Below are 104965 nucleotides of genomic sequence, written 5' to 3' on the forward strand. Positions count from 1 at the left end.
CACAAATCTTAATTAAAGGTAAACAGTTAAAGGTAAATAGTGGACAGACACAACTCATTTCTATAATTTTACGTTTGAGCCGAGGAACATGGAAATAAATATTTGTTAATGTGTCGTGCCTAGCCTATTTATGAACTAATTTCTCTTATTTGTTTATCTTTCATTTGTGAATTCATTTTTTGGCAGTGTACCAGCTCCTGGCGTCATCAGAATGCCCCGACAACATACCCACACGTCATGCACAGTGAAAAGCCAGCTACACCTGTGTGCCAAGCAGGAGGGTTAGCACTACCACCATTTACCGATGACACAACTCATCTGAAATGTGGAGAAGCCAGGTTTTCCATATCAAACCCTCACATATGGCCTTGGTGAAGCTTGCCAACATCCCAGGGAAGCCCTTTCCCATTAGCTCTCACCTCCTGGTTTAACAGTAGCTTGGAAAAACAAATCTACTCGGAAAACTATTAAAACCATCCTGACTAAATTCCTCAAGCTGGACTCCCAACTTCTGGCCTGAGGTATGGAGAAAATATGACATGTAGGAAAAGCTTGAAATCCTTCCTTATTTATTGGAGTTAAACAGTGAGCATTTAATTAGAAAGTTCCCTCCAGGGTTTACAAGACACTCCTGCTTTTGTCAGCTCATGGAGTACTTCCCTGAACCCCATTACGGCAGCAGCATAATGAAGTTTTATAGGTGTTGCTCTTAAACTCACTGCAGAGTGGGAGTGAACACACACTTACACGGCATCATTAGATTTGGCTTTGGTCGCCATCTTGCCGTAGGCCCGATTACACGATGTGCCAAAGAGTTTGACCCACGCCTCTGCACTGAAACTGTAACATGCCCATATTAGCACATCCTGAACTGCAACCGTCTCTATGATGGGGGAATCATGAAATCAAACAAGAGAATCCCATCAGATACTAAATTCCCATATCATTCATGAATACTGAGAGTAAGCCGGCCGCTGTAAAGAGAGCACTGGCCCCCTCTTGGTTCTGCTCGAGTAAGGCTATTCATCATGCACACCATCCCACAGTTGTCTAATGATAAGATGGATGTGCGATCATTTCCCTGGTGGTCTCAGACACACAAAGTTAGTCGGGGTGAGAGATCCCTTGCCACTCTTAAAACATTTAAACGCGGATGTCTGTGTACCTTAAAAAACAGCATAATGGCTTAATTTGTTGGCTTATTACATCCATGTGTGGTGAGGAGGTTTTATAGTGCGCAGTGAAGGAAACACGCTGTCTGTGTGCGGTCCTGATGTCTCCTGCAGCCTGTGGGACACGTACCCCTCTGACGCCATGCTTTCATTGACTGGGAAAAGCCTCCACCGATAGTGAACTCAAGACAAGTATCCGGATGGGGTCGTCTGACCGGATTGTATCTCTGTGTCACATCGCTGCATTCACGGCCTGTATTTACAACGAGTCACCGTTGACAACATGTGTTTACCAATATGCAAATAAGGGCACGGACTGACTCACGATGCAATACAACCTGTACACGACAAAGGATACAGCTCTCGTGCTGCACGGTGCGCCCCAGTCGTTACGCCTCCGTGACGTCATCGATTGAGAAGCTATATCGCTCAAATTAAACTCACATTCAAACAACACAAAGCAAGTAGCTCAATGCAGCTTTTTTAGAACTCTTAATTTTCAATCATGCCCCAATTGTCCGGCTAATTTTCACAAAATATGAATAACCTCAGTTTAACACAGCCAATCAATATATAAATATATATATATATATATATATATATATATATATATATATATATATATATATATATATATATATATATAGTGTTTCTTAAAATGTGTCGACATTGCAGCCTCTTTTCTATACCTCTTTTGTTGGTTTTCTGTAGCGATGGGCCCGGCTGCAGTAATACAGCTGCAATAATGAGGGTTTCTATCATACGATCTCACCAACAACAAAAAAAAAGACATATTTTAAAGATAACACGGCAGTATCTGTTTTCAGCCTGCATGTACTCCCGAGAAAAGAGGGTGGTGGGTGATCAAAGTAGTAGTACATCTTTGATGCTTCGAGTCGCAGGTGGACTCGTAGTTCACACCTTTGATGAGAGGCCACCCGGATCAGAGGAGACGACCACGAGCAAACAAAAGAGAAGGGGATTACTTCCGACGCAGGATAGGACGTAAACACGGATAGTTTCAGCTTTATGAACTGGAGGTGCAGTAATAATGTTGATGAAAGTACATGATCATGTGTAATCATGAAATATTTCTCTTTTGTTCTAATCAGGAGAGGGCTCCCATAATAAACGGACACACAGATCCTTCCAATAGTGGTGCGTATGTATTTAGTTCAACAGGAAAGTTTCCCCTGCTACAGAACAGGTTGACACCCGCTAAAAGATGAGAAAGAAAGTTCAAAGATCTCCCATTCGATGAAAGCCATAACTGTGAGTCTATAATTCCACCACACCTGGCATTATCATCGCTTAATCTGTAACAGGTATATGATTTAACACCAATCCCATTTCCAGAGTATTACTAATATTTTTTTTTAAAAAGAGGCTTCAGGCAAATTGGCAGCCAGCGTTAAATTAAAAAAAAGCATAATCTCTGTCTCATAAAGCTACAACAATGACATCATTGCAACAGACGGTGGTATCCATCAGGTACAGACAACATTGAACTCTTTCTCAAGTCAATACTCACGAAGCAGTGGATTAAACACCCTTTCATCACATGCCAAGTTATACAAGTTATTCAAATCGCTGTGATCGCTTGAAGTTGCACACACGCACGGAACATCTCTTTTAAAAAAGGCATTTCATTTTTATTTTCTTTTGTCTCTTTTGTTTCTTTTACTCGCTCAAATAACATGTTGTGGCAAGACACTTCAAAGGTAGACAGTAATATTAAAACATCCAGTCAGCGTCTGTCATAAACCTGCCATGTTTATTTGCAATAACCAGAGCAAGTTCATTTGCATCGCAAATCATGTTAATTATTAAATTCCATCAGCAAAATATTTTCTTTCAGAATTGATGTCTAAGCCACAGGGAGAATAATATAACATGAATGCTGTGCACATCTCTTGCAGATTAGAGGGGCTGACATAGATTTACAATATGCCTCATCATTTGGATCTGGATGTGCTTATTATATACGGCGTCTCTGATTTGGGAAATAACTTGATGATGCTCTGGTATCTTGAGTTATGCCTTCATGCCTATGATTCTATGCACTGCTATCCTTTCAGGTGGACCGTGAGTGGATGCTTATGTTCCAAAACTAATAAAAGATTGAATGTGGAAAATATCTCTAAATAGTCTGTGTCACTGATAAAAGATTTTTAAAAACACAGTCGTTCCTGTGTCTATTCATAATGTGTGTAAAGTGTGTTCCCTCCTGGTGTGTTCAGAAGAGATTCTAACATTCCCTGTGAAAATATTTGTCTTGTATATGAGGTTGGAAAAAAGCTCCTTTGGCGTGAAGGACTCGCCTGCATGAAACATGTTCCTTGTTTCACCACGAAACAACAACAATGCCGCTTTGTGCAATGGTGGCGGATGATGGCCCAGTACAAGCTGTTATTCACATGCAAACCACCCACTACGAGCTGGAGTCACATTTGGGTTTCAGTTCATACAGCGATGGTTTATGACATGCTGAGTCTCCCAAAGTGGGAGTTAGCCGGCCAGCTGACCATAACAGCACCTTTTTTTTTTACAAAATGTGCTGATGATTCATTTCAGATTGGATCAAATGAGGTGACAAAGACGAGACAAGGAGGAGGGAGTTATGAAACACCACTGATTTCCATGTGTTCACAGTATAAAAACAAAAAGCATGTGATCTCAATACTTTTTTAGAGGTGGTGTACCCTTTTGCACCACTAGATGGCAATGTGTGCACAGTCAAACTTTAGGTCCAGACACGCGCGTTGGCACCTCTCTCTTTCTCTCTTTTCTCACAACATTTTCCAGGAGATGATCCAGCATTAATACCCGACAATGGGGAATTTATCAGGGGGATTTGGTTCTCGTGTGAGCCAACAATTTTCGGAGATGATGGAAAATAAAACACATTTTCGAAACTCAATGTAATCTCTCTTTCTCTGTATCTGTCACACACACACACACACACACACACACACACACACACACACACACACAAAGGCGGTGGAATAACACATTGAAATGGCTTTACACAGACACAGCTCTTGCATAGTGAAGCGGGATTTATTCATGTATTACATAATGTTGTAAGGAAATGTTAACAGATGATAATGCTCTATTAATCATATTTATTTCACATATCAGATCACGGGGCGCTTGACAATCGCCATATGAATGCCTTGTATCTTGATGTGTGATAACACAGTTGGTTCATCCCTGTGTGTTATACAACCCCCTCATGCTCAGCCACATGTAAATCTGTGTGCGTCTCGTTGTCATCATCACTTATATCTTATATTCCAGAGGGAACAACGATAACCGTGACGACATTGTTCAAATGTCCTGAACCTGGAGGTCAGGAGACTGATGAGAGTGACATGTCACAGTGTCGTTGTAGGTGACTAGCTGAGTGGAGGCCCATTACTCAGCATAATGTTGCTATGACAAAGCAGGAGGGCTGAAATCATTGATCCTTTGCACAGCAGACATGCCCATCCCCCGAGACTCTGAGCTAACAATACAGTGTCATTGAGATCACAGCTCTGGTGAGATTCTCCCAGCTAGAAATCATACAGCAGGAATGTTTTATAACGCCCTCAGCTTGTAAACCAAAAGTTAACCCCACCCTATATGTGTAGCAAAGCTCACCAGCCTGGTTTCTAAAGAGTTATTTTGAGGTCGCCGAACACTTAACTTACAAGAACTTAGAAAAACAAATCAAAGGAACGACATAGTCTGTGATGGCAGGTAAACAAATAGCATAATGATAATTTGTTTTAGGCATGGAAATATGTTCAGTTGACCTTTGACTGCATGGTCGGTTTGAGTTCCTTAGTGTGACACATCACAAAGGTGCAAATGGTTATTATCTTCAGTTCGGATGTATTGCACAGCTCCACCATTGTGCCGTCAAATTCAATCACTAAATTAATACATTGTGATAACCAGAAGGAATATTTCCCATGATACGTAACATCTTAACATTGCAACTCGTACAATGGTCTTCTGTGACCTTTGTGCTATATATAACACACAGTCTCTGGACATGTCCATATTACTTAATGTAAAGGACTAACTACTAAGGATCATTTGCAATGTAGTCTAAAACATAGAGCTGACACAAAAATGGGGTCTTGAGTAAAGGAATAGTTTGACAAAAATACACTTTTTGCTGACAGATGAGAAAAACAGATTGATTATAGACGGTTATCAATCTTCTCATCTAACTCTCGGCAAAGAAGCGAATACGCATATTTTATACTGTGAAGCACTGTGGTCAATGTTCTATAGAAACATTTTTTAACATCTAATTTTAAAAAGAGGAAATAATATTTATTAAACTGCAGAACATGTCGCTTCTGAGAAAATCTAGAGCCTGAGTGGTAATTTAAAAAAAACTGTCACTTAAAAGATTTAAATGTCACTGTAAGAAGAAGAAAAAAAGCATTGTAAAGTCAATGACATCCATTGTGCAAGGGGGGGGGAGGAGGAAAGGGAAGGCGAGTCTGTTAGATGCCCAGGTCACCAACCCTTGACCTTTGTCCTCAACCCCTGAATCTATGACATCTGTCTGCTTTTCCCGCCTTGTCTCCCTCTGCCCCTTTTCTGTGAAAGGAATTTGACCACGGTTGGGAAGTGGCTTCCTAAATTCTCAAGCGCTTGAAAAAAATAATAAAGATCTTGACTCAGTGAACAAGTATGTTTTGCAGCAGCTCGTGTACCGTACAGTTTCATCGGAGCGCCGCTTTGTCAACTGCTCGGCCGACGTCTACGTGTTGCAAAGACAACAAAGCATTTTTTGAAACGAGGAAATACAGATGTCCCTTTTGCTTTCATTCTACGTTGCTTTTTGTCTGGAGAATAGGTCTGTAGGCTATGACATAACAGTGTGCCACAGAAAGCCTCCTGCATCCCACTGTGTGGATGGTTGCAGAGGGGGAGGGGGAGGGAGACAGTGGGGGTGGTGTTGTACAGTGAGAGGGCCTACACAAGGCTCGCTTTTTCTTTCTCATGCCACACGCTCATATGTGCGCACACACACACACACACACACACACACACACACACACACACACACACACACACACAGTGAAGCCTTTTCTTCCAGACTGGCTCTGACAGCCCGGCCCCGATGCTCCTGTTGTCTTTACAGTGTAAATAAAGCAGAAGGGTTTAGGGAACTAAATCCAATATGTCAATGGACACCGGAGCACAATGAGGAATAGATACCTAACTGGATATTCCCCTGCTCCAAACTGAGCTTTCCAAGCGCTTCCGTGGCCCAATAACGGCACAACGAGAGTCGTGTGTCTCGCAGCACCCTTCCCCCACCCGTACATATTACCATTGCTCCTCAGTGCTGTCTAGAAAGGTCATGTGACCCTCATCAGCTTCCCGGGTTGGGGGAGGGGAGGCAGATTGAACCTGTTCTTTGTTAGGAGGTCAGCCCCAGCTCTATGGGCAGGAAGTGCGCCTACCATACAGCGTGTAATAGAGGCGCAGAATGGGAGTATCAGAGATGACTGACGTGAGGTTGTTTTTTTTGGAGCATTCATGCATTAAAGACTCACATAGCTCAGTGCTGAGGCTTGCTGGACAAATGCTGAGGCTTGTTTTCAAATATGGCACAAGGCTGATGTCACTGAAAGAAAAATCTGTGAACAAATTGTAGGCCTGGTCTTTGTTTATATTAATGTCTGCGTACAGTTAATATAAGCATGATATTATTTCTGTTTGTGTGGGGAGAGGTGGTGACATTTCAATTGGATTACAGCTGGGAGAGGGTCAACACATATTCAAGCAGGAATATTTGGTTATTTGAATACATTTAAATATTTATATATATATATATCATTTGCAATATCCCTTGTGGGGAAGGAAACCAGCTACAAAGCTGCTCCGTAAACACTACTCTACTATTTACAGATGATGTTGTCTCTCAGACTGTAACCTCAGGCAGTTTGCAGCAGAGTGTGACGGGGTTGAGATGTGGAGGTCCCAAGGGATGGTAGCATTCTAGAAAGAAAGTGGAGGGCTCCAAGGGGGCGAGGGGGAGCGGCGGTGAGGAATTCAGGCGTCTTATTTATGATGGATGGTAAATTTAGGTAGTGCGATACAGTGCCATGCAGCAAAATACTGTCCGTTTATTAGATTGTGTTTGTAAAGATAAAACAAAGTCTTAATATTCTCAAACTCCATATCATTGAAGGAAACAATGAAAGATCGATAATATTGTACAGCGAAACAAATACCACTTTCAGTTAATGAACAAATGAAAAGAAACGCAATCAGATTAAATTATTATAATATTTGTATTGAAATAGTCAGGGCGTTATTCAGCTCAGTAGTCATTTTGTAAGCTGCAGTTTGTATTGTTAAACAAATTCCATTTAATATATTAGCTACCACTTGTTTGGAGATAGATAATTGACTTGTGTGCATCAGTATCTTGCAGTTCAACCAGTTCCTGCACTGCAGCACAATGGTGACCACGGTCTTAAGGACACTTTGCGGGGCTCTGCAGAATGGAATGATGGCGATGCTTAAAAAGTGTTGTATTCGCCATCTTATGGCAGGTAGTGATTGCTAATTACTACATTTTGGGTTTCGGGTTTGATGGAGATTAAAATCATCATCAAATCCCAAAAGTCTGAGGAAGAACCTCGAAAGTGAGAAACACTCACTTTCAGCATGTCGCAAAATGCACACAATCATATTTGAATAGCGGGCAGGATGTATGAATGGAGAATTTTCTGAAAATGAGATGCCTCACTTCCTCCCTGCGATCTTTCTAACAATTTATTGTGAAGAAAAGGGTCTGAAACTGTTATTTGGCAGGCTGCAGGGCTAAGCTTATATATCCATTGATCTGCTCTCATTAAATATGGATCGCTCTAGAGAACAGTTCTGACAGGCTTCTCTTATTGTCTCTCTATCAGAATAGCTACACATTCCTGAATGTAACCACCTCCTGTGATGGTTATGGCCCAAATAAAAATCAGGACAGAAAAGGCGATAATAAAAATGCCCCGCAATGGGCAAAGCCATGGAATACATTAATATCTGTCAATTTAAACAATGGCTTAACTATTACATGCAGGAAATCCACAGAGTTTGTGATTTTGTCCTGCTAGTAATCCCTGTCAAGCCAACGCCTGATGCTTGGCTCTGTGCCACATACCTGCATTGTTATCCAATAATTAATAAAAATACATCCCTGAGCCACATAGTTGAACAGCACGGTATGTTCCTTCGTTAAGCTGATCATAGACACCGTAGTTCATTTAAGTTGATCCCAAATATGCCATCTTTCTGCCAAATTTACATCACTTTGCAGCTGAAAATGGTCTGCAATAAATACACCAAATACTCCTGTCTGGGAAGTGTTTGCTCAAGGCTGCAGCGCCCAGCTGTTTGAGGGAAATATTAGACTTTTAAAAAAGGGGGCAGGGTAGGCTATTGAGAGACAGACACATACATTGTTGTTGTTGTTGTTGTTGTTTTATGGGATAACAAAAATATGGCTGATGTTCTCTCCATCGAGGTACCTTTTCAGAATCAGAATCACATATTTTGTGGTCGAGCCAGAACGGCCTCAAGCTCAATACAAACTATACAAACAAGATGGTGGTGGACTTCAAAAGACCAAAGAATCGCTCTCCCAAATCAGTTTATATGACGTTTTACTGGATACTGTGTACTCATTAAATAGTTTTCCTCAATAACATGGCTAAAGTAGTTACACTCAATCAAATTATACCACCATCTGTCTCTAGGCAGTAATGCTGCTCCTTGATGTTAAACTAATACAATATACCTGTTGTATGGCTGAAAGATAAGATGCGGAACAATTTGTATGTTAAACTGCAATAATAAACTAAAATCCATAGGAAAAGATGAGTTTATATTTACCCAAAATTGTATATTAACCCCTGGTTTTAAAGTAATTAGCCCACACTGGAAAATGTATAACAAACACCAACAGAAAATCTCTGAAATACATTATTTCCCCAAATTGTTATCAAGTCGGTAACTGTTACATTTTCTATTCATGCTATTTCTCAGCTTGAAGGTCTGAGTACTGCTTCAAAAATATATAGATACTGTATCAATTATTTCTTTGTTTCCATTAGCCTGCAGCCTAAACCAAGTATACATTCTAAATCAAGTCATATACAAATCACATTTAGCCTACACTTCTTAGAATATTAACTCTTTCCTTAGTTGACAACCCCCCCTAAATACCCAGAAAAAAAGCACAGTTGATTTGACCCATACACTGTGTCCTCATTTGTAGCTGCGTCCCTATTTACAATCAAACTGGCAACTGTGCCATCATTGTTCTACTTTTTGATAAATATGTGTTCAAACAACGTTACATGACACACTTGCAGGGTATACAACTGAAAGCACACAGTAAGATCCATTTGCAATCGAAGCTGCAGCAGCTGTGGCTTCAGACTGTAATATGTTAATGCGCACATATTGCCGCGTGTACGGTAACAGAAAGGAATGTGTCACACCAGTGTGGAGCCGTAATGATGTCAACTTGTTATTTACTTTCCAAATCTGAATGACTGAGCAAGGCGAAAGGAGAATTAATCAACCACACTGTGTGACCGGGCAGGCGAAAAATAGTGCAGTGTGGGGGAGGGGACGCGGCTCACAGGGCCGTGGAGGCAACGCACGAGACTGTAGCCGGTGAGACTCACCACTCATCACATATGAAACAAAATATCATATATATATATAAGTGGGAATACACTTCAATGCGGGGGTTTCGGGTGCTCTATACTAAAAGGTATACGTCGGACAACCACGTGTGTATTTATGTTCTGAAAATACATTCAGGTGCACATTTAAGCTACGGCAAGCATACAGTAGCCATGTGGTGACAACACACAGTTGTAGAAAGTCGACAGCACACCTTCAAGCTATATACACACACACACACACACACACAAAGACATTATTGCACGTAATCTAGCCACGCATGGACAGTGGGAGGTAGACGATATCCGCTATTAGTAAATGACTTAACCTATAGGTTTAATAGTGTTTTCAATATTCAGGTTTAAGGTCAGTTGCCTTCACCCTCCTCCACCCGTCTCCACCCGTCTCGCTCTCTCTCTCTCTCTCCCTCCCTCTCCCTCTATTCTCTGTCTACGTCTCTCTCCCGCTGCCGATCAGCGCCTGCTGCTGTCTCTTCGTCCCTGTTCTCAGTGAACGGTGAAACTCCACTGAGTAAACTAGCCCGCAGCCTCAGCCACGCACACACGCACACACGCGCACAGTCCAACTTATCCGGCCAGTCGTGAGCGTGCGTCTGAGCGACTCGTGCTTTGTTAGCGCGCCCAATTAGTCGACAGCGAGTCACACGGCGGCGGTCGGAACTTGAAATATGACGATAAGCAAAATGGGAGGAAAGTCGTTGCTAGCTTGCTGAAGTTGGAGGCTCTCCCTGTGGAAGAGGAAGAGGTGGCGGACACCACGAGTTCACTCTCACAATACAGAGAAAAGGTAAGCCAGTTAAAGTGGCAATGGTTTGTGCTGCAGTGCATTCGGGCTGCTCCATGCGCGCGCGCGTGTGTGTCTGTGTATGGTTTATGCGCGGGGAGGATAATGGCATTCATAAATTGGTGATTATGTCGTAGATTAGGAGGTTGCCGGTACATGGTTTAGTCACCGTTTGACTCCACACGTGTGTGGAAATGCCTGCGTGTGTCTTTTTTAAATGTTTTATTTGTTCTCTCTCGGTTCTACAAACGACCTACTTTTTCTGAGACTGTTTCCCCCCTCTCTCTCTCTCTCTCTCTCACACACTCACAATGAACCTTTGGAAGCTGAGCTGTGGACTACTAAAAACAAAAGATACAATAAGTTTTAGAGGTTGAATTTTGGTGAATGATAAAGACATCTACTTTGCACCTAATATCACAATAGAACACCTCCACATTAAGTTGCACCAGTGGGTCATTTTGTTCAACCTGAAATATGAAATGTGTATATGCAGCAACCACTTTTCAAGGGACAGCTCATCTTACTGTATAACTACAATGTTGAGCTGTCCACTGACTGTATCAGCTGTAGCTGCTTTTAAAGCACAACATGGGTGCCAATTTATCAAAAGAACCCCCCTTTTTTTTAAATGCCCTCAAAGACATGGTGATGTCACATATTCACACTTAATAAAACAGTCTAATGACCTATAAAGTATTATTTTCCAGTTAGTGACCATGGCTGTCCTCTGTAATTATTGAAATAATTGGATACAGCATGTACAGACCCAGTTAAGACGTCTCGTCTAGCCTCAGAGCATCAAAGTGTTTATCTCCATTAAAGCGAGACATGAGAAGGATAGATGAAAATAACTGCTCAAGCACACTGCTGTTTGGATGCTTTTTAAAATCTGATTCTACTTCAATGGCCCAACTAATTAATGTGAAAGTGATGCCCCCCATTTTCTTGTTGACCTAGTGACCGTTGTATGTTCACAACAACAGTCACTGTCGTTTGTCTACTGAAATCAGGAGGAGGCATTTCATCAAAGAAGTTTCACTGAAGATAATTCTTTGATTTGATATTTTGGCTGGCACCTTTTGTTTTATTAATAGTAAGCCAATGGACACAAGCGGGATGGCACCTAATACTCATCACTAATGCCATCACCACTGAGATAACACAGCTGTTGTGTTAATTGGATTTAATATAAAAGAGGATATTGTGGCGTTTATTGGCTGGGCAATGTTTCATGTTGTCTTTTCTCTGTAATGGTATCGTGGCAATATGTTTCTATACTAGGGCTGTCACTTTTTGAAACTATGAAAGTCAAACCATTAATGATCAGCAATGTTGAACTCAACCCACTATACAGGATCCCAAATGTAGTTGTCCAGTTGTTTTGATCCATTGTTGACGTTGTGACCCAACAGAAGACTCCGGTTTTGTCGTCTCGGTAATGTAACCGTAAGGCAGGTGGCAAACAGCCTAACCAGTTCTCCCAATACTTTTACATCTATTAAAGGAAATCCAAATTTATTTCCACTCATTACTTCTCGGACGACTTTGTTTTTATGATTGTTGGTTCAACACACCTCGCTAGTTTACTCCAATTTGCTCTCACAAAGAGAGAGCCTAGTTTACTGAGGCCTCCTGGAGGACAAGGACTCGGCCATTGCCCTTTCACACCGTATTGTTGGCCAAGTATTTTAGCATTAGGGGAACTCTTTTCAAACTGTCGTCAATGGATTGAGTAAAGATTTAACCTGAATTAAGAGTGACCGTCCTGTCATTGAAGCCCAGTTTTATAGTTTTAATGAATTGGTTGATAACTGTAAGCAAGCGCAATTTCTTCTTATTCTTCACCTTTTTTGAAGAGTTTTGTCTGATGCTTTTTTTGCACGTCTATTTCAACCTCAACATTTTCTTGTAAACCTCCTTGATTTCAACCGTATTGCCTTGTACTACCAGTGTCTTTACCAGTTCTGTCACCAGAGTTACGGACTTGCAGTCAGCCCTAATTACAGTGGTTACAAAAGCAGGTTTTGTGCCACCATGAACAATAGGAGTTTTATAATGTCTTAATTGCATATTTCAGACTACTTTAAGCACTACATTTCCATTTATTGATACCAAAATATGTTATTCTCACTGTGCCTATATATTTAAGAGCGAGTAGCCAAACGTTTTCTAAATGCTTTAAATTCCGTGTTTCAGAAGACGGTCCGGTTACCTTTGTACTGAGTCCTGAGAGAGCATGAATTGATAATGTCATGGGCCTACAGGTTATTGTCTGCCTGCCTCTTGTTCAGTGACAGGATTTGAGATGAAACTCATTGCCTTTTTGTTTCGGTGCTGCAGCTGATCTGACCAAAGTGGATGGCAAAGTGGACCTTATGTGAAGCATCATAACTCATTCATCTGACGGCTTGTAGTCAATCCTCATCGAACTCTTTTTGACATGTTATTTAAATGTAATTACTATGGACTCCAGTGAACAGAAGAGACGATGGCAAATCCAACCGGCATTGTCTTAGATTGTTCAAAACAGAAATGTGTCCCCTGCTATTAAAGTAAGGCAAGGAAGTCCCTGAGAAAGCCCATGTCTGCCGTGTGGTGCTGCAAAGCTCTGTATCGGGCTGTCCAAATATTTCTGTAGCCGTATTTATTTATGATAGACCATTGGGGGAGGTGAGCCATTCTTTCCCTCCAAAAAAGAATCGTACAGTGTGCATGGACTACCAGCCAGCTGGCAGACTAGGAGTTTCTCTGAAATGACGGCCTTACTAGTTCAGGCTAGTTCAAAGCTGTAGTTTAATTATTTGGGTTTATTTTGGATTAAGGGTGCCTCTGTCGTCGACGGCTCCTCGTGCGTATTAAAATTGAAACGAGTAAGAGGAAGCACCATGCCTTAAAAGGTGTGTCCTGTTCAACTGTTTGTGTCTAGCAACTAATCGGTTTCTATTTTGTCTGATCCAATCATAGCTCATTACTCAGGCTCCTTCTTTAAAGACTTGATGTGCACACCGCGTCAGGAAGCGGTAATTAAAATACAATTTAATAAATTGTAAAGCTCCACAAACTGGAAAATCATATTTCTTAAAATTTAAGGTAATGTGGAACAATATTAGTTCAATTGTTCTTAACTAGTTTTTCAGGAGGAATGTGTTTTGAAGCACTATTTCTGCTGGTGGATGACTGTTAAAGAAGTTATGCAAGCACACGCACGCCAGAGTGAGACACTTCTTTTACTATTGTTTATTCAACCCCTCCCATTCAGCCATGTTATCTTGTCAGATGTTTTTTGATTGTGTAGCAGTCAAGATACACCTAAAGACAAGTGTGTGTGTGTGTGTATATATATATATATAAATAAATAAACTGTCAGTTGTCTACCATTGTCTATGCAGGAAATTGTTGGGACTTTCCCACATATCACCTCTGTGACAATAGGTCTTTGATTTATTGCCATGGAACTTGAATACTTCTGTCAACATTGCAACATTTATATTGAGACAATGCCATTGTTATGTTAGGGTTAAGCAGACTGTATAATTAGTGACGGCACGCTTTAAAAAGCCAAAACAAGACTGATTGGGTTGCCTTATATGTTGGCCACTAGGAACGCTTCAGTCTGAGGACATTGTTGAGGTTGTGTTGCTCTGCACATATCTTTATAAATCCTGGTCACAACTCTAATAACCACATGTAAAAGTCTGTCTGAGAATGTGTTCCATTTTGCAGTATTCCCATTGTGTGTGTGTGTGTGTGTGTGTGTGTGTGTGTGGGTGTGGGGGTGTGTGTGTGTGGGGGTGTGTGTGGGGTTTCAGGAAAAGTGAATTGCGGCTTCGAGAGCCCACTGCTACGTAAACAAAACGACCACCTGTAGAACGGCAGTGAAAGTTTCATGTTGGCTGCTGCTTGGTTTGTACCTTGTAGTTTGAAACTCAACGTCATGCCACCGTCTGGCCATAGTGATGTGCATGTACGAAAAGCCATGCACAATCTTTATTTCTGGACAAATGCACATGCATCTAATCCAGGTACTCTACTAAAGACGGTTACTCTTACAGTTGTGTGTAATTACACTAATGGTTATCACATTTATTTATAAGCATGGAGTCTTTCTTTACCAGCACACTGAAATTGTGCCTAATGGTTTATGTATTGCCTCCCAGCTAGATTATATTTTTGGCACAGAGCCTTTATGAGATGGCATATATACTTAAATTGAAAAAGAACCTGCCGTTGGTATTTCATAATAACAGAATAGACACTGGAGAAGACTCTCTCACACACACACACACACACTACAAAGGTAAATCTCTGGTGTGTATCAGTGCTGTGTCGCAGTGTAAATGCCAGGTAAAGAAACAGTCAAGAGAAAGCTCACTGAAGATCAGTATTGCAGTTGTCGGCCTAGTCCGCTTGACCCTGATGTCAAATGGAGGGAAAGCTCAAGTGGGGCGGGGGCGGGGTGGGGGAGTATTTAGGGTGGCATGAGCAGCTGTTGACAGAGAAGCAAGATATTCTGGTCACCATAGCAACACTTGTATTGCCCACACTGTCGTGTCTCTGTGTTTACAGCTTATTTGTGCCATCATCTTGCTGAAAAACAAATTGCCTGGCTCAGGCCTCCGTGTTGACTGTTACAATCTCAAGGGCGCTTCTTTCTTATTATTGAATGAATGTCGTTTGTACATCTAGTCTTCCAAACCAAAAAAGATCTATATTACACATTGCTTAGTCACACTGCGCTTATGTAAGCACTTGTTAAGACATACTGTACGTTCCCATAAAGATGTAATGCATGCTCACGCAACATGATGGCGTAAAGCTTGCACCGGCATAGTTTTGAAGCCACATCACTCTACACACATGTCATTGTGTGAGTTGGAGGGCTGACTTTGTTTTGTTGACTCTTCGCAGGATTCAACTGCCAATCTTACAGTCAAATTGTCGCAGTGGCGGAATAATGTGGTTATGAAACAAAGGATCATTCCATTCTGGGTACGTGGGGGTGCTGAATGTCTTATTTTTACATAGACTTGCCGGGTTTTGGAACCATCGAAGCAGCATCTTGGCAATAGCGGGTTGGAGGATAAATATCACCAATATTAGGCTACTATTTCAAAATCAAAGAAAACGCATTTTGATCATAGCGCTCGCATAAGAGTGTTCGATCAGAGCGCTAGATATATTTTGAATTCATGAACATTTCTCTGAAATCAGCCGAGGGAGGCACGTATAAACAGCTGTTTGCAGCTCTTGGCTCTCCTTGACTGTTTTCTTGCTTCCCTGTCGTTTCCCTTCTGTCTGTGGATTGCTACAATGGGGGGGAAATGGAATTGGGGCCAAAGGTTCTACATGCAACCCCAAAATGAAAGCTAAAAAAACATGCATGTCACTCGCACACAATACTGTGGATAAGTAAATGTACATTGTAGCTGCCATTTAGTACTGCAATACTGAAGGGTTATTTATTGTGTAGCTTTATTCTTTTAAAGAGCATCAGGCAAGTTGAAGACTGTATTCGGTATGTGTCCTGCACTGAGCATCAAAGAGCTTTCTGTGTCCCACACTCTCCTCCGCACCACGTTTATTTGCCACCCGCCCCCACACAGCCACATTCATGCCCCACAGCAGTTCCCTGCGAGCCTAAATGCATATATGAAACCACGTTATTTTGAGCAACCCAAAAAATTTGTTTTTTCATGCTTTGCAATAATTAATTTACTTTAAAAGCTGTCTTAGCTGGTCAATAATCAGATGTATTTAAAACATTTTCCTACCCTACTATGCCCTTTTTACAGCCAACGTCATTATTTCGTCAGTGTTAGATGGAGGGAAAACAAAGAACAGACTGGATGCACACGCATAAGTGCTAAAGTTACACACAAGATTAGGGCTAGACGCAAATATTCAACTATTCGGTCCGTTTCCATAACGTAACGTAATGCCTGCTGTGAGGACACGGCGTCACTCTCTGGGGCCTCGTTCTCTGTTGAAATATTATCGTTCAGCTGGTCCTAATGTTATATTTAAAATCTCTTTTTCTTCTTTTTACAATATATATTACAAAAAAATATTCATTGGTACCTCGAGTTCTGTTGCATTGATGTTGTGCTTCTTGTTTTGTGTCAATTCCGAATCTGATTGTTTTAGTAGTGCAGTGCTAAATCTACCTGGTGTTTTGACCAACATATTACTGATTTGAGATTAAAGGCTGTCCAGTAAAACAGGTTTTCACACTATACATTATACGAATAGGGATGCGTTGTTCTTTTTTGTGTCTGATGTATTGTCCACAGTCTCTCCTTTGAACAGTGTTTGACTGCTGATATCCTTTGTTTCTACAGAGAATAATAAATGACACCTATAAGTGGGAGTTGTCATTTTTATTTGATCCTAATGGCTTCAGCATGAGGGTGGATCTTAGGTCCTGATGCTACCGATTAGAAGCCATCACGATGGTTCCTTTCTGTGATCCTCGATGTCTGTCACCATCCCCCACTCATTCCCCAGGGAGAAAATATACTCGATTGTGGCATCTGTGAATGTGCAATTCTCTAGTGATAAAAAAACAAAACACACCTAACGCTCTGCTGTAAATTTATTAAGGTATATATCAAAGACTTTAATTTGCGTCGGGGATTACGGCATTGTGGCGTGTTTACAGTATCAGTGGCTGTAGTAGTGCACTAAATACCCCCAACTAATGCATTACCCTGATGACCTATTTCATTGTTAACTGCTGAAATAACCAGTAGATTAGGCCTAGTGGTGTGTGTGTGTGTGTGTGTGTGTGTGTGTGTGTGCGTGCATGGAGAGCCACCAGACTGCAGGTTTTCGTTCCAACTGCTCCCCTCAGCAGGTAATTTCACAAATGACTTCTTCATTTTGCTTAAAGGAGTGTTGATCAGTGGGCAGAGTCTTTTGGTTTGAATGAAAACCTGCAGACTGTGGTCTCTCATGGCGTGGGAGAAGTGTTTCCCCTGGAAACTGAAGGCTCCCATCCCCCACCGTTTGCCGACCTACATTGGCTGTCGCTAAGTGACTCATTGAGAGAGGCAAAGAATAATGCACAAATGGTTGTTGTGATTACCTGTGTGGAGATCATTATTTATCACCCTGCTCCCATTCCACCATCCCCCCTCTCTGATTCCTCTCCCCCACTCTGTGTCTCTTACCCCCCCCAAGACTGCAGCCCAACCAGAAGCCTCAAAGGCGGGTTTTACTCAGCAGAGCAGTTCAAGAGAAAATGGCTGCTGTTTCCAGGTCTTGTTTGCACATCTGTCAGAAGGGTGACTTTTCATGAGAAAATGGGGTCCCTGGTATGCTGGTTTTCAACATAATTATTTTCAAAACCTGCATGTGTAGGAGATGTCTGGTCGTGTAGTTCTCATCGCACCATAATTTTTTTGTACAGAATGCATTTTTATTTGGTTTCAGCGATGGATGAATGAATTATTTTACATTTACATTTATTTAGAGAGCTGTTCAAGGAATGACGTGCTGTGAAATGTTTTGTTTTAACCAGGGGAGCTGAAATCTAAGAAATACTGTTTTAAATCGGCTCATCGCTCACCAAAATGTTTAGCTGTCGATTCATTTTTCTTTTGTTAATCTTGTATAGAATAACAGTGTTGTGTCTTTGAGGTCTATTGTAAAACAGATCAGGTTACATCTGCAATTGGCTCTTTTATTGTGTGTATATATATATATATATATATATATATATATATATATATATATATATATATATATATATATATATATAAAAATATATAAATGAAAAGGCCTTGTGGTAAAGTGGATCTCCAAGCTGGTTCACAGTGAAGATGATCGTTCTTCTCAGCATTGTCTCCCTTCTCTCTGAAAATCAACATTCATTCTTAGATATGGCCTTTAACAGAATATGAATGTGTCTTGATATTTTACCCTAGACACGACTTCCTTTAGTTTAACTGTCTCGAAGTGCTGTGTGTAATCTTTGGGTAACGGTTTTGATGTGCATGTTCAAATAGTCTTAGTTAGTTGTGTTTCTGTGAAAACACCAAAACAAACAGAACACTGGATTAGCATTGCTCAAATTAATTAGTATTTGGATTATAAAGAACTACTTTAGCCTTCTATCTAACTTTTTGGGTTATCACAAATTCAACAACTGTCTTCTATGACGTCTCTCCTCAGATTAATTCCTGTGAGCAAGTTCTGTCCTTCACCATCCTGTAGACTGTCAAACAAACCTATTAATGTGTTCACATTTAATGGCTATGAATCATTTTTTCTACAATGTTCCTGTATGTGGTAAACCACAGACTCTGGTTGGGGAGATGTGAGTCATTCAATTGGATCCTTTTAAAATGTTCAGATTCACATAAGTTCATGCAAAAAAAAAAATAGCTTAAGATAACACTTTATTAGAGGGATACTTTGTTTTATAATGCTCCACATCATCCGGATAGTCTACCCAAGTTAGAAGGACACCAAGACAACATCAGCCGCTCAGTGAAAGCAGCATGTCTGCAGTCCTGTCAGCTTCAGCCAACGCACTGCTGTGCTCTCAGAAGTGACACTTTGTACAGCCCAATACATAATCTGTGTAGTCACACTAGTGAGTTGGTATGAAATGTGATTTGATCCTAAAAATACACCTTGGATTGCAGTTGTGTGATTTAAAGCGTTAGTTGTTACATTTGTGTTGACGGATTTGACTAAAATCTGAATGTATCCATTTGTCAGGCGTGCTTGTAATGTAAGATGCAGCATGTCCTATATAGACTGAGTGTTACAGTATGAAGGCCTTTTTGTCCACCTTTTCAGGCTGTAATGTAATGTAGGCCGTTATATAAGTATGGATGAAGGCCAGCCAGTGTTGTAGTTTACATTGTCATGTAATTGTTGCCAGATTGCAGTAAACATCCTAAAGTTAACCCAAATGAGCCAGAGGACCACAGCAGGTTTCTCATCATTGACCTAGTCAAGTTTCCATATGTCTATCTTGTGCATTGTCTTTCATTTCTGCAGTCCTCTGTTTCCATTTGGAAATGTTAAATGTTTTCAAACTATTGTTCCTTAAGTGTAGTTTAGTGTTGGAGACCACAAAATGACAATAAGAATTTAAAGCTGCAGGTAACTTAAGTCGGGACTCAAAAGATCTTAATAGAGATGCTCCGATAATAGTTTTTGTACTTTTATATTGACGTCTCTGTTTCTGGGTTCCAGGCATTGGGTCTGCTCAAAAATATTGCTAATTTCCTCATGTTTCCAGTAACGTGTGATCGACACGTCACCGGTCTAATCTACTAGTTGAGGACATGACAATTTATGATTTAGTGCATCTTTCGATATAAAACTTCCGAGGACTAAAATTATGGAAATAATGACCAGTAAAATAGATGTATTGGTAACCAATGCCAATTTCAGCCCTAACTGGGTAGAAAACAAACTGTGCTGGTAAATAAGATGTAATGTAAAGAATGGCTTGGCGGCTCCATTGTTGGAATCCTCAGATGTATCGAGGCCCTGAACACATTCAGCATGAACACACTTTCAATGATGGTTATTTCTCTGTTCACTTTACACTGTGCGTCATGATTCATATTGCTATAGGATTAGCCACATGGAATAGTTGTGAAGCTTGGAGGTCACATGCATATTATTTCCATGTCTTCTTGATTTTCATTTGCATGTCTTTTGAAATGCCCATCTTGACCTCCTGTGAGAAACAGGATTCTAAAGTTTCCTGTACCTTTTTGGCAATATCGCATTATTACTATAACCATAATCAAGGATGTGAGGTTTGAGTGTATATCCCTTACTTCCATGTGGTGGATCTGTGCTTGGTAAAGAGCATCTTTGCACTAGCAACCATATTTATAAGCATATGTTTTTTTTCTTTTGTGATGTCTTTCTTTTTTCAGAGGGATCATATCTTCCGCTTTATTAATTCTGTGCATAAACCTCAGAGCCATTGAAAGAAGTTAGCATTTTGTCTGGTTTCCCGGAGGGCACATTGTTTGGAAAAGGAGTCTTGGATGCCCAGGGAGTTGTTTAATGGCATCACGGGCCAATCTGATAGAGGGATTATTGCTGCTGCTCTGCACGAATGGGACCAGACCCTCCAGACTGCCTGTAGATTACGTTTCCAATTGTTCGCTATGTAGCTGCGGCGGCCTTGCTTTGATGTGGCCGGCCCTCGTCGTAAGATGAATAGAAACACAGTGGCTGTGGTCAAATCGGGACACAGTGGCTAATGTAGAAAAGCTTAGTGTTGTGAGTTCTGCCAGCATACAGCATTGAGTTTTGTTTTGTGGTGTTCATATGAAAATGAGAAGATATGAAACGTTACGATGAAGACAGTATTTGTTTATTTTCAGTAACATTTCTGTGAGGTCACTGTTCTGCTTTTTTTTTTAAGTTGTCGCAGGATTTAACTTAAAGGTTACTGAGGAGTCTTTGACCTCTAGTAGCACTATTGAGCTGTTTATTTATGAGCCCCTTTGGTTTGTGTGTCCACACACAGCCCAGTCAATGTTTTAGCACAAATTCAATGACTTACAAGTGGCTGCAGTGCGCCAACAAAAAGAAAGAAGGAACAAGACTGCTGGCGTGGACATAAACAATAAAGGATTTAAAGTGTAAATTAGTTTAGCAAATGTTTTATGAGGAAAGAAATACATGTTTGTTTGACCTCCCAAGAATGCGCACAATGAGTTTTGCTACATAACGGTGTATGCAACATTTGTTTGTTTACAAGAAAACTCCACAGGGCACCTTTTTTAACAGCACCTCTTTTTGTGTTCCAAAAAATATAAAGACTTATAATTCCAGCCCTTAGCATGTCTGCTGTGGTACAATACAGGCCGACTCCATCTGAAAGAATATACCAAGGTGAACGTGAATAATTCATGTCGAGTAACACGTTTGACCCCTCTGGCTGTATGCCCACTGGTAATTGGGACAACACCATTCTCTGTCTATTTTGCTCGATCTCTCTTGTTGCTATGCTACCAAAGGGGAACTTGAGTGGGCCTGGACAGTGTTTGGAATGAAAGTTGGACAGCCATGCAGTCTTCATACCTGACCCCCATTCCCCCGCCCTCTTTATTTCTCTTCCTATTCTCTGCAACATGTCTGTCCTTTAACTTCCCACCGGGAGAGGAGGAAACAGTTATACAATTACACATGATGGTTATATAATTTGTCATGACTCATTCGCAGCTTACTGTTGGTTTCTTTTGTGATGCATTTGAACCATAACCTGCTCATAGAGCAGTATTTTTATTATTTCATATTGCACATTTGTGTATGTTTACATTGTGTGTGGGCATGTAAACAATGTTGTTCCAGCTCCGTTTACCGTGCCCTCGTAAAGCATATGCGTGAGCCGTTGCGAAATGACTAACTCTACAGTATCAGCCTGAGCAAAAAGAACCACGATAGAATTAAAAATGTAATTGCCTTTCTCTTCCTTTGGCTCCCTTCAGTTTTGAGATGTCCTCAATTGAAATGTTAACATAAGCTCTGTTAAACACCAATATTTGTTGAAAATAACTCAGAAGTGAAGGTCATGCTGGCTGCTATGAATATATTGTCTCTTGCCCTCCTCTGTAATTCACTAGATGGGCAGTAGACCTGCATTTAATATCCTTACTACTTTAACTAGGCTCTTTCCATCTAGATGGTTGGCTGGGTCACTAATGGGAAGCACCATTCAGTTCTCAATGAAAGCCAAATGGATATAGACACTCCCATTAGGCCAGAGAAGAGGGGCTGGGAATATGTGTATTCAGTACTAGACATGGATTTACAGGTTAAGTCTGTGTGTCTCTATTGAAATATCTCGGCTCATGGCTGCGTCACCAAACAAGGGGGAGGACCGATTTGTGTTATTGAGTGTTTATATATAAATATATGCACCTTTTTTTTTTTAGACTGGTTTAAGAATATGTATTCTGCAAGACCACAGACCTTAATTTTCTGATTTTATATTTTCAGGAGTGAGCCCAACCTTCCAGCAGACCTCCTCCCTCTCATTGGGCTAAGATGAGTATTACCAGTGACGAAGTGAACTTCTTGGTGTACAGATACCTCCAGGAATCAGGTTTGTCTCAGTAATATCTGCTAAACACTGACACTGATAGATTTATTGGGCTTGATACATTAATTGCTGGTGTTTATTTTTTAAAAGAAAATGATATTGCTAACTGTGTACATCTTATATGACCATGGTCTAAAATATGCACTCATTATACAATCCATAAAGACAATGTGCATTATAGGCCATTTGTTTGTTATGCATGGTGAAACATGGTCACTTGCTTTTTCCTCAGTGGGTGGAAATAAACAGAGAATGGTCAAACGAACAAGTCTGTTTGCGGTCCTCCTTCAACCAGATGGAAATAAACAAAGCATTCAGCCACTGTAATATGAATACCTTGTGGATGCACAGAATATTGCTTTGCTCCTCAGATGTCAACATGCTTTTCACTTCTTTTGATAGAATTAGGATCAATGATTAAAATCCTAGCTGCTATATTTTATATAGAATACAAGCTACGAGTAGTCCTGAGAGGTCAACACCTTAATATACACTCAAATGTCATACTTGTGATGCCTTTTGTTTTTTTTATATTTGTTCACTGTTAGCTTAATTTGTATCACACAAGACTTTTCTTTGAGTATTTGTGTTTTTGTTTGTGCACATTTTGTGCTTGGCGCGCTCCTTGTTGATGAATGTGGTGTTTTTGTTTTTAGGTTTCTCCCACTCAGCATTCACCTTTGGCATTGAGAGCCACATCAGCCAGTCGAACATAAATGGGACACTAGTGCCCCCTGCAGCCCTCATCTCCATCCTGCAGAAAGGGCTTCAGTATGTGGAGGCAGAGATCAGCATCAATGAGGTGAGAGCACTAACTCTGCAGATGTTTTCTGTTGCTTAAAGAAACTTTCATCTCAATGACAACATAACAGGAAACTACAAATGCTTTTTAATATTTTCTGTAAGAAACACTGAATAATACCCAGTTGGAAACACTTTTCACTTCTATACTTTATTAATAACAGGAAACATAACTAGACAAGTCCCAAATGAGAAACCACAGTGCCTCCATGATATGTTATTACCTGCTGTTGTCCTAACAGGATGGTACGGTCTTCGATGGACGGCCAATCGAGTCGCTGTCACTCATCGATGCAGTGATGCCAGATGTGGTGCAGACGCGACAGCAGGCCTTCCGTGACAAGTTAGCCCAGCAGCAGGTGACCTGCGCCATGACGGCCTCAACCTCTGGGAACCAGTCGATCGCACCAAAGAATGGAGAAGCCCCCGTCAACGGGGAGGAGAATGGCACTCACAACATGAGTACGTTGCATCTTCTAAATAAGAGTACCAATTATCTCACAGTAGCAACTGATGACAAATTATTTTTATCGAATTGTAATTGTGAAGGTTTTAAAACAAAAAGGACAGAGAAAGAAATTTGAGAAGCAAGTTTCTAGACTTGCCGTTTGTGAAGAATCTAAGGAATGTTTTTTTTTTTTTCTTCTATTGAATCTAAAATAATGTAGATAATGTGTATTTATTAGACGTCAACATATAGGTTTTTTACTTTAACTCAAATCATCATGGCTATGGCAGAATTATAATTTAGATTTTTAGTAAAGCTCAGTTTCGACTAGTAATCAATCATGCCCAGTCTACATTATCGTTTAAAAATACTGTATCATCTGCACTATGATATGATTCTGAAATGTGGAACGTTTTCAAAGACACAGCCGGCAGGTTGGCTCCTTCTGTGCTGTGTTTGGGCTCTAAGCTGTCCTAAGGAAGCAGCCTAGTAGTTGCATTATTACACCTACCAAATCAACAGTTTTTCCACTTCAGGTGACATGTCCAAATTATTGCACAGTTTTTATGCGACGATACAAAAACGGCCGCGTGGACTTCACTGAATGTGATCTCATTCGCCGCTGTTGAGCTTCATCTGTGAGCGAACCAGAGAGGTGTAGATCAGGTGGCGCTCTAGACAAGGGGGGGGGAGAGGAGTGGATGTTTGTTTCTGCACATCCCCGAGGAATTTAATTCAGAGGTGTGGATGGTTACGGGAAGAGTCGGGTGTGAGTAAGGTTGCACTACTTTTCTGGCTTTGATCAGAAATGATCTGAAAGCTTTCACATATTGTTATGGTCTGATCCTTTGCTGTGACTTGGTTCTCATTATACTCTAATACTTGTGTGCACTCCGAGTGGGCCAGGGATACATAATGAAACGGCACTGGCACATGCGCTAGTAGAGAAACCGATTTATTGTATCCTTAAATATCTTTCTGTGGTTTTAAAAGTAGCCATTTACACGTGAAACATTTCTTAAATGTGCATTCATCGACATTGTATGTGTAGTTCTCATAGCATGCAGACAAGTGTGGACATATGTGCGTTTGCATGCTTGTGTTGATGAATATATTAATGTGTGTGTGTGTGTGTGCACGCCCTCTCTTCTCAGATAACCACAGTGAGTCCATGGAGATGGATCTAGATGTGGAGATGCCAGCCAGTAAAGCCGCGGTGCTCCGAGGCCACGAATCTGAAGTGTTCATCTGTGCCTGGAACCCTGTCAGCGATCTGCTGGCCTCAGGGTGAGTCCCTGTCTGTGCTGAAACAGATCTTAATGCAGGCTGGATGAGTCATACTATATTGTATGCACGCGTTGGCCCCTTTCTTTTTTTTTTTGTCAGCTCTATATGACCTCATAAGATCCATCGCTGACAGCTTATATTCCAACGATCTTTTAACACCCTCCTGCTACGTTGGTATTCTGTTCAGCTCGGGGGACTCCACCGCCAGGATATGGAACCTGAACGAGAATAACAACTCCAACTCCACCCAGCTGGTGCTGCGCCACTGTATCCGAGAAGGTGGCCAGGATGTCCCCAGCAACAAAGATGTCACCTCACTAGACTGGAATGTAGGTTCCTGATCATCCATCCACATCGGCCCTCTTCTCCCTTTGACCTTGTGGCAAACAGCCCGTGTAGCTGAAGACGGTTGAGTAACAATTCTGATATCTTTCCATCCGACAGAGCGATGGGACTCTGCTGGCAACGGGCTCGTATGATGGATTCGCCAGGATATGGACAAAGGATGGTATGTCCTCCATCATTCCAGCACGGTGTTGTTTCCTCGGTCACTAGGTTTATGACATTGTTATCGTGAATAATGCAACCTCTGTGACAATTTTTTGAAGGATCATTTCTAAAAGAAATGGATATGGCTCTTATCCATTAGGGAATCTGGCAAGCACCTTGGGACAGCACAAAGGGCCCATATTTGCTCTCAAGTGGAACAAGAAGGGAAACTCGATTCTCAGTGCTGGTGTAGATAAGGTATTTCATAATGATCCTCAAGCATTGATTTGTGTCTTTCAATAATAAGATCCCCATGTGTTGTTTTTTTCCTTTCCCAGTCTTAGGGTTTGACATTTTCAACATCAGCCAAAGTGGAAATCTGTAACATTTCAAGAAAGATTCTCGGTATCCATAAACTACAGTGCAAACTGCACTCTTATCAGTAATTATTCTGTACAGTATAAATGATGCAGACAGAAACTCTGCAATTATTTGATATCTTACATGTTATTAAATATGTTGCACATTCCGTTGTAGTGTGTAACAATGAGATATTTGATTAAAAGGTATTTGCATTAATTGCAAATTGTTTGGTGCTACAGTGACATGAACTGTAGATTAACTTATTATATGAATGACTCTTTGAAAATGGAGCTTTATCAACAGGCAGATGAAAGAAATGTATCTTCCAAATTCACACACACCAAAGACGATGAATGTTTCATTTTCTTTACCCTACCTACCCATTTGGTGGGATTTAGATTGGACATTTGAAAGAACCCTTCTTTATTCTTCAAAATGATGCATTCATAAATGTTGCATTCGTCGTTTTAAAATGGTTGATTCTATTTTCTAGACGACAATCATTTGGGATGCGCACACTGGAGAGGCCAAGCAGCAGTTCCCCTTTCACTCAGGTAAAGAGAGTTCACTATTGTTTTAACCATAACAATGAAAGCGTATCATTACAGATAATAAACAGGACGTCAAAGGTTTCCTGCTCAGTTGTGTTATTGGCTCATAAACCTCTGAACCTCTTAATGAATGCGGTGGTCCTGTGCATACAAATATTCCTCAGCCCCAGCACTGGATGTCGACTGGCAGAACAACACCACCTTTGCCTCCTGCAGCACGGACATGTGCATCCACGTGTGTCGCCTTGGCAGCGACCGGCCCCTCAAGACCTTCCAGGGCCACACGGTGAGCAGCTCTGTTGCTTTCCTGACCTCACACCGTGCTCCTCCCTCCCTCCCTCCTTCCCTCGACAGTCCGGTTAACAAGTTTTTGTGTCTTCCAGAATGAAGTTAACGCCATTAAGTGGGATCCATCAGGTATGCTGCTGGCCTCCTGCTCCGATGACATGACCTTAAAGGTAAGGCTAGCCCTCAGGTGTGTTGTCGTCGAGCTCCAAAGACCTAAGTAGTAATTTGTATTCAGTCAAACGTTGCTGTTGCTGCGCCCCTTGAAAACAGATTTGGAGTATGAAGCAGGATTCCTGTGTCCATGACCTCCAGGCTCATAGCAAAGAGATCTACACGATCAAGTGGAGCCCCACAGGCCCCGGCACGAGCAACCCCAACTCCAACATCATGCTCGCCAGGTAGGAACTCTCTCGCACATAGCTCGCATTTAGTACCGTACAGGGCAACCACCCACGTTGCTTAGTTTTTGGAAGGGTGTATATTGTGAGTGTGTGTGTGTGTGTGTGTGTGTGTGTGTGTGTGTGTGTGTGTGTGTGTGTGTGTGTGCGTGTGTGTGTGTGTGTGTGTGTGTGTGTGTGTGAGACACTTGTCATAACCTGGCATTCAGAAGAAATTGAGTTCAAGACTAAATCCTAGTGCTGGTTATTGTCAGTGGCCCAAAGCCCTCCACCCTGACCCAGATGTGCACATGTTCAGATGCCACAGGAATGTAGAGCCCTAACTGACAACCCAGTGTATACCAGCCTGTAATTGACATTAGAAATGAAACCGTCATCATTGCTACGGCTTGGAAGGAACTTCATGATCTTGAGTAAATGCCACCGTTGAACAGTACGTGTGCAATCCATTTTTAATTGATTTTAAATGTTGCTCCCCTGCATAATATCCTTCCAAGTTCACTCTCATTTGTTGCCAAGGGCACCCATAGGAGATTCATCCTGCCTATTTATACCTTGGTGAAGAAGACGTGTTGATTAAAATCAGCCTCCTTTTTTAATCATTTTGTTTTCAACAGCTTCTCAGCTGTGGGGTCACAGAGGGCTCACTCGCTGCTTGTTGAGAAGTTCACTTTTTTTTTGATGCCTTTTTGTCGAGTTTTTCTCGCTTTTAATTTAAAAAAAATAATAATAATTTAAAACAAGCAGTAATTAATGATGTTTCCAAGATGGGCAATTGACATGTTAGTGTTGTGAAATTGTTTATGGCAAGATGACGATCTGTAGCTTATGTGTTATTGTTCCAGGTTTATGAGCTTTTGGGGTTCATCCACTGCATCATACATCAGGAAATAATGAACACTTTGTAAAGACATCTTTGTTCAAAACGGATCCCTTCTAGGAATCATTGGTGCTCTCATATCTGATCTATCCGTCTCCTCCACACCCACAGCGCCTCTTTCGACTCGACGGTTCGACTGTGGGATGTCGAGCGAGGGGTTTGCATTCACACGCTGACTAAGCACCAGGAACCGGTCTACAGTGTGGCCTTCAGCCCCGACGGCATGCACCTGGCTAGCGGCTCCTTTGATAAGTGTGTCCACATCTGGAACACCATGGTAAGTGTCCGATTGGCACCGTTCAGCAGATAAGAGTCATTGTGATTGCGGTCAGAGTTGTTCATTAATTTCTCTGCACTCGTGTCAGACTGGAGCCCTGGTGCACAGCTTCAGGGGCACTGGTGGTATTTTCGAGGTGTGCTGGAACAGCACCGGGGACAAAGTTGGTGCCAGCGCGTCGGACGGCTCGGTAAGCCATGGTCATTTTGATGATGCAGTGATTTACAACAATTTCTTGCTCGGCTTTACCAATTTGGTACTTGGAAATAATATTTGCTGAAAGAACTCATTACTGGTACTTTGAAAAAAACCTATCAGTAATGCTACCTGTTTCTTTACCTTCTAGGTATGTGTTCTTGATCTCCGAAAATAGCCGACTTGAGACTTTGACGATGAGTCCTGGAATGTGCAGCAAATTGCCTTTTTCTGACATCAGCAAAAACACTCTTAATTGCTCAAGGAAAGCCGTAAAGTGGAGCGAAACAAAACACATCACAGGAGTACAACCAGATGACTGCAGCAGCCTCTGAGGACTTCCGTGCACCTTACAGTTTGTTGATGAGTGTTTTACGATACGCCTGTTGGAAACATGATGGAAGCCGGTTAAGAGATCCCCAAGACTGGACCGAATCCAACTCCCTGGGTGCATCCGCGTTTAAAAGTTTCTAATGAGAAAGTGCTGCGATCCCTCCGGGCCCACTGGTCCAGCTGTTATCGGGTTGTAAGGGTGGAAACACAAAGATGAGTTTTATATTAAGAGAAAAGTGTTAATGAGACACGTGTTTGGCTGTACGAGGGAACAAATTATGAAAGAGAGGTTGTGGTTTTAGAATTCCTCCTGAGCAAAATGTTACCTCATGGTCCACATGAACTGACGTGTGATAAAAGTAACATCAATACTGAAGCGCTGGTATTGTATGACGACAGGGTGCTTAACTTCTTCCCAGTGGAGAATAGATTGTTTCAAGAGTCCTTCTTGCTTTGTTTTTTTCCACGGATGGACTTTTGAAAATTGAATGTGCCGCTGTAAGGTAGTTCTAAGCTCACGTTTAACATCAGGTCAACAGAAGGAAAACCTGCCAAGAAACAGTCCGAACCTCCTAACATGACCTGTTCACTTCACCTGAGATTAGAAAATGTCATTTCGTGGACAAGATGTGAAAAGTGTGGTTTACAAAGAGAATTTTCTCCCTTTTTTGGATGTAAATTTCAGAATGTAAAGATATGTAAATTAGATTAATACACAGCCTTATATACTGTGTATATATGTTTATATACAGTACACTTTATCGCCATTCTGTAGGGGCTCATTAATGGCTAGAGCTGTCACATCTTTGCTGATAATACGTGACGAGACCTCTTTTTTTTTTTTTAAATGAAGCGCATGTGTCATCGGCTTCTTTTAACAGTCTGTTTCAACTGGGCCAATGCATCGGATTGTTTTGTTTTTCAACGAGTCACAAATTGCTTTTTGTTAAGCAGCTTTACTTTCCACTATTGATCCCTGACGCCACGGAAGAAACGTGTGCCTCGGCAATCAGGGAATTATCTGGTCAACAGTATGGGAGAGAACAGTCATCGCGGTCTCCTGTGTGGTTCCGGCTGCGTCTTTTCATTTGTACGTGGAACAAGACACCACGGGATCAATGTTGAGAGCAGGAAAACAACTACAGCTTCAAATGGCATTCCCATGGTTTCTCTTTGGCACTGCCCTCTGAACAATCTACAACTCAAAGCACATTTTAACCAGAAGGTGGAGGTCCTGCAAAAGTCCTACTGTTGCGAAACAAAATGCAAAACAAGCTATGATTGGTCTTGTTAATGCTGTTTTAAAATGCATTCATAGCGTCATAGGTGTGCACTAAGTGTGGCTCCATCTGCTTTGTGGAATCTCATGGAAAAGACAGAATCTTCAAATTACCTTGCCACCATTTTTGATTTGCCTTTTTTTGATTTTTTTTTTTGTCATTCAACGTCAATGTGAAGTGCACTTTTTACAATGGTGGGAACAGCAAATGTTAAAATCTTGCTAAAAGTTGAAGGGCCTATGTTTAATTTTTTGTATGTCACAATTGGATGTTATTGGGTGGTTCAATCGTTTTCTGACTTTCATTTGCTGAGAGCCATTATTGTCTGTGTCAGACTGAGAATGGGGCTGTGGGTTGGTGGCCGAGGAGCCCGCTGTGGAACGAGTGCTGTGACGGCTACTATCTCTCTTGCACCTGGTCCAGGGTGCAGCACCCGTTTCCATGACAAAGCGTTGACGTCATTCAGTGTCTCAAATAAATCACTCTATTTTGATATCAGAAACCACGGAGCCGTTGTCTTGAATTCTGTGATTTTTCTTAGCACAGCAATATTTTATTCGTCTGCAACGACTTAAAAACATGAAAGTGTCGCCAACAAAACCGTAACACATACCGTTGAAATGTAATACAGTATCAAATAAGTGTGTGCAAAAATACAAAGTGGACAACTGAAAATACACAGCAACTTTGTTTAAAAAAAAAAAAAAAAAAGATATTAGCTTATTACATTCTGTTGTGCTTTGAAAGCTTAATGATGAGTGCACATCACAAAACCAGCGCACATTTAACTGCCACGATATAATTTCCTTCAAGCGCATAAGGCATTATGAAAGCTCAGGTTAATAATGCAGAGACAGTGAAGTAGTGGTGGGACTGTTGATGGGTCTGTTATGTCACACGACTGCAGACGGATTAAAACAGCTCAAAGGACTAAAAGGCTTCGAAGAAAGAATTAGACTTACTTTGTTGTACCGACTAATGAAATCTCATGACCAGTTAATATCTGGTGTAAATCCCAATGGGAGAATAATGGCATCTTAAAGGACACAATCTAAAACAAAAAATAGATGAACACAAGAAAAATGCCACACAGGAAAGTAGAGGGAGGCGGGTTGTTGATCGCCCCCAGCTAATGCCTTACAGAGTTCTCCAAGGATTCCTCATCAGCGTCTACATCCTCATAGTCTCGTAGATCGCTGGAAATGTGGATTTCAACTGTACTAGACTCTGAACCTAGCAAGACAAAATAGGGGTAGATTACTGGGTGTTACTGCACATGACACCGTCACAGTTTAAACTGCTTTTCTATTGAGATATTCATCTTGCATTTATACACTCCTCCTTCATAAATGTGAACATATGCATTGATTCACAAATGTACTTTGGGAATTATTTGCAAATGCAGTCTTTTAATGTGAATTATTTTTTAAATTTTTTTGTATGTACTGCATTTTAGAATTGTGCCATATGTGATTTGCATATTGTTTTTCGTCTATAATTGCATTTGAAGGTTATATAAATGAATGAAAAAACAAAAATAAATCCTTTTAAAAAACAAATCCACTTTATTTCTAAAGACACTGAATGGTGACAGGACAGTGAATAGCCTCAGTACATGGGGTCCAAATTGTGCACAAACAAAATTTTATAAAATGCTTTACAAATTCATCCCAAAATACATTTAATAGTATCGTAACAGGCTTTTTGTCACAGCAGATATGTTCACATGTCCTAGTAGGAAAAGTGCAGGTGTTACTAATTAATATCTTTAACAATGTCTGTGTTGTAAACTGACAGTGAGCCACTGCCTGCTATTTTAATCCATCTTTATGGACCTCAGCCATCACGAGTTTAACTATTTACACCTCTGTGTTTCCTGCTGTGACGTGTCAAAATGTCCTGTGTGAAAATGATGATGTCATCACTGTGTTACTAGAATGAGTTCATAAATACTGACATTTTTATCCAGAAAATGCACTTTAGTGTTCAATCTGACCTCAGTTGCCCGTTCATTAGATGCACCCAAACCTAAAGCGGTCTAATACAACAGTCCTGCAATAAATACCTCGAGCTTATACCGTTAAGTGTTGGCCATAATTATATCAATGAAGGGAAACTCAATATTCAAAACACCTCTCTCAGTATAATACAAAACACAACCAACTTCAGCTTCCAAAATAACTAAAATGTTCTAATGGTTTCAACAAACACTGAAATCGTTAACTTTCATGAGGATTTATTACATGGCTTCATTAGTTATGCGTCTCCAATACTTGCGGCAACTTATTTATTTTACCTGCTTCATCTAAATGTTCAACAGCTGTGCCACTTGCTCTCTGCATATCATCTGCACAGTAAAAAAAAATCATGCCCTGACGCGGTGGATTAACAACCGTAACAACATTTCTGTTTTCAAAATGCTTAAACGTGCAATTCTTAGTACGCCATAGATCATAACTGACAATATGCCACGGTCTTCATAAGACTGCATGCTTCATTATTGTATCCGGCCGGAATGTCAAATACAAAACTGGTTTAAAAAGTCATTTCATATATTTTATCACCTCAGAGCTTTAACTTGTATATATTGTTCTTTATATTTTTTCTTTTTCATACTTAATATTAATATTTTATGTTTACTTTTTATTGCAACCTTGCTTGCTGCTGCTACAATCAAATTTCCCCCTGGGGATGAATAAAGTATCTATCTAACTTGACCCTGAAAAAAAAGAAAGAAAAATCTTCTTCAGCCGATGATACCATGCTGTAATGATGTCATCCAAAATAAAAATACATCCGACATTGAAAGATAGCATACGGAGACACCGTGCACCATACAGGACGCTAATGCTTTACAGTCACCATCCCTGATATACAGGGGAGTTGCCACTGGCCCAATTACCTTCTGAGAGCACGCTGATGGCGTCGGAGTGGTGCTGTCCGTTGCTCTTTTTGGCCTCCTGGACGTGACTCTGGTAGAGCAGAGTGGTTCCCAGCAAGGGATTATTACCTGCTGCGTTGGGCACTGAAGTAGAAACCGAGTCCCACGCCAGCTCCCTCCTGCGCTGCAGTCGGAAGTCGACATCGAAGCCGGTCCAGCCGTGAAAGGCGAGAGTGTTGAGGAAAGCTTGCATGGGGTTCAGGATTCCCTGAAGGGGTCAAAGTGCAGGATCATTCAAGGTGTTAGACTTTGCTACAACTAGTGTTTCTTAATTCTGTTGTGTTTTCTTTGGACCCACCATGATAAACCATGTGATGAGAGCTGCGTTCCTGATGTTCCTGAAACCGTTATCATTGATGTCGGTCTGCATCTCCAGGTAGAAGAGGAGGCTCTCATTGATGATGTTGGGAACCCAGCTAGAACCGCAACATGCCTCATTAGATTTGAACAAGTCTCTAAATAAGACTTTTTACATTCTGTCTCTATATGTGACCTGTGATAGACTGGCCACCTGTGGCATAATGCGATGGAATGTGCATATTCTGTGGACTGGCACATTTTTATGAATCTGCCTTGTTAGAGCCACACTGCTAAAGTGAGTTTTGGTGGTTCTGGTTTAGATGATCTCGGTATCACTTCATTGTAATATAAGTAATCCTGAAATAATTATAAATAATTAAATAATGAATGCAGGATGCATCGTGGGTTTCTGTTGCTCACCATTAACAAAATAACGTTTATGTGATTAGTTCACACTTTAAAGATCATCAATTAAAGAACGCTAATTCATTAAATAAATAAATTTATATTCAACCAAATAATTAAAAAAATTTAAAAATGACTTTCATTGGAAGAAGTAGTGCGACATTTTGGGAACTATGCTTCTGAACAAATAAAAACAACATGCTGTGGTTGCATAACCAGCGTGAAACAGCAGCACGTTGCTTTTACTGCGAGGTTTTTGTACGGATTAAACAAAACAAGACATGTTCATTGATGATTCCATTAGCTTTGAAGAGAGCCAGGCTTACTGTCACCCTGTTTCCAGTCTATACGCCAAGCTCAGCTAACTGGCCACGGCTGCTGACTGACACCACCCTCATGTCTGTACAGTAAATAAATGTATTATGTTGATGCCTTTGATAAAGAATGGTAACCTACCAAATGCAGAAAACCAGCATTATTTTAAAGAAGCGTATTTTAATCTCATTGGCCAGCCGTCGCTCATTTTCTGTGTAGATTCCTTGTCGTCCTTTGAGCAAAGATGTCACTGGATTGGAAGGACAAGGCGGGTGGATGGTTAGGCCCGTGCGCATGTGTGACAAAGCATTTGCCATCGAGAGATATGAGGGCAAAAAGAACTGACCTGCAGATATGGTCCGATTGAAGAAGACCGGGTTGGCTACCAGGACGAGCAGCATTGGTGCGTAGGTGGTGACATAGTGTGGGATAGCGTGCTGGAGGCCTTGCTCACAGCTGCACCAACAACGGAACAACATATTGAAATCAGCCTCGGGAATCAGAGCAGCTGAACACACTGAGAGTCTCAGGCTCGACGGTGCATCCGAATGAACAACAACTTACTCAGAGATAGATGGGTAGTAGAGCATGGCCACTCCTTCCACACACAGCAGCACGGCCAGACCCCATGTAATCATGTGGTAGAGGATAATGGTGCTGATGGGGAAAGAAAGAGTCATGAGACTGCAGCTCACAACACACGCTGCATGCAGCTCTTTTATCTTGAGGTTTGATTTTCTTCTGTGCAGGAAGCAAAGGTACCGCACGCACTGAGAAGATAATGTTAGACCATTGAAACATAAAACAACGCGTGTAAAAGAAATCGTCCGTGTCCTTCGGCGGCCTCAGTGCACCTGCAGTAAATGCCTTCTCTCCAACAGAATTCAAACCAGTTTCAGGGAGTTTCTCAAATGGAGTCATGTGAGAAGAAGCATTACATCTATTGCACAAAGTGACCATACGTGAGAGGACGAGGTTTTACACATTCTGCCCGTTGTAAATGACACACTCTCAGATCAGACGTTGAGGTGATAATGAATTGTTGATGGAAGGTGAGGCTCAGATCACCTGATTCCTGCAGATGTCTTCACAACCAGGAAGACGTCAACAGCATAGCAAAAGGTCCACCAAAAAGAAGCGCTGAAAAACAACTGGATCCACATCTGTAACACAGAAATGAGACGCAATGCGCTTACTCGACGGCTCATGCGATCGTTCTAATAATAATAAGAACGAGTAATTGTGCCTTGACAGTTTGAAAAGACACAACACTTGTTGAGCACGCGTGGCGCTTTGCAGGCTCATGTATGAACAACAGTGTGGCGTGTTGCACGCTGTATCGTCCCACATGGTGCACCCAGCCGGATTAAAGGCTGAACTGAAGTGTGAAGCTTGGTCCAAGAGCGCCGGACGTACCGCACTGCCAACACAGAAGACCTCGGGCCAGACGTCGGTGCTGTTGGCCACCGAGACGCGGTCAATGACGTTGGGCAGGCCGAGCCACACGGAGGACCTGACGATGATACCTGGAGGAGGAGAAGCACACGTGACCTCTCATCGTCAACGGCAACGCAGACAAGAGGAACACATACAAACTCAAAAGGAGAGCATGCAACGATAAACACAGTCTGGCTTCAATTAACATTTAAGTATCATTTCATTCTATATTATTAAGTGTGTTAATTAATTACAGTCAGTCGTGGGAGTCCTTTTAATAGCCGCTTTATGTCATGGAAATATGAACTACCTCCAGGTGTGTTTTATAAGGGTGTTTCCATTTCCTACACGAGACTCTTCACGGTGGGGTGAGGAAAACGGGAGCGCTCCCAGAAACTTAATGTGATGCAGACTACATGCTGTTGTGTATTTGCATTTGTTTTTAAATTGCGTCAGGGGTGCGCTTTGAGTTGTTAGTCTGCAGCGGAGGATGAATCTCACCAGGCACTAACTACTCAGTGATGCATGACTTCATCTGCCTCCTCTTGCGCCGGGCAAGTGTCACGTTGGTTCTGATGCAACAATCTGAAACTAATGGAAAGCCTTTTGTGTCCTATTAAATGTGTAACTATTGCTTTGCTTTAGGAACAATGGTGCATTCAGATCCAACAGGAGAAGAAGAAAAAAAGGGTTAGCAGTGGTTAGGAGTCATCCATGACTCACATGAGAGGCTCATGATTCACTCTTTTGGTTCTTAATAAGCAGCTTCAGAACTAAACATCTTACATTGTGTTATTATGGTCAAAATTGTTCAGGGTCCTTGCTGATATTTTAATTAACTTTTTTTTTTTATTTACAGTTTATACATTGGGTTTTCCATTTTAAAAAAAGAGAGGGCATTCGAACAACCTAACATGAATCCAACACTTTTCTTTTTTTCTTTCTGTTTTGGCTGACACATTAACTTTTTGATAACTGTACAAAGGTTTTGTTTTATATCTTATCTCTGCTTGATCATAAACCACACCAGACACGCAATAGAGCACCAAAAGGGGTTAAAACCAACACATTTGCGTGCGTAATTAAATCCAGGAAGCAACTCCACGGTTGTGATAACAAAAGTAACGCCGGCCTGTAGCAGCAGCTCGTTCTTTACCTGCGCATCCCAGAATGTCACAGAGGCTGATGATGAACAATATCCGCGAGGAGGACGCGGGCCTCGGCAGCGCGTACTGGCCCAGTCTTCTGTACCCTTTGCGTTTTGGCACAATCTGTAACACGGCGAACAGGAGGCTGAGCGCCGCGCTGCCCAGACCCAGAGCCCCGAACAGCACCGGCTGGAAGGTCACCACGAACTCGGTCGCAGCGTCTCTGTTCGGGCAGCAGAACGTCTCCAGCCGGGGGGAAGCCATGACGCACCGGGGAGAGAAAGCGAGAGAGGCGCGCAGAGGGGAAGTGGACTCCGGCCCGTGTCAGGAGAGAAAGAAGAGAAGGACAAAACAAAAAAGGGAAAGGAAATGGTTGAGTCTACACGAGCCGGCTGAGAACATCACGAGGTGGGAATCATCATGTGCTTCCATTTAATCCGTGCAGTTGTAGCTTAACTGGGCCACAACCCGGAGCCGACAATGGGCTGTTGTGTGATGTAGGTCTCAGGTATGAGTTCAGTCGGCTACTGGACGTTGTGTTGTTATAACTTATTCATGTGCAATATGTTGCTCTTCCTTGGCCTGTTCTGTATCCCAGATGAATATACACTTTACTTTATTTCATATACATTATTCTACCATCAAAAGCGCTGCGGAACATTGTGAATCCATACAACAACAATGTAATAATCATAATATATAATGTGAATAGAGACATTGTATATCATTTTATTAAAGCGACACTCAATCAATAAATCACACACAAAGCACCTACATATACACATCACAAATACAATATAGAGACTAAACATGTTGAAGAATGAGTCAAGTTATCAATAAAAATCATACACTATGTTTTTTAGATTGTGAATGGGTAGCCTATGTGTGGCTAACAGGCCACCCATCCATCCCATTAGCATCACTGTGATGGAATCTGGGACACCATCGTTTTCTGCTATTTGTGGGTCATGTTTTTGTGATGAGAGAAACAGACTTCTGGATAGTTTTTCACAAGCTGCACTGCACATAAGATCCAGTTTTATGAATTAATAAATGTGCACATGCAGATGTAAAAGACTGACTTTGAATTTGTATCCAGAAAGCATGCAAACTATATGTCGTTTCATCAATCTTTTAAACCGACTGATTTGCACATGAACACAACATCAAATTTCAATGACGAAAGATTGCTCATGGCTTTCCAAACCGCAGCATAAACAATGTCCTATTTTCTCTCTGTGGCAATCATGAAAATGACGGAGCAATGAACAACAAAGACTTTAAAGAGAAAAAGCATTGTGCAGAAATTAGTCGCGTCCTCAGATTCATAATGAAAAAGATAACATGTGTTGTGTCTGAGACCCAGATAAAGAACATGAACTTGATATCATTTCCCTATGTGTGCAGCGGACGTCCACCACGCCGAGGCAGAGGTCAGGGCAGAGGTCATGGCAGCGGCTGGAGCCGCTTGCTTGGACAGAGATCTGAGAAAACGGGAGGACATTTGAGGCAGATTTATTTAGGAAACAAAGCATCAAGGGCTTTCATTATTCAGTACTACAGAGAGGGCATTCATGGAGTTTATACAATGACATTCTGATCCATATGCACCTTCTCTGACAAGGCACAAAGTCAATTGCATGGCAAGCCTGCAGCCCGCTGCCAGGGATTAACAACTCCCCGTTGAACACAGTAAAGCATCGACACACGTCTGCACTCTGCTGCCCCCTGCCGGTCAGCGATGGGATTACAGCTCCTAAAGCACAACAGATATTTCTGCAGTACATTTGGGAATTGCTGCGTGTGGAAATATGTAGCTACAGCCATTACACATTGTTGCATTGTATTTATAGAACATGGAGAGCTGCCTCCAGCCTGAATCAATTACCACATGGGGTGTATAGCATACTCACAACACAGCTGTTAGGATTTTGATTTATTTTATTTTAAGAAGTTGCGTGTAGGAACAAAATTTACTCTGTAAGGGAGGTCAGAGGTCAGATTAGCTCACCACCAGACCTAGAGGGAGCCGAGGACAATGAGCAGATTCTTGTTAGTGTGGCAGCTGAACCCGTCCTCTTGAATTTAAGGAAGGTTCTGTCCAATTATCAGGCTTTTCAAGTCTGAAAAATAAGTGGATTTCCTGGTTGTTACAAAACAGGCCACAAGCTTGTCTTGAATCAGTTAACGTTTGACGACATGGAATTAAGAACACGTTTTAAAATGATCATTACAATTAAAACTATATTGACTTTAAATTAAATGAAGAAGGAAACAAAGTAGGGCTACTCATTAAAACATACCTAAACATCCCTTCCAGACATGTTCTAAGACAGATCAAATTACTTTGCTTTGAATAATAATGCGTTGGATATGTTGGATACATACTTGATACAACACTATAAAAGTACTTTCCTGAATACATTTGAAAATCTTTACTTGTTCTCCCGCTTTTAAAATCCAGGAACCTGCTAATATGGAAACATTTTGTGTTTCAAAAGTTGAATTGCTAGGCACGAGCAATGATGCCACAAAATCATCCAAAACAAACTCAGATTTGAAGAAGAGCACAGCTAAAAAAAACTCCCCCTTGAGCAGATGGATGTGGAAATGGCCTTCTGGTGTCAAGCTCTGCACACACAGTCATCATTCTCAGAGAAGATCAAACATCTAAGTTAAGTATCAATAAGTCAAAACACATTTTTGACTGGTCGGGGACTTTAAATGTGTGGAAATAATTTTTAAAAAGTGACATCTGTGCCATGGCAGCTTTACAGCTACGGCAGATACACAAATCTAAAGTAAAGCATATACTTTTTAATTAAAAAAAAGGCCATAAAATTGAATAAAAAAGGTTATATCAGGGAAAAAGTTATTAAATCGGACACAATGGGAGGAAATACAAGCGGATGGCATATCTTTAATGTGGTACCTCATTACAGTTTCATTATTTAACGCAATAACACATAATGCTTTACTGTGGAGCAGACCTACATGCAGATTGATTCATTTCCATTTTACTCATCTTCAACCAACAGGACACCGCTCCTGCTGGAGGGGGGACGGGTGTGTCTGCGCAGTGTCAAATTACACTCAAATTACAGACCTGCTCCACAGGCCCCACTCCCTCTGCACCTTCATTGGTTGAGACTCAACCGCTTCACTCAACCAGCCAGGCAAATACTTTGTCAAAGAGGAAATGACATCACAGCACCCAGACCAGCCACAAAAAAAAAAAAAAAAAAAAAAAAACTGAAAACAGATGAGGACCAAATGTCTTTCAGATGTCTTTTGACTTCGGGTGGCTCAACACAGTTCAGCCTCTGTTGCAAAAACCTGTGAGGCAAAAACCACCCGGCCATAAAACTGCTTTTTTGGACGGCACTGAGAAGAAGTATGTCTGCCGGACACAGAGAGACTCCTCCATGTCAAGGTGGAACTGCAGCTTTTTTCTCAAACCCTTTGATGAGTGGTGAGTAGCTACAGGCAAGCGTGTGCTGACGCTGCAGCGGGGGTGTATTTACTGCCTTCAACATAATGCTTTGCCACGTGATTTCAAGGCATATTCGTGTGTTTTATGTCACGTCTACACTTAGATTTTGAATCAGACTGGTCCCCAATACACGATGCTGCCTTTAACGGACGTGTCCTCACTCTGCAGAGGCTCATTGCTCAGGTAATGTTTGATGACACCTTGTAGTTACATTATACTGCACGAACTATTACAACACGCGATTGATCCATTCAGGTAAACGTTTTGCTGCTTGAAAATAACCATAACGACCATATTGAGAACATGACGTCTTAAGAGAGACTCTCAACTCTGATGTCATTTTCAAACGTGCATCCGCTTCATATGTTTCAGTTTTTCCTACACGTGTTGTGTGTGTGTGTGTGTTGTTCACAGGGCACGTGTGTGAATCTGAACACTCTGGACCAGGTCTCTCCCCTCCATGGAGCGTGTTCACAGGGCCACGTGGCTTGCGCCAAGCTTCTGGTGGAAAGTGGAGCAAATGTCAGTAAGGCATCACTGTCCGGTTATGTTTACAAATGTGGATATTACTGAAGTCAAGGCGAATCCCAAACGAAGACAATATGTTTTGTGTCTTTCTTTGAAAGTAACTCCTACATCCTGCTCTCGTCTAAGAGGAAACCGTATCAATTATTGCTGGGTTTAACTTTGTTTTGGTGCATATCAGTGAGATATTAACCCACAACAGACACGCGAGCATGCATCCACGAGCATGCACAATAACACATTAACGAACACAAATCTGCAGATACAAACTCTGCCGGTGAAACCACCACAGTTTGAGAGCAGATATCATAGATATAACTCGATATCTTTGCTACACTAAAGGTTCAGAACATTTCATGACTGCATCTCATTTAAATCATCATCACTTCACGGACACTTTCTTTGTCTGGATTTGTTTATTATTCTAATTTTGATGGATTTGTGTGGAGAATTTCTGGTGAATTGTCTCAAAAATAATACTTACCCGTGGCAGGTCAACGGTTCAACGGTTGATGGGCAAACTCCCCTGTCAGAGGCGTGTGCCTGCGGTCATGTGACCTGCGTATCGCTGCTCCTTCAACACGGGGCAACCCCCCTGGGGACGAGCCAAACCAGCTCCCCGATCCACAGGGCTGCAGCCAAAGGTTAGAGGTCACATTCTCCTGCACACACATGGATGATCTATGCTGAAGCAGCTCGGTCCGTCACTACCGAACGCACAGAGCGTCAAAACATCAGAACAAGTCTGAGAAATGTATAATGCGTGAAATATATCTTAGTTTTTTGTTTAGCTACAAAGTGAACAGATATTAAAACATATTCTTGGCCGGGAAGCTCGAGCGGATTTGAAAGCATGTCCTTTAGAGAGTACACCGCTTCTCATTGTGGTGATTGTGTTAACCCGCTGAAGGTCATTCGGAGTGCATCCAGCCTCTCGTTCAGCACGGTGCGGATGTCGATCAGTTCATCGCCCAGTCGGGGTTCCCTCTCCACGTCGCCTGCTCACATCAGCATCTGAGTTCTGTGAGGAAACTGCTTCAACTTGGTAAGAATGCCTTAGATTTAACTTTGCACCTCTCATGTTGAAAAGGGGACTATCAGTTGTAATAATATTGGAGTTTTATTATATTTTGCTCTCTCTGGGCCCTGATTGAGCTTAGTAACAGATGTTATTTCCACACCATCAAAGCTCAGTTTGTGACAAAGGGAGTGGGTACCACTTCAATAGATTTCTACACATTCATTTTTAATTGGGTCAGAAACAATGCATGTGCATGTACAAGATAATAATACGATCACGACCCAGATAATAATAATACCACAGAGTAAAATACTCAAGTCACAAGTATAAGTCGTTTCAAAATTGTATTTAAGTAAAAGTGCTTACAGCGCTTGTAAAAAACGACATGCATGCTGTGTTTTACATAACGTAAAAATAAATGTACATTTTGGGGTGGCTTACTGATTTGAATGTGTCTAGAGAGTAAATGAAGCCTGAATGGCCCATAATCTTTAATGTAAACAATAGAGCGGATGAGTGGCGCTCTAGGAGAGGAAACGCTTGAACTGAACCGTCATGTGACGTCATGAGGCCATCGCACCTCATCCGTCTCTGCTCTCCTTTAGGTGCCACAGTGAACAGCAGGGTGTCCGGGGCCTCGCCGCTGCACATCGCTGCCGGCCTGTCGGACCCCGAGATGGTGTCGGTGCTGCTGGACCACGGGGCCGACCGCTGCCTCCGGAACTCAGAGGGCAAGCAGCCGGTGGACGTCGCTCCTCCAAACAGCCTGGCGGAGAGGCTGTTGAGCCAAGCAGGAGGTATTCAATCCAAACTAACCGAGTAAGCCTCCACTGTGGCCTTTACGAGCAGCCCGATGCCTCGAGCAGTAGCTAATAATCCAAACATCTTTCTGTCATGGCTCCTGCTTCTCGACCCGGACGGCTGCCCAGGAGCGTCTCCTCTCATGCAGCTGTGCCGGCTCTACATCAGGAACACTGTGGGCAAGCAGAGACTGGGTGGGATTCACGACCTTCACCTCCCTACACAAGTGAAACAGTATCTTCTCTACCAATCGGACCCAGGGGGAGATCTAGTGCCTTTCAGTGCCAGGTTCTGATCATCTGACTTTAGGCCAGTAGGGGGTGCTGTTGCACAATGTTGCAGTGAGAGGGCCATCAAGGCTCCTGCTCTCTTTGTGACTGTTCTCTACAAACAAAGCGACTCTCAGGATCAATCTGCACTTTTATGTGAAAACTTGGAGCACGTTTTTATGTATTCATAAACCATAACATACATGCGTATTAATAAAGGGAGAATGTGGGCTCAATCCGTCTATTAAATGTTGCGCCGTTAATGTTAAATCAAGTTTAACATACTGAAACAATATTCTCTAGATTACAGAGGCCTCCACATTCAGCTAATATTGTAGTTTTTGTTAGTTTAAACTGAAGATTCCGTTTTTGATGATTTTCTGTTTTCCTTCAGACCCACATGAAATATTGTTCATATCTTGTAGACTTTGTCCCTCTAGACACGTATTTATTGTACTTGCAGTAATCTGCACACACCAATAGTGAGATTAGATGACCATGACATAATATATATGTTTTGTACTGCAATTACCAAGACTAAATAATGAAAATGAGGCAGATATCGTAGTTGCCTTCCTCAGACTGGATGGGAGCAACTTTATTGTGTCATATGTAGCTGGATGGCTGCTAAGTATAATAATTATAATAGTCAGAGAAATTAGTGTAGATGGAAACTTCAGTCAGCATCCAGCGAACACATACCAGAGGATTGAAAACCTCACATTTTTGTTCTCTTTTAGTTTTAATTAAACAGTAAATCACTAATGATACTGATATATTATATATAGAATTGTTATTATCCAGTTGTCTTATGGCTATTTAAAACATGCGCTGTATTATTACAGATTACGTTTAAAGAGTCAAAATATATAAATGTATCTGCATATTGACTGAAGAACATTTTTTCACTCACTGAATAAACAAAGAATCTAATGTTCTCGGGTTTCTTTTGGGATATTATGCAAATTATTATGTGAAATAGCGGTTTCACAAAAATCTAACGAGGCATGCAAACCATAAAGAAAACATGACATGAAAACAACATGCATTCAGAAAGAGACAAAACACATCATAGATCATTTTTAAAAAGTTGTATTGTATGAATTCATATGTTAGTTTATTTTCCCCTAAAGCTCAGTTGACAACAGCTTCATACAGTCCTATATCAACATAATAAATATATGCAAAGCTCCACTTTTCAGACCAGGTATTTATTAGCCAATTTTCTTGTGGTGCCCACCTATTAATCATATTAACCCGAGGAGGAGAAAGGGCCCTGCATGCGACAGACACATCAGTGATCTGTACAACCCGTCAGTCCCAATAATTCAGATGATAGAAAACCAAAAACTACAATGTTGTTTTTAGTGCACTACTTCTTTCCCTTGCCCAATAGTATTGAAGATGTGCCGGGTGACGTCACGGTCTTCATTTGTTTATCTACTGTCTGAAGCAGGAACATGAAATGAAAAGTAGATCCATCTTCACATCTTCATTCTCTCAATAGTTTTGGTCCACAGAATTTGCATAAATGTTGAGTGTGAGCAAGGCATCATTGGTATTGGAGCGTATATCCTTTTTGTGTTGCTACAACACGATGGGAGCCGAGTCAGGTTTACCACCACTGTATGAGCATAAGCATCGATTTTAATGAGTCATTAAGATGAGATGATGAAAAGGCACCACAGTTCACCGAGAACAAGTCAACATGCTCTCCGCGGTGACACAAAACAACAGCAGCTCAGAATGCAGACTTTCCATCGAGGCCTCATGTCCCAATTTGCCAATTGAAGGCGCAAATTGAACTGGGTTTCGATTTAACTGGCGTTTAATGTGAAATCAATACCGCGGAGGAGCTTCGGACTTCTGAAGCTGCCGGGGGAAGTGCACGGTATCCACTGGAAGCAATTATTGACAAATAGGCAATCAGGTGAGACGAGTCCGTCTGGTAATCAGTGTCACATGACCGCTCAAATAATGCTCCCCTTCGGTCATCACTAGCGGTGTTGTGCTTGGCTCTGTTGTGGGCATCTGATCGACTTCCTGAGTTCAGTCAGGTACTGTGTGGCACTCAGGTGCACTTAGAAGCAGCCCACCTGTGTGCGATAGCAAAGCTTTTACTTGTATTCTCTGGAGGCAAACACGCCATTAACCCCGATGCGTCTTTTTCCGGTAGACGCAAATAGCGCAAAATGCATTTCTTAGTGAGAGTTGAAGTGAAACGCAGAACACAAGGTTTAAAACCGAACCCTTCAACAAACCATTATTAACAGAGGTTTTATAAGAAGAACTACATGAAGAGTTGCCAATTATAAATAGAAGGAGTTACAGCGCGAGCGACGCAATCTGCAGGGAATAAACATGTTGCGGTTCCATAACAGCCCCGTGTTTGTAATCAACGTTGGATTAGTTTACCCGTTATTACACGAGCCCCCCTAATCATCCCTCGGATGTGCAGCTGCTTCACCTACTGTGAAGCAGCTGCACATGTTGACGCCAGACAACCCTGACTGCGGTCATGTGAGCCGGCATCCGCGGATACTCGGTCAAGTAAGCCGCCGCTTGAGATGTAATGCAGGGTGTTACGGTACAGAGGCGTGTACCTTCCCAAAAGCACCGAGAGAGACCCTTATTTAAGCAATGTGTTTTCCAATTTGAAATAACAAGTCAAAAACAAAATTATTTTGGACATTATATGAAATAATATTATATTAATACTGTACTGTTTTTAATGGAAAGTCAGCTCAAATTCAATGATTCTATTCTGTTCATTTTTTTGGAGATTTTACTGTACAGTTTTTGTGAAAATTAAAGGCAAAGTTGGCTCAAATGAAAAGATGATATTCTTAATTTCCCAATATTTGAACTTTTATTAAAGCATTTCTTCAAAAGGTTACATTCTATTTCCACTAGTTTGTTGTTTACAAGGACCTCTATGTCCATGGTTATTTCCATGAGATTTTACTGTACAGTTTTTGAGAACGGCAAAGTCAGCTAAAAAGAAAAAAAGAGAAAATGATATTCATGATTTTCTAATATTTGAACTTTATTTAAAGCAGATCCGTAAAAAGTGTATATGAAAAAGACACTGGATTGTCATTCAGGAGGACCTCTGCTATGTCCATGGTTATTTTCATGAGATTTCACTCTACACATTCACAGGAACGACTCGCAGACGTTGGTTTCTTTAGCTTGCCGGTTCATTCACAGGAGCTCACAGTAGTGAAGGTACTTCAAACCTGAACAAACCTGAACATTTCAAGCAACATCCAAACCGTGAGTGCGAATACAGGTCGCCAGGAGTAGTATAAATGTCAGTCAGTGATTACGAACTTTAGGTATTAGAGTAAATTTAACGTGTTCTGTGAAGCATAGAATGTAGTCCGGGCCGGCGATGTCAGAGGGAGGGCCGGTTGGTGACGGAGGTGGACAGGCCCAACCTACGTCGGCCTACCGGTATCCCCGATGGCCAGTCCGCCCCTCGTGTGAACGCAGCATGAAGGAGAGTGAACAGACGGCACTCCGCTGCAGAAAAAATTACCTTCAAAATACAAGCACAGGATTTTTTTCCCTATATTTTATAAAGAAAAGGTGATCATATGTCTTTCAAGTCGTCGCGGGCCACATAAAATGACGTGGTGGGCCGGATGCGGCCCGCGGGCCTTGTGTTTGACACCTGTGCACTGGGCGGTCTGGACAGGAAATGTGGAGTCTTCCTCCTCATCTTCCACGTCCATTTCCAGGAGGTCAGAGTTGGCATCGCCCTCTGCGTCCTCAGCACCCGGCTCCAGTTTGAGGAGCTCCTCGAAAAGTGGAGGCATTTCCGGGCAATCAGCAGTCATCACGTCCGTCCAGCTCGAAGAGGCTAGTGTCAGATGGCTGCTGGTTGTGGCTTTTGGGGCATGGGTCCTGTTTAGTGGATACCGCCACTCTGAGCCTTCTTTCCAGAACCTTCTCAGGCATTGGCGCACAGAGCAGACATGACTGTGGGTCCGCCAGCGATGCCTGAGCGTGTTTAGCGCCCATGCATCCTATGCACATAGGATGAGGGTCCCTGCCCGAGATGGAGGCCCCCGCATGACGCAGGGCACGGGCGGGAAGGGCGGCGAGTCGGAGCATTTGAAGTCTGATCCTTCGCCGTGACCGAATAAACCAATGTAACATGCTTGAAACGTAACTTAATTTAACACACACATTTAAAGTCAAAGATGTAGTTACCTGATATGATTCTAATGCTTCAGAATGGCAATATGGCTCGATAGCACCCCCTACAAACATTAATTTAAGCAGCCCCAGCGCTACGTTTCACCTACATTTATGAAACTTAGTAGGCATATGTAAAACATGTAAACTGAAATGAAAGTCTCTTGGGACTATGCTCTAAACGTTACCATTTGGATTTTTGTGTTAAAAATGTTCCATGCTTTAGTCCAGTGGTTCTCAACCTTTTTTCAGTGATGTGAAGTCCCTGTGAAAAATGTTTTCAGCCAAGTACCCCCTAACCAGCGCAGATCATTTTTTGGTTAAAAAAAAGAAAGAAGTAATACAAGCTCTGCCGTCAGTGTCTGATTTATTGAACTATAGAAACTGAATATTGCATGGTTGCATTGAATTGAGTATTTTTGCACTCACTCAAAGCACCACCTACTGGCAATAGGAAGTCAGTATTATGTGACAAACACTATTTGATTTAAATGACATGTACATGATGTTGTTTACTTGTTATAGAGCTTTTGCATTTATTTGTATTTGCATCAAAAGGAATGTAAACCGCAGCAACAAAAAAGCTCTCTGGCCAGATGTCGACATCTGAGCATAGAAGCATTTTAACATTATAAAAGCATTGTCCATTAACTTTGTTTGACAGCCAATAATCCAAGTCCACCTCCTCTTGTCCCACCTGCACTCTGTTTTGTGGTTCAACCATAAAGTAATGCTTGATTTGGAAAAACAATGGAGTCAATCTGTAAAGATGTGGGCAGTCAGAAAATGTTATCTCATACATATGTTATGGCCATCTCAATTATTGTAAATAAATCTATGTAGTTTATTTTGAGAAACAGTGACAAGGAAAATATTATGGCCTTCCATGTTTATGCTAAACAACTAGCAGGACACTGCAGGGAATCGAACCCCATCCCAGTAAACCAGGAGTACCATTACCAGTGCCTTTTGCTGTTTGACGCTACATGGGAGGCTACAGCTTCTTCTTTACTTTTTTAAACTTTTTTTCTTAGCTTGTAAAGATGGGTTTGTTTTGTTTGGTTGTTGTTGAAATGGTTTATGTACAATGGCAGGGGGAGGGGGCTTGTGAGAAGAGATAATCCTAAACTAATGTTGGGGAAGGGGCTTGTGAGAAGAGATAATCCTAAACTAATTGGGGGGGGGGGGCTTGTGAGAACAGATAATCCTAAACTAATGGGGGGGGGGGGGGGGGCTTGTGAGAAGAGCTAATCCTAAACTAATGGGGGGGGGGGGGGCTTGTGAAAAGAGCTAATCCTAAACTAATGGGGGGGGGGGGGGGGGGCTTGTGAGAAGAGCTAATCCTAAACTAATGGGGGGGGGGGGGGGCTTGTGAAAAGAGCTAATCCTAAACTAATGGGGGGGGGGGGGGGGGGGGGCTTGTGAGAACAGATAATCCTAAACTAATGGGGGGGGGGGGCTTGTGAGAACAGATAATCCTAAACTAATGGGGGGGGGGGGCTTGTGAGAACAGATAATCCTAAACTAATGGGGGGGGGGGGGGGGGGGCTTGTGAGAACAGATAATCCTAAACTAATTGGGGGGGGGCTTGTGAGAAGAGATAATCCTAAACTAATTGGGGGGGGGGGGCTTGTGAGAAGAGATCATCCTAAACTAATGGGGGGGGGTTATTGTCTCTTTAGTGTCTTGTTGCCTCTTGTTGTCTCTTATTGTCTTTTGTTATCTCTTTCGTCTCTTGTTGTCTCTTGTTATCTCTTGTTATCTCTTTCGTCTCTTGTTGTCTCTTGTTGTCTCTTATTGTCTCTTATTGTCTCTTATTGTCTCTTGTTATCTCTTGTTATCTCTTTCGTCTCTTGTTATCTCTTGTTATCTCTTGTTGTCTCTTGTTGTCTCTTATTGTCTCTTATTGTCTCTTATTGTCTCTTGTTATCTCTTGTTATCTCTTTCGTCTCTTGTTATCTCTTGTTATCTCTTTTGTCTCTTGTTGTCTCTTATTGTCTCTTATTGTCTCTTATTGTCTCTTGTTATCTCTTGTTATCTCTTTCGTCTCTTGTTATCTCTTGTTATCTCTTTTGTCTCTTGTTGTCTCTTATTGTCTTTTGTTATCTCTTTCGTCTCTTGTTGTCTCTTGTTATCTCTTGTTATCTCTTTCGTCTCTTGTTGTCTCTTGTTGTCTCTTATTGTCTCTTATTGTCTCTTATTGTCTCTTGTTATCTCTTGTTATCTCTTTCGTCTCTTGTTATCTCTTGTTATCTCTTTTGTCTCTTGTTGTCTCTTATTGTCTCTTATTGTCTCTTATTGTCTCTTGTTATCTCTTTCGTCTCTTATTGTCTCGTTATCTCTTTCGTTTCTTGTTGTCTCTTATTGTCTCTTGTTATCTCTTTCGTCTCTTGTTGTCTCTTATTGTCTCTTATTGTCTCTTGTTATCTCTTTCGTCTCTTGTTGTCTCTTATTGTCTCTTGTCTATTTAGTCTCTTAAGAGACTGTTTTTTTTATATAGCTTTTCTTAGCTTATAAAGATGGGTTTGTTTTGTGTTGTTTTGTTGTTGTTGTCTTTTGTGAGAAGAGTTAGTCCTAAACTAATAGGAGGGGGGAGTACTTTGCGCGGCGGAAATCGTCTCTTATTGACGACCTCCGCAGCATGGTATTAGGCGTTGATACCATTTTCTGGGGTTCCTTCGCTGACTGTTGTTTATCTGGCTCTGGAGATCTTCAAGTTGGGTTTTTAAGGAGCTTTCACTGGTCTGCCACTCCTTTTCCTGGTCTTGCAGAGTCTGTTGGAGGCTCTCTGTGGCCTGAAGGAGTGAAGTCTTTTCCTCCTGCCACGTATTGGTCTGGTGCTCCAGCAGCTGCTCAGCCTGAATCACAGCTTCATTCAGGGCTTCTGCCATGTTTTTATTTTGAATGGCAAGTTTCTCTTTTTCATCCGTCTCGATGGTCTGGTAGTTCTCCAACTTTATCTTGATGGAGACCATCGTCTCAGTAACAATCTTCAGCTGCTCATTGGCCTCCCATAGGTCGGTCTTTAGCTTCATATTATTTGTATCGTTTGCTCTGGTGATCTCTACCAACTGGACTTCCTGCTCTTGGATGATGCAGGTCTTTTTTTTTAAGTCCAGTTCCGCTCCCCTTATCTCAAGGAGGGTCTGATTTGCCTCTTCATTTAGATTACTCATAGTCTTCAGCAGGTCGCTGTTAGTAAGCTGGGCGATGTGCAGCTCTGCACGGAGTGCGGACTTCTCCTCATCCCACTGCAGTGTCACAGCTTTCACCTTCTGCTTAGCTTTCCACAGATCAGTTTTCAGCTTCTCTGTTTTGCGCTGCTGGACGTCCACGGTCTCCTGGCTGGTGGATGACCGTGGATTCATAGTATCTTTAAGGGCTTGTGCCATTTTTTGATTGGCAATGGTCAGTCGCTGTGTTTCAGCTCTCTCAATGACCAGGTAGTTCTCCAACTCGAGCTCGGTGTTGGACTTCATGTCAGTCAAAGCCTTCACCTTCTGCTTGGCCTTCCATAGGTCGGTCTTCAGCTTCTCGGTTTTACGCTGCTGGATGTCCAGAGTCTCCTGGTTGTTGGATGACTCTGGATTTTTGGTGTCTTTCAGGGCTTCTGCCATTTTTTTATTTGCAATGGTCAGTCGCTGTGTTTCAGCCCTCTCAATGACCAGGTAATTCTCCAACTCGATCTCGCTGTCGCCCTTCGTGTCAGTTAAAGCCCTCACCTTCTGCTTGGACTTCCATAAGTCAGTCTTCAGCTTCTCGGTTTTACGCTGCTGGATGTTAATGTAGCTCTCCAACTCGATCTTGGCGTTGTTCTCTCCCTCTTTCTCTCTCGTGATCTCTGCCAACTGGACCTTCTGCTCATCGATGATGAGGGTCTTCTGCTGCAGGTCCATGTGCGCTGCCTTCAGCTCGAGCAGTGTCTGGTTCAGCTTCTCATTAAGAGCAGCCAACTGAACTTTCTGCTCAAGGATGATGGTCTTCTGCTCATCTCCAATCATGTTGATGGAATGGTCCTCTGGGTTTCCCAGGTTTATGCTTTCTAATTTATGTATAAATATATATGTATATGTAAATGTATAATACTTTTTAAATATATATGTATATATATTTGTATATGTATAGTACTTTATAAATATATATGTATATTTATTTGTATAATACTTTAAAAATATATATGTATATGTATTTGTATTAAATATATATGTATATATATTTGTATATGTATAGTACTTTATAAATATATATGTATATGTATTTGTATAATACTTTAAAAATATATATGTATATGTATTTGTATATGTAGAATACTTTTTAAATATATATGTATATCTATTTAGATGGTGAATAATTGCCGTTGTTGGGGTCTTCTGTGTGATCGCTCTCGGAATTCTCAAAATCTATCTCTAAACAAAAAAGCATAAGGGAAATTGGGAGAAGAACATAACAAGTTTTCTCCTAGTTATACCCTTCCACAATCAAAGGCACAGAATGTGTTGCACTCCGTGACGTAAAGTTTTGGATGACCACATATGGCGTAACCATAGAAACGAAAGCTCGTAAGTGAGTGTAGGATATTTCAGACACTGTGGGAAAATTAATATTTGTTCAAAGAAGTCAACGGGCAGTGCGTCTGTTTGATTTGCAATGAAACTGTTGCCGTGATGAAAGATTATAATGTACGACGGCACTACGAAACCAGCATCAGACGTACACGTCTTAGACCGGTGTCGAGCAAGAAGACACCGCTTAGCAAATGGCGGCTAGCCTGCTAGCTCCACCATCGTATTTTAGCCGTCCGAACAAAACACAGGAAACGGCCACACAGCTGCGAGGTCGCTCGACTCGCAGCGCGACACGGGGAACCTTTCTCCGGGCGGCGACTTCATAGAACAGCGCCTCACTAAAGTCGCAGGAATAATGTGCAGGGAAAAGATGGCGGAGTTGAACAACAAGACCTGCGTCAACGCCGCACAACTTATTAACACAGTTGTGCGGTGGATCGAAGACTTGTGGGCTAACTTAAAGCATCGGGTGTCACATAAAGCCGTTAAAGTGCTTTTGATTTGTACTCGATGCGTGTGACGAGAGCACAGGCGCCACAGACACCGCTCAGCTGTTCATGTGTTTGCGGAGAGTTGACGATGACTGTTGCATTACTGGCGCTGCTTGATCTGAGGAGACTCAAGGGCACAACAACGGGGAACGACGGTACATTATTAAGTCAGAGATGTTTAGTCTCTTCATGTATTGAAAACATCCAGGAAGCTGAAAGAGAGAGAATCTTGAAGAAAAGACTTCCTTAGACTCTCTATGGCCTGCTCTGTTCTTCTTTGTGAATGCTGGTAAAGTTCTTGCCATATGGCTACTTCATGAATAGATTTTGTTCATTATAACTAAATCGTTTGTGTGTTGGAATATTGTTGTATATGCTGTGTTTTTTAACTTCAAATAATAAATTTGAAATAAAATAAACATACTTGATACAACTTAATATCAATTGCAATAACTTTGTTACAATTTGACTTTTTACAAGTACATGTCAGAGTTGTACTGTGCAGCAGTACTTAAATACAGTTAATGCAGCCTAATTTGTTTAATTCAACACATACCAACAAAATAACAGACTTTACACTAAAAAAATAAACACATCAGGAAAAACATCTAGAAAAAAAGCCAAGACTAGGATGTTCCTTCTGCTTCTACCAGCTGTTAAAACACATTTATTTATGAGTGTGTACATACTGTATATTGTGAGAGGTTCAAAACAGAATAAAGTTCTGAATGTCATTATTTCCTTTTTGCTAACTTTGTCTTTATTTTTCTTAGAATGTGTACAGTACAATCTCATGAAAATAACCATGGACATAGCAGAGGTCCTCCTGAATGACAATCCAGTGTCTTTTTCATATACACTTTTTACGGCTCTGCTTTAAATAAAAAGTTCAAATATTAGAGAATTTTCTCTTTTAGCTGACTTTGCCTCTCAGAAACTGTACAGTAAAATCTCATGAAAATAGACATGGACATAGCCGAGGTCATTGTGAACAATAAACCAGTGGAAATATAATATAACCTTTTAAAGATATGCTTTAATAACAGTTATAATATTGTGAAATTAGTAATAGAATCATTGAATTTGAGCTTACTTTCAATTAAAAACAGTACAGTAGTGTAACCTTATATGTTATTAAAATATAATTTCATATAATGTCCATTGTATCATTGCTTAAATAAGGGTCTATCTCGGTGCTTTTAGGCTGTACACGCCTCTGTACCGTAACACCCTGAATAGAGGTGCATTACATTTCAAGCGGCGGCTCACTTGACCGAGTATCCGCGGATGCCGGCTCACATGACCGCAGTCAACCCTCACGCGCGCACATCTAATAACCCAATTGTGATCATTCGTGGTGCGGCGGCTCACGTCCTGATTGCTCAGAGCCGGATCTTGTTATAGATACCAGTGCTTCCCACTAAGCTACAAGTGGGTGGTGCCATGTCCTTGGACTCGCCACTAATTGCTTTGGTATTTTTAGTTTGCCAGTGTCGGGGTAATTAAAACAAATAGAGCAGATAGTGGAGACGGAGATCTCCAGTGGCTCCTTGGTCCGAGTGTGGAGAGGTTTAGCGAGTTCGACCACTGCAATGTTTTCAATTAGACACCTCGGCACTAATGAGGGTTTATTACAGGCTGTGAATACTTGTGCAAAACAGGACTGCCGAGTGACCCAAACATCTACATTGCAGGACAGAGGCGACACGAGGAGGAGAAAAACAAAAGATAAGTTGACAAAAATTGTTTATTTTATATTCTGTAGATTTATATATTATAAAAAAAATGTTTACATATGATCACAAAAATAACTAATTCTTCATACATAGTGTCTTTTGCAATAAATACACATTAATTTAACCATGGTCGGTTAAAAAGAAAAGAATGCATTAATGGTTTGTTGTCACATTGTTAAAAGGGTTTCTGTTGCATTAACTCTCAAGTGCCTGAAATAAGACAAGTACAATCTCTTCATATAGTAACTCATAAACAACTCACATTGTTGTTCTAAAGTCAGCCCACGCCTCCGGCACAGCAGCCCGTGGGGGAGGGGAGCACTCAGGTAGTCAACTGCGGTCCAGGTGGAACTGTCTGTGGTGGACAGATACAGGGGGAGGCAGACGTGGCAGGTCAGGATGGCTGCTGGGAAGCACTCAGCAGGCGGAGACACAGGAGGTTCAGTACCACGAGGACCAGCACCAACCCGATGAGAACCTTCTGCACCCACAGACACGTATTCAGCTTCTGCTCCATCCGCGCGTTGCTGGTCATCACTCGCATGAGCTGGCGAGAGAAAAATCTTGTTCACTGACCTGGTTTATCAATCTAACACCCTTGTAATGCAAGTCATAGAAACAAATCAGGCTACAGGTACAGTCAATTAAAGAAATAGAGAGAAAACACACGTCTTTGATTTCTTACCAAGAGTGAGATGAGAAGGTTGATGCCATTCTCATGTCTGTGTGTAAGTTAACATGCTGTATCATCTACATTAGTCATTCCTTTTGTGTATGGATTAAACAAATGATACACAGTGTTAGCTGAAGATTGAGTTAATTTAGGGGGACTGGGAAGCACCTTTTTTTAAAAACATTGGACACGGTTTTCCCTTATCTCCAATCTTTATGCTAAACTAGGCTAACTGCTTCTGTGTTACAGCTCCAAAGTTAACATACACAAGAGTGGTATCCATTTTCTCATTTAACTCACTGCAAGACAGCATTATGCAAAAAGTTGTTGTCTTTGCAGCAGCAGCAGGTTTGCGTTATTCATAAATGTAAGCTGGAGAAGCATATTTATCAAAATGTTGAACCTTTAAGAATGTAAACCAGGTAACTAGCGATGTACTAGACATACAACCTACCAAACCTACATGTTATACTTACTGATGTGAAATTAAAGTTATCATCCAGTGCCTGGAGTATGCAATACACATACACAAAAAAATGTTAATTACATCTATAGAGTCCTTGACCTCTGGTGAAACAGTGATGGTAGTGTACAACATAGCGAAGATAGGAACTCTTCGTCCAGAACTCACCGCTGTGTTAAATTCCTGCTGCCCGCCGGCCCCCGTCTCCACGGGGCCGTCTCTGAGCAGATTAAATGTTGGTTTTACGCTCTCCAGAACATGACAGCGCAATCTGTGGGAAAGTCACAAGCTCATGAGCGGAGGCCCACAGGGTGACACGCAGCCTACACGCACACTGTCACAACTGTTGTGAGGACTGTGTGCAAACAACCGTGGACAAATTCTTTCCCATATTTGCTGACCTGGCTAGATAAGGAGAACGGATGCGTACCTGTGTTCCATGATCTTGGTTTTTGGTACTTCTTTCCAGAACTGTGCGAGTTCTTGCGATGCAGCGTTGTCCATCTCGGCAGCCATGACCAAAAATCTGTCCTGTGGAGAAGCTTGAGAACCTGCGCAGAAACATTCAATGCAACATTAAACCAATTCATGCCAATGAAAACAAAGGGAATGGGTTAGATTAATTTTCAGACAGAAGTGGGGGAGCTATATTTAAAAAACTGAATGTTCTGAGTGAGAGAAGAGAAACCACCACAGCATGAAAGCTTGAAGAAAAAAAAAAAAAAAAAAGCAACCCTGAAATTGGCAGGGCTGATTCTCCCGAGTTATTTGCAGCACATCATAACCTACAGCTGACATTTCAGTGCTTAAAAAGGCCATACAATGTTTCCACCTCACACAGCACCGTTGTTTGGGGAGACGATTCTTTTATCACTTTTGAAATATGTATGTCAGGCAAAGAAAAGCGACTGCCAGCACTTAAGGAAGGTAAAAGGCCGCATTTGATTATTCTGAGGTTCAACAGCCAAAGTGCCGTACCTCCATGTATGGACACCACTATATCTACGGAGGCTCCAGGTTCACAGCAGCTGCTGCTCGGCTTCACTCTGTACTTCTCGGGTGCTGTGGTCCGTACCTGTGGAGACACCAGTGGCACCTTAAATACATTTACAGTTGAATTAAAATGTTGCTAGAGGGAAAATGCCCTTCACAATTCCCCACAGCTCAATTTGACATTTTCAAAATGGTTGTTGTTAACCTAAATAAATTTGATTTACAAAAATATAATAGCAAAAAGGCAGCAAATCTTCATTTATGAAGCTGGAAACGGGGCAATTGTCATTTTGCTTCACAAAAGCCTTCATCTAAAAATAAAATCACTGTTGATCAACTAACTAACAGACTTATCGATCTAATATAATTATCAATCATCAAACAATAGCAAGTTAGTACACACACATGCATGAGAGCACTTCCACTCTCACCTTGAAAGCCACCTGGTTTTTGGTTACATTGCTCAGAATAATGAGGCTTTTTTTCTCCGTCTCTGTAGAACCAAAGCTGAGCTCCTCTGCGGGGCTGGAGGGAGAAACACAATGACAGTCACTTTATGGGGAATAGCAGAGACTCAGGTCTTACAAATACATTTACATTGTGGGCAATAAAGTGTTTATTAAGTGTATTTGTGCACTTCAGTGCAAATACAACAAATGCATGGATGCAGACAAGTGTTTCCATTTACTTCACAGAACGCTTAGTTGTTTCTTTCTTGGATATTTTATTAATACAGATTGGGCTGCTACAATTCCTGTACCTGGGGGCAATATTTTGCAGCAAAAAAAAATTAAAGCATGCTAGAATACACGATTTCTGTCAAGCCTGTTTTCATTACTCTAGATGTGGTCAAAACTGAATGAAACACCTTCCAAGGCTGAATCACCCAACAAAGGAGTTCACTGTGGGAAGAAGTTTGTGGTCATTTTATTTTTTATTTTTGACAAAAGCCCCCTCTACAAGACAGGCAGACAAGACCGTAACAATGCAGGACCCTCCTTCAGATAAAATGTGCTTTTATGTTGCATATTCCCACATATATAAATAGTATTACAACAAACCAACTGACACAATTAATACGAGTAGATGATCAACCTGGTTGCCTGGTTAATAATCCATTCTAGGCCTCAGCAGAGTTATAACATGCTGTGTTAGCAGATTTCAAGATTCTTGCACAGCTCCTGACTCCATTTCTTTCAACCCTTCTCAAAGCTGCTTATTCTTGACTCATATGGATCCGCCAGCTTTCAGCGGAGAAGTCACATCTGGGTGCTCCAACAGGCAATAGGTAATCATTATCATGTTTAAAGTCTACCTACAATCACATTTAGTCATCCTTTTTAAAGTAATAGAGAATGTGTCCTTACATTTACAAACAAAATGTCATTACTGTATATATGTATATGTATATATATATATATATAAGTAAAAAAAGAGAACCGAGGTCTTTGGGGAAATATGAGAAATACTTCTTTTCCGTCTCTGGAGGGGCGTGTTACTGTTCGATTGACAGCCGCTGGCAAGCTGAGCCCTGGACAAAGACAACGTAAACAAACTAGGCAAACACTAAGACGAGTCACTTAAGAGGAAGGAGCACAGCAGCCTCTGTTTATGCGTGGAGCCAGACTTTTCAATCAGACTGTAACGAGTTGCAATTCTGTCTGATATCAGGCGAGAATCTCCCTGGACCAAAGTGTAAATCTGCGTTATTCACCACTTAAATGTGGGTTTGGTGGCTCATTCAACAAAACTGTATGGAAACAAGTTGTTCATCTTGAGTCATGCAAAGAAAATAATAAATGGGACGGGCGTCAACTATGAAATATAAAATGTCTCCCTATGTTGCTTTTCATTTTGTGTCCAAAGTAGAACACAGGGCAGGATGCAATTAAATGTCAGTTGTATTTGGACTAAGCAGGATGGACTCTGATCATGCATCAAAAGCTGTAAAATGTATCGCCAAAGCAAATCTGTGGCCTAAAATCTGTGGATAAGGCCCTTTGTCTCACTCTCTGACGCTCGTTATTGGTTGTTGGCAAACTTGCTTCTCTAAGCTAAGTTTGCGACCGTCTAACTTGGCTATAAATGTGCTCTGCCAGCCTCAGTGAACACTTTTTGCATTGGGGACTTTAACTTTGCCATGAAGAAACTAGCAAATGGATTATCATATCTGCCTCATATGTATAAAGCTTTCTCATTGAGGCAGCTTGGCTACGTTTCATGGACTGAAACTGCTAAGAACAAAGGTATATTTTCCTTTTCAAGTATTCGTGGGTTCTTTTCCCCAGTAAAACAGCTATAGAGTCTGACGCTTACTTGCGCTCAGAGTGAGTCCCCGGGCTCTGGAAACCTTTGGCAAACACAAGATCAAAGCCCCCTTCTCCCCTCTAAAGCCCCCAGCCGCACATTAAGGCGAACACAGCTCAGAAACGTAATTGCATTTAAGGCTCATTTAAATCTGTTTATCACTATAATTCACAGCCCAGAGTTGTCAGAATTCTCACATCAAAGCCATTACTCTAAAAAATAAAAAAAAAACTCAACTGGTTTTATTCATGAAAATGGGGAGTAATATCATAGTGTGTGTGTGTGTGTGTGTGTGTGAATTCACGGCTAAGTATTTACCCGAGAACCAACCACATCCTTGTGTTGCGTTGCTCCTTTGAAACATATGCTGTTGGAAGTGGACACTCACTTCAATTCAAATATATGATGCGTTGGACGACATGTGCAAGAGGGGACAAATGCTCCTCTCTCAAAAGGTTAATTGATTATTTGCCGTGTCTGAACTATTGGTTAACACATCATGTGGGAAGAGAACATCGTTGTCAATTTGTACAAAGCAATACAAAATTGTCTTTTTGCATATGGATTCTTAATACGTGTATTACGTATTCTCAGTTGTGAGTTTATAAAAACGGGTGCCTTGCTAAACCGAATGCAGTATAATACAACAAATCGTACCTTCACAAAGTTATCATGTTCAGGTTGTTGTTCTAGCTACTGGTCTCACCATCAAACCAACAATGACGGGTCAACCTCTTTGGCTTCTGGCCCTCGCGTCTCCTCTCTGTGAACGCTTGACTTTATTGCATCAATATAGTTTGTTCATTGAAGCATGTAGACAACCTCCCCTTTCCTTTACTAAATGCAATATGCCTGTGGTGAAAAGTTTAAACTAAATAAATAAACTCTGAGAAACGCAACCCAACGCCATGAACTGTACAACTTGTCATGAGTGGGTATAAAGACCTTAATAGTTCATTAAAATGGTCCATTTAGGAACACAGCCTACCTAACATCAAGCAGAGGGCCTTGGAAGGTAGTAAGTGGCTTCCTGGCCCCTTTGGTCCTGGTACTTGTGTCTCCTTTGTCATTGTCATCTGCCTTCATGCTGTCTTCCAGGAAATTCACCTGAAACAACAAGAGCACTTAATTAGAAAAGAGACTCAGAATACTGATAATGGTATCCTTATCTGGATCCTTCTCCTGAAAATAAAATGTTTGACCCTTGCCCTGCGTGCAGAGAAAGCTATCAGTTAATGAAGCGCTTGACGTAACGATTGATAAAAAAGTTCTTGCGAAATAGTGTAAAGTGTTACGTTATCAAAATACATTTTATTTTACTGAGGAAAAAAAAAAACTGCTTTATGACTCCTGAGCTCTGTTCATGGAAGTCTCACAAACTTGTGACTTTTGACAAAACAAATAACCTGTACCAAAAATAGTTCAATCAGACCAGATGTTGTGATATCCCTCAGACTCGGGACACTTCAGCAACACATCCATTCACTTTGATCTAAATCATCCACAGACTGATCACAAGATGGAAACACAAACAAACAGCTGACGGGATAGAAATTGTGAAATGTTTGCTCAAGCTAAATTGAGTTGGGGAAACGGTTGCTTTCTGTATTGCTGGCGCTACACATTGTGAAGGAGAGATGTGGGATCGAGTGCATTGTGGAAGGAAGGGAAGGAAAGGGGCAAAGGTGAGCGGATTCTGCACGTGATGTGAACGTGCGTGACTCAGAGGGGAAGTGTGTCATTTGCTGTGATAAGCAACACAACATGTCATCTTAGTTTAATGGCCGACTGTCATGCAACTGCCACAATGAAGACATCGAGATAATCAGCTGCTGATGAAGTGTTATCTATTTATTTGTCATTTTAAAGAGAGCAAGTTTATCACAATTGGGTAATAATGAGTAGAAAAAAGTAAAAACATTTCTAAAACATTGAAATAGTAGGCTGTAATACAGATATTTGACATTCAAAGTGCATTGTTTTCGCACAGCTTTTTACCATATACGTAAGGCTCATGGAAACTGAATTCCATTATGGATTAAGAAAAGGCAATTTCTTTATAAAAACACACACTATAATTAATCACAAACAAATACGATTTACCATAATACAATTTGAGAACAATATGATTTCTATACAAAGATATGTAATGCAAAAGGCAATCATTGATGATACATTATCCTCAACTGTAATAATAGTGAAATGCGCAAAATGAGAAGTGTCTATTGATTATACAGTACAGATCAAAACACAATAGTCTACATGATTATCACCGGTAAAGGATGTTAGACGACAAGGCACACACGGCCTTTGTTAAAAACAATGCCTCAAAGGCAAGCATGGTTAAAGATTTAGAGCGGAGTGTTAATAACTTGGCTTAATGACAGTAATACAGCAATAACAATCTTAGTTTTTAATCTGAGGTTAAAGGATACAGAGGGTGGCATATTTAATGGGGAACAGTGACTGCTCATCCTTCTTTAGAAGCACATTTTACAGTGAAATACGAGTGCGTCATGTTGGTTCAGTGTTTACGTTGTATAGTGCAAAATATAGGCTACTCTTCATCTAGCCTACAATCCTTCATAACAAAGTCGGAAATGTTGTGGTTTTTTCAACAGTGCAATACTATTTAGGGGGGGGGGGGCAAATTAAAATTTGAGGTCGAGCACAGGTCAAGGGATACACTGTGAAGGAGGTGTGCTCACAATAATACAGTCACGTGAGCACACCTGCCTTTTCAGCCAGTAGAAGTCTTCCGGACTCTGAGTGGTAATGCCTTACCACCTCCAGCCCTTGTTTGAAAACAGAGAGAAAGGCAATTAGAGCTTCCTGAAGCCATCAGGTTATCAGCACAGGGCTGCCGGGAACCCGGAGGAAGTCAGGTCGGGACAGGAGCCAGTGGCGGAGGGGGAAGAGTCTCTTGTTGATTTAGCAAAAATGGATCAGAAGCAGAAGTGCAGAATGCGTTCAGACGGCTTGAGGAGCCGTCGGGCTGGTAAATCAACCCAATGTTATGTGTTTAGTCACAACACGCGCTACCAGACATAATGTCAAATTCATAATGCCTGATGACACTACTTCCCTTAGTGCAAGAGGGGAAACAAAAGAAGAAAGAAAACAAACATAGTAGACGCGGCTAATTAACCTGTTATAACAATTACAAAGGTCTCTTAAGCTCTCATAAACAGCTACACTCTCCTCTTGTATCAAGCCTCTTGGCATTCGTCCATATATTGTGTTCGTTTGAGATACCCTTGATTAATTCCGGTAAACATCCAAAAGGTATAATGATTTCCATACAAATCTATGGGTTTGTAAGGAAGTTACTATGCATGTGGCCTTATCTAAATAACACAATAACCTGGAATATATGAGCTTTTGGCCCAAGGGTGGGGTTTGATAGGTTTTCAGACATGCTACCCTACAATCAGTGGCAGTATTAGAAGTCACATGAACAACCATTACCATCAATTTGAATCGCTATACAATTCAGTTTAGGAAGAAAAACAGTTGAACTATTATTCTCTCCCCCCTCGATTATTCCTCGTCCCCCTAGTCATTCCCCGGAGCTATCTTATTGCAGTCGGCTTTATACAAACACTTAATTATACTAGAATGTAATCGCTCTCTGTGCGGCGTCACCGCAGAGGACTTGTGTCACTAGTTTTTCCGGATAACCTGAGAAAAAACATTCTTCCAGTTCCCACAAAGCTGACTCAAATGTCTAGTGCTTGTATAAAATACAGTTGTTTGGGTTATTATCTGGAAATTAAATGATGTCAATAATGCTTTAGTAGGGAGGTATGTGCCCTTTTTCATAGGGTTATGCGGGGCATGTTGGCACCAACAACATGCCAGACTGTCAGGTGATTCCACTTCAAACTTGTGTGTGTAGATTCTTTTTGAAGCCAACAATAGGTCGATTTGCATATCTCTTTTCTGTAACTCTAAATCTGCTGTGCATGACCAATGTGGTATTTATTAACAATGGGAGCACCGTTTGTTTGTTGGGGCTTAGGAGACTCATGGGAGTAGCTTTGGGTGACGCAGCACCTCTCCGACAGATACAGTTTGTGTCCTATAGGCAGATCAGCTGGCTACAAAAACCCCTCAACAACAGCGATGAATTACAGCACAGTCATGTCCTACATGACATGTAGGTAAACCCCAAATCTAGCCGCCCTGACCGTGCCAGCATACAGTAAACTATCCATAAATAACAGCTGCAACACGAAACAGAAAAGCAAAAAACAATACATAACTACGATTGAAAACAACATGCACTAATATAATGGAAATATATTTCTTCAACAGGCCTTTACTGATCTGGAGATGAAACTCTTAACGCCCCGCGTCTATTTTTCCATGCAGGCTTTCATGGCATTCTGCTTCTCGAAAAAAAAAAGATCAATAGATTATAAAGCAAAGGACGGATTGTACAGTAGGGATTGAGTAAATTATGTGACTTGCAGTCCCTGCAGTCTAGACTGAAAGTGGGTGAGGTTTGGTGACATCAGAGTGAGAGGGAGGTCGACAGTAGCTGCAGAGATATTCAAGATAAGGCCTGTGGGACATCTCGGTGAATGTGCTACACTGAGGTTGCGTGCTTCTGCTTGACCAGAGTACGGATCTAGCTACAGCAGGAAAGAGCTTAGGCTGAGTGTCCACAAAGCGTTTCTTTCTGAGTGGCAGCGTCTTTTTTTCCCCAATTGCTAACAATGAGGAGAGAGCGCATGCTGCCGCCTACAGAAAAAGCGCTGCAGCCAGCTTCTTTCAAAGCGCTCCACGACTTTCCTGTGCAGCCGCGCCGAGCACTTTCTCTCGTTAAAATCCCTCAACTTTTCAGAAAAAGGCGTCACTGTGGATGAATCGCTCGCCAGCGCCCTGACAGAAAAAGGAACAAACACTATATGGACACACAGCCTTAAGTAGCTGACTTGACCACACGAGGAGCAGAGAGGAGAAGAGAAGCAGAGCGCTGGCTGTGATGCATGGGCTTTGTTGGCAGGATTTAATTGCAGCCAGAGACAGTAAGAGTCACCTTCACAAAGACAATGAGCAAGAGCTTAACGTCTTCCAAATCAGGGCATTACTTGCCACATAATTCACAGTTTTCTCCACGGGGCAGTCTAATTACAAGCGGTAATCTAAGGCTCAATTTATAGAAAGTGAGTGTAAGAAGAAACAGGAGGAATCTCTGACCGTAGGGAATCTATTAGCAGCAGAATGTCGCATCTATAAGCGCACCACTGACTGAAACACCTAATTAATCGTGGCTCAATCAAACATGAGAGCGGCTTCACTGATAACAGCAACACGGGTCCCGTTAACTATATTAGTTTCAGCACAAGCAAAATCTAATCTAGTACCAAATGTATTCAAACACATAACCACTTTCGGATCCACATTTTGATAGACAGTGAGATCTGACTTGAGTATGTCCTGCCAAAGTGGAGACTTACACAACACACGGCGCAGTCCTGCATGTAGCAAGATGAAACAGTGTACAATGCTGTTTTTATTTAAGTTACAGGTTTTTTTTTATTCTACTTCACTCATACTATTAAAGTGGATATAAACTAAATAAAAGAAAATTTACCTTTTTGGGCTTAACTGCAATCTCAGAGTGGAAGCTGGACTCGAGGGCATCTTTGCCCTCCATTTCACCCTCTTTGATCTCCGTGTCGTCCTCACTAACAATTGGTCCGTTTTCACAGATGGGTGTTTGGAAGTCGTCATCGGGAAGAGGTGGGTAGCTGTACTTGAAAGGGTCCTGGAATGTAGCCAGATGAATTATATGATTACACCCAGGGTTGCAAAATTCCGGGAATATTCAAAGTTGGAAACTTTCCACGGGAATTAACGGGAATTAACGGGAATAAACTGAAAATGTTGGGGTAATTTAACTGTATGTACCTTGTCATAAGCAGACATGCATGCAACCATTTATAATACAACTTTTAAAAATGACATTTTTGACTTTTTGTGAGTAGAACTTTATTCTTTCATCGAACAACAAAAACATTGAATAAAAAAGGTGTATTCCCTATGATCACCACCCCCCCAACCCACTTTTTTCCCCCTGAATCTAAATGCTTTCTTCCTGGACCTCATCAACGTCCTCCTCACTCCTACTCAGCTCGGCGCTCTCACACTTGCGAGGCATAGGGCTGAAACGTTCAGACGCAACACTGATGACAAAGACGTTCAAAAACAACAGAACGTTTTATGTTTACGTTTATGTTTCTGGCAGACAATGTTCCCAACCAGCTGCATTCAGGGTGCAGCTGAGCTCGGCGTGCATAGTCTTGTTCTCAACTACACTTAAGTTGCCTGTTATATGCTTTTGCAAAAAAACTTAGACACATTTTTTTTTTTTCAAAATTCCCGAGCCAAAGTTCCCGTGGAAACTTTCCGAAAATTTACCGGAAATGTTCCGCCCCTTTGCAACCCTAATTACACCTGTAGCTTTTAAAGCGTGTCCATTGTCATTTTCAGTTTAGGTAGTCATACTGGATGTCATGCAGAAAGTCATGCATACAATGTGGCTAATTGAGAAAGAGAAATTATGTTGACTAGTTCTAGTATGGAGAGCATTTACACACATATAAATTGACTTGATTGATTAAACAATATTTCAGTGTGGCACAAAATCCTACCCACAAAACCCTTTTTTGTAAGATTTCAATCAAGCATTTGTGAATCACACCATTATTACAACACGACTCCACTAAAAGATAAATACTTCAGACCACTCTAGTAACCACTGCATCTTTTGGAACTGTCCGATAGACATTAATTCATGTACGATGTAAGCAAGATAACACATACACAAAATATATAATACATACCGTTCCACCCATGTGAGATGGTAGGTACTCAAGGCCGATGTATCCCTGGATCTCAGATCTGGATGCAAACTTGAGCTTGCTTATGGCCTCGGGACCCAACCACGACTTCACGATCTTCCATGCAGCTGAAATAGAAACATTAAGCTCAAGATGTCAGCAGCGAATTACAATTATTCATACAAATTGTGATGGACAAACGTTAGTTGGGACTGCTGAGCGAAGGCAATCTTATTCTCACCATTCATGATCCAAGGCATATCCACGATGATCATTTTGGCTGAAATGATAGAAAAGGGCAAACTTTTCCATTAGAATTATGCATAAAAAAAATTAATGAAATATATATTTGTTGTGCTTTTATAACTTCTTACATAAAAACTTTGGATAGTATATTTTGAAGCAATTAATGATGTACTTCACAAGATCCATGTCCTGAAACAAAGAGAAAAATAACAAGGATGTAAAAAGCAAAACCACATACAGGCCTTCAACAACAAAAAAGGACAATTTAGGTTTTCTATAGGGTGAACGTTTGTTCATTCTTAACCTGCCTCTAGATATGAAGTGACCTACTTAACCGAAAATTAAAGTCAGTCTCAAACGCCTCTGATGACCCCCTCAATACCCCCCCAAATATTTCAGGCTGTTACTTCCAGTTTCTGAACAATATTACACGTATATTTAGATATGAACCATTTGCAAAATAGACCAATTATATAACAGGCTGTTTTGTCACCATTTGATTGCAATACCTGGATCTAACAACTTTTATCATTTCAAGAAGACAACCTTCCTAAAAACAACTACAAAAAGAGTTTACAGTAAACGGCTTCGACTTAAATGAATTGTCTCCATTTTTAAAAAAAGGGTCTTTTGACCCAAACCAATTATGCTTCCTACACTTTAGATAGCACACTACTATCTAATAATTGAAAAACAAATTAAACACGTACTATAAATCTCATTTTTAAAAGAACGCACGTCCACAACACTTTAAATCAGTTTCTAGGTGAATGTGATGAATGTTCATCTTACTATTTTATGTTACTCATCAGAAGAACAGCCGATATGTCAATAGATACAGCCTCCATGCCCTTGCTAAGCTCAATAATTGGCTAGGAGCCTCATTGCAATGCAGGAGACTCTTCCGGGCCTTAATGAGATCATACTGGCCACACTTGCTCTAGCTCCTACTGTGGGTGAACAAGTTTGCTTTACAAACCGATCTTCCAATCTACTCATTTCATATTTGGATTGTACAGACATTAATCCTTTTTGCTGTGCTTGTGCAGGTTTATTTGTACTTAATTGAGATATTTCTGCAGGAGATAACCGAGCCAATGAAACACACTCGCGGAATCAAGGAGCTAACGCCTGCGACACAGTGAGGCTACGGATTAGACAGCCCACTCGAATTGACCAACGGGATTTAAAGGTTACTTTAATCTCAGAAGCGTAAAACCATTAAAGAGCATCAGTCCCTGCAAGACCACAGCTCAAACAGCAAGAAGGATGCTCAAGAGCAATTCAATGACAGCCACAACATAGATGTTGTTCTTATATAAGAGTAAGTCTTATCTAATAAAGAGCGAATGAAGGTGCAATACACATTTTGTAATGGAGACCTGAATATTATTAACAGCAAAGAAAATTGAAGGGCTTGGCAAATAAAAGAAATTTGAAAAACTTTGAAGTTTGAAACCGTCATCATGGACTTACTATATTGCTTAGGCCAGACTCTGTCATGTCGAACACAACAGTGAGCGGCATCCCAGGTTCTTTCTTTGCATAGCGCTCCAGCCAGAAGGCAACATACTTCTTCTTGTCCACGACCGTTTTTGCATCCTTGACGTGTAGCTTTACTTTGAACCAGACTAAACAAAGTCAAACAAAAAAAATATTAATTATGATTTTAGTAGTTTTGTATTCAAGTAGAAAATTTAGTGACAGGCACATGGTTTTAAAAAGGAACAGACATCTTGTCTAACAATTGAAGAAAGGCTTAGTTGTAAGTGTATAACATTACGGTCTGTAATAGAAAATGTACATACAGAGCTTGTTGCCCTCTTTGTCATAGCCATGGAGGTAGACAGCTCCAGTTTCAAACATCCACCTGGGAATGGTGCTCTCAGTGAGATCTGAAAGACACAGGCAGACAGACATTACACTGGTGTTTCTTACGATATAAATATTAGTTATACAGAACAAGGCATTGTAAGCAAAGGACTATGGTTGTTTATAAAAGGTCCTACAGATTTTCCAGATAATTTGAATCCTTAATTGAACTACTTAAAAAGTTTCAATTAGACATGTATACATATTTTTTTCAGTGTTATTATATCCAGGCAATATTGAGCAAAGCCATTCCCAAAAAATAGTCATCACAAGCACAAAAGATAACTAAAATTGCTCTTAAACTCTGTATGAAACTTTCATGAAGGAGAAACTGGACTGAACAGGAGTCTCTCACTTACCATTAGTTCACAGTTTTATCAAACCCGCCTGTTGCGGATCCCAGACTTCCTATTATCTGACAATGCTTGAGTTGACAGAACATACTGTAACACACTCATGATCAGTTCTTTTCAATAGATTGATTAACAAGCTAACAACACTTTGCTTTGTTGCAATGGCCCCTGATACCCCTGGAAACCAAGGACAAATAAATCAAATTTACAAAAAACAACAGCTTGACAAATTTAATTTGCTGGAATAAAGACTAACAAACAACAACTCTGGGAAATTCCTCAGAAATCTGAATGAGAGGGCTTGTTCTCAGGGGAAGCCGCATGGTGACATGGGTGTTTAACACACAGTGACACTCTGTCTGGATTCATCCCCGAGCAACAGAAACACGACCACTGATCTTTGTCACAAGCTTAAAAAACATCTAAATATGGAAATAGACACATTTATACACTTTGACAGGCATGGATATTGAACTTTAATATATGTTTGCCACTAACCACTGTGCCTGTAGCAACAACAAACTAGCATTAAAAAGGACTGGTCAGATTCAGAGTGATTTATTTATTTTAAAACGCCAACTTCTTTTATTTGGCAAGGTTCTTAGAAAACTGCCTCTGTTTTGACAACCTTTAACATTTGCTTTTGTTAAACGAAAAGAGGGTTTTGTTATTAAATTAAATTAAAAAAATTGTTAAACAGTCCAGTCCTACTTTTATTGCACGTTATTGTATTCAGCAACACTTCTTACCATTCAGACCATATTCTTTTCTCCACTGAAAACTTTCATCAATCATTTTCAAGGCATCGTCCACAACGTAGATTCGCCATTGCAGGTAGCCCTCCACCAGAGCATCATCTTTTTGAAGCCTCTCCACATCTTTGGAGTCATATTTCTCTGTTGAATCTGCAAACCCATAACGAAAGGCTGAATCACATGACGCTCCAAAAAGAAAAGAGTTCAAGTACACCGTTTCACTTTCAGCCACAGTGACCACCTTGCGCTGTCAAACTCAGTCAAAGTTCACCTGGAGACCCTCATGTTATACCCATGTGCTGTCCGGGCACAACCACTGACGCTAGTCAGTTAGTTAGTTTACTGCATGTGGCAACACAGCGCTAACTCGGTTAGTTAGTTAACGTTATCTGCTGGAGCTTAACCGGCTCGGAGCACCGAGGTCATGGTGTTATTAACATAGCACGGTATAATTATAGCTAACTTGTGAACAGTTAACCTACACAATATCTGAGTTATGAAGCGGACCATATAACCCACAAATTAAATTCAAAAGCAAGTAGCGTTAACTGGTCGGGGAGAAAGTTTCTTCATAATTTCTGTTACCTTGGAGGAACTCATTCTTGAATCTCTGTCTCGTCTCCTCAATTTTCTTCTCAAGGTCCTGCCAAAACAGAGTTAGTTAAGGTTATATACGCGTCTTTGGTTTCAACAGATTACCAACTAATTGCTAACGGTCTTGTCGATACCTGCTCGCCTTCGTGTTGCTCAAGTTCGGCCATATTCAACTGTCCCCAGGCTTCCGTCTCTGTGATAGTTCCCTGTTGCTCTAGCTAGCGAGTCAGCTAACGTTTAACTGAGTTGGGTGAATCAGTGCGAAGTGTGCCACTGACGTCCCGTCGCGGCCATTGTGGCTCCAATCGTAGCCACACCTCTCCGCTACATAGTTTGTTTGAAACCTCGACTATAGCTCTAGTTAGAGTAGAAAGAGCGGAGGGAGCGATGCAGCTGTATGCAAGATTACAAGAAAAGTGTTTATCTAATCGTCATGTATTCAATTGATACGTTTAAAAATGCCGAGCGAGGCGAACGCTTTAGCTTAATATCGTCAACTCGCTACTGTTTACCAGCGTCTTACCCACAATGCACCAGGACTGGCAGGAAGCGTTCAATATGAGTTGGCGCGCCGCTACGAGTGCGTAACAGCCGCTGTGAAACGTTGAATAGGGGGACATTTTCGCTCCCTCAAGTAAATATATACCAACTAGTCGTTACAAATGTACTCCTTGGTGAGACTTCCGTCAAGAAAGTGGCAGCTCCCCTGCTTAGCAATCACGTTAAGCTGTCAATGAGGAGGGATCGAACCAGGTGGGGGGCACCCGAAGCTTCCCTGTGACATAATGGAGAGATTGCCCTCGGAAGATTTGTATCGAAATCCCCATCGACTTTCCCTGTGTGGAAAGATCATCTTATTTGACTGTAAACGAGCGTCAGCCACCAACGACAGCGACAGAAGTGAGTTGACGTTCTGCAGCCTTTCATTTGAACGGGAAGTCAACGCGTTTCTGAAGGCGGCCGATGGAGCGGCCGTCGTCAGCAGGAAGAGATCAGCGCGTGTCGATGTTGTGACGTGTAAAAGTGTCTTACATGGCCAGAAGAGAGTCACCACGCCGTGTATTTTAGTGACAAAGAAGAGTGAGAAAGGGCTCAGCTTCCAGTATAGTCTCCTCACACTGAGCAGCTCAAACCGACTGGAGTCCTGCATGGAGTTTAAACTACCTTATCAAATGAAGGAGGGCGTGTCCGTCCTCCAGGGCCCCACAGTGGTGTGGAGCCATGCTGGGGATGTCTTCCATGTCTCTCTGCAGACAGGAGAGGTGAGACAGATGCCCGTTCAGATGTCCCACTGTGTTATTGGAGAACTCCCACTCCACAAAGAACAGATATTTGTTCTCGGACTGCAAAACCTTCCAGGCCAGAGCTCTAATACTCATTCCACAAGCCAATCCCGAGGCTATTTTGTTGAAAGTGGCCAAGTGTTCGATGGCAATATGATGTTGCCACCTCCCTACGTTTGCATCGCACGGTGCATCTTGGTGCTGTCGGCTGAACAAGTGGGTGATGTGGTGACATCCACTGTGGTCGTGGCAACCTCTAATCAGCAACTCGTCTTTTTTGAGAGTGGCATTTTGAAAGATGTCTGTCAGCTCCCCTTTGAACAACCTGAACACATTCAGCTTGTCAACACAGGAAGAAATGGCTGCCTGCTTGTCATATCTTTTCACCAGGGGAATGTATGTGCCCTGTGGAAGGAAACATTTCAGGTGAACTGAGGTTTCAATATGTATTCTATATCTATATAGTATCTGTTTTCAATTGCTCTATTTTCAGTTAACAGTTTTTTAAATATAAATCTACTATGTTAAACTCTCTCCCCAGATAGCCTCCCACTGGTCCAGTGTCAGTTCTGTCCATGTGGATGACTTCCTGGGATGTGGAACAGACCAAATGCTGTTGGTTTTTAAGGATTGTGGCATAACGGAACAACCGTTGCAAACATTTCTCCTCACTGACCTCTGTGGCATTTCATATTCTGTAAGAAATATATGTATTTCTCATGTGCAATACATGTAAATTATTTCCGTTGATAAAGTGAACGTCAGAAGGTGGTCTTCGTGACTTATTGAAAATGCAAATTTCAGCGTGGGCAGGACAGTGGAGCACCAACGACACCACGTCCTCCACCAGAGAACGATCTCTTCACCCTTCGAGCTTTAGAGTCCAGACTACAGGTGAGCATGTATGTGCTATTACTGGAGTCTTTCGGCTGGGCAATAATTCACTATGAGCATTATCTATTGTATCCTGATGATATTATCACATTGTATTACTGCTTTACAATTTTTTTTATGGGATACGTGTGAAGAGTGGAATTTTGTTACTTTCATTGAACATCAGTTTGACTATTTATTTGTACATACATTTGCCATATGGTGATGTGTATAGACTGAAATTGTCAGAAAAATGCGTTGATAATAATTACATTCAATCCGTATCCAAACATGTTGCTGCGTAATAGATTATCTGATTGTTATTCAAATGAGACATTATGAAAGACAACTTTTTGTTCACCTCTCAGACCCCCACTGTGCGTCGCATCTAGTAACTCTCAGTCACCTCTGTTATTTAGAGTGGATTTACCGTGCTCCAGGAGCTTGAAAGCGAGATGAGAGTGAAGGGCAGAGTTTCGCAGCAGGCGGTCCAAGCCCTTACCAATGCGGTCTCAGGAAGAGAGACTATTCTCACCCGACATGAGCAGGTACAGTACACGCACGAAACTACACAACTCTGACGAGCACCGCCTGTTGTGTTACAGTATTTGTTTCTTTTTATTTAGAGAGGTCATAGAACTAGCAATACTGGGAATCAAACCAGCAACTCCCTCAATCAGATCACTATTGGATTGTCATTATACCTTAAATGTTGCCAGCCCTCGAACACTGAGAGTCTTATGACGATCGTGATATCTTGACAGCATTCTGATATTATCTGTTGTTATATTATCCATGGCATTTCCATTAAATGAAATGTAGGTAAGATATAGTTAAAAATGGGAAGTTGTCATTGGAATTTAAGTAGATCTGTATGTATTACCTTCAAACAGTGAGTTATGCATCTGTTAGTCTCCCACTCAGTTGTTGAGGTTGTGCTGCAGCACTTGTCACTCATGTTGATACGTTGTCATATTTGAAATTTCCTCTCGCATGTGGCCTCTCATTTGTTGCCACAGGCATTGAGGAAGCAAGTGCAGACAATGAAAACAAAAAAAAGCGGTTGTTGCAATTGCTATAATTTACATACTGATGCAACAAACACCCACAACAAACGGTATCAGTTTTGTTCTTGAATAGTATTTGAAATGTCCACTGCATGTGTATCTGGGAAAATTTAAAAATGTTTGACATAAACTGCTATTGCTGTCAATGCTCTCACACACTTGTCATGGCTGATTATAGTCTTTGCTCGTTCTGTCCAGGAAGGCCTCACCGCTCTGTGGGACTGTGGTGGTGATGATGATGATGATGATGATGAGTCAATTTATGAAAAGATTCAAGACACGCCAGCAGTGTCTTCAAAACCTCAAGTTGACAAGCTGTGGCATCGCATCGCCGAGGAGCGAATGGTTGTGGGAGTGATACTAACTGCTGACAGCTCAGTGTAAAGATGATTTGTTTATTAATTTGAATTTTTATGTATTTTTTTTTTTTTTCCTTCTGTGTAAAGCTTTATTGACTCTGAATATGGCTCATTGAAAATGACATTATCTGAACTCTTAGTGGTAATTCTTCTAAAAATGCTCATCCACTTGATGAGTTTATCTGGTTGAGTGAATCCATGGCAAAGATACAGGCAATGTTAAATGTCAACCTTTTTTATTTGTAATTTGGAGGAAAAACTACTTCTGACATGAGCCCCTCAAGAGCAATATATTGCTGTTGATTGGTGTACTTGTCCAGCTGATGACATTTCACCACTTCTGGAGATATTGGTGTACAGTTCACAAGCAGACACACATTTTGTAGCGGGGGGGGGGCTTATCTGATTTTCAGTATGATTACCTACTGTCTATGTGATATCTGATTGTTAGTGATGTGTTATTTTTGCTCCAGACCAGTGGCCAGTGCGAGCTTATCCATCCTGACAGAGACGGGTCAGAGCTCAACACCTGAAGTCATCCAGGCCCAGAGCCAAGTGTTCTGGCTCCCTGAGCCCTGCTCTTCATCATCCTCCTACTCTTCCTCCCTATCCTCTCCCTGCATCATCTCAGAGCCTGCAGCCAAAAGAAGCAAGCAGCACAATGCTGGGGGACCCAATGAGCTCAACACATGCAGACTGGCTGTGACTGCTGTGACCAGGCTGACGCCTCTGTTGAACTCTGGCTGTGTCAAGTGCCGTGTCGTGCTCCATTATGTCCCGAGACAAGATGCTTTTTCTGTTGTGAGCAACCCAACACCGGTTGTTCTGCATTGTGGTCAAGTTGCTTTAGACATCCACAGTAATGTCCAAACCCCACTGTTGAAAAAACCCGAACTCAAAACAGGTAAACTCAGAAAAGGCTACAACTTGTGCTGTTAATTACGACACATCTATGTTTATTGTTATCTTCTTTTTGTGCCCAGATGACGCTGAAGAGGACCTGCTGAGCCTCATGGCACTGCTGGATCGCTGGGTCTTCCACATAGACTCTCCTGATCACAGCTTAGGTGATATAGATGGCTGGATTCACAAAATAGCGGGTTGTCGGAGGATAGAAGTGAGCCCTCAGTATCTACTGTTAGATTGTTCAGGACCATCTGCTCTCATGCTGCTGCGCTGGCATCAGATAACACCTTTCCAGGGGGAACTGTCTGTCCACTCCAGGTAAATCATTTTGATTTTGAGATAGCAATAAGAAGGCTCTGGTGTTGATGGTTTGGATAGTATAGAATTAAAGGTGCCCCATAGACTCTTCTCGCTCACAAAGTTTCTGTTTGCGTTAAGTGCTACTTATCAAAACGCTTTGTGTGTATTCTTGAGGTCGAACAAATATTATATTGTACCCGTTTTCTTCCTCCTAAAACATTTTTAAACCTGCATTGTTTCAACCTTATTTACTTACTAGCAGCCTTTTGCTTCCCCACCTTTGCTGGCACATTACTGCATCTGCATTACAGCCACCTGTAGATCAGTGTAATAGTCTAAAACCATTAGCAGCAGGATCCACTGCAAAATAACTTCTCTGTAGTGCCAAATTGATATTACCTTTTTTATTCTGTTGTCTGAATACCATTTTTTTGAATAACTTCATTTGGTTTGCAAAATTTGAAATGCTGCTACTTTGAAGTCAGAAAACCACAGAATACGTTGTTAAATAGAGATGTTTGCTAATCATTTGCAAACTAGGATATTACTGCTTGTGTTACTGGTTCAGACACGACTACCAGGAACTCCCCTGAATTATTCAATTTTATTTAAAATAAATATGGAAGGTAGTAGAAGTGGACGCCGCTCAATTTAAATTAATGGTCTCAAAGTTGACGCTGCTTTGAAGTTGATTAGGAGGCATGTCCGTGTGATATTCCACTGAATATCAAAGTGATTAGGATTCTCTGGACATTAAAGCGCTTAAAATGACAATTTCTGCAAATATACTCTGAGAAGGCAGGTGGTACGAAGCAGCTAGAAATGATCAAAAGACACGAAGAAACTTCAACAATCCTGTTTTCATTTATTAATAATAACACGCACATTGTGTTTCTTTTCCTTTTGCAGCCAGTTACAGACGCTCCTTTTCCTGGACTCTCTCTTGGCTTACCTCCCTACGTCCTGCACCATCCAGTCAGTCAAAGGTACAAGAGGACAGGGTGCAGCTCAAATATTCTCTTTGGCACTGGAGAAAGAGTTGGTGTCCCTCAGAGAGTCTGTGTCATTGCTACTTTGTGAAGAAGACGAAGAGGAGGAGAACATGAGCCTTGGACAAGAGGAGACCCCGGAGCCAGGTTCTGTGAAGGGGCTCCAGAGGTGTAGGGAAGTGTTTCAGGGGGATGTGGAGAGGAGCAAGATGAGGTTGAGCCCCCTGGTGGATGTGGTGAGGTATCGCAGGCTAACCCGAAACATGTCCAAAGTCCAGCTGGATGGGGATTTGGCAGCTCTCTTAGACACTCAGAGAACTTTGCTCAGCTAATATACTGCAGATGTGGTTTTTGTAGAAATCCCAAGCAGGTAGCATTAATACGGGGAAAAGCCAAATCTTTAATAGTGTATTGTGTAAAGTTTAATGCCTAATAAGAGTTAGTCATGTATGCTTAGCACGCTTCACCTGGACTGAGAGCTGCCCCCTTTGCTGGTTTTAGAGTAGTCTCTTAGGGTTTATATCTATCGAGTGTCTGCTGCCGTGTAGAGCCTCAGCCTCTTTCCACTAGATCACCTCCAGCCTTAATCTGATGCTGATGTGATACTGCTCTGTGTCCCTTAAGACCCTCTGTGTTCAACAATGCTCTTCAATGTCTGCTATTCAGGAGGAGACCACTTTCAGCCGAGGAACGGTTTGTGTTATGAATAAAAGCAACACGATGACGATTGAGCAAGGAGGTTATTAATCTGCTCGGTGATTGTAGTTTACTGAAATATTTCATCTTCCCTGTATCTGTTACCTGTTTCTTATGATGCTGCACAGGCTGTCGCCACTGTTAATTAAAATGCAGTTTGTCCAAGTGAACATGAAATCCTACTTTAAAAGGACCCCAAACCTTCCTGACTACATGAGGTCTGTGGCAGCTCGGCTATGGCGTTTGCTAAAATTGCTGTTATTATTAGTCTTCTCCCAGTAGGGTCTGAGAAACAAGGATGTGCATGTTTGTTCTTGGAGCTACTCCATCTGTGAGTAGTACTCAGGACTCGGTCTCAGGAGAGAAACTCCCCCTCTTTTACACCTTTTTGTATGTCCGCTTCATTGCAAGTAACGGCTTCCACTGGACTCGCTGCCGCAGGACTCCCCTGAACACAGTTCAAACCTTCAAAGTGAGGGATTCCTGTGTGTTACTTTATGAGGACAATGCTGCTGTAGGTTAATGAAGTGTTTCAGAGCTACACAATATATTGTTGTGTTGTATGAATGGAAATAAAGAACCTTGTTTAGTTAGGTTTTGTTGTTCTATTCAGATAACTGCCAGCATGCGAGTTGATAAAACACATCAACACTTCTTAGTTCTTTGCTTTATTCACCCCTCACACACAGAAAACAGGCAAACCCACACCGCCTCTTTTGGCTGCAAGACAAACACACCTGTCACTTCAAGCGCAGAAGATGATTTGTGAATTCTGTACAGTAAATAACAGGACTACAGGGAGAAATGGATCACATGTGGAAAAAGAAAAATTCTATTGTGTTGGTGTTCCCATAAAGCCTTAACTGCTACCCAGAGGAAAATATATGGTTTGTCATCCCATTATTGTCTGTTAACTTCTATCAACTCTGAGTGGTGGAAAAGGGCTGCAGGGTTTCTCTTCTCCACTGCGGTGCCCTCACTTAATAGGAAATGAAAACGTGGTAGATGAATGCTGCTGCTGTGTTATGAAACATCCCAGACCTGGAGAGAACAACATCTGCATCCTATCCTGCTTATTGATGCAGACAAATTGACACTAGATCGAGTCCTGCATTGTTTGATGTGTGTGTTGATGCAAACCATCTACTGTCACTTTAGGCAGTCCACTGCCACCGGGAACAGTACAAGAACTGAGAAAAAGCTACTTGTGAATAAATCAAATTCAAAATTGAGATAAGAAAAGGTCTGTATGTGTAAAGTACACCGTCTATTCATATTCACAATTGAAAAGTGATATATTGGAACTCAGCATTTCATGTCACACTTATGTACATCCAGGACCGTTTTATTCATATGTCTGTAATATGACTGACATAAACAAACATTTAACAGCATCGGAAAGTATATCAAGCTAAAAGTATTACGTGTTGTATCTAATGTGACTATTAAACATGTTAATTAGTTTGAGACTGACAGGAGGTTGCCCAGATTGTGCTTTTAACAATATGTTGAAACATCTGCAATGATTAGTGATGCGGCTGAGCCATGTTTATATTGATGGTGTGTGATGAGGGCCACTGGTCTGGAGTCCACTGTTATTGATCAAGGTCAGTCCTCTAGACTCTGGAACTCAGTGGGCCAACCAAACAAAGTGGGAAGACATTGATTATATCTACCACGCAATTCATAGTGCACAGCCCACAGACAGAGTTGGTACATGGTTCTGATTGCATGGAGCTCACCATGTGTGTTAATAAACACAACATATGTGTGAGTTAGCGACCTTTCATTTCAATGCTTCCATATTTAAGTTATTTAACTAACAAGCGCTATATAAATTAAATGCATTATATTTATTTATTTTTTAATTTAATAAGCACATTAATATAAACATATCTGTAAATGTGCCAGAGTTAGCCAAGAGGCTATTTTTCATCTGTAGTCCCAAGAGGCAGATGTTATGAAACAAATCTAAAAACATAAGATTACATATGTACAAACAAGCAAAATAAAATACGGGAGAACTATGTTAAAATGGACAGAATAAAAACATCCATGTCAGAGACACAAAACATAAAAGCATACAGAGTAAATTAAATATATAACCACAGACAGGTAAACAACAACAAAAGACATACATGCAGGTGGAGTGAATGGTCGACCAGCAAAGTCAAGACATACAGAGACCTAAAAACAGACAGTCAACAACTGACAGACAGACAGTAATTATTATTAAAAAGCTCAATTGTTAGGACATCTCACCAAATATGATATAATTCAACAGTATACATTGAGGCCGTCCCTTTTGATTATCAATGTCACATGTTTACAAAAAAAACAAAACGTAATTAGTTGTAACGCCATAGACATTTAACAGTCAAAACAAGATGAATAATAATAATAATTTCATATGCCGGACTAATCCGTTATGTCATGTTAACTTGACAAGAAATTCCAGACGCACTTTTACAAATTCCACTTTCTTGCCTTCGACCACATCCTCCACGGCCTTCCTCTGAACATCGTTTCTCAGTTGTCGTGGAGGTGGTTCAGTTGCACAGAAGTTGTGGTTTTCAGACGCGGCTTCATTTTAAAATGGCGTATGGAAACACTGGGTTCCCCCGTGATTCTAGACAAGGCTTCTGAGCTGGGGAGGAGCGATCAATACTACCAGCCTGCAGATGATTTCACACATATTTCAACAAGTAACAATTTTGGTAAAGCACTCAGCTGCAGTCCCATACATTACATGGGCCTGTTTTGTTGTTTAAAGAGTGTCATGGAAGCATAATCCTCTGAATAAATAATTTAGTGTAGTGTTCATGTTCATGCATAAGAAACATACTTTTGGCAAAATCATGCTCCAGTGTTCTCAACTCCATTAATTTCCCACTTCTCTCTCACACTGGCCTTCTAAATTGCGGTGGTGTTGCTATGGTAACACTCGTTTCTTGCCTCTCTCCGACCTCACAAAGCAGCTTCCCTAAACCTTAATGAATGATGGAACGTTGTTTTCCCTCTTAAACACAATCATAAGCTGCAAATGATTTTTTCTTTCATAAGCCGTTATGCTGAACTTGATTGCATGAAGGCGTTTGCAGACCCGCATATTCAAACTGCAATAATAATGGGCAGATATGTACGCCATGTGTCGGTGAAATGGATGGTATTTCCATGCTAGGATTGGTATTATTGATTAGTTTATAATCCCTGTGTGTTGTGCACTAAAATAATAGTTAGATGATTCGTGCAGCCTTTTCAATAAACCTACCACAGGCCATGTATTATTCATCTTTTAAAATTAATATAAGATTGATGGATCCTGGCATTACCCACAGTATAAGAATTAATAGCATTATTATTAGGATAATGTAATTACAGGATATTGAGAGCTGGTGTGGCCGCTACTGTCTCTTTAAGAATGATATGTTTGGGTTATGAATGGCCTTTGTGTGCGCTCCCGTACCGTTATAACAGGTGGAAACAGTTTAAGAAGCATCTTTATTACACATATTAATTGTCCTATCTTGTCTGTGAGTGTCTCACTTATATTTTCCATTCAACTGATAGGTAAGACTCGCCCTCTGGCATCTCAGCACTACAGTGTGAAGTCCATTACCATGCATTTAGAAACCCGCTGTCAGATCATATTTTTGTCAGCCCAGACCACCCAGCGATCCGTGGCGCGTGTCATCGCCCTGACTTATAGGGCTCGGTGAGGAGGCTGTGTTTGTCCATTTTCTTTGATCTGATTTTCAAACGGGGTGCTAAAAGCATTTCCTTGTGTTTGTGCCTTATTTTTTTTCCCAGTTATTTTCTTCTGAAAAGGCTTCCATCTATTCATTTCTGACATGCAAATAAATTATATATAGTGCAATTGCAGCAACAAATGCAAGATAATATGAAACAAAGCCTCCTACCTAATACATGACAGGAGAAGTGGAAATAAAGTAAATATGGTGCAGTCAATTTTATTGATGAACAGACCAGTAAGTAAGCATTTTTTTTTTTTTCAGGAATAGCATTAAAGAAAGGAGTTCTTCACCACATTATGGAGTGCAAGGACTACTAGCTGCTCTATACCATGAATGTTATGCAGTTCTGTCCTTCACGGTTGAATCCATCTACAAACATATGTCATCATCCAGCAACAAACACGCAAAGTGAAGGGAAACAGGCCACAGCAGAGGTTGAAGAAGTATACAGAAAGCTATTAAGAAACATAACCTTTCCTCCATTACAATACATATTTCATCAGACTAAATCTACAAAAAACATAGGCTCAAACTCTAAAACTATACGTAAGATACCTAGAGTATTTACCTGGAATATAAAATAATTCATGTGGATATGGACATATGACTAGATTGAGTTATGCCATGCGTGTTCAGAGTTTGTAGGCTGACTTATACACAATTATATATACTTTTATGAACCTAGCCTGTGAAACAGTTTGTTTAAATCATTTTAGAATGGAAAGGATAATTGTGACTTTTTTTTTTTTTACCATTAGAATAAACTAACATTGATTTTTAAGTGACATCCCATGTCCAAGAATATGATTTATAATACACCAACAACAACAAGTGGATGTCTGGCCAAAAGTAGAAAAGATCAAACGCTGCATTCGGCTCTGATAGACCACTGGACGAGAGGAGATGCTTGAAAAAATAGAGAAGCACAGCACTTCATCTCTTCAAATCTTTGATATCTAAGGCCTCAGGTATTTCATAAAAATTCAGTATCCAAGTCCCGATTCCAGAATTTCATCTTCTTTGTTCACGCTCATGCCTGAAATGTGTGCTGCTGCCTAATGTCTGACCGATGTGTCTGTGTGTGCTTTCTGCCTGTACGTTATGCTGCTTTATTTTGTATAAACAGAGAGGAAGTCCCATGACAATAGTACAATACAAAAGAGTCCTAAACATCCTTAAGAAATACCCTTTTTTAGCAATCACAAAAAAGTGTTTGAGTGTCTAATTAAGCTACCGTACGGTTACAAATCCATGGAATGTTTCTTTGTCCCTTGTACAGATGCCGAGGCAAAATTGATTCAGAAAAAATTGGTCCATCTTCTCCAGCATGTCACAAAGCCTCGAGTTAAAAAACATTTTTTTCAGATTTGTCAGGAAATATTACAACCACAACACAAATCATCAGTGTCTCGAACTGTTCTCAATATCCGAACATGAGCATTACTGTATATGATGCATGAACATGAAATATTATCCCTGAAAGAACACCGCCCTCACCACCACCATGGTTCCATCTCATCTCACTGTGCTTTCCAAGCATTTCTCAATCTGAGAAATGAAAAAATAAATGTTGTTTGTCAAAGGTTACGTCTTTACTTTTAGTCCTCATGCCTGATGATCTTGTAGGTGACCCAGTAGAAGATATTAAAGATGAGGAACGCCATAGGAAAGGCGGCCCTGGAGATGGTGTCTATCCTCTTAGCCCTGTCCACAAACTTCTTCTTCATGGTGTCGATGTCCTTAGGGGCTGATGGCTGAGGGTTTGCAGCTGGAGCGGCGTTCTTAACAGCTGAGCCATCCTTCGTTGGCACACACTGACTCATATTGTAGCCAGCAAAATTAAAGCGGCCGTCGCGCATATCATCATCCTGATAAAAAAACACATGCATTTGTGGACAGAATGAACTTACTTGGTCTATTAAATGCAGCTCTTCTTACTGGCCGCTCTGTCAGTGTTGCTGTTAGCAATGTGAACATGAACACTAATCATGAGATAACGTTTTTAAATTAAAATAGATCACCTGATGTACTTTAATGATAAAACACAGAGCGACTGCTTGGGGAATTAATATTGATTTGAGCTAAAAGCGCCGGAATGCTTATATTCTTACTATGACAATGTTTAGCCAATATAACGTTAAGCAGATATAATGCAAATATTGAAACTGAAAATGACAAAAGTCGACGGTATGCTGGCCATGGCATCGCCAAGTTATTTGGATACATAATTTGGAAGCCTGTGCCAAATGTTGAGCCTATTGACCTGGTATGTAGATGTTGAGATATTTCACTGTGCAAGGGAAAGATTTGACCTTTGACCTGGCAAGTCAGATAATCACCAAAGTGATTCCTGTTCTTCCTCTGGGGACCACGAATGCCTGTACAATGTCCCATTCTGGACCAAAGTGGTGCAGCCAACAGATGGATGTTTCTGTCGGCACTTAATGTGGCTAGAAAGTTTGTAAAGATTTTGAAGGCCTACCTTGTGATTCCTCCTTTGTCGTCGCCTCAGGCGAAGGAACTCTTTCTGTTGCCTGGAGACAAAATTAACCCCAGCATATTCTAGCAATGCAGCAAATACAAACAGCAGACACACAGCCATCCAGATATCAATGGCTTTCACGTAAGAGACCTGGAAGAGAAAACAGGTTTCCAAGGTGACATCATCCGCCAACAGTTCAACTATAGTAGGAATTCATGCTTTAACTTGAAAAATTGGAAGATTTTTAATTCCAAGCCCTAGATCGGTAAGATTTACCTACGTTCTCTCTCTTTATCTTGCTCATTATGTTAGTTAACCAAGATTTCTAAATGTCTGTACTTATATGTAATGTTTGCTCACAAATGTATCGGAGCTGCCAGTAATATCCGTGATTGTGTTGCCATAAACAGCAGGAAATAATTGCTTACAGAGAACGGTATTATTAGTTTGTAACTCTGGCACTGTTTTTGTTATGTTTCTTTTGAGAAAGTGAGGATGAAGCTGACATTATTTACTGTTCATCAGTGTGACCACCTAACTCCATGACGACTCATTAGCATGCGGAGAAAACAACTCCGCTTTTCGAGGGAGGTTAAGGCATATTAAGTTATTGTTTTCTTGAATCTGAGCTCTCAAAGGCTTCTGTTTAATTATTTATCAGCATGCGTGTCTTTTATGTGAAAATCTCTGACGTTTGCCGAGGCATTCGGTGCTCAGGTGCAGACTGCTGCGTGGTGAGTGATTGATCATCAAGATCTTCTTCTCGTTGCCTGTAGTACCCTTCACAAAATGTGCACGGCAATTCGCCCTGATTGAAGATAAGCTACCACAGACGACCAGTGCTGTGGGCAATGTACACACTTTAGATGGCAGCGTCTTCGTGGCTGTAACGAAAATGTCGAATGCAGTGAATTGCACAAAGCAGGTCGGAAAGCGTTGCTCACTTATGATTTAATCATCCCTGAAATAAGATCTTTCATAATATGTTCCAACATTGGAGGTTTTTATGTGATTTTACATGATTGAGACCTAAAGATTGGAAACAAGCACAAGGCTTTCTAGACCTGCAAATTCAAAACGTATGCTCCTGGTTCACCTTTGGAAGAGAAGCTCTGGAGCCAGAGCTTTGGGTAGTCATGGTTAGCACAGTGGTGATGCCCAGCGCCACTCTGGCTGGAGCAGCGTCCATATTGATCCAAAAAGACACCCATGAGAGGATGACAATGAGGAGGGAAGGAATGTACATCTGGATCAGGTAGTACCCCATCTGTCTCTCCAGATGAAATTTGACTTCTATACAGGTGAATTTACCTGAAAACACAAAAACAATTCAGCTTCCACAGCAGGAGAAACGTTAGTGTGTGAAATACAAGCAGCATGTGGTTGTGTGTGTGTGTGTGTCCTCTGACCAGTGTTGTAGTGTTTAGTGCAGTATCCCAGCTCCTTCTCCTCCTTCATAATGAATTGAGGCAGCGTGAGCCCGTCTGACACCTGCACCGCACCGTTCTCCAGCCACTCGAAGACCAAGTCATTCATGGTGTAGCCGACTGGTGACAGAAAGGAATTTGTGAATCGATATCTGGACATGCGAGTGTGGAAAGCGCAGGGATTTTTTTTTTTTTAAAAAGGCGAAAAACACAGACGAAGGCAATGCTTACAACTTTCCAGTTGCATGGTACAAGTTTGGACATCCATCGGAAAGTTCTTCAGATCCATCGGGCAAGACAGAATGAGAGTCAACCTAGGATGCGAGACAAAGTCACTCAATAAGATGCAGCGAACACGCCGATGAATATATTTGTTTTTTTACATTTTGAAGCAGTGGAACATTAATTGACAATAATTTGCTTGCAGTTGGTACTTCTTTGGTAATCCCTGTATCGTGTGCCTCTTTCTCCTGTGCGATAGATAGCCTCTGACATATCATGTAGGATTCCCTTCAGCAGGTTCCTATCACACTTTCATTACTGCCAGTTATTGTCTCGGTGATGCATTGTGGTCTACAGTCCGCTCACCCTGTCATTCCTCTCATGAATGGAGAGAGTGGCAAACCACCTTTCATCTCTCCCGTTGACCCACTCGGCCTCCACACCTGCACCTCTCTAAATGGACTCAAAATGGATCTACTTCATATTGCGTCGTCGCAGAAAGAATTGAATGCTGCATGGGATTGAAGTTGTATAGAAATGAAATAAAACATATTTTCATATCTTGTAACATTTGAGTTTTGCTCAAATGTAACATGCATTCAACAATTAATCAGACACATCTATCTGCACTACTTGCTTTCTGCACTACATCCCCATTTCACTGTTGTTGTTGTTGTTGTTGTTTATATTGTACATACATGTTGATATTGTTGTCTTTAATGTCTTTATATTTATCCTGTTATTTGTAATTTAAATATGTATGTACGATGAGAGCGTTCAAATTCCATTGTATGTGCACACCTACATGGCCAATAAAGCTGATTCTGATTCTGATTCTGATTCTGATTCTTGCCGGCATGTTTCAGAGTCTTCCACAATGCTTTTTTATGTAGTACAAAAAAAAAATGGACCAACATGATGAAGGATCTCCATTTTTATATTCGCTTTGGATTCTCAACGATTTCCCCGAGATTAACTTTCCCTATTGCAATCAGTATTCTTTTATTAAAAATTGACACCGCATTCGGGGATACACTGTACTTCCGTGAATCGTGACATTTCAAAGGAGTGATTATAATGAGATAAAAATCCATTTAAAACTATATCGTTTAGATTGGCACTCTTTGATGTAAGGAAATGTAAGAAAAGCAATGAGTGAACATGTCCTGGGGTGAGCTACGCATCAGAGCTTTGGTTCTCAGCTGCATCACTTTATTCTCTCAGAACAGATTCCAACCTCAGCTGCAGACCTACAATGTCAAATGGTGTAAACGAGGGCTTCATCTGACAATTTCTTTCATTATGAACTAATCTGATGATTATCTTCTCAAATAATCCCTTCACCCGTATACCACCAGCAGGGGAAAATCCTAGAGCCCAGTGTGATGACATGTAACATGTGGTTTGGTCTTTACCAACAGTCTAAAACCCCAAAGCTTCCCATTTCTTACCATGAAGATAACAAATCAAGAAGAGTCATTTGTTTATTTCTGTTGTCGTTTACCACAACACATGCAACACTTCACCTGATACTGTAGAGGACAGTCCCATCCTTGAAGATCCGCAGCAGCTTGTTGTCTGTGGTGACATCATGGAAGTTGGCCCCTTTCTCGTTGGCAAAGAAGAGGTCGGGCTTCCATATGGAGTCCAACATGGACGGGTCCAGGTCGAGGGAGGAATCTGGGTATTTACTATACGCCAGCCGAGGGTCATTCCACTTCTGCCGCAGGAAGATATTCACTCTGTAATCCTGCAGAGATGACAAGCAGCTTTGCATATTTTGTAATGCAGTGATTGGGGTTATGAGAAAGCAGTCATCGGTATCGGCTTTAAATATGAAATATCCATCTTTTGATGAGGTAAAATGAAAACATTGCATCTTCATGATGTACAAATGTAAAAGAAATGCATTTATCGTAGACTAAATTATCATAATAACAAGCATCTGTACCAAATGTAACACCTAAATGTTCACATGTATTTTCATGAATGGTAGAAGTACATTTTCTCTCAATACTGTACATAAGTACTATTCGGAAGTATTTGTACTTCACTTGAGTATTTCCATGTTATGGTTCTTATTATTTATACTTTCCCAGATCATCTTTAAAAAAGTGATGCATTTAAATAAGGTTATTTACCAAACAGTAGAGTGGTTCTAATGAACTCTACTTTAACCAACTTCAACATTGAAATGCGCTGAATGCAAAATAGTAATGGAATAATATAAAATATACAAGAATTATCAGGAAAGTTACACGAGTAGCCTACTAAAACTTTAAGTACATTTTTCTGAAATTACTTTTTACCTTACATTGTCACATTCACCCAATTACAACTGTTGTGATAATACAAACATATTTTTAAAAAGACATGTCATCCAGCAACACTAGGTTTCTTTAATATTACATGTTATACTCCAGTTTGATAATGACCTATTGTTATATTATTTTATGAACTATAATTATGTAAAAGATATCATAGAAGCTAATGGTGGATTTATAAGATGAAGTGGCTGATGAGGGAAACTCTGACAGTGCAGTTAGTATCAGTTAGAGTCACAAAGCTCAGTTGCTCAGAGTAATTGACATGTCATGATGATGAGAGGCCCTTATGTTGTTTGACATTTCATCAGAGTATTGGCGGTTCCAAATATTTGCATGCTTGTCTAAAGCTGTGTAATTCCCTGGCAATCTTATGAGCTTCAGCTCCTGCGCAAATTAACATCCTTCATTCACAATCTAAGTAGTTATTATTACTCATTATGAATCCTTTGATCGTGATGAGTTTCGATGCAGCCTGGCAGGTTTTTGTATTTTTACCCCGTAAGCAGCTGGATGTTTTCACAGATCACAGATTGTGGATCAGCTGAGACCCGCCACCCATCGTTAGCGGTTGCACTTTAAGTGACTTACGGGTTGGGATTTATTCTCTTCATTATTGAACCTGGAATAACTCATGCATCACAGAGGAGACCAATACTTGTTTGGGTAGCCAGAGAACATATTTAGCATCTACAATGTCTGTGTTCTCCATTGGAAACCGCCAATAGACACTTTGTAATGGCAAAAAGAAAAGTGTTTGACAGGGGAAGACGCAGCAATGGTCAACGTTTAAAACAAGGTAGATTAGGTAAAGAAACAAAAATGATTGAAGTCTTGGGTCAAGAGTCAGGACTTCAGACCATGTGCATAATGTTCAACTCACCATTGTAGTTTCTGCTATAGAACCAAAGCTGTTGATAAATATGTTGCAGGTAACATTAACTGGTGGACCTGCAGATTGAGGGATAGATAACACATTGTGCAGAAATCAGCCAAAATGCCAGAGGAACTCACCAAAGTTGTCTCTGTGACAGAGAAGAAACTGTTGATACAAATCTTGCATGTGTAACATTTACGTGGAGACCCGTGAAACGGAATGACAATGACAGGAAAAAGGCCTGAAACCACATCATCAAGGACGACAGTTCGGAGCAGTGAAGAAGTTTCATCAAGAAATTTGCGTCTGTTGGTTTATAAGCTGCTGTTTCACTGTTTGTGTCAACATGCATTGTCAACAAACACCGGCTTTATGTTTTCCTTCTTCTTTTATAGGAGCTCCAGGAGTGGATGGTGACAGTTTGCATGCTTTGGGAAACCAGACGCAAAAGATCATACACATATATAAAGTATATTAACATATATATCGCTGAATGTTATTAGAATGCAGTTGTACTAAAATAAATGTCATAATTGGTAATGGCATCAGACTGTGTCAGCAATTATGCAATGATCCTTTGTGTGGTGATCTTTTTTGGTTAACACACTAAACTTTTCTTTTTGCCGAATAATTGATTAGTCGAAGAACAGTAAATTAACCCGCAACTATTTTGATAGTCGCTTAATTGTAATAAACAAAAATTCTGAATATATCCCTGGTACTTGCTTATAAATTGGGAGTATTTTCTTAATCTTCTATAATATATCGTAAATATCTTCCAGTTCTGGAACAAGCAATTCCAATATTTCTGAACGTACTAAATGATTAATCAATGATTCAAGAAAAAAATATACAGGTTATCCATGAATTTACTAGTATCAAATCAGATCATTTTCCTCCCAACACTGGGAGCAGCATGCTATAATGACTTCTTGTGGCCTAAACTGGCATCTCTTTGCAAGGCGTGACAGTTTTAAACTCTCTTTTCCCTATCCGGTAAGTGAAGCTGTAAACCCTCCATAGTGCCCTTCCCCTGTGCTTTCCTCATCAATATTGCATGGCACTTGGTATTAATATTTGCCTCAGTTTGTCGTCAGGTGGCTACATTTAACAGCAGTAGCAGAAAAATAAATCAGTACCTCCTCACAACAAACTCAGCAAGGAAATCTAGGTCAGCCTTCAGAAACACAGTTCAACACTCTCTTCAAAGTATGACGAGCAGGTTTGCAACCAGAATCCTCTGTTTACGTCGCTGTGGGTTCAGGCAATGTGTGAGATGATTAATTTTATAATACAGAGAGAATACAAATACAAACACATTAAAATGGTGCTCAATGCCTTTTAATCCAGGTGTGCTCATCCTCTCTTCATCGAAAATAGTTGCTTTCACTTCATCCCTCCCCTGAAAACGCCAGACGGTGTTAATCAGGCTGTCCTCCTCCCATCTCATGTCCATTTCAGCAGTCTTGTCAACATCTTCCTTTTTCTTTACCAGACGGAGAGGAAATATCTGGGCCATGTGTTTCTGAATCCTGTTCATATCAAACCCTGTGCTACACTGTCTTGGCTGCTGCAATAACTCCCCAACCAACAAATCCCAGTCCACCTGACCCAGCTTGGAGTGGGCCTGAGCCCCCAGCGGACCGCCCTCTCCCCACTCAGCTCCATTCCAGTGACAGATGCTGTGTCTGTCCCCAGAATCACGGCATCAACAACAGAGGAAGTCAGTAGCCTGCAGCTTTGCCACGGGGGCATCAATCATCACTTAGCCCGTCATGGTGGCATCCCCATCTGCAACTGTGATATTTACAAGCCTTTTTTTGGGGTTTCCTAATTATGTCTTATTAGAGATACAGATTCTTTCTGACATGCTTTTACCAAATTAAAACACGTGTGTGGTGTTCCAATTTATTTTAAGCCAGGACAACAATGTCACTGTCAACTGAAGTGATTGATTGTTCTTATCAGAGGACTGGCAGCCTGGTATCTTAGCATCAGCCGACTGTCAATGGATCTCCAGATAAGTAATAATGTCAACGTCTGTGTTCAGGAGGAGGTGGATAATGTATTCTGCACGCATGCTCACTCATACTCATACTCATACTCATACTCATCACTCATTCTGTGTTTCTGTGGTTTTGTTGTAAAGGTGAGACTTTGTGTAAGATGAGGTGTATGAAAATATCCAAAAAAAACAAAGTTAATGATAAACAAACCTTTAAAATTCGGTCTTATTCGCGCATCATACCCGGACGTGCGACCCATGAGTGAGTCTAGAAAGTCTGATGGAGACATGTTGGCGGATGACCTGGAATCGTGCTCCTTGGCATCCACAACTCTGGAACACACAGTGAGAGAGAGAGAGAGAGAGAGAGAGAGAGAGAGAGAGAGAGAGAGAGAGAGAGAGAGAGAGAGATATCACATTATCAGACTGAAGTCCCGGCTGAAAAGCAGGAGTTAAACCTTATCTATCGCCTGACAGCTGCCTGGGAGTGATGGGCAAGCACAGGGAAAACTGTAAAATGCGTTTCAAACGAATTTTGCGTGACTTCGACATCGGAGGCGTTTTTCTTTTCACGAGAAAGAGCTATATTTTGTCAGATCATACGAGATTACTGCACATTATATCACAACATGCTGTACAGTTGTTGTTATTGTGGCTCGAGAGAATACATAATAATACTACTACGTGCGTAAATATCACAATAAAGTAATGTGCGACAGGCAGAAAACAAGCATCATGATGGATATTATATATTTTGACATATCGGCTATCATGAGGACCAAATGGTGCTCACAAAAAAAAACAGTTGAAAATGCAGAGCAACTTTAGTTAATCGTAATCGAATCAGCTCTCAAGCAATTAACAACTTAGTCCGTGAAAGAAGTCACTGCCCATTTCATGGTGTTTCTTATAATCTTATTATTTGACTGAATTATCTTATTATCGGAACTTGAGACGGGCGAAATGATTCGTTTTCAGTCTATAAAATAATATATATTTGGAAAATATATTGGCCTACCTGAAGTTGTTTGTCTCCATGACATATGTAAATAAAGCTGCCAAAACCTTAATAAAGGACCGATTCATTCCTGGTGGGTTTCCCATGTGCTCACTTTTTCATTTCTTCCATATGTTGACATTGGTCAAACACATAATCCAAATATGGGTGCCGCTTTCTTCCTGACCAAGTCGTGGGCGTTTAGGTGTTCTTGTGTCACACAAGAATACAGGAGACATTCCTCAACGCAGCCACGAATCATAGTTTAGTTTGACGAAACTCTGACTCCCCCAAAAAACCTGATTTCTCGAAGCGGAGGTGTGAAGAAACATCAGTCCTGTGGTCGGACGCCGAGAGGGTGAAACTCCAAAAACGCATCGCCTGGAAGCTTTTTGCGTGGGCTCAAAAAAGAGCTCCCGCTGTGAAGAAAACCCCGGCGGCCCGTGTTGTTACTTATGAAGTGAAATCTTTCGCAGGTGGAGGATCGTCCTCTGTTGAGGAATGGGAGGGGACCGCCTTTTCTCATTTCAGCATTTGGACAGCTCCCGGCTCCATTACGCGCAAGCGCGAGGCTTAAAAGTGGATGGACGTGAGTTGGTTTTCAATAAGTCCAATATACAAAGGAGGTAATAATCAGAAAACGCATTCAAACATGTTCTTCAGTGTCTGTTACATAACGAAAGGTGTCAATTTTAAGTGCTACATGCGTTCGTCTCACGGCAGCGCGCGCAGCTGCGCATCATGGATCAACTGTATTTAGTAAGTTCCATGTTTCCCAGTGGCCTAATTAAGTACACGCAATTACATGGATAATGTGGTCTAATCTAAATATTTATCTTAAAACATGAGTGGGAGCCATACTTAACGTACATTCAGAGATGACAATTGAAAAAAAAAAAGAGATTCACAATGGGTCTATAACATAAGATTGACTGAGTTACTCTGACCCCATTTGCTCCCATCCTTGTCTGTTTAGAGCAACCTACATCTTCACAGAGATATGAAAAGTGTAAACAAAGGACACACAAGCGAGAAGCCGCTGGGAGAGTATTTGGTACCCTGGTTGCCCTGGAAACAGATTTCCGAGGCATCATTGGAAATTCTGAAAGGTTGGCCACCCAGAGCGAGACATAAGAGAGCTGACTGACAGAGAAACAGAGAAGGTAGGAAAAATACTACAGGTTGACTGAAGCCCAAGGGTGGAGAAACCCAAATGTAGTAGGCCACCACACAGATTTAGTCATCATTATTCAGTATGTCTTATATGTAAGTGTTAGATATTGATACAGAGGCTGCAAGGGAAACCTGGCAGTGTAAGGATGTGAGTGGGCTGTGAGGCATCGTGGACCACAGGCATGAGTGACTCATTCCACATGAGGACACGGGCATGTGCTGTGGAAGAAACAGCTAAACTTAGTGAGCAAAACAGTATTTCATTCACATCAAGCCACTGACGGGCATGCTATTGTGAGATGACTCTCAGCACATCACATGGCTCAAAGTTGTTGCGTGCTCTGGGCCATGTTATGCTTTAGTCTGACACTCTGTAACGGACCAGTTTTGTCATCATCTGTCTTAGTCTGGGGAGAAGTCTTTGTGTTCCCCCTCCTCTTTTAATTCAGAAGTCCAAATTACAAGTGTCATGTTATATCTCATGGTTGGGAATGTATGGCTTGCTCTGGTCTGGGGATTTAATGTCAGTGTGTCATCACAGGTCTTGTGCAGCAACGTGTTTGACTCAATACATACTGAATTATTCACCAACAGGCACACTGCAGGTCCATATTTGTTTTTTCATAACAAAAGGAAACAAACAGACTTTGTCTTGCAAGTATGCATCAGCATATCGTCAATGCGGATGACTCCAATGTCATTGTGCCTGATCCGAGGTAAAAATAAAACTCTATAAAATCAGATATGAATATATTTCCGACTGGTTAAGGGCAAACATTCTCTCTTTGTACTCACGTAATATATTTCTATATCTCTGAGACAGCTGCAGTTGGCTCGTCTGTGCAATGACAACCAGCCAGAGCTTCAGTTGGCCATTAGCTTCCATAAGGAAGGACTTTTGGGGCAGGTGGGTCACATAATTAAAGAAGAACAAGTCAAATCTGCGTGTCATTATGGGGGGGGGGGATGTAGTGTGCCTTGCTGAAAGGAGAGAATAAAACCGAACAATCCTTCAGACTACACTGTCTGTCTGTCTCATTTATCCAGCAGTTTCCTCATGGCCATTAAAATTACAGGCTCAAGACGGTATCTTAAAGCTGCCCACACACACACACACACACACACACACCAAAGATTGGTCGCTACCGCCTGTTATTCGGCGGAGAATTAAGGGTTTTGCATCACCTGGTTTATTGCGTTGTCTAAAAGAATTTGCAGCACAATCTATAGCTTTAAAATAAATGTATGTTCTAGTCTCAGTGTTATAATATTACAACCAAACATAATACACATACAAGTGTAAAAACTCTGTGATATTACTCTTACTACTGCCATTTTTTGTTTTTAAGATAAGTATGAGGTTGAAGTAGTAGCCAGCTGGGCGCTCCGTCTGAGTATGCTGATGCCATTGATCCCCCTCAATAACTGAAGGGTTGTGGACTGGTTGGAGAGCTCACCTGGAAAACAAAAGCAGGCTTTACCACCCTGATGCTCATGTGCATTGGACTGGAGACAATTGAGAGCTGCACAGTATCAATTGCTCCATCGATTCCTTGTATCTTTATCCCACTTAATGACTTTTTCGCTCTATAATTCAACTCATGGAGCTGATCCCAGGCCTAGCAGGGATACAGAGAAGCAACTTGGTGGTGGGAGCTATTTTGAGGAGACAATGCAACATGCCGGAAGAAGAAGGCAAAGGATTTAATGAGTGGATTCTTTAAGAGAAAGAAGGATTTGCGAATTCTCTAGTGCCACAGCACAACAATACGCTTACCATAATCTCTTTCGTAGAAAAATGATGCTATTTTTTAAGCACACGAGCGAATGATGAAGATGTTTAAATTATACACAAATATTGGCTGCAACACATAGACACATGTAGAAATGTTTAACATATTCCTCTCTAGGTATATTAAAGGAGCTATAGAGTGAACCGGGGAGGGGGCTATCCCTCAGGCCAAGTGAAGAAGGCAGCGCTGGTCCTCACTAAGACTCATCTGTCAATCACAGCGTCCTTTCATCAGTGGGAGCAACCTGACAGCCACAGAGCCTTTCTCCATCACTGAGCACTGAAAACCCTGCTGATCCTCAGTCTAGACCCCCGCACACGCTCGTCTCTGCACATTCAAACAGCTGAATAAAATGCATGTAGACAACATATCGAGCGCTTACGACCACATTTACTTTGATGAGCAATTATTATTCAAGTGACGGCAAAATCCATCATGTTTTCACTCAGATCTGCATGTCAGGGTGTCTCCTGTGAGTTCCAGTTTCTGTGCAGTCACCCAAACCATAAACAGCACACATACACATGCCTTTCTCTGGCCAATGCCTGCTCCATGTTGACACTGGCTCACCATTTATCTATTTCTAGCTTGCAGGCTTGTCTCACTGAGAGCTTCCACTGGAGCTGTGCAGCTGACAAAGTGATGCAAGAATGGATTGAAGACAGAATGCAATTTCAATTGCTGAACTGAATTTTATTTCCTTTTCAATGTATGTTGTTGGAGCAATTAGGGAGACAGAGAGCAGCAGCTCTTTTAGATATTTATGGGGAAACTAATCTCTTATATACGGAGTGTTGTGTAAAATATCAATGTGTAATGGTATTCCACCCCAATGACACCATTTTGAAACTTTGGCTGACAGAGAATTCTGTCAAATGTGGTTGGTTGCCACATCTCAGCCCGTCTGTAAGAAGAAACAGGGAATGTTCTAATCGTTGTCATAGGGGAGCATGTGCAGGTGTACGCACAAGACATGGTTATGCTTGCATAAACATGGCTTCATAAATGTGATTAGCATGCAGTCTGTCAGATGGAAGAACATATTAAAGATGACAGACTGTCACACTCAAAGGGAATCCAGTTTCTATAGAGGTGAGCAGCAAATTGTACTATACTGTCTATGTTGTTTTCTGTCACAGTAGTGCATTTAAATGTAAATACCACTTGGAGGTAAAGCAATACATTTTTATCTTGCTCTCTCCTGAAGTAAAGAGGGATGGCTGGCAGCCCAAAGACACACTGTTCTCTATTATCTAGCATCAGTGTCTTCTTCAATGGACACTTGTCACATCTCCTTTCCGACTCATCATGTTGGTCTTGCTTTACACTGTCAGAAAGAATTGAAGGTTCACTACATTCACAGCTGTAGCATAACTGTATTTACTCTGAAATTTTCTTTCGCAATTGAAATAGTTTTTCGTGAAGAATCTGACTATAGGCAGAATTTAAACTCCACTACTGGGTCCGTACAATACATAACATTTAAATCTAATGTCAATAGTTATAATAAAAAAGCCAAAATGAATACGCAAAATTTGACTCCTTCACATGTATAAAACCATAAATATTTTATTCCGAAATGCCAGATTAATTTTGGTACAAAATGCTTTGCTTCTGCTTTCTAATATGCCATTTTAATAGGTTGTAGCTATTGGCTTTATTAATGTTTAATACTTTTACTAAAATCACAAAAATCACAAAATACAGGTAATTTATAAACAATTAATGAAGCCATTAAAAACAATACAAAAATAATATGACATATTGGCTGTTGCTATATAACCAAAGGTAGTTGGTCCCTGCTCAGGTAGACATTACTCCACTATATCCTACATTGCAAATAACATTAGTTGTTTACTGCTCCATTAATGTTTACGTGTTCAGAAGATATTTGATTCACAACTTAGCCTACTTCACTAATACATTTCCTCAAGAAGCATGCAAAAGAAAGCAGAAGATATAAAGATCATCTGATTTTAAATTCAATGCAGAATAAGCAGGAAGTTAAAAGCAGAAGAAACATTATCAGAGTCACAAAAATATCTTCTTACGGCGTGAAAGGAAATACCTCGAGGTGTTCAGGTTTTGGTAATGTGCCAACTAAAACCCATATTATTAGAAGAAGAAAGAAAAATAATGACATTAGTTAGCCTTTTTACTTCCACTATTTGGACTTCCCACTGAGAACAGACTGCCACAAGGTCAACTTCAATTTCTAATTTGCCTCTATCTAAATTGTGCTCATCAATTCAACATATTCAGCACCTCTCCCGGGCAGCCAGCAAGACTTATGGAGAGCGCTTGGAAGGAAAAAAAAGAGATATACAGAGAGAAGAGGAGGGGGAAGAGGGATATCTTTTTAATTCAGCATACTTTAGATAATCAGCTTTATACATTGAATTTGTTTTAACACTCTATAAAGAACATACGTGATGGCTTAAGAACATTAAAAATATCACTTGTGACAATGTCAATCATTGTCATTGTCTCTGACATCTTTGCACTGCTGTACTCGTCTGGCACCGTTATCACTTTGGAACCATTTTTAGAACACTGTGGGGCAGTAAACACTGTTCCCATGGAAACATCACCGAGACACACATTGATAAGAGGATTGGAGCAGCTGTATTTCTCTGATGACGAATGAAACCTCAAAAGCTGAGAGAGAGGGTTTCAGCTGGTGAACACAATTAAACGCAGCCAATATATTCGGGATGGAGGGATCCACATAAGCAGAGGAATCTGTTTGATTTCTCATTATGAGGCAGATAACAAATTACTCTTATCTGGTTTGGCCAAAAGCGCACTCTGGCTCTGCCTGCCGGGAGGTCTGCCTGTGTTGTCTGAGTGCGGTCACAAATGGGCAACAATTTCCAATTAGATTTTACTTTACAAATGGATATATTGATCTGGTGCAGCTGTTCTCATCAAGCTGGAAAGAAACAATCAGGCACCGTTTAATTTAGGATCAGCCAATAGTCTTCAGCATGGCAAGAAGAAGACATGGAAAGGTCAGACATGTTTGTCAACAACACTTTTGTCCAAGAAGTCACATATTTTAAGTCACACGATTTTAAACAAGCATTGAATAACATTTCCAACATAGAACATTTGTCACTCACTTTGTTTAAAGATACTCTAACAGACAAAGCGTATTATATTTTGTTCTATATTAGCAGGCACTCAAATGTTTTGCTTTTTGTTACCTTCACTTGGATGTTTGACCTTTGCTGTGCAGATTGATTCATGTGCAAGCAATATTGCATAATTATAGTTTGGAGATTTTTTTCAATTATGGAGTAGGAGATGTATTTTTCTGCATTTCTATTAATATTTTGTGAACATATTCAATACAAAATTATCATAGCAAGTATTTCAATCGTTTTCTGGAGATCTTTAATGCAGTTTGAGAGCGGTTTAGACCAGGAGCCTGTTAACACCGTTAATGTCTTCCAGGGTTGTTGGCCTCAGACTCAGCTGTTGGGAGGACACGAAGAACCTGATCACGATGGTGTCGTGAGAGAGACTTTGCACGAGAGGCCGTTCATCTCCCCTCTGCTGCTTTCATGGTCCTAAAAGGGCAGAAGGTTTCAGAACGGTGACCTAAAAAACGGTCTTTTTCCCCCTCAAAGCTGTGAGAACGTGCACAGCTTCATTAACGGAATGGAGTGTATGGAGCGAAACACCACGCCAACAACCATGCGCTGCCAAGTGTTAATGTAGTGAAATTAAGCAAAGTAGTGCACAGATGTTGTATGTCACCACAGTTTTTTTTTTAAACTTATTACAGAGCGTTTGTCTGCTTTAATAAAACACTCTTAAGTTTGATTTTCTCATTCTGCCGCTGCACAGTGTGGATCCATGTGAACGAGGCTCAGTGATGAACCTGGTCCCCGCTGCCAGTCTGATGGGTCTCTTTCTAATGAAACAGATAATAATGGCACTTGATGGCCCAGCCATCTTCTTCTCTCTGTGCACAATGGGTGCTATGAGTAGAAAATAAAATAATATTTAATGATACCTGAAAAACCGTTGGATGCTGCAAAGGAAACGAGGGGAGCATGTGAAGCAAAATGAGATTATTTGCTCTTTTTGATATTCCCCATCCTAAATTGCCATATCTAAAGTCAAAATTATCCAATGTGCCAGTACATATAAGCGCAGCATTCAAAAGACTCAAAATAATTTAAAAATGATAATAAACGATTGCTATTACCAGGTCTTGAACCTTTATGTTCACAATATAAAGTCACAGTTCCTCCTGATAGGAGGAACAGAGACATCAACATAGACAGCATGTTATATCAAAATTGCAGAGATGTGAGGCAAAATGTTATAATGTGATCATATAGAGGAATAAGTGCTTTCATAATGTAATAGGTGTGTCTATGTCACACTGACATGTGGCAAACACCTGCCATTCACCTCATGTGCTCCTTATAAGCAAAGAGCAAGAGCTTTGACAACACCACCAGGGAGGCCATGGAGATGAAATCCATTTGTCAAATTAGTAATCACTTGAAAAAATGCAAGGAGCTCACGGTGCGTTAATGTGTGACTCAGAACACAAATGGTTTCTCAGGGAAATCATGTCCTGTTTGTTGAAGTAAAAACCACATTGAAACATCACCATTTAGAGATCACCAAACCTGGAAATAAATAGATTATAAGAAGATACATTTTTCTGTAATTACTATTGATATTCGGTTTGGGAAAGACACAGCAAGGAGTAATCAGCCAGCGAACAGATGCAATACTTTAAAAGTTGAATGGTACCACTATTCAATTTGACATATTTGCCTTTTGGGAATTGTAATAGTTGCAAATATAACAAATGTTTACAACTGTTATCCATACAGCCCATTCAATATATTGATTTGGGGACTAGTATGTAGCCTAAATCCCTTTACAGTAAAACACATATTAATTTACGGATGTGAAACAAAAACTAATATGTAATGATAATTGATCGTGTCAAAACTATCACCTCCTTCATTACATTTTGAGTGATCATTTATGCTAAATCTGTCATATTTTGATAGGCTTCAATATGCTTCTATTTTTCATGAAGCATGAAAAAAAATAAAAATATGTTCTAACTAAACATTTTGTAATTTTAAATGAACAATAATTATGTGAAAGGCTGCAGAGCCATATGCTGTACTATAATGTAGGGGCTTTGAGCTAAATGCTAACATCAGCATGCTAAACTTTACCATACTAATTGTTTTGGGATACTTTACAAATATGTTGGTGATATTGTACTACTGATTGTTGAATATTTTACAAATATTTTAGTAATAATGATTTCAGTAATATATACATAAACATTTGTCAAAAATCAGACAAAATAAATGTTAAATATCTGAGAAAATATCACTAATATCCAAAGAATCTTTGTAAAAATATCTGACAAAAGGTTTAGATATCCACAAAAAATATCAGTACAATTTCAGGATACTATTGATTCAACAGAAAATCTTTAAATATAAAAATATATATACCAAATTGTAAACAAGTGCAGCCAGCTTTTCACAATCCAGTAATTGACTCCTTGTGCGTTGGATTTATATTTTAAAAAATGTAAAAAGGACACACACACACACACACACACACACACACACACACACACACACACACACACACACACACACACACACACACACACACAGCAACATTTTAAACATTCATAAGTTGCCTGTCAACCAATGAGTTGATAATTTCCCTCAGGTAAACTCAGGCACACTATACTCTCTTAATCTTTCAAGTAACATAACAGGAGTCCTTTTGTGCTGACAGGACTTTCAACATTTGTGATAGGAAGAAAAATCACATTAATTGCATTTGTTAATTGAAATATGTAATCTGCTAACAAGAGGACAGTATAGGCGTTTACTTCTATCAAGGCCCACTAATGTGTGAAACTGTGAATGGATTGGGCTAAACACATATGAGTGATTCATGTCTGAAGAAGCATTCAATTTTATTAATTCACGAACAAAACATGTCAACCAAGCTTTGTTCTTCTTGTTCCACAGCTCTTATTTACACATTTCCACTGGTGTGCTTCAGTTTAAGGATGGGGGGGGGGCAATGGGTGATAACAAATGTCACTATCCAAATAATACAGTGGCCTTGATATGATATGCAAACACAACATCATTGAACAAAACACATGTTAATATTTTCAAATCAGAGAACACTGCCACAGACAGACAGACAGACAGACAGTCTAATAAAGACAAAGAGACAGACAGACAGATGGACGGACAGAAGGACAGACACATATTAATATTTTTATATCAGAGAACACTGCCACATTGAGACAGACAGACAGACAGACAGACAGACAGAAAGACAGTCAGACAGACAGGCAGACTGTCAGACAGACGGACAGACTGACTGTCAGGCAGACAGACAGACGGACAGACAGACAGACAGACACAGACAGACAGACAGACAGACAAACAGGCAGAACGACAGACAGACAGACGGACAGACTGACTGTCAGGCAGACAGACAGACGGACAGACAGACAGACACAGACAGACAGACACAGACAGACAGACAGACAGACAGACAGACAGACAAAGACAAAGAGACAGACAGACAGGCAGATAGACAGACAGACAGACTAATAAAGACAAAGAGACAGACAGACAGACAGACAGAAAGACAGTCAGACAGACGGACAGACTGACTGTCAGGCAGACAGACAGACGGACAGACAGACAGACACAGACAGACAGACAGACAGACAGACAAACAGGCAGAACGACAGACAGACAAAGACAAAGAGACAGACAGACAGGCAGATAGACAGACAGACAGACTAATAAAGACAAAGAGACAGACAGACAGACAGATGGACGGACAGAAGGACAGACACATATTAATATTTTCAAATCAGAGAACACTGCCACATTGAGACAGACAGACAGACAGACAGACAGACAGACAGACAGACAGAAAGACAGTCAGACAGACGGACAGACTGACTGTCAGGCAGACACAGACAGACAGACAGACAGACACAGACAGACAGATAAAACTCTCCTTCAACACAATCATGAGTCTAAAACAAACAAAAAAAAGGTTTTCTTTTGTATTTTATTTTAGAGATGATTCAAAATCTTCTTTGATGTGACTTTGGTGTGCAGAAGTCTCAGAAGCTGAAATCTGCACTTGGTATCTGCCCTCGAGCAACAGTTCTGCTAACCAACCTGTATATGTGAAACTGTATGAACTCAAATCAGGACAGTTATATGAATACATTTGACGTTTTGTTATCAAATGTCTGTGTTAGAACACAACTGGCAGAAGTGCATCTTGACAATTAAAGAACATGTGTTTTGTGTTTTGTTGTTTTTGTTCTGTGCACCTTGAGGCTACCATAAAACAATCCACTGGATGGCAGCATAGTGTCGTGTTACAAACGATTGTCATTAGTTCAGTTAGATAATAAAGTACAATTATTATTTTCCAACAAAGATGTCCTCATATAATAAATGTATTATAGTGCTATATGAAGATTTTAGTTTCAATGTGCAATATATGTCCTAAAACACAACTTTGATCTACTAGAATGACGTATATGCTGCCCCTGGCCACTGCTGCCAGACAACACACAATGGGAGCGGTGGTAGGGCAGTGATAGGGCAACATTTAAGATGAAGACACATCCAGCAGGGAAATTCAACTGTTGCAGCAGTCCAAGGACGTACATGAATACAGATAGAAAGTAACATGCATAAATAATGGGAGAGGTACATGAACTAAAATAAGAACAGAATTATAGTAACAACATTCAAGAGCATTTGGAGACAGATGACAGTGTAAAGTAACAGCGGTGTGATTAATTGCATCCGAGTCAACAAGACCACGTAAACAGTGCACACCAAGCCAATATAGATGAATTAATGGTACTCAGTGTCTATTTCAATATATAATATTTGCTGGAGAAAGTATGCAGTCAAGATTAACTCTGATCCAGGGCCCATATTTCTGTCATCCCCTTGTTGTACAGGAATGTTTCATATCTGAACGTGGAACACACAGCATGCGTCCTGTATACCAGAGAGGATCTGAGTTGCAGTGACCCAATTATCTGGAGACAGAGTCACAAGGGTGTGCATAGTTGCCCTTGCTGTTTTTTTTTTTCCATTCCCAGAGTTAAGTCTGTCTGTCGAGTCCTCCGAAATCTGGCCACTCCCAACTGGTTTCCCTCTTAACACCGCCAGGAAACCCAGGGCAGCAGATGCAACACCATTTGTAGCGCTGTTACCATTCAGCCTAGGGTTGTAACACTACAGCTGGACTCTGTTTTCTCACTCATTCCACACTTTGAGCATGACTCTCCACAGGGATCTAACAGTAATGCAAGTGTTGTTGTTTTGTTTTTTTAAACTCTCTTCTTACACATGGGCTTGAGGAGATAAGTTGTCTGTATGGAACTTCCTGCCCAGCCCCCAGCTGTGCATGGAGCTGTTTTGTGACTGCCCTCTGCCTGGGGGCCCCCGGTGTGCGGGGGGGGGGCAATAAATTAGATGAGCTCAGCGCTGCGTACATGTTCATCACTCCCTTTGACCTGCCGGAGTCAGTCACCACCACTTCACCACTGTCTGCTTTGACTCATAGCCACTGGTGATGTGTTGTGTTTGCAGAACCTCCAGCAGAGACTGACATGCCTATAAAACCCTTCCAAGACATTTATTTTGTTAAACTCGACCGAGGGCGTACTTAATTTGAGGCCATCGTAAAGATCCAATAAAAGTTAATATAATCAGAGATCCCCTGTCTGGTTGGAGATTAATACAGGAAAACATTGGATAAAAGATTCAAGCATACTTTGTCTCTAAGTGGCATATGTTTTCAACTTGTGAGCAGGATTTGTTTTTCAGGGAAGATTACACTCTTTTGATAGCCTTTTGATGGTAAACTATTTCCCTGAAATGGCAATGCAACAGTATTTTCCACTTCTTTTCAAATACTAAACCAGATGTTAGATCCACTCTTAACCTCATTTGTTGTTTGCTTCACCACAGGGTCAAAGTCTCAGGAGGAGTTGTATTTCCTGATTTCAGAAGGATTTGATTTTTACAAATACTTACATATAAATGGTGTGGTTATTTACACTCTTCCTCACTTTATGTTGAGTTGCGCTTATGTTTAAATGAACAACGTGTCGACACTTTTTTTGACTGCCGATCACTCGGTTTTGAGAAGGTTTTGTTTGAGTTTGAGTTTTTCTCAAACCATCGTAAAACATCAACGTTTTCAACAGACAACATGACACTGAATTGATTCTTTTACAGAGGATATAATCATCCGTTACAGCTAGTCTTCATCAATATTCAACGACATGAATACAAGTGACAAAGTATAGAAATGACAAAGAATGAAAGCACAAAAATAGATAGATAGATAAGTACTTAATTGATGCCCTAAGGGAAATTCAGGAAAAAATATGTTTTCTTTTTAAAAAATTTTTTTTTTTAAAATGACACATCTACAATATAAGCAAGAATGGATTTTGTGGGAAAACAGTAAAACACCACAACCAGGACACCTTTGAGCTGGAAGGAGTTTGCACCAACCTCATTGAGCCTTTTCAGTGTGCAGCAACTCAGTGTTTGCTGAAGAGTTTCGTAACATCTGTTTACCCAAAGAAAGTTATCTGGAAGAACTGAAGTGATCAAATGCATTATCTTTCGCACATATTCTGCATTTCTCACGGAGAAAAGATGTATTATGTATTATTTTGAAACTCTTTTCGCGCTATTATCACATATATGAGATACTTTTTGTTCCTCATGTACCGTAATGCAGAATTATGAGCTGACACTAGCGCAGATTTAGCGCAGTCCATCCAAGTCATGCAACATTCAATCTGACGTCAAATTTGAAAGAGAGTCTCATTTTGAGCCCATTCACGGTGTCTGCCGTTTTCTCAGCGGCGTGTAACCACGGTGGCAGTTGTGTTGGGCGCAGCACTCCAACAGCTTTTCTTTATTTGCAATTAGACGCTGCAGGATTAGCTCAACTTTACCTCCATTGCCTGCAAGCATCTCTATTTCCCTGTGCTTATTCTTAGTTAGAAACACAACACGAGTTAGAGAAAACTCAATTGCTTTAAGATATGCTAACACATGTCATGTTGTTAATCAGACTGTAAACAATGAGCAGCACAGAAAAAGCAGTCTTGGTGCAGCTATTTGCTCTTCACGCCCAGAACCCAGAAAAGTAGCCCCTTGCCCCGAGAGGCCTATCCATCATCAGGTCCTGAGAGTAATGATTCATGTACAAGATGGCATATGGTATTAACTGTGAGAAACACAAAGATGACTCACCTACACAGATGTTGTTGTATTTACTCTTTGCTCTGATAGCTACGTTTGAATCACCAATTAACAGAATAATAAACGTCCTAAGCAACAATTAAGTTTTTTTTCTTCTTCTATAATTAAAATGTCACGCACTGGGCATATTGTTCTATAAGTTACATGGCCATATGCACTGTGCAATGTGAGAAAAAAGGCTTGGTGTGACGTGTTTTGTTTTGCCACGGTCCACCCTAATAACAGTTGCATGCCTGCTGTCTGCCAGCTGCCGCGCTCGCTGTAACAGCCACCACAGTGCTGGAATGTTCCCATGCAGGTCCTCCATTCTCTCCACTGACATGCAGCTTGTGTACACAGACCTACAGTTTGCGGAGGCACTTGCAGTTCTAGCAAAAGAGCTATTGCGATTACAGATAAAATGTGTTTAATAGAAATTACCATACATGGTTGTCATGTTGACCTTTCAGAGATTCAGGTCACGATAGGTGAGGAGAGTATTTTTGAGGGAATTGCAGCTCTGTATTTGTTGGACATTCACGGAGGCATATTTACAGATGGAAGAAACACAAGTTTTAAAAATGTAAAAACAAAACAAAGACAAATTGCTGACTCTTCTGCTTGATCACAAACCAAAACCATTGAAAGTAAACCACAAAATAAGGAATACATGTCCATGTTGGATTAAGAATAAAAATAAAAAAAACTATTTGGGGGAGAAAATAGTGATATTGTCTTTGTCACGCTGAAGTTGACCAGTTAAATATTTGCCTTTCGGGGGCTTCTGTGTATGCCATGTTGGGCAGATACCCTGGTTGGCCATGAAACAACCCATTGAGAGTTTCCACTTGGCCACCAGTGAAAAGGCTGAATTGGATTAGGGGGTGCTCAGAACTCCTTGGATACCGGATACCAGTACACTGGATTGATGGAGATTGGCATTGTTTCTGTAAAGGCCTCATCTTTGTGAAAGACTGCAATGTATCCCAGTCCACAATGTCAGAGATGAGACATATCTTTAAAGTCAGACACCTTATTCATGCATGTATGAAGGGCATATGAAAAAAGAGTTACTTCTGTTTAGTTTTTCCACTAACTATGTGACGCTATATGCATGTACAAGTATAGATTACAATGGGTGTACTAATTAATGCATGCTTGCACACATATACTGTACATATCTCAGTGGAAATTGGTATTGGTAGAGGGGGAGTTGGAATGTTGGGATGTTTTTGAGATGGGATAAAAGTAACGGTCTGCATTTTTGTAAATTAATGCATTATGTAATATAGTCACACGTTAACTCAAGTTAAAAGTCAAACTTTAAATTTAATAAGAGGTCAGCAGAACTATTGCCAGTGTGGGGATCTAACTTATACATTATTATTTTATTTGTATCACACGCACACACACACACACACACACACACACACACACACACACACACACACACACACACACACACACACACACACACACACACGTGTGTATTCAATTAAATGTAAATTATATTAAATCTGTTGCACAATAAAACATTTTTTTAACACCGTGCCATTTTACTTTTTCAGTAACATGTTTATACATGTTTATACAGTAACATGTATGCACATTTGTACATGTCTGTCTTTCACTTGACAATGTAGTTGCAACTTGGAAGACAGGTTAAGATTTTTTTATCATACATTGGAATTTTTTTGTTTTGAATCCAGTTGGTTAGAAACATCTTTTAGGATTGTGAAATATTCCTTCAGGAAAGCAGTGTGTTGTTTAACATTCCTGGTCATCTATTTTTTCTGATAAACAAACACTCAACTTTCAACCGGTGTAAGAATAATTCCTGACTGCAGTTTATTCGGTGATCTGTGACCTGCGATAACACCCTAATCTGTCTGTTGTCAGTTTGACAAACCTGACCTGATAACACTTCATCCTAAAAAAAAAAAGGGCTTTCTTTTGCCAAATAACAATAGTTTACATAGC

The 104965-nt window shown here is 40.9% G+C and overlaps 6 protein-coding genes across 12 annotated transcripts; 3 read left to right on the forward strand and 3 right to left on the reverse strand.

Annotated features, from left to right (window-relative positions):
* The first annotated feature begins 9701 nt into the window (after positions 1-9701).
* On the forward strand, positions 9702-31051 carry tbl1x (transducin beta like 1 X-linked). 3 transcript variants are annotated; one of them, XM_034561577.1, is made up of 15 exons: positions 9702-9869; positions 22671-22776; positions 23430-23575; positions 23817-24036; positions 25177-25309; positions 25497-25638; positions 25754-25817; positions 25959-26056; positions 26655-26715; positions 26877-26998; positions 27096-27170; positions 27271-27398; positions 28390-28555; positions 28644-28745; positions 28902-30987. In XM_034561577.1, the coding sequence occupies exons 2-15, from the start codon at positions 22719-22721 to the stop codon at positions 28926-28928; spliced, it is 1542 nt and encodes a 513-aa protein (XP_034417468.1). In that variant the 5' UTR covers positions 9702-9869; positions 22671-22718; the 3' UTR covers positions 28929-30987. The 3 variants fall into 3 exon arrangements, with proteins under 3 accessions (XP_034417468.1, XP_034417467.1, XP_034417469.1); XM_034561576.1 differs by lacking the exon at positions 9702-9869 and adding an exon at positions 9882-10688 and having other exon boundaries at positions 28902-31051; XM_034561578.1 differs by lacking the exon at positions 9702-9869 and adding an exon at positions 15560-15677 and having other exon boundaries at positions 28902-30988.
* gpr143 (G protein-coupled receptor 143) lies at positions 30899-37281 on the reverse strand. Its single transcript, XM_034561580.1, has 9 exons — positions 36918-37281; positions 35741-35850; positions 35393-35487; positions 34889-34981; positions 34671-34780; positions 34466-34574; positions 33603-33720; positions 33266-33512; positions 30899-31596 (listed from the first exon to the last, which is right to left on the reverse strand). Exons 1-9 carry the CDS (start codon positions 37171-37173, stop codon positions 31493-31495), a joined length of 1242 nt encoding a protein of 413 aa, XP_034417471.1. The 5' UTR covers positions 37174-37281; the 3' UTR covers positions 30899-31492.
* Positions 37282-40179: 2898 nt separating this feature from the next.
* On the forward strand, positions 40180-43826 carry LOC117750671 (ankyrin repeat and SOCS box protein 9-like). The gene is made up of 7 exons (XM_034561955.1): positions 40180-40381; positions 40506-40585; positions 40817-40924; positions 41421-41571; positions 41838-41972; positions 42554-42745; positions 42878-43826. The coding sequence occupies exons 1-7, from the start codon at positions 40306-40308 to the stop codon at positions 43042-43044; spliced, it is 909 nt and encodes a 302-aa protein (XP_034417846.1). The 5' UTR covers positions 40180-40305; the 3' UTR covers positions 43045-43826.
* A 10180-nt stretch (positions 43827-54006) lies between these two features.
* On the reverse strand, positions 54007-69646 carry mospd2 (motile sperm domain containing 2). Of its 3 annotated transcripts, XM_034561113.1 has the most exons (16): positions 69255-69644; positions 69112-69169; positions 68521-68676; positions 67355-67441; positions 67023-67177; positions 65675-65735; positions 65542-65580; positions 65304-65428; positions 64052-64225; positions 59438-59556; positions 56574-56667; positions 56128-56224; positions 55580-55700; positions 55318-55420; positions 55163-55192; positions 54007-54560 (listed from the first exon to the last, which is right to left on the reverse strand). In XM_034561113.1, the coding sequence occupies exons 1-16, from the start codon at positions 69285-69287 to the stop codon at positions 54408-54410; spliced, it is 1605 nt and encodes a 534-aa protein (XP_034417004.1). In that variant the 5' UTR covers positions 69288-69644; the 3' UTR covers positions 54007-54407. The 3 variants fall into 3 exon arrangements, with proteins under 3 accessions (XP_034417004.1, XP_034417007.1, XP_034417006.1); XM_034561116.1 differs by lacking the exon at positions 68521-68676 and having other exon boundaries at positions 69255-69646; XM_034561115.1 differs by lacking the exon at positions 55163-55192 and having other exon boundaries at positions 69255-69643.
* A 4-nt stretch (positions 69647-69650) lies between these two features.
* Positions 69651-76186, forward strand: fancb (FA complementation group B). 2 transcript variants are annotated; one of them, XM_034561111.1, is made up of 8 exons: positions 69651-70829; positions 70945-71100; positions 71208-71297; positions 71696-71824; positions 72542-72723; positions 73176-73606; positions 73686-73926; positions 74818-76186. In XM_034561111.1, exons 1-8 carry the CDS (start codon positions 69906-69908, stop codon positions 75227-75229), a joined length of 2565 nt encoding a protein of 854 aa, XP_034417002.1. In that variant the 5' UTR covers positions 69651-69905; the 3' UTR covers positions 75230-76186. The 2 variants fall into 2 exon arrangements, with proteins under 2 accessions (XP_034417002.1, XP_034417003.1); XM_034561112.1 differs by having other exon boundaries at positions 69653-70382.
* Positions 76187-80946: 4760 nt separating this feature from the next.
* On the reverse strand, positions 80947-89789 carry glra2 (glycine receptor, alpha 2). 2 transcript variants are annotated; one of them, XM_034561676.1, is made up of 9 exons: positions 89704-89789; positions 88897-89018; positions 86687-86754; positions 85006-85229; positions 83489-83571; positions 83240-83377; positions 82927-83141; positions 81831-81980; positions 80947-81216 (listed from the first exon to the last, which is right to left on the reverse strand). In XM_034561676.1, the coding sequence occupies exons 1-9, from the start codon at positions 89787-89789 to the stop codon at positions 80947-80949; spliced, it is 1356 nt and encodes a 451-aa protein (XP_034417567.1). The 2 variants fall into 2 exon arrangements, with proteins under 2 accessions (XP_034417567.1, XP_034417569.1); XM_034561678.1 differs by lacking the exon at positions 89704-89789 and having other exon boundaries at positions 80947-81224; positions 81815-81980; positions 88897-88975.
* Positions 89790-104965: the final 15176 nt, after the last annotated feature.

This window comes from Cyclopterus lumpus, chromosome 21, assembly GCF_009769545.1.
Source record: "Cyclopterus lumpus isolate fCycLum1 chromosome 21, fCycLum1.pri, whole genome shotgun sequence".
Taxonomy (NCBI): Eukaryota; Metazoa; Chordata; class Actinopteri; order Perciformes; family Cyclopteridae; genus Cyclopterus; species Cyclopterus lumpus.

Coding starts and splice junctions, on each gene's coding strand:
- tbl1x (XM_034561577.1), top strand. CDS start 22,719: ATGAGTATTACCAGTGACGAAGTGAACTTCTTGGTGTACAGATACCTC. Junction 25,310..25,496: donor AGCGATCTGCTGGCCTCAGG/GTGAGTCCCTGT, acceptor TATTCTGTTCAG/CTCGGGGGACTCCACCGCCA. Junction 26,057..26,654: donor TCAGTGCTGGTGTAGATAAG/GTATTTCATAAT, acceptor TCTATTTTCTAG/ACGACAATCATTTGGGATGC.
- gpr143 (XM_034561580.1), bottom strand. CDS start 37,173: ATGGCTTCCCCCCGGCTGGAGACGTTCTGCTGCCCGAACAGAGACGCT. Junction 34,982..35,392: donor AAGACATCTGCAGGAATCAG/GTGATCTGAGCC, acceptor TTTCCCCATCAG/CACCATTATCCTCTACCACA. Junction 34,575..34,670: donor CAATCGGACCATATCTGCAG/GTCAGTTCTTTT, acceptor CTTCCAATCCAG/TGACATCTTTGCTCAAAGGA.
- LOC117750671 (XM_034561955.1), top strand. CDS start 40,306: ATGTCTGCCGGACACAGAGAGACTCCTCCATGTCAAGGTGGAACTGCA. Junction 40,925..41,420: donor TGGTGGAAAGTGGAGCAAAT/GTCAGTAAGGCA, acceptor TACCCGTGGCAG/GTCAACGGTTCAACGGTTGA. Junction 42,746..42,877: donor GCTGTTGAGCCAAGCAGGAG/GTATTCAATCCA, acceptor ACGGCTGCCCAG/GAGCGTCTCCTCTCATGCAG.
- mospd2 (XM_034561113.1), bottom strand. CDS start 69,287: ATGGCCGAACTTGAGCAACACGAAGGCGAGCAG. Junction 69,170..69,254: donor AGCAACACGAAGGCGAGCAG/GTATCGACAAGA, acceptor CTGTTTTGGCAG/GACCTTGAGAAGAAAATTGA. Junction 64,226..65,303: donor CATCTCACATGGGTGGAACG/GTATGTATTATA, acceptor GCTACATTCCAG/GACCCTTTCAAGTACAGCTA.
- fancb (XM_034561111.1), top strand. CDS start 69,906: ATGGAGAGATTGCCCTCGGAAGATTTGTATCGAAATCCCCATCGACTT. Junction 71,101..71,207: donor TCTGTGGCATTTCATATTCT/GTAAGAAATATA, acceptor TGCAAATTTCAG/CGTGGGCAGGACAGTGGAGC. Junction 71,825..72,541: donor TTCTCACCCGACATGAGCAG/GTACAGTACACG, acceptor CGTTCTGTCCAG/GAAGGCCTCACCGCTCTGTG.
- glra2 (XM_034561676.1), bottom strand. CDS start 89,789: ATGGGAAACCCACCAGGAATGAATCGGTCCTTTATTAAGGTTTTGGCA. Junction 85,230..86,686: donor CTATAGCAGAAACTACAATG/GTGAGTTGAACA, acceptor TCATCTCTGCAG/GATTACAGAGTGAATATCTT. Junction 81,981..82,926: donor CCAGAGCTTCTCTTCCAAAG/GTGAACCAGGAG, acceptor TTTCTCTTCCAG/GTCTCTTACGTGAAAGCCAT.